Raw genomic sequence first — 144,179 nt, 5'->3', positions numbered from 1 at the left:
GCTCCCAATTGGAAATGTATTTCTTACAGAACAGGAGCAGTAATAAGGATATTGCCATTAATGCCTAACTATTTCCTGTGCTATGCTCTTGCTTGACCTTGCTTGGAGCTGTGCTGGCCAATTGCTTGCGTGATCTACATATTATAGCTGTAGTTTATGGAAATGTTGGCACTTACACAATTATTTGCAATACAGACAAGTAGAACAGAGCCTCTGAGTCTGTCACACAGTCTTCTGTCAGAAGAGTACAGCATCAACTTCACAGCTCTGCTATCTATCTCAGAAGCCTCAAGCTGTTGTTTGTACACATTCACTCACTTGGTATCGCAGCAAGGTATTAACAATTGTTATTGAAAGACAACAACCAACACTTCAAAACATCTTCTGTTGAAAACAAAAAGAAAAGCTGTTGAGTCAACGTGCAGACAGTCACTAACGTGCCTGCAGAGCAGTGTACAGCTCCATGAGACACAAAGCCTCACATACTAGTTGCTTTCCAGCACAACCAGCTCAGTCATTAGCATGACTTACTGGACCACGGCTTGCAGGCAGGTTTTCTAGTAAATATGGAATTGTTTGGTACTTCCAGGCTAGTGTCAGGGCTCAACTCTCACAAAGTTAGTCAGTGGATATGTTCTACACAGCACACATCACTGCAATAGTGTACAGATACACACTTTGGTTCATTTGCACAGTGAAGAACGAGGAAGTTTAATACATCAACAGTTTGTAACTGCAACGGAATCCTACAAACATTTTTCCTAAGTATTCATCCCATTTTACTTCAAATAACTCCACTCCTCCACTCCTTCAAACTTGCCTGCTTCATTCCAGGGAAGGAATGAATTTTTATAGCTATAACATGACAGCAATTTTATTCATCAAGACTTTGCCAGCCAATACACTTGGGAGTCACAGAAGAGTAATAAACACATATTTTAAAAGACACAATAGAAATATCATTTTAAAAATAGACTAAAACCACAAATTAAGCAAGCAGAAAAGTACAAGATAAGTCAGAGAAAAGTCATAAGCTCTTTGAAATGGAGGAGTCTGTTTCATTCAGTAATAAAGATGAATTAAAAGAGAAGTCACAGGGGTCCTCCACCTTAATGCTTTTTCTGCAGCACAAGCATAATTATCAGTCAGCACTACTATCATAAACATAAGAATCTCTAGAAATGGACACAATGTAGATGAAGCAGGGTTTAATGTCAGAAAGGCAAAGGTGTCCTCAATCACAAGTAACAGAAAACATTAAGTAATGAGCAAAACCTGAGAACAAGTGAGTGGAGATGGAAGTGGTGTGGTAAGGAGGCTCCTCCACTCCAAACTGAGCAGATGTGGTGATGGCAAGTGTACAGCAGGAGGTAGAGAGGAAGGAAAAAGGAGAGAAAATCTGAAAATTAAAGGACCAGCAACAGGTTTTATGTCAATGAGAAGTAGCATCTCCACTCAGGTCAGAGAATGACAGCTCTGAGACCAGCAGCAGGAGCTGGTGATGGAGTAAGAGGGAAAGACCTCGTGGTTTAAGTGACAGCAGCAGAACTCCTATTTAACTCCTAGCATAGAAGCACAGATTCTCTTCTTTATATTTTATTTTATAAACATCTAACATGAGCTGAACCAATAATTTTCAGCTGGTCTCTGACTGATTAATAACACATTAACCTGCAGTGATTCATGAATCCGACGTGACCTTTAAAGCAGTGGTGAAAGTCCTTCGTGTGATGATTATCACAGAACTTAAAGTAGCCACACAAGCTTCAAGTACTGCGGATGTAAAACAAGGACTTTCATTCAGTTCTACCTGCACAGCACAGCTTTTATATCTATGTAAATTCCAATCTACTGTAGATTCCACAGTTAGAGAGGCATGCCACAAATACCAATGACACAACTCAAGAGATTCTGAGAAAAATCAAATGCCACTTCCCATGAATGTCACCAGTCTAACGTTAATGATGATGAGAGCTCTTCTAACAAGGTTGAAGTTGTATGTTCATAGATGCCTGTGGGAAGGAAGCACAGAGTAAAGCCCTCATCTGGAGACAGATTTAAATCCAAGTTCAGAAACTGCGGCCTCTACCAAAATAAATAAATAAATAAATAAAATAATAATTAAAAAAAAAGCAAGCGGGTGTATGGGAACTGCTGAGTCACGGCCTGAACCTCTGATTGATCACCCGAGGCGAGCCATGAGTCAGCCAGAGGAGCACAGGTGAAGGCAATTCACTGTGCTGCCGGAAGGGGTGGAGCCTGGCTCCACCCCTCCTGGACCTATTTAAGAGCTGGCTACCAGTGGGGAAGGATCTCTTCTGGAGATCATCTCTCTTGGTGTCTTCTGGTGAGCTCAGCCGAAGGGTAAGCTCTTCCACTTATTCTCTTTTGTGATTGTTGTTTACTTTGCCTAATTCTCTTGATTATATTGTGATTATAACATCTTGATATCTATTGATTATACAATTATATTGTGATTATAACATCTTGATTATACAGCAGGTATTAGGTAGATTTCATTTACATGGAAAATCTGGGGGGTTTGGAAGCCTCTTATTCTTTCTCCCTCCAGGTATTTTTAGCTGGACTCTCTCTCCTGTCTGGCCAGACCTGCCCTGCTAGGTTAGTTAGAATGGAGAATAATAATTGTTCAGCAGGAACGTTCATGCACTCATTAATTACTCATAGAAACACAATCAAAAATTCTTGCTCGCTTTCTAAAGGAGCTGGAGAAAAGCAGGAGACAACCTCTTTAAATTTTGCTTTGTGCTTCTTGTCTTCTTAGCTCTCCAACGCACTTGCACAGCATCAGCAGAATGAGCATTCCCCTTTTGATGCAGGAAGAACAGCCCGCCAACGAGACTGAATAACAGCACTGAAACACCATGTCTAAACAGAGCTCCATTCACGGGCATGCACCACGCAGCTTAACCTCTCGTCGGTTATCTAAAAAAATATGTAAAAAGCAAGGGAGAAACATTTGCACAAGTCCAACTCGAGCAACAAGCAGCCAGGCCTCAGGCTCTTACAGCACTGCTGGCAGCCTGTGTGCCAAGCACCTGGCTTGGCAGCCCTTCCCCACACCACACTCCCTTTGACTAATACAAATCACTTGCACGCTGCACAGCAGAGGCCCACAGGATCTAATTTCATCAAACCTCAAAGAAAAATTAAGAAAGAAAGAAAGAAAAACGTAGGTAGGCCTGAATGTCCAAATGCTGTTTCAGTATTTCCACTGTTAAACTTTGTGCAGAAATGGACACCAACAACTTCTGTCCTCTTGGCAAAACCTGAACATAACAGAAGACAGAGGACAGACCACGCTAACACAGCTGACCTCTTCTGTCAGCTTGGCCCGTTAAGCTGAAAGGCAACAATTTATTCTTAAGAAAAATATTAAGAAAATCAATGGCACCACGCTAAGAGTTTATGAGAACAATTGATTGAAAACCCTTCTCCCAGAGCTCAATAATTTTGTCTCAAGGTGTAAAGCCACATCAGCATGATAAAAGATTGCTTTTGTGCATTAGAACCAGCTAGCTGCTTTCTTAAGAGGACAGGTGAAGCACTTCCTATTGCCAGGAGTGTTACAAGGCCTGTACCTGTGCCCTGATAATGAGAGCTGAAAGAACAAACCATAATAGATAGCCAAATTTGCAAATCCTTGGGATACCAAATGACTTATGCAGGAATATCACAATAAATTTGCTCTGAAATTGCTGCATGCTGCTTTGGGCTAGAATCTCTTCAGTGTCCTCCTAGGAACAGAACTTCTGTTATTCTAAATTGCTCTAATTAGCTCTTTCAGAGCCCTGCGGCTGTCGCTATTAGATTTTCAGCACAGCAACAACCTTCTCCAGGCAACAAGATAGTTACAAAATGTACCTTTCAAATTAGTTACCAAAAAGCTATGGGAACTCAAAGGGTATTCTATAACCAGAATAAGATGTGTGATTCTATACTTGCAGCCCACAGAGAAACTAGGCAGAGAGTAGGCGTTACACGTTCTCTCTTGGGAGAGATTTCTTTAAAATGTTTGCATTAAAAGTTATGAATTTGGGACATATTAACTATCTTAGTAAGGCTCTCACTAAAAGGAAGGAAGGCTATTCTCCCCTACACACACATCTGCATCACGCTACATGATATTTAAAGTCTCTGGATGTAAGTAACAGTCTAATCTTTATAGGCTTCTTCTGTCTGAGATGTTTCCAGGGTGTTACTGATCCTCAGACTCAATAATCCCTATTTATAGGGATCTCTCTCTCTCTCTATATATATATGTGTGTGTGTATATGCATATATATTTTTGAATTAACATTCTGTATGAAAGAATATGTCCCCCAACATTATACTGGAATGCAACAGATAAGACCTCTTTTGTGAAATCTTTCCTAAAGGGCTCAGGTTTGAAAAACAAGTTTAATTTCACCACTGAAAAGTTCAGTAACAGTCTTATAGCTAAATTAACATATTTTAATTTGATTTTGTTATTTCCTGATAACTGACTTGAAAGGTCACTGCTAGACTATTTACAATGATTTTTTTTTTTTCCTTTTCTCATTCCACTTCCACCACAGTTCAATGTTTGGTTCTGATCAGGCTGACACATAACATATTTGATCAGGGAAGATATGGTACCCTTTCATTTTTAGCCTGAAAACATTAATAACACAGCTCATATTTGAAACACAATTGTAATGGCATTCTGCCTGCTGGTTGAATATCAACAGATTATATCTTGGCATTCAGAGAAAGGACCAGTATTTCTTCATAGACACAGAAATGCCTTAATTTTTCATCTAACATTTCAAGCACAAATCTTGCATTTATACCATTTTTCACCTCAAAAGATTACAAGCTTTTTTATTATATATTTAATGCTAATAATAATAAAAAAGAGCCTTATCATTCCTTTGACATTCTCAAAATATCACAGAAATTCCCTTGTGCACTCTGAACAACTTTAGTGTTCTGAGAGATTACTACCCTTAATTCGCAGTTGTGTGGAAACAGGGTCGAATAACTGCACGAGGCTGAATGGCTGCACGAGGCCACAGAGTGAATCACGAGATGAATCAGGAATTAAGTCCACACCACCCGAGTCAATCACTGGACTGCACTAATTAGAGATTAGAACCACTTCTAACCACATCAGCTTGAGAGGTAGCAACTGCTTAACTTAATGTTTTAGAATTCAGAATAAGCATTGCCTATCAACAAACAATATTCAAACCCTGACTTTATGTGAAAAAGAAAAGTCTGCTTGATGTGAAGGGGACTACTCAGGAACATGTTTGTGATTGCACATCTGTGGTTGCCTGCCAGCCCAAGCAGCAGGTGCTGACTACTCCTCAGCTGAGTATTAACAAAAATAACAACAAACACAAAGCAGGCCACTAGGTGGCGCTACAATTAGAACAGACTGCTAAGGTGGAAGTCAGAACAAAGCTTGGAAAAGTAATTTCTTCAAAGTGCCTTCCAAAGTGGGACAGTACGTACGGCCAGCATCAGTCACAGTGCAAATAAGGTCTGGCTAACCTACATGCTTATCTGTAGTACTGTGTATGCTGTTCAGTCCTGCACTCATCAGTATCTGCACCACCTGCGGGCTTTTCTTAACAGCTCTTCAAGTTGAGGAAATCACAACAAAATTCACTTTCATTGAGGATCATTCTGAATTTTTGCTTGGAAAAAGCCTGTGAATTATCATTTTGGGCAAATGGGCCTTAATACAGGAATTTGCTTGTTTCAAAGGTCTTGAACGGAACATAGTTTATTAAATGATTAAAAAGATATACTAGCAATAGGCTGTTCTCAATTTTCTGTTATTAATTTTCTAATCAATCGCTAATTGAACACAGCTTCCACAGGTGGTAGGCAGCAGAGAATAAAGAAAAGGTAAATAGGAAGCAGCTTGCTAGGGATTTCAGCCCAACAGACAGGGGAAATGAGACAGGCAGACTGGCTGTTCGGTGCTAAAAGGAGCCAGTTATTTTTTCAGGCAAAATTTTAGAAGCCTCAGATAGAAAGACCTACTTACCTTTTCTGTCTCATTTCTTCACAGCTTTCTGTGGATAACCTCCTTTACAGCTATTCCCACTTTTCTCCTTGTTCTCTCAGATCCAGATGCTTTACTGGCATCTTTACCAGGTCTCCTCAATTGCATCTTTAAGAATTACAAGGATGAAGCTTGGGATCTGTGGCTCATCTACTTGCCAGAAAGCAGCAGGCAGCCACTGACCAGACTAGAGCCACATGCAACCTCAGTCTTTGCTTTGTTCTGTGTAGGCAAGCTGCTGCGCTGTATCAGTGTCACAGTATAAACTAATGATCACCAGAATGCAAAACCATTTGCTTGGTTCTCATTGCAGAGATGCTGTCACCCAAGGGTGTTACTGGCACACTTCTTGCTTTTCCAAGTTGTTCCTCAAGAGGAGAAATGCACATCTGTGTGCACTTGTGTGACTGCCAGAGACAACAGCACTCCTTGGAATATAACAGTTGTCACGAGACCAGAGGACCAGGATGTCCCACATCCTTTCTGCAAAGGCCCCGAAGCAGCACCGCAGACAAGCAAACCCTGCTACACGGAGGCTGTGCAAAAGCTTGAGTTAACCGAGCAAGCTCCAAACTTCTGCAGGATTCCTGCATGGCAAGTGGCTCTTCTGAGGCTTCTTTTTAGTAACACTGTAATTACACACCTGAACACAGCTGGATATATAATTCACTGACTTTGCATTACAGCATGTGCAGCTTCTTCATCCTCAGGACATACTTTGGAAATGCAAGCAGAAATCAGGCTTACAGCTGGGGCATACGCATCTGTGAAAAATCTAGCAAAGTGCTGGGACCATGTAATAAATGTGACCTTTTTCTTGCTTTTAAAGTGATAATCGCATGCTAACTGATAGCACCGATGAAGTTAACTCGTGTATCACCGTGTAGGATTTGTGTGTCCCAGTTATGCTAGCCAGGTGCCAGACCCCCCGAGGGCCGACAAGGACAGCCCCAGCGCCCCACAGCGCACAAAATGGCCCCGAGGACGCCCTCAGGCGGCACCTCCCGCCACAGGGGGGCAGAGTACAACTCCCTGCACGGAGCTCCCCTCCGCGGCCCGGAAGGGCCGTGCATCCCACCCACCACTCTCGCTCATCCTCCTCTCGGATTGGCTGTTGTCCGCCTCACTCCTGGAGCGCCCTCTCTCTGATTGGTAAGTGCGCAGGTGGGCGGGCAGACGCGGTGCTGGGTAGGAAGGCGCTATGGCGGCAGTAGCGCAGTGCGTGTTGGGCACGCTCCGCTCGCGCTCTCCGCTGCTGAGCCTGGCGCTGAGGTGAGCGCGGTGCTGGCGGGCCGGGCGCGTCGGTCGGGGCCGCGCTCGGGGCCTTTGGGAGCGAAGCCCGGCCCTTCACCCCCCCCGTTCCGTTAGGACAGGGCCCGGCGTGCAGCCCTGTGAGCCGGCTCGGCCTCGAAGCGCCTCAGGGAGCCTCTTAGAGGCCTGCGCTCGGTGTAAGGGCCGAGGTGCGGTGCGGCCGCTGCTCTCTTGCCGGGCATAGGGCTGCTCTTGCGGGCTGTTGCATCAGGCAGACCGCGTGCTGCCGTGAAGACGAGCTCCTGTGCCTGGACCGAACAGGCGGTCACGAGCTGTTGCCTTGGTCGGTGCCTTGCAGCCGAGTTGTTGTTTGCAGCAGTTCAGATAAGCTAAACTCGGTTCCTTTGATGGAATCTTCTGCAGACGGATTCCACAGTTCTGAAATCGTTGATTTGTGCTCTAATGTGCATTTGTTGTGCTTGTTGATTTGTCAGATGAAGTGTCCAGTATGTCCAGGAAGCACTACTGTTTGACAAGGTAAGTGGTAGATTAATACTCTCCGTGTGTTTTTTTCCTCATAGGACCTCTCCACGACTGCTTTGTGTGGCAACACAGCAGAAGAGCACTGGCCAGAACTTGGAAGAGGATCAGGGTCAGAGCCACAATGAGCAGAAGGCAGAACATAGTGCTGCTGAAAGAATGTTATCTGAGGAAAAAGCCAAACTGGAAGAGCAGCTCAAGGAAGTTACTGTGAGTGGCCTCTGCTCAGTCTGTGTGCATTTCTCCCGGGCTGTGTACCTAAGAGTCCTGATTATAGTTTCTCAGCGCATAGTTTGAATGCAGAAATCCAACTGATGTTTAGTTAATGGATAATAAGCTGTAATTAAATAATTTCTCAAAACTGAAGAGAGCAGATTTACTGTAAGACCTGAAATGTATCCCGTCCTACTCTAAAACAAAAACTTTAGGTGGTTTCATTCTGATTTCTGGATGGAATCTTGCTTGACCTGTGTTGGTCCTTGGAAACAGGGAAGTTGCTTCTGAGAAGTTCTTTGTTGATGCTAGGCAAAACAGCATTAGGAATGGCAGTAAGCATATACAGGAAAAAGTTGACTCACCTGACTGGTGATAGGGCCTCTGGCTATAGAACACTCCTCAGGAAGTAGCCTTCATCCAAAAGATGCTCTCCCATTGGAAGCTGGCCCTTAAACGAGCCCTTCCTGTCACATGGGAAGCACAGGTGAATTGCTTGCACCTGTACTTCCTAGGCCAGCCACCCCCTTCACCAGGTGCTCAGTCATCAGTTCAGGCTGTGACATAACACTTTCCCTACAACCTGGAAATTGGTTCCTTAGTTTCACTGACTTTAGGCCGCCTAGATTTTCTGCTCAGTGGAGAAATAATTCTTTGAAGTTCATGTAAGGATTGGAATGCATCTTGTATGTATGTGAGCTTAGAGTAGGTATTCTGAAAACAGCCACTGACTTTTCCAAAGGTAGGGGTTAACAATTCTTAGCTTGTATATAATACTGTACTTATTACATGCTTACACAGTGGGAGTTTGAACCCATCTCTGTTAGAGATGTCTTTAAATGGGAGACTAATGTGTCCATGTTGCATTCTGGCCTAATAAATCTTGCATTCTCTCATGCATGACTTAACAGAGAGTGAACAGTGCCCTAGGAGGTGAGAGGTGTGGATTAAACGAAGTCATAGCTTTTCTGGATGAGTGCTTTATAGAAAATGTCTTTCTAGAGCATTTGGGACTTTGAGAGGTAGCCCAGAACCTTCTGTAATAGCAGTGCCTATGAATTGTAAGTGGATTGAGATTCCTTTCTGCTGCCCTTAGGAAAGAACTGAAAGACAAATCATGCAGATTAACACCTTAGTTGACAGCATATGTTCCTGGCTACAGAAGGCATCCCTTCGGTCAACTTCTTGGTGTGAAAGTCAACCTTACAGTGTGTGCAGGCCCAGCAGAGTTCTGGGTCAAGTGGTGCAGCACTGAAGTGCCAGCGTTTGTTGAATCGAGTTCTTAATGCATCTCGTGCTACAGGACATCTTGCTAGGAACATACCTAAACTTAGCCTGATGAACAGAGAAATCAGACTTTGTAGTTTGTAAGGTCTGAAAAACTTGGAGGACACTTTGGTGGAGAGGGAAGAGGCAGACTGAATGGTTGGGTTGGATCTTGTTTGCTGGTGTCAGAATACATAATACCTTATGAAGACTTCCTGCAAACACTTGCCAGAAAAAGCAGACAACTTTGGAAAAATTTGTGTATCTGTAGTGTTAAAAATTACTGACAGCAAATATTGAGTCTAGAGGCCAATCCTTATTTCCTTTCTCTGACTTCTTTCTGCGCTTAAATGAAGCAAACGATTTTCTTTGCAACAAGGATGCAGTGATAATTGTCGTGTGTTCAGTTTGCCTGAATCCACTATCTAAAAAATAACGTAAGAGTGAAAAAGGAATGCTGTTCTGTACTTGCTTTAGAATTTTCAATGCTTCAACCACTTGGATTGAAATCTCTTCTGTGACTTGTTTTTCTGCAGGATAAGTACAAGAGGGCCTTGGCAGATGCAGAAAACGTGAGGCAAAGAAGCCAGAAACTCGTGGAAGAGGCAAAATTATATGGTCAGTGAAAACTCTTTGTTTTTAATCTTAAGACCCAGGAACACTAACTTGAAAAGCACAGCCTGGAAAATGGAGCTAACTAGCCTCCAGTTCTGGCTACTAAGTTTAAAATACATCTATAGGGGAAATAGGTTTAAAAATGGTTCCTCACTTGGTAATAGAAGTACAATAGTTTCCCTTAAGATAGGACAAGACTTAACCAATTTAAGTCAACAGCTTTGAATTTTGTTTGAATTTGGCACCTGGTTTTCTAAAGGTACAAGATTAGGAGATGTTTCTAGCAAGGTTGCAGCCTCAAGTTTGCCTTTTTATACGCTTGGTCCCATGGCAGACTTCAAAAACCAAGGGTGAGGATGGAATACTGGCATGCTTGCTGTGTTGCTTGTTTTGTTGTTATTGATGCATGGGTTCTGAGGTGGTTCATTTTGTGGAGGTTTTCATTTGTTTTACCTTTCATATTTGAATAACATTCCTCTTCTGGTGAAAGCCATAGCTTTCAAACAGAGGCAGTACAGTGGTAGGGAACGTACAGCTGTGGGCTTTAAGGAATGCTAGAAACATCAGCCTCCAGCAGCTCACTGACATCTGACACAGCGTTCTGACATTGAGACAGAGCTCCTTGTTTGTGTGTGAACGCTGTAGCAGAAGAGCTTCCTTTTAGTACTTGACTGCCACTTTGGTTTGAAATATTAGCTATCCTCTCTTCTGCACTGCAGAACTGTGTAGTTTTATTCTGAATGCAGACATTTTAATTTCTACATGCAGAATCTGCAGTTAATGTGTGTGGCTAAAAAAAGCATCTCTTTGTTTCATAGTTCTGTACCATTTTCATGGATATTTGAATGCTTCATCCTGAAGTTCATTTGCAAAAAACGTTGTTTGATTGCTGTGCTGTGTAGTGCAGAAAGGCTTGGAGTTATCTCTAAGCCCAGAGATGTATGATAGAAATAAATATTCAAATAAAGTTTCTCATTTAAACATTATCATAGTTAATGTGTGACTGTAAGTTTCATCGTTCAGTGGGGATTACTTTTTCTTTTTTTCTTACTCTTAAGGGAAATTCATTCTTAAACTTGTCTGTAGGGGACTAAGTCCAGAGAGATGCAGCGACAGCTGTCTACAGAAATAGTTTATGCTAAAAATAATAGAAAAAATAAAAAATCCCTTTCTGAACAAATAGCTGTCTGGTTTGATCCAGAGCAATCAACAGCTGATGTTTGGGACAGTTCGGCCCTAGCCATAGTTGTAGGCTGAATTTAAAGTTTTGATTGTTATCCTAATATTTTGGGAACTCACTGGACACTTTCAGACACAGTTCTGTAAAAAGCTCAAGTCTTTAAATAGAGTTGTGCAGTTGTTAAAGTGACCTTTTCCGGAGAACTAGTTCATCCTTACAGATCCTGCAAGATGCTTCTGTAGTTCATTGTCTTCTGGTACTGTGCTCTTCCTGGTGAGGAGAAAATAATGGATAGAGTTATAAAGCCTAACCCTGCCTAAAATAAGAAATGAGCAAGGCTACCACAGCTCAGTGCACTTTGTCATCATCATACCTCTGCAAAGAAATGCGTTGTTCCACTGAGTTGTCTTGGTCTTTTGTGATTGCTTGAGACAGTGTACCTGAAGTGAGATGAGTCCAGATTCTTCTAGGGCGAGCTGGAGATCAGCTTCAAAACTGCTGCTGGCCCAGGATTCACTCAGCATGAGGTGCAGCCTCTGGCTCACTCTGTAAGAGCAGTTTGTAGTGGGAGGGGGGGGGGGTTATGAGTGTTCTGTTCATTCAAGGAGGAATCACTGCTCACCTCTTAAGATTCCTTATCAGCCTGATTACAAACTTTTTCTTCTGCAAAAACTCTTCGTATCTCAGATTAAAGAGTAGAAATAGAGCAATATAATGCTTTGGTCTTCAGGTGAATCCCACCGTGTGAGAGACAGAAGATCCATTCCTTAATAGAAGGAAATGACGTGAGGCCATCTGAAGGTTTTGGTAACTTGTGAGAGTTAACTGTCGATGTCATCTCACCAGCATAGCTTTCATTTTTTTTTTGGTGGTGGTGGTTTTTAATGCTTGCTTTCCTCCCTCCCCTTTCCTTTCTTTTTTAGGTATTCAGAGCTTCTGTAAGGACTTGCTAGAAGTCGCAGACATTCTGGAGAAAGCAACAGAAAGTGTTCCAAAAGAAGAAATTAAGGATGAAAATCCTCACCTGAAGAGCTTGTACGAAGGTCTTGTCATGACAGAAGTACAGATCCAGAAAGTGTTCAAAAAACACGGGCTGCTCAGACTGAACCCCGTCGGAGCCAAGTTCGATCCCTACGAACACGAAGCGTTGTTCCACGCTCCCATGGAAGGGAAGGAGCCTGGCACCATTGCATTAGTATCCAAGATTGGCTACAAGCTGCATGGGCGCACGCTGCGGCCTGCCCTCGTGGGCGTTGTGAAAGACGCTTAGCTGCTGAATCAGATCACTTAATGCCATTCCATTATTAAACAGCTGGATGGTTTTTCTCTTACACCGTGCTTTCCTTACCCCTCTGTCCCCCAAGAGGTTTCAGTGAACCAGTTGAGGTCTCCCAGCGAAAATGAAGCTGACAGTGACATTCTGTTGCTTAGTGGCCTTCAACAGTGTTCCTTCAGCTCTCTTCTGTCAGTAATATTTGTTACAACCATGGCTACTGAAGGTACATTAAAATGAAATCAACAAAATGCTCACAATTCTGCAATCTTGTGTTTATCACTGTGTAAACTGAAGATCCAGTCGGTGGTTCAAATGGTTCCTTTTGCTTTGTAACACTAAACTGCAAAAGTGGGTGAAGTTGTACAGATAACCAATCCTCTGCAAGTATCTGCTGGTTTTTTGGCTGCTGTAAGCACCCATTTTTGTAGAATGCCTATTCAGAAACAACCCCTCTCAACAACTGAAGTAGAAACATTTGTGAATTCTGACCTGAAAATAAAGGGCGAGGGAGAGTGGACATCCTTTGTAATTGTTCAGCCCTTTTAGATCAGGAGTCAAGTTGACTCAAGAAAACCATCTAATACTTGTGTGGCATTGAAGAACCAATACAACTTATGCTATCTCTGGATTTTGAATTTAATATTGTATAAATTGGTTTAAAGGATTTTGATAGACTTGTAACTTTCAAGCCATGCAATCAGTTTGTTATACAAACTGTAGTTAAAACCCCACTGAAAGTCAGAATACCTGAAGAAGTGAGTATCTCAGAGTTTGGTATCTGCTACATTTAGAACTGCACAAGTAATTGCATTGTAAGTGGCTCAAACAAAAACGTGAACTCTGCTTTATTTCTTGTGTTTACTCACCTTGGATCTTAGGCTGCAACAGAGCTTTCCCATACACAGCCCTTGTCATGTGTAACTTCACCTGCTGCTGGTCATGTTGATAGGAGTGGCTGGGACCTGCCAAACTACACATCTGACAGAGTGTCTTCCCTCAGATCCTCAAAGCCCATTCACTTAACACACCAGACTGAAGCATCAGAGTTACACATGTTATTTAGGATCTGGTAATGTGACAGGAAGGACTTCTGTATTTTCCATCCTCGCTGCTGGTTGTTTGGATTAAGGAGCTTCTTCAGTTCACGTGTTGGTTGAGACTCAGGTTTCTGTAATTAATTTACCAGCTCCTTAGAGTGTCTTTTTTGCACTACGTTACTTCATTTAAGGTGTTGCTACACACAACTTACTGTTGAGTGTTTGGCAGAGGACTCAAGCTCATTTCCTTAAAACTAAGCAAATTCTGAACATCTGAATGAAATAATTCCTTTTCCTTGGTCTGCCCCTTCAGAGGAGGTAGTGTACAGGAAAGTCTTTACTGAGCTCTCCAAGCACCTCTGCTGACAGATGACAGCAGAATGCACTGAAGAAATAAAAAAAGTGGATGACTCTGAAGTTTAAGCATGACAGCAGCTAATAAAGCTGCCACTGCTAGCTCTGCCCTAGCTAGTTTGTTACAAGCACTTCTCCACGCATCATCATGTAGCTAAAATGCATCTCTAGTCACTGCTGCCAGGGCTTTAGCTGGTCAATGAGGAAAAAGGGCTATGTTACAGTGCAATTAATAATGGAAAGAAACTTTAATACAAGTTTATTTACCAACATACAATGCAAAAACCTAGTAAAATGCTGAGTGTGCACAACATCAGTTAGGTTTTACATGATTTCAGCACAGACGTTTGTGTGTCTGGCACAGCTACACCAGTACACGACGCAAATGAGTGCAACGTTCCCTTCAAGGAAGAAGCTGATGAGCCGGGGTGCTCACCAGGTACCCTCCTTCACAGTATTTAATTCATCATCTCTTTAAGAGCACCTGGGGCACACGCAAAAACACCTTGCAAGAAAGAGCAGTAAACCAAAAGGCCGATGCAGTCGGTTACAGTTGCAAAGAAACCTGGTGCAGCCACCACGCAAGAGAAGAACAGCAGAGTGCGTTCATTCACACGGCCATTTATGGGCAGAGGCTCCAATGCAAACCTAATGCCGTTCTTAACCCTCACTGGGCTGCAGCAGAAGGTAGGGCAGGAGGGGCTGTAAGCAGAACGCTGTAACGAGCCCACCTGATGCGGGCTGTATGCACAGAATGAAGGCTAACGCTCCTTTGCTACTTGGTGAGTTGTACTGTAACACAAGGCTGGGACTGATGGAAGCACCGTACAGCATTACAGCAGGCTGACTGCTGCCCCTATCGGGAGCAGATCAGTGCACAGCTGACGGGTTAGTGCTTTGCCACAGGCTTACATCAATGCTGTTAGGGCAGAAACTACCATTAGCGTTATTTTCCTTAGAAAATAAGTCCAGAGCAGTAAGCATAAAAAAAAAAAAACAAACAAAAAAAAACAACCAAGCACCTTTTCATTAGCGACACGAAGCCCAGGATATCTGTACAGTACAGGAAGCACTTCCTGACAAACACAAGACACAAAGTTGAAGAGCTTTTGCCACGCTTTTTGTCAGCCCTTCACCACACGAGAAGCAGCACAGCTCTACTAAGTTGCCAGATTAAGACAACTGCACCTCAGCTTGAGAAAACAAAACAGCAGCTCGTAACAAAGGAATGCTTAGACTAAATGGGTTCCATCTGAAAATACAGGACAGCAGCATCCTCTAGTGCAAGTCACCTTTAAAATTAAAAGCATAGCTGACAATGAGACACTGCTTCTAGGGAAGCCCTTTCCAAGGGATCAGCATTTGCTACAGCAAACATTTACCACCTTGAATTTGCTTGCAAGTATAAAATAAATATCGATATCCATATTTCATACATTAAAAATACTTTATTTTACATTCATCTTGATGTTCAATAAGTTACGTCTAGCACCAAAGAAACATTTTGGAAGGGCTGAGGAATTCAGGAACTACAAAGAGTGAACGCAGAATTCATTTCTACAACATTTAAATGAGTCATTGGTGCCTAGATAATTTTATTTTTAAATTACTGTTCAGATGGGTTTTAGGCTATTGCTTCAGTTAGGCTTAGGTGTGCCAAAGCACTTCAGAAATATAAAATTTAGATCTGAGGAAGATAGTAATAAATCAGAAAACCCACATCTGTGTTAACCTCCCAGCTGCAGGCAGAGCTGAGGCTCCAGCACAGCACTGGTGCGATGCAGCAGCCGGAACCGTTGAGAGGAAGAACCAAATTGCATAACTCCAAGGCTGGAAAGGCTGAGCTTCCTTTCCACAGGAGAAGGAAATCATCAATGGTTTACACCTTCTCAGCTTGTCTCGCGTGCTCTCTATACGTGCATATACAGTGGAAGAGGTTCTTAAAGCTACTGGCACACTGCAGTGAGTTGCACTGCTTTGTCTCAGGTGCCCGAGAAGCCGCTTCCAGGTAAGCCAAAGCATCCCATCAGAGAGCACACAGCCCTTTCCTTTTTTGGAGGGACGTAACACCACAAGCTCAAAACAAAAAGGCACTAGAGTTTTTGTGTGTGTTGTGTTATTGTTTTTTCTTCCTTCTCCTTAGAAATGCTGGCTTTATAACTGTACCCTTTGTATGCTAAACTCAGCGGTAACACTATTCTGATAATGCTGGAGATACTGACTCAAAACCAGTTCTGGTTAGCATACCTCTGCCAAGCTGCAGAATTAATACTGTTTTTAAGATGTCATGGACTCCTCATGGCCCAAGGCATCAGAACCAGAGCACACCTCCTGCGTTCACATCTGTTCTCAACTCAGTCAGCTCCATCTCCTGGCACATCCACACAGTGGAGCTGTTGCCCAGCTGGCTGCCACCCACTGCCCAGCACAGGGCTCAGGTGCAATAACACTGATGTCTGTCACGCAGAATCAACCTGGTTTTTTTTTAGCTTTTTTTTGGTTTTTTTTTTTTTTTTTTTTTTTAAATTCAGATGGCTAGATGCCAGCACAGGAATCTAAGAATGAAATGAAGATTAAAAAAAAAAAAAAAAACACCTTTTCCAGTCCTCCTTGAACACCTTTCCCTTAATTGGTATATATTACTAAAACAACGGTGTGGATCAAGTGTTTCTGCTGTGCTCTGCTCCACTGTAACTCCAGCCCTGCCTGGCAGGGAGCACAGCCCTCAGAGAGCAATGACAACATAAGTTATGCCCAAGTGACCCCTGTGGCAAACTGAGATCCATTTTGCCAACCACAGCAATGACCTCAGCACATTTAGTCCAGCAGGTTTCAAGGTACGCGCAGCCAGAAACCTGCAATGGCTGCATCCACCACTCTGCACTCCAGGAGCACAGCAGCTGGGCATTTTCATCTATATAAATTAATTTTTCTTTTTCAATAAACCAACCTCAGTGACCGCTGTGAGCTTCAGAATGGAGCTCCCTGTCCCTGTCCATCCCAGCTGCACTCAGGAGGCAGCTGCAGGTGCTCAGGCTGCCTCCTGTACCAGATACAGGAGGAGGGGCAGGTTCCCCCTGCAACTGGAAGCAGTGATTTCACCAGGGCAGAACTCTGCGTGTTCTAAGCCACAGCTGGCCAGAAGCAGCCACTTCACAGCAGTGCTGAGCCTAGCGCAGAGCATACAGCTGCCCGGCCAAGCACACACTGAGGTCAGGCAGCAGAACGCAGCTCTCCAAGAAGCCTGCCCACACAGCACAAACACCTGCAGGCAACTCATCTACCAATCCCTGTCACGGCTCAGCCCCGCTGCACCTCAGAAAAGCTCCCACCCCCAGTCCTGACACCTGGGCTGTGCTACTAAGGGCAGGGCTCCAAAAGCTCTGCAACACCACGCCAATCCCTGCACCCTGTGCCTGACAACTCAGGATTTCTGCAAGCTTTGCTTGGCTGCCAGCACTGTGACAAAAACAACATCAGGGAGAAGAACTCATCTGCTGAAAACCATCTCCCACCTTCAAAAAATAAAAAAAGGAAAAAAAAAAGGCAAGGATTATGGATGACATTGACCCTCACTTATCCAACAGCAGGAAGTGAAGTGACCACCCCAGAACTATTGGACTTGAGGAGTTGGTTCACATGAAAGAAATCTCTTTGAGTAACGTAACAAAAACAGTGTACTCTAATGAGCAATGAAGTCAAATGGAGAAGTTCTGCAATTCAGTATTTTTCATGACACGAAGCAAAAGTCTACTCGAAGCACGGACCACGAACACTGTGGGTTTTTTTGTTTTTGCTTTTGTTGTTTTGTTTGTCTGTTTTGAATAAGATAATTTCTGTATCTCCAGAAAGGGCAGGAAAAAGAAGGGAGCCCGTCAGGCCTCTGGTGTGGTGCTCAGATGCGGTGGGTTTCATGATGCATCTCTGGATATCCAGCCACTCTCTGTTAGAAAGTTTAAAATCCTTTTCTTCAGTACCTTATCCAAGTAGCTGGGAAGGCGACTCTTGGAAGGAATCCCTTGTCTTTTCTGAAGATGGTCTTTAATGATGATGGTTTTTACAGTCACGTATCGCGCAGGACTCAAATTCAGAGAGCTGCAAAGCACTTTTTCCCTGTCCGACAAGAGTTCAAAACCAGGCAGGTTTTCAATGGCAGCAAATTCCCCTTCTTTGCCGTCCTCCTTCCCCCTCTTGGAGCTGGCTATGTTTTTGTTCTCCTTCCTCTTCTCCCGTTTATGTCTGGCTGCCTCATATTCTGCCGACTCCTCCATTTTGGTGATTCCATTTCTGCGATACCGCTGCAGTTCCCGGATCTTCGCTCGAAGTACTCTTTCCTTGTGCATGTTCTCAAAGAAGTCTTCAAACTCCTTACAGGACATGAACTGGTACAGAGGCCTCAGCTTCAGCCTCAACTCCTTCTCTTCTTTCGTGATCTTTCGCTTGGGAGTTTTCTCCTTGTCCTTCTTATCCTTCCCCAGGAAGGCCGGCACCAAGTTATAATCTCGCGCAATGTTCTTCCGCCGTTGTCTCTCCTTGAGTTTTCTTACATACATGTCTACGTGAGCTCTTTTCAATTCTATCTCCACGTCATCGTCGTCGTAGTTCACAGACAGGCCGCTGATCAGAGTCTCAGCATCCTGATCGTACTCGATCTCGTAGTCGTCCCGGAGCGGCATATAGCCCAGCTGCTGCTGCTCAGCCACCGATATGTCCAAGGGCGGGAGCGGCGTGGTCAGGCTGGGAGAGAGAGGGCCGCCGCTGGGACACGTGTGGTCCGTCACCCTGTTGGGAATGGTGTCGGGGATGCAGGCCTTCCCCAGGTTGCCATGGATGTACATGCTCACGTAGTGCTCCATCACCTCCTGGGGCGTCCGGGATGCTCCCACGTGAGCGGCCATGTCTTCCTAAATGGAAAACAAGGAGGGGCAAGAAGATGGTTCCCATTACACCTTCATTGGAGCACGCACTCCTCCTTCCCTCAAAAACCAACTCACAAGACCTGTACTCTTCCAACAATAGCTCTGCCACACCATGAACACCAGCTCAGTATTTACAAGTGCGAAAGGGACAAGAAAAGCATTGAGAACACAGGAAGCCATGAAAAAAAACAGAAAGAAAGAAAGAAAAAAGCATCGGTGCAGCAAACTGCCTCTGAGCTGCCCGTGGGGAGAGCAGCCCTGTCTGCTCACCATGCACACGATCAGCACCCTTTGCTACCTCAACAACCCAGCTCAGCACCGCGACGGTTCCCGAGCTCACTGCGTCACCCGCCAGGGTTCTGCTCACTTACAGCTTCGTTTTTAGAGCAACAGAGAAAAAGGAAAGTTAATATTTATAGCCTACAGCGGTAAGGAAAAGAGAACAGCTTTAAGTTGAAACAAGGGATACTGAAGCTGTAGACATAAGGAAGAAATGCTTCACTCCGAGGGCGGTGAGCAGGAACAGGTGCACGGAGAGCAGCGGCCGCCCCGGGCAGCCCGACCCCACAGCAGGGCGAGAACCGGGAGGGCTTTGGGTTCCCCCCGCCCGGAGCCGCGCCACGACACCGCCCCAGGAGGTGACGGAGCCGCCCCGCAGCCCCCGCCCCGCAGCCCGGCGCGGCCCGACCCTTACCCAGTTGCCGAAGCCGAACTGCTCGATGGCGTCCAGCAGCAGCTGCTCCTCCCGGCTGCTCCAGCCGCCCTCCGCCTCGGCGCCCCACAGCGTGAAGCGGCCGCCGTCCACCAGCTGGTAGCCGTGCCATCGGCGGTGCGGGCCGATCTCGGCGCCGGCCGAGAAGCAGTCGGGGCAGAGCTCGATGTCGGCGCACTCGGTGCAGCGGAAGCGCAGGGAGCTCACCTCGGCCAGGCAGTACACGCAGTACTTCTTCCCCAGTTCCGCCATCTTACCCCGCCCGCCGCCGCCCCGCACGCACGCGCGGCCCCGCCCCCGCTCGGACGCGGCCAATGGCAGCCCTCCCGCCGGGAGGAGCCTCGCGCCGGGCGACCAATGGGTGAGGAGGGCTCGGGCAGCCCCTCCGGATCGCGGCCAATGGAGACGAAACGCCCGGGCGCGGGGGGGATTAAAATGAACGAGCTGCCGCGATTGGCCGAGCGGAATCCTGCTTCCTTCCCGGTGGCCAATCGCAGAGGCGACCCCGGGCGACCCCACCGCTGAGCGGCGGCCGGGAAGAGAGGGCGGGACCTCAGGGCGGAGGGAGAGGCGGGGCCGGCAGAGCCGAGTCCCGTCGCCCGGACAACGGGGGAAGCCGACGGGCGGCGGCATGGAGGCGGCGGAGGAGCGAGAGGGGAGCGGGGATAACGAGGTCCCTGAGAGCGAGCCCGACGCGCTGAGCGCGGGGAGCGGGGAGTCCGAGGGCCCGGCGGAGCCTCCGGAGCCCGAAGGAACCGCGCCGGGCACGGGGGAGGAGGAGAGCGGCGCGGAGGAATCCAACGCCGGCGGGGAGCCGGAACCCACGGCCGGCGGCGAAGCCCAGGAGGCGGAGGAGACGGAGCGCGCGGCGCTGCTGGCCGAGTACCGGGCGCTGGAGGCCGAGCGGCAGCGCCTGCACCAGGCGGACGGCCGCCTGCAGCTCCTGCTGGGAGACGCGCTGCGGCCGCAGCGGGGCGAGCGGCGTGCGGACGAGGCGGGCGGGCAGGAGCTGTTCGCCCGGCGGCTGCGGGAGCTGCAAGAGCTGTGGCGGCGGCGGGTGCGGGAGGCCGAGAGCTGGCAGAGGCGGGTGGACGCCCGGCGGAGGGACAGCGCGGAGAGCGAGGCCAGGGCCAGTGCCGCCTGGGCCGCCTTCCAGGCGCGGAAGAAGGCCGTGGCCGTGCAGACCCTCTCGCGGCGGCGGGGCGGCAGGGAGGCGGCGCTCAGGGCGGTGGGCGACATCCAGGCCCGGGAGCAGGACAAGGAGATCTCCGTGCGGGAGGTGAGCGCGGAACGCCCGGCTCCGTCCGCTCTCCCGAAGGGCGGAGGATTTCCCGGCCGCGCGGCGAGCGCCGTGCCGCGATCCTTGGTGCCGCGCCGGACACGAGAGGCGCGGAACCAGCCTTCCTTGTACTTCTGCCCCTCCAGGCCCGGCTGGAAAACATCAAGGTGAAGCTTGAGGTCCGAAACCTGGAGAGCGTCCTGAGAGCCCACGGAGAAACGCTGAAAGGCCGCCACTTCGCTGAGATCAGTCACATGAAGAAAGAGAACCAGAAGCTCAACGAAAAGCTGGACGGCCTCAACGACGAGGTCCTGAAGCTGAAAAAGAAGGTCGCTAATGCAGAACGGATCCTCGGCCACGTCAGGGAGAAACTGCAGTTTGTGGAAGCTGAGAACCGAGGCCGGAAGGCTGAGCTGAGAGACGTCATGAGCGTCCTGCTGCAGAAGAGGGACGCCCTGAGCAAGAGCAAGCAGGACAGAGACAGGCTGAGGGCACGCAACGTGAAACTGCAGCAGCAACGCGGGCTGCTTGGAGAGGAGATGCTGCTGCGGGACTTTGAGGAGAAGGTGAATGCCGTGGAGTTGTTACAACAGCAGCTGCAAGTGCTGAAACGTCACCACGCCGAACTGATCCTCAAACAGAGGGAAATTCAGGAAAAGGTGAGGGAAGCCAATTCATTTCTACCTTGAGGATGAAAATAAAGCATTGAAAAGATACAAACCGCAGAGTTGTCCGTACCGCTCATTTCTTAACATGCTTCTTTTTGAGGAAGGTATTACATGTGTTCTCCTGGAAAAGACTTCTGTATGATGTATCAGTGTGATGCATTAGGAGATCACTGTACCCATTTCTGAATGAAGCCACCTACATGTACCTCCTATTTAAAACAGTGCACAAGAGCACAGCCAAAAGCCAAAAGCCAACACTTCTAGAAAACCATCTCAAAAGCTGAGTCCTGCGAGGCCATGGCAGTGTTGTTTAAGCAGAGCACCCAGAGCTCTAATTCATACCTTGACTCTGGCAACCTCCTTCCCGGTTCTTACAATTCAGTAACAACTTCATCTGTACAACCACCACCTGTGCCTTCCAGAAAGGTCGTAGGAGATGAAGAATTAACTCTAGGGGTTAAGGTTCATAAGGTTAGATGTGGCTGAGGGCTGAGGAGGAACAAGAGGTATTCACAGCAAACCGGACTTGCATACAGCCAACTTACTACAGAAGCTCAATCCCTCACTCATTCTGTCAGCAGAACTGGCTGCAAGATCTGTTTTGTTAGCGTACAAGACGAAAGGTTTACTACTTCAAATACATATGTTAAACTTCTCATCCCAATCTAGAGCTTTAGTACTTTTGTCTTTTAGCAGGCTCTACGTGGTGTGTGATGAGGTACAGAGTAGCATCAGCCCACCACAGTTTCAGCCCCTTTGCACTGTTCAAGGACAGTGTGTGAGAATTCTAGAACACAGAAAAAAGGGGGGAGGGAGGGAGGAATTGTTACAAGGGATAATCATACAGCTCAGCTTCACCAGACAGGAAGCAACTTCCACTTTCAAAACAACGTATTCTTCAAATTCCCACACGGCTCGTGGAAAAAGAGGCAATGTGACAGATCTACACCCACAGCTCTCACTGCTGCTAGAGTAGCATCATTGTTGACGAAGGCATGGGATGCTGATGTCATGATACAGAAACAATTGTGTCCTACTAAGTGCAATGTATCTCCAGTAGCTCACAACCTCTATTCATGAAAACAGACTGCACAAGCAGTAACTTCACAACATACCAGTAAATGTACCTCTGGCTGCTGCTGGACTGTGAAAACAGACAAGTGCCAACCACTTATGCTTATCACGGACCAAGACATTGTAAGCCAGGACTTCCACCACGACCCGTGTAACCAGATGTGAGATTTTCTCTCGATCCAAGAGTGGTTTCTGCACAGTCGAGAGAGAGGCCTTCTGGTGTTCCACAGAACTGTTTTAAATAAATAGCAGTGGATGACGAGCAGCAGAGAGGCTGCCTGACAAAAAGGATGCATGCATGAAGCAAACGTGTCACTGAATTTCTCCACGTGGAAAAAAATGGCACCCACTGACATTCATCCACACTTGCTGAACATTTCTGGAGACCGAACAGCGGAAGAAGATACTTGAACTTTCAGTTTCTCAATTGCACTGACAGCAGGTGAGTAAGGTAACTTTACATGACTTTATTTAATAAAACCATATATTTACAGTTGAAAAAAGTTCCAGTTTGATACACGTATCTAAACAAAACCAACAGATAACTACATAAAAACAATTTAAACATGATGTACAGAGGATGTATCAACAGTTCTCTACGTGTCTAGTTTTTAAAACATTCAAAAATGAGCTGTTAGAAGGTACCTTTCTGAAAGAAACTGAATTTCTGAATGAAACACGTTGATGACTGATTGCTGACGGCAGTTGCAAAACAGCTTTGCAATAAAGTGCGGGTTGTACAAAATTCCAAACCTGGTGGCAATGTTCTGGTTTCTCTGGTCTGCTGTATGTACTGAGACAGTGGCAAACCTGTGGTGTATTGCAGCTTTTTTTTTTTTCCTTAAACCCGTGAAAAAAAAGAAGTCTGCTGAGATGGGGACACTTCAATGAGAGAACACCTCATGCACGATGTTACAGATACCCTTGAGCACCTGAACAGTAACGTTATCAGAATTTGTTATGCAATCCCTGAATTGATTACAGAAACCTTCCTTAATAATGAAGAGATTTGGTACGCCGCAAGAAACTTACGAAGCTTGGTGGCAAGTTATTCTAAACCACTACGACTCATCTCTGTTCATATCAAAATTCAAGTGTTATCTTCAAATCAAGTTACTGAGAAGTTGGAACAATTGCATCTTTAGGCAGGTCATTGTTTTTCCAAATGCATTTTGTTTGAAAATAAACTGTGCAAAGCTCCTCCTTATTGCATTGCTTTTCTTCATTAAAGAACATACCTTATATACACAAAGAAATCATCTAGAAAATATATACATCTCCTAGGAACAGAAAGATTGAATCACAGACCAAAATAATTACATTTGCAAGTTACAAACAGTGCACAAGTGTTGCAGCAGGCCTTTTCTCACAACTATGCCCATTTTCACTGTTACATTCAACATGTTTTTGAGAAGAAAACAGGCTGCAGATGGCTGAGACAAACACCCAGTGGCTCAAGAACGCATTCCAACCAGACAGGAGAGCCACACTGACAACTTGCTTTGAACAGAAATATGCACCCAGTTACAACGCAGACTAAACTCACAAAGCCAGTTATGGTACCACCCACAAAGTATAGCAGGGAGAGTTGTCTGTGTGTTTAATAAATCATTTAAAAGCTTAGTGCAAATGTTGCAGATGTTAGGCCTCTCATGCCCATCATGAAAAGGCAGATTTGCTATTGTACTAGAAAAAGTACTTACTGACCTTCCAGCTTTCTATTGCACTTCAAAGCAACGTGGCATACAGGTACCAGTCTATACAGATACACAAATCCTGGGAGAATTAATATGTTCTCAATGTCAGCATCCCGATGTCTGTTTTCAGTAAGTGATGACCTAAAGAAGTCTTCTGGAGAAACTCAGGTGGGCAACCAAAAAAACCACATCTATTATGCCAGGTACACAAAGTGGACAGGAAAAAAGGCCAATGAGGTAACAGACTTCTAAGCTGCATCTGCATTACATATATTCCAAAGTGATTATGAGTCTCAAAAGACTTACCAAGAAATCTTCCTTTCCCTCTTTTTAAAATTACAGTCAAAGTATCACTTGTAGAAACAATGTCTGTAATAAATTGATTGTGTCCCACAGTCCTTACACTGTATGCTGAGTTGAGCAGTGTGCAACTATTATATTTTTTTTACATCAGTCAGTGCCAAAAACTGAGCACAAAATAGAACAAAAAACTCTGGGAAGCCTATGGCCATATAGCTAATGGATTTAGTAATTCCTGCTTAGAGTTAACAAATATTGTTTCAGTTAGTTTCCCTTTTCAATGGTAATAATTATTTATAAACAGATTTTACACTCTACGATCACCATTCTTGTAACTCAGAGGCATCTGTGCTTTACAGTTCAGCATTCATCTGAATGCGGAGGGAATCTAACCTGTGTAACAACTGAGCAATGGCCATCTGCTCTCTGTAACTTGCTCACATGTATTAGAGGCTGGATAAAATGCCAGGAAATGACAGCCTGAACTCGTCCTGATAGTATTTCTCTGGCCTATTTCCCAGTAAACTTCTTTCCCTCATTACTTAATCAAATTCAACTCCACATGCTTTTCCACTGTGGCAGCAGCAGCTTCAAGAGCTCCCCACAGGCTTTTCTTTTCAGAAGCAACGAAGGCTTATGTAACTTCTACCCTACCCCCTTCCTCCTCAGTTTTGCCAGTGAGCAGAGCTGGGTTTAAAACAGCTGCACAAATTCCTTTTAACCATTTCTCAATTCTTCTGCTCAGCCCAGTTTTATGAGCACAACTGGACAGATGGCACAGAAGTCAGTAGCTGGGAGTGCCCTGAAATGGCACTGCCCCAGAAGAGACACAGAAACATCCATTTAGTACTATGTGACCCTGGGTTTAAATGGGGGAAAGAGTACAGCTGGGAAATAATGCCAGCTTAATACTATACCCACTCCTGCTGAGTTTGCCATCTAGCCAAATTAATGGAACTTTTGCTGTATATACTCAGACAGGAACGTGGATTTCCAAGGCATCTTAAAGAATAATTGGTTTTACACTGCTAGTGCGATTTCTCTTCCAAGTGTACTTCCTTGACTCTTTTTTTTCTTAAAGGATGGAATGTAGTTCTACATCTACATGATTTCTTTGGTAAATGGGACCCACAGCCTATAAAACAAAAAGCATTTCTAAAGGAATGGTCCTTACATCATTTAAATTCCAGCACCAGTTATTTAAAATCCAGATCCAGCTAGTGGGCATGGGAAGTGTATATCCTGCCTAAGAACAGAACTAGGGAATGGCTTTCAAAGCAACTGACATTGCTGAATGCCCAGTATTATAAAACATCAGTGAGAAATAATAAAGAAACCTTAATATAGTTTGGTTTAATTGCCCTCATCAAACATACAAATGTGTACTGCTGTCCACAGCAAGCACTTGCTCCACGAGAAGTTTAAGGCTAGGCCTCGGTTTCACTTATAAAGGTTTTACCTCCCAGTTTCCTTCCCTTTTATTTTTTTCCTTTCCTCCCCTCTCTCCCCTTTAAGGCTATCTTAGTACTGAACAGAATCTGAAGTAACACTTTGATTTGCAGGCTCATACATATCAAATACTTTTGCCACTTCACATCTTTTCCTGTGTGTCACCGGAGGCAGCCAGAGCTAATGTTTAAGTGAAGGACTTCCTTTCTCCATTTCCCGGTTATCCTTCTGCAGAGCAGCCAGTATCTGGGCATGTACAGAAATGACAGAGAAAAGGATATTAGATTTTAAAAGTGACTCAATAAACCGCTGTCTGAAGACCTTGCTATTTGAGTAGCTTTGAGCAATACTTTTTAAACTATTAAATATAGTTACTTTATCCAAATTGAGAACCTTTCCCAGTGCATGAGACTTCTTCCTTAAGCCCTCATGGCACAGTAAATACAAATTGATTTAATGAAGGTTTAAGCTCAGTTAACCTCCACGCATGAGATTTTTACCCATAAAGACATATCTGGTACAATTAAAAGCAGCTTCCCGAGGGGATGTCATCATTCTCAGGATAAATAAACTGTCTAAAACCATTGCAAGTGAGCAGCCTGCTCAGAATTATTACCATGGCACTGACTGGGATTTGCCTAGCACTGCTGCTGCCCTAGATTTGTTTACACCAGCATTACGTCAAAATCAGCATTCACCCTCAGATGGAAAACTTTCATTCTCTATGGCTGATGGACAATTTTGTTTGGTAGAGGGCACACTGATACCTACTTTCTCATGCTGCTGAAGCAGTATGTACTCTCTGCCTTCTGGTTACACTCCACTGAAGTACAGCAGCATCCCCAAGAAGTGTCCAGAAACTGAATGACCTTAGGGACATTTCTTTTCAAAGAACTGCAACTTTGACAGATTTTAAACAAGCTTCTGCCCAACGGAATTAACAGGAAATGAGTCTAAATCGCTCATATGGCAATCACATGACACTGCCTGCTCTTCAACGCAAAATCACCCGTATTATCACAACAAGGATGTTCAATCCAGGTATGAATGGAGCTGCTGCTGCCTGTTCAAAAAGTCCTGGAATTTGAGAGACTACAGCAAGCTCCTGCTCAAAGGCATGCAGCATAAATCCTAAGTTATTCAATCAAATGAGTTTATGAGAATTTGTTGTGCCACAGTAATAGTATCCTTCATGGAAAAATGTCAGCCTTTTTAATGAACCTGAGAATGACACCGAAATCTGGCCTGGAAGAGCATTTCACAAAGACCTCAAGGCAGCTAAGAGAGCTAGGATTCCTTAGCTACTAAGTTGAGGGAACTGTGACCTAAGGCATAAGAGTTGCAGAAATGCTAGGACAACAGCTAAATCTGTTCTACTATCTCTTTTTCCCTGCTGCTGATGACAAAGCAGTGACAGAATCACAGAATCACAGAATTGTAGGGGTTGGAAGGGACCTCCAGAGATCATCGAGTCCAACCCCCCTGCCAAAGCAGGTTCCCTACAGCAGGTCGCACAGGTCGGCATCCAGGCAGGTCTTGAACATCTCCAGAGAAGGAGACTCCACCACCTCCCTGGGCAGCCTGTTCCAGTGCTCCGTCACCTCACTGTAAAGAAGTTCTTGCACACGTTTGTGCAGAACTTCCTATGCTGCAGTTTCCGGCCGTTTCCCCTTGTCCTGTCTCCACTCACCACTGAAAACAGTCTGGCCTCGCCATTCTGCCCCCCACACCTTAGATATTTATAGACCTGGATCAGGTCCCCTCTCAGTCGTCTCTTCCCAAGGCTGAACAGACCCAGTTCACTCAGCCTTTCCTCATAGGAGAGATGCTCCAGGCCCTTCACCATCTTCGTGGCCCTCCGCTGGACTCTTTCCAAGAGATCCCTGTCTTTTTTGTACTGGGGAGCCCAGAACTGGATGCAGTACTCCAGATGAGGCCTTACCAAGGCAGAGTAGAGGGGGAGGATCACCTCCCTCGACCTGCTGGACACGCTCTTTTTAATGCACCCCAGGATGCCATTGGCCCTCTTGGCCACAAGGGCACACTGCTGGCTCATGGCCAACCTGTCGTCCACCAGGACACCCAAGTCTCTCTCTGCAGAGCTCCCCTCCAGCAGCTCATCCCCCATCCTGGACCGGTGCATGCAATTATTCCTCCCCAGATGCAAGACTCTACACTTCCTTTTGTTGAACCTCATCCGGTTTCTTACTGCCCAGCTCTCCAGCCTGTCCAGGTCTCACTGATAGTAACAACTGTCACTCAAATTTCAAGCTAAGGATGTACTGGCACAAAAACCTGGTGTTTTTTGTGGGTAGTTCCAGATATAAAAAAAAGAACTTATGGACATTCTGGAGGTTGATGGTCCTGCTTGTGGCAGAGGGTTTTGAATTTGATGATCCTTAGGGTCGTTTCCAACTCAAACCATTCTATGATTTTATGACATTCTGTTAACCACGCTTCCTGGTATCAGAAGTGCCGTAATTTAGTTACGCGTCGTTCAGTCTTTAGGTTCTTGATCGCACTGTCAGAGTGACCTAGAGAACCTAGAGAAAAGGGAGTAAGATGGAAAATACCACCAACCCGTCTGATGAGGGAACCAGGACTATGGGAACCAGGCTAATGAGCAACTTGGAATGTTTTAGATGTGGTCCCACATACATGATCTCTAGACAGCATCATTCCAGAATGTGACCCAGAGGATATCAACCCCATAATTACCACAGTACAGCAAGGCGAAAGGTTCAGTGTGTTTTTCTGATTATATCTACTGCTGCAAGGTGAATTTGACTTCTTACACAGCTGTATATAGTCCTGCAAAGTAATAGCAGCTCGAAGTGTGCTGCTTACTTATGCAATACAGTTACTGCAACCAAACAAGTCAATGCTAAAGATGAGACAAAATTAACTTTTTTTCTAAGCTGAAGAGCATTTGGCATTCTCTGGAAAGTAGAGCCATTGCTCTGTCCACCTTACAGTTTACCTCAAGTGGTGCATCCATCACCCTTAGCATTCCTTTTGCTAATTTAAAAAGGCATCTCTCTACAAAACACAAATACTACAGCAAAGTATCTAATTTCTACTGTAATCGTCTCAGTCAAAAAGAATTATCTTGCTAAGGAGTACTGCAAATACTGAAGATTTTTTCAACATACTGTGCCTTTTCACATTACCTGTGTACTACCAAAAGCCTGCTCCTCAAAAAAGCAAAATTCAGGACTTTGAGTCCAAACTCATCTCGTGAACTTTGTACAGACTGAACAAAGGTAGAGACCAATGCAGTCAGCATCTTAGAAAAAGGAAACAAAATCCCATACACTGCTTTCTCTCGGTACTGATTCTACATCTGTTCCGACAGTGGCACCTCAACAATTCTTAGTATGTATGGGATGCAAGTAAACTCATAGCCTCTACCCACCACTGATTTGGAAAAAAATGACAGGCTGGAGAGGGAAGAGGCCTTCTTTATGGAAACTTACTCGGTAACACAGATACGTAGTGAAGAAAGGCAGCTGGTGCAGAAGACAACGAGGGAGGTAAGACATCAGCCAGTACTGACCCTACAGTGAGCTAAACCTAAGATCTATTTGCTCCACAGTTCAGCAACAAAGTCTGTTGTTTGGGGCACTTCTACACTAAACACACAAAGCGAGCTAAGTCGCCCTACCTTTCCTGTGTCTGCTAAAGTATTCTCCTAGATGTTACCAAACATCATCTTCATGGGTACAGCACAGTCACCTGTTAACCAAAGGTCAACACTCTCTTTACCTGAGCCCACTTTTTGTTTCTACTTTGCATCTGAATGGCAGCAATAGATGTAAAGAATTCTTCTGAAGGTAAGTCTTCTGGTAGCTTTGTTAAAAACTGGGCTATATGAATGAAATCCATTTTGGTCAAAATATCTTCAAAAAGTTTTAATATTCCCAGGGCTGTACGAAATAAGAACTCTTCTCCATCACGGCAGAACACATCCCAGATACGACACGCCAAGTCTAGTGGCAAAGACTTGCTGTACAATGTGAATATCCTGAAAAACAGAGTAACATTTTCTGAGTTACTGCACAAGGAAAATGCATGGATCCTCAGAGAAGTACACAGACTGCTCATTATTGAGGTTTCTCAAATGTGTTTATTTGAATAGCCCCTTTGTATTTCCGAAGTATTCCCACTATTTGCAGCATAGCAAATCTGAAATAATACAAAACTGTGCTATGCTGGTATAACAGTTATAGCATTTTCCAGGTTCTTTTTTTTTTTTTTTTTTTTTTTTTTTTTTTTAAATCACACCATCAGAAAAATATATGTGATTTTTTGACGGGCATGCCCTGGCCACAAGTATAATTAAAGAAAAATCATCATCGCTTTAGAACTGAAGATTCATGCAGTTTTAGCTGCGAGGACACAAAAATCTAAATCTTAAGACAAACTGAAAAAGGGATTCTGTGATTTAGATGAAGGAGAAGATGACGATTACTTCAGTGTCCACGACTGGATTCGCTGGCAAAGCAATAATAGAGTGACTTTTGGAAGATCAGCTTGGTCTGTGGTGAGTTGAGCAAGACAGCCAAGATTTCCAGAAAGAATGAGCAGGTGGCTGTGATAACACTCTTAAGACAGATGTGATCTCCAAAGAGCAAAGGCAACAGCAGTGGCTAATTGTGCCTAAAACCACATTTTGGTAACTGCCAAGAGAACTATTCCTCCTTCATCAAACCACTGATGCCTTTGCAGCAAGGAAGGCAAAGGCACTCTTTTCCTTCCCTGACCCTAAAAAAGACATAACAGTACAACATCATAACCTCAGAAAGTGCCAACGGTTACACTTACTGGAATCAAGTGACAGTATGCAAGGGAAAAGTCACAGTAATCTTTCCCTTTGAAAATTTAAAAAGAGAGTATTACTCCAGAGATGAACCACATCTTGTGTCACGGTAAAACTGCAAATAATTCCTTCTCCAGCAGAGGTCAGCAAAATCTCAGACGTAAATCAAACCTTCCTACATTAACACAACACCTATATTTAAGGATGCTGAATCTAACAGTAGCTCTCCACTCCCCACCCTCTCCAATTTTCTGTTCAAGATATTCCAGTTTTCCTTAAAAAAAAAAAATGATGCTGAATAGATACACAGAGAGACATAAAATACTAATTAACATATTTTGCCAGTAAATTCTAATAATCAAAGGCTTTCTGAAGTATCTTTTTTACTTAAGGTTATTGGATGGATGTGTCATAATTAGCAAGCTTTTCTCAGCACACATTGGGAAAACTGAGCAATATCCCACTTTACAAGGTGCAAGACCAGATTGCACTTGCACAAATTCAGATGATTTTTTTTTTTTTTTTTAAAATAAAAAGTAGGAAAATATTAAAATTCTGTTCACCAAAAAGCTAGTATATTATATAATAACGTGGTAGAGTCTGGAATGAAAAAAATACTACTTACACAATATATTATTATATATTTAAAAAAATAGCAGCAACCCTTATTTGGGTTACTGACTGACATGTTGAACTGCAGAACTTGTATATTCTTTCAACACTCTTGTACAGTCACAATGCCACGTCACAACATCTCATTACAGAATGCTTACACAGCAGAATTAGGACTTGTATGCATACATACACGTGTACAGGAAACAGCAATGGGTTTTCCATTTAAAAAGAGCAGTGTAATAGGAAGCAATTCAGCAGAGTGCCTTCCTGGTCGCCACACAGCAGGCAAACTCCCAGCCAGTAATTGGCACTGGTTAAAGATAAGCAACAATGCCTAATTTTGCTCCATTTTATTCCCAGAAGCTATTATTCTGTCATGAATCAGACCTAACCTGAATCACCCACGTGTGTTAAATCTGCAACTATGCAGAAAATTAACTGTCAGAAAAAACAGTCACACCTATTTATGAGAACGCCACTTTCTTAGGAAAAGATTTAGTTGGATAAAAAAGCTGTCACTTCAAACAAGGGATTTGACACTGATCTCTTCATAATTCATAAGGAAGTGCAATTTGCAAGAATTTCACTAGTCAATTAACTTTCATTAACACCAGCATGAAATCAAATGCATCAAGCCCTACGAAACGGAATCGGGCCTCCCAGAACAAGCAGCGGTACAACAGGAGGAGTCATTTCTAAGAACTGATACAGCATTTGCTCTCTGAAAACATTTTCTACTGGAAGACATTTTTATTACACATCTGAGCTACTGCTCTGAAACCCAGCAGAAATTTATGACAGCCATAAAGCAGCTGCAGCAGCTCTCAGCAACACCAGCACACGACTTGGATGTGATCTGTTTGCACTGGAGAGCAGGATGAGTCTCTGCCTGCAGCTCTTTCAGCTCACTGCAAGTCCCAGCCAGGTGCAGCCAGCAGCTCACAGAGATGTCCAGCATCAGAGAAACAGAAACACAGGTTTCTGGCTGCTCTCTGAAAGAAATACCAGATACACGCTCCTGCTCCTTCCAGATCCACCTAGGACACACGTACTTTGAAGGAGATGCATAAAATCCTGACCTGTTTGAGACAGGAAAAGCATATGACCAGAGTCTTGCTTACAAAGAAAGCACTGTTACCATGATTTGATTATCATGGCTCTGTTTTGTTTTCCTCTTCTTTTATTTTTATAAATTGTCTTCATAAGAACATTGTTAGCAACAGTGCTGAGGGCAGGTATGCCAGATTTTGGATTGACAACTCCTGCACAGCGATGATGACACCACTCAGATTTTACATATTCTTTTACCACACACATTCTTTTGCCACGTCTCTTTTACGCATGAATCCCTCTGCAACCTTTCAGTTGCAGTGGGGAAATTGCTGAATTAATTCAGTTTTTGAACTTACTCTAAGATCCTTTCTCTTTATCCTGGTACTCCTTTATCACTGCTACACTTTGTAACAATTCCTCTATATCTGCTTTGAGACAAAACCTGCAACCCTTCTTTGTGTCTGCTGCATTACTTCTTGCATACTCCTGCATAGCGAAATCTCTATTCTCATTGGTATCTTTAGAGTTATTGCAGTAAGACTGCTGTTAACAGCTAATTTGGCACAATTTTTTAATCATCACAGCTGAAGAAAGTAGAAGCATTTATTTAGTTTCTAATAAGGGGAAAAAAAATACATAGAATACAATGCTGATTGCAACACAGCAACTTAGCAAAATTGACTGCATTCTAAAATGTGCTGATACAAATACTGGGTTGGCTTCCAAGCTATTTCATCAGGTCAGAAGCACCCAACAAGCCCTGTTCTCTCACTCAGGAGTACTACATGGCAACGCAGTATTTCACCTTACCCTGAAGAGACTGATTTTTTGGAGTCTGCTAACAACTACCCCAAATTTAGGAAAAACAGAATGTCACGAGTGATCTTTGGACTGAATTGCTGTCTAAGTTTCTGATCTATTTTTTCTGTGAAATGGAGGCATGCATTTAAAGCATAATATTGAACTTCAGTTTTGAGGAGTGAGGTGTTAATGGCACAGCATGGACTATGCTTTTGCTGATGTCACAGACATTTCACTGGAAGTGCCCACAACAAACATTTGCACAAATTGTCCTGGCCCTCTGTCATAACAAGCAAACAGCATCAAGAGAAAGTTAGTGCTCACAGAGCACGATCACAGTCAATGCAGTATTAAAGAACCACTGATCAATCCATCAGTACAAACAAAGCCCCGGGCTGCAATTATTGCCAAAATCATTTTTCTTAGTAGGGATGAAGAGGTACTTGTACAGCAACAGCAGGCCATAAATAGACAGCATGCGTCCTTTGTAAATCCACATTCTGCTCTGCTCAGAAGAGCCTGCAGTACATCAGCTGACAGCACTGAGTGGCCAAAACTGGGCTACTGAGGCACACAATTTTCCCTCTGCTCCCTGTGAACCTGACTGCACGCTGCTCTTTACAGCCTTTGCACACTTGATTTCCTCTGCATTCTTGAACCTGATTGTGCATTGCTCTTTACAGCCTTTGCACTTTTGATTCCCTTCGCATTCTTCAAAAAACTAAAAGCCTGAAATTCTGAAATTTATACTAGAACCAAATTTGAGCTTGAAGCTCCATGTTCTTTGTAAAGGGAAGCCTTAATTGGGGCAGGCAGCCATTGCTGGCAATACTGCTACACCATATGATTAAATTTTGAAGTCCTTAATGCCTACCTGTAACAGACAGCATGGAGTTCTGCTCCCTAAATCCTCTACCAGCCCCAAGAAAACCCAAAGCAATATTACACTGCTTGTACAGCTGCTGCCACCTTTATGCACAGAACTGCTTTTTCTTGGAACGTATGCCCACAACAAATGATGAAGTCTAACAGCTGTATTGCCACCTCCTGCAGCACTGGTAGCATGAAGCAGCACAAAGAAGACACGTTGATTCCACTGTAATTGCAGCAGGAGCACGAAGGCTTCCCAGCAACTGGTCTGCACGGCACTGGCTACTGGAGTCCTTCTGGAGCTGGCACCAACTGAGATTTACTGCATACATGCCTGCACAGTAACCATGCCAGCCACCAGAATAGCGGCAGGCATCCCTCTGGAGCTCAGAACAAATGTGCATTTAAATAAAAGTAATGTTCATAGGACAAGGCTGTTTCACAGACATTTCTACCCACAACCAAAAGGTCTGTCTAGTCAGAGAATTCATGGGTTCAGAACTGTAAAAGCACCCCTTCACCATATTCTTCTCAGACTTGAAACGTAATTGAAACCTCATCCTTGTTTTTCCAGAAATACTTTTGTTTTTCCCAGTGCTATCAGTACTACAGCAAATTCACTCTCAAACTGGCAGTCACCCAGGAGCCACAGGCAACATTCTAAACAGAATTTTCAGAAGTCCTCATTGCAAGAACACAGACTCACCTAACTTTCCTTCCTATCTTTTCTGTAGTACTTTCTGCCTAGTTCTCTACTAATTTCTATGGAAGGACAGCAGATACAAACTTAAACTTAAAAAGAATTAAATTTAAAGTGGACATAAAAAAAAAAACCCTAAATCTGCTTCCCATGGCATCAAAGGAAATATATATGCACACATATATGCATAAACACATACACGAACACACATATATATACATATAAACACATGTACACATGTATTTAAGTAACTGTCATGGTTTTCCATGGTACTCCATATCATGACATCATGCAGTGATTTGTCAAAGCTGGGGAGGGGGCAGCACTCCAGCTCTTGGTTCCCAGAGTGTTTCAGTACTCTCCCACATGGTTACCACTTCTAGGAGGACAACATTACACCAAAATCCCACACAGCCGAGTACCAACCCTACTGTCTAACAAAACTAAAGCTGTAGTGGGACAAGCTGTCTAGCTGAAGACAAATGTGAGGAAATTTAATATAGGATTTCTTAGGACTATACAAGTAGCCCCAATCCTGAGGCTTAATATAATTTCAGCATCTTTCCTCTTGTCACTGGACGTGCCAGCCCTTGCCCTCTTCCTTTTCTTCTTTCCTATTCCAATGTTATTCTGGCCTTTTCCTGCTGTGCATTTAAAGAGATCCAGCATTCAGTCATAAAGAATTGACAGCATCTACAAATATTGGGAGAAATGAGTCTAGCCATCACACTTCTCATTTCTCTACACAACTTTCATTAAAATTTAATGCCTCTGTAACTGCAAAATCAAACAAAACCCACGTAACAGCATTCTCTGTGCAAGAGGCACATGCAAATCAAGGAACTTGTGAGTGCTGATGGAACTGCCCAGTATCACTGTGAGGCCACTCACAATCACCTCGCACAGTGATCGGGAGAAAGAATCTCTGAAGGCAAAGTAATGTCTGAACAACCTGATAGCCTCTTATGATGACATGGCTGACTTGGTGGATGAGTGAAAAGCAGTGGATACTATTTACACTGATTTCAGCAAGGTTTTCACCACTGTCTCTCATAAAATCCTCAATATCTCAGCAATCCGATGATGCGGTGAAAGTTCACTATTGAAACTTCTAGCTGTTAGACTGGACAGAACAACCTGAAATGGATTTCTGGTCCAACAGATCAGCGGCATGCTCAGCACTAACAGTAAGCTTTGAAAGATCATCAGGTACCGAGAGCTTGGTTCAGACAGAACTGGATTAAGATACAGGCTGTTTTCTGAAATAACAGCTTATGAATCTTGGAAAAAAAAATAGAACCCACAAAGCTGCTGCTGGGAGTTTCATCTTTAACTAAAGCTATTCAGTCAAATACCTGAGAACAGAAGAATATTCTAACAATTTAAAGGCAAGCCAATTTTCATGAAAAAGATTTCATATCATTCCAAAATTGACAATGAAGCCTTGCTGGCCGAGGAGAGATATTTCAGCTGCCCTCAAACCAAAGCCTGATAGGCACAAATGCAAACACTCAATTTGGAATACTTCATACACTGAAATTCGACAGGTCTGCAAATAAGATTCATGCCTTTTTTCTCCCTCAAAGGAAAAAGGCTAAAATTATACAGAGCTAAAAAGAAAGGTAATCTCACAAAATAAAAGGATTGTAACTAACTGTCTGCTGAGGGCTGGAGTAATTAGAAACACACTAACGCCTTTATGCTACTGAAGTTTTTAAACAACCTGTGCTAGGATCCTCTACATAGGATCTGAAACCACGTAACATAGGAATAATGCACTGCTCACATCTTCACTGCATCCTTCCTTATTTTCTCAGAATTCAGGTATGTCCTAAATATGCATAAACACTGTTATCCAGCTTTATGCAAAAGAAGCTTCAAACTCCAAAGCACTACAGTAATAAAGGCTAAGCAAATATTAAGCTTATCAGAGAAGTCTGTAAAAAATATTTGGATTGATAAATTCAATTACTGAACACAAGATAAAACTTCTACCTTAAAAAAATATTAAAACAACTAAGAGAGCTTACATTAAGAATATAGACGTGCAGCTATAAGCTAGCATGCAAAGTAGTAATTATGCTTTCAATGTCTTACCAATCAATAAGATAGATATCTGGAGTTAAGTTATTTTTTTTGAAGTGAGCAAATAGCTTTGGCAGATTTTCTTCAAAGAATACCTCAAATGCAGCAAAGTAAGTCAACATCTGGGAAGACAATAGGGAGAAAAATCAGTTAGTTTTATTATTAATAGGCTTAAATATACTATCTGTTGTTGGATTAACATTTTTCAAAAAGAGGATCATATAAATTACACAATACAGTAGAACTAATCATTCACATAAAAGACAGCACCTGCAAGTTAAAGACCTGTTCTATATATTGATCTCATATTAAACAATATAATTATTGTTTTGGGTCTTGGCTAGCTTCCTTTGGAAAGAAAAATACCAGCAGGAGAGAAGTTATTTGCTGATTACTCAAAATAATTACGATAATGGAATGGTGCTTTATGTTTGTGGCAGTAAGCTAATATTACACTGAGTAAAATCCAAGACCCAATGGATTAAAAAATGAATTATCAAACTAAAACAATTTAATAGCCCACAGCAAGAGTGAAGAGTTCAGTTGGCTCCAATCATAAATCATATTATAATGTCAAAGCTTCTACTGTGTAACATTTTAAAACAAGATAAGTCATTTCCATTGCAAAGAGGGAGAGAGAAAGGTCACACAGAAGAGTTGAAGATCAGGACAAAACATCTATGGTAAGAAAAACAGATTGCAGCCCCCAGCTGATATCTTATCTGCCCTGCTTTTAATGTGAAGATTTCTGTGGTATTTTAAAAATTGAATGTTTAATGCAAATTTCATAACAGAGAAGTGTTGGAAAATCTTCATATCCAACTAATAGTTAAAAAGAAAAGGCTTTTTAGCTTTTCTACTTCAATTCTCTTAATATTGCACGAAGAGACGCTCAACAAAGTCCTTGAATGACTCAGTATTTTTAATGCAATATCCCAATTAAAGCAGTAAAGGGTAGCTATGATTTCTTTGAAGCGTGAGTTGTATCTGCACACTTCTCCCCCAGAACATCATGATAGTAAATGAGGAGTCCTTTGTGTGAAATCCCGACAGGGATGACAGGCAATTCCCCATTTTTACCATGTCCTTCAAGAATTTTTCTTCCTATTTCATCTGACTTTAGTGACAGACAGACTACCCTCATTAATAACAGCAAAAGAGAAACTGAGTCAGTAAGAGTTTTAAGGCTTACAAGCCGATATGAGATGAGCATACTGAAGAAAAAAACACACAAAGTTATGTAAAATCTCTGACCTACTAGTTACTGAGAAAGAGCTTCATGATAAACATGAAGCCAAAAACCTAGAAACCCACGTTAGTGAACTGTACAACTAAAACAACTTCCCAATATGTATTTTTAAATGCAAGAAACCCAAGCATCATGTGAGATCTCCAATCATGAAGAGGAAGCAGGTAATGCAACAGACAAAAAAACTTTCAAAATGACAGAATCACAGAATGTCAGGGATTGGAAGGGATCTGTTTACATGCCAGCACCGCAGTAAGAGTTTACTCCATTTCTGAAGACTTTATAGCAGGAATTTTACACAACTGCTATACCACATCTGCTGATGGTAATGCAGGCAGCTGTTAGAAATGCAACATCAGTCCAGGTGTTTATCTCGACCAAATCAACATACAAGAAGGTACCTCACTTAGTAATAGTTAAAAAATCGAGCGTAATAAAACTGTAACCAATAAAAGAAATCAAAAGCAAGCAGGATAGATTATATTACTATAATTTCCACAAGTAACTCTTCCATTGGTTTTATTATTTTCTTAATTAATTTTAGACAAAGCAGCATTTCATTATTGAGCTACAGAACTTAAACACAAAGTTCAGGGTAGACATCAGATCAGTATATAAACCCCCAAAAACCAAAACTGCCTTACTTTGTCTCTAAACTACAAAGTTTTCTTTGTAGTGTGAATCATGGCTTTGTTATTGGACAAAACACTAATATTATTGCTAATATTCTTTCACATAGCAGCACCTTATGGGCACTATCCAAGAAACTCCCAAGAAACATTATTTCAGCTAGTAAGTATCTAATTCCTGCAAATTTAACTGTGACACCACCTTCAGAACAACTGAATTTACATGCAACAGTATTTACATGCTGAATGTGTAAGCACATCCTCCTTTTTCAAGTAATAGAGATGACTGACACTGCTGGTAGCAATGCTGTTGTTAAAAGATTCCCCCAAGGGCATTTACAAGTGATGAGATTCAGAAGCTTCAACAAGAAATTACACATTGGTTTTCCCAATAGAAAATGCTGATAGGATTCCTAGTGTCTTACTGTTGAAGAAACACAAGTGGTCACTGTTGATGTACGCCACTTCCATGATTTATTTTCCCCACTTCAACCCTTGAGAAGCAATATCCTATTTTTATAGTATCAGATGGTAACTAAGTGAGAAGGAAATGCAGAATGCCACTTATTTTTTGAAAATTGGATAAATAAAAAGGAGATGAGTCTGATTTTGTTATGGTACACAAGTAGCCCTCTGTACATACTAACAAGAAATGTCAGACAATTCAGAGATTTAGCCACCCAACCTTCACTGAACATAAGGGGCAGATGGGAGGACTGTCTGCTCATCTGATTCCCCAATGCCATCTTTAAAGAAACTGTCAGAGAATAAGGGATGGGAAACAGCTTTTCCTGCAACAGACTATTTTTAGCAACATATCAGCTTGGGATGAGAAGTACCTTCAAACCACGTCTGAATGCTGTTTTCATCTTTCAGCTCAAATTGAAACACACTTAAAATAATATTCTCATGATTATTCGCTGAGAATCATAAGACAGAACAACTTCACTTGTACCTTCAAACTTCCAGTGTGGTATTCGGTTTTGTTTGCTGGTTGTTTTTTGAGGGGATGTGTCTGTGCTAGTTTTCAATTCTTTTTAAACAAGTACGTAGCATTGAAGTTAATTCTGACATTTTCCAGGCTACTGAGGTTATAATTTTATTTTAAAACTTTACCATCAACATGTAGACTAGAGTTTCAGCGCATACTTACAAGGCCATGGTCCACACGGAAAAACGCCATTTGACAGGGCTTATTTAAAAGGTTAGAAAAAGCAATGAAGGCATCTGCAGTGTCCAAGTTTAAGATCAGTACTGCTGCTATGAAAGACATGCCCTGCACCTGAAGAAAGGAGAAGCGTTACATTCAGCAAGAACTGCATTCCCGCAAGAACACTGCCACATTTTGCCCTCACAATCACTAGTGTTCAGTGCACTCACTGCACTGTTGAATTTTGCAGAACTTTCCGAAAGGGAGGATTTTTTAAACCATGCAACCATTTGGTATTGAATGCAGAGAGTGTGGAAGCTAACAATCCCCATGTTGCCTCACAGAATCAAAGAATGGCTTGGGCTGGAAGGGACCTCAAGGATCACGAAGTTCCAACCCCCCTGCCACAGGAAGGGCCACCAACCTCCCCATTTAATACTAGACCAGGCTGCCCAGGGCCCCATCCAACCTGGCCTTGAACACCTCTAGGGATGGGGCATCCACAACCTCTCTGGGCAGCCTGTTCCAGCACCTCACCACTCTCTCTGTAAAGAATTTCCCCCTGACATCAAACCTAAATCTTCCCTCCTCCAACTTAAAATTATCTCTCCTGTCCTGCCATTATCTACCTGTCCAAAGAGTTGATTCCCCTCCTTTCAAAGATTCCAAGCACAATCCTAAGGAAGGCCAAGATGACTGCCATTTCAAACACACAGAATAAAGATTTTTTTCTGAAGAACAGAATGAAGATTTGTTCTGATTCCTCTTCTAATGATGAGATCAATGTATTCTGATTTGTGGAAATCCAGACTAGACTAGGACTCTAGAGACTAAAGCCATTCCTTTTTCAATCATTAGCTGGTCAGTTATGGAGAGATGCCATTACACACATTTCATTCAGCATAAGCTCATGATACTGCTGCATTTTCCACACAGCATATTATGGAGCTGACACCGACCCTAGCCAAAGACTGCTCACTCAAAGGGTGCAGTGCTGCCATCACTGTGTCACACGGATCAAGATGTGACAGTCCTTCCTGCAAACCAGAGGAACAAGCTCCCCCTCCTCACACAACAGCTTCCATGCCAAATGAAGGACACCATCTGATCTCCCCTTCTTCTAGCACCCTAACAATCACGTTCAGAAGTTTTGTGCCAAGTAGCCAGTGCTGCTCAGAGAACAGGAATGGCATCTGTGTACATCAGCCTTCTGTAAAACAACTGCTGCCAAATAAAGAACAAGCTCCTATCTATATCTTTGCTCTGTTTTTGCTATTGGTTTTTGTTGTTCTTATGCCTTTTTTTTTTTTTTTTTTTTTTCTTTCTTTCTTTCTTCAGACTAAATAAAGGATATGGAATCCACTCTGTCCTTTCATAATCACTCCCAATACTTTTAGGGAGCTCACACTGCCTGGATTGATGTTGCTTTATAGGCTGTTACACAGCTGTTACAGACTGTAAATAGCTCACTATGCTAAGGTGCAGAAATGTATATAAAGAGGAGTAACAAACACTACAACAGAATGATCTCAGTAACACTGCCATTAAGAACAGCATGTACTTCAACGGATCCATTAACTACATCTTCTCTTTCAACTCCAATTTTCAAGAACTAAAAATATGTACTTTTGACTTTTCCAATGACTTAAAACGTTAAAAAGCTTAAATTTAGCAACAGAACAATTACATGAGACACACTTCTCAAGCGTGTGTTGGAATTCAAGCATACAGAAACCCCACAATTAGTCACAAAATAACTCAACACTGGTCTATGAAGGCCTGTTGAAGAACTTTCCCTCCCCCTCACTCTCCCTCCCCATCCCAGATGAAAAGTTCACTTACATATCCTACGTCAGGTCTGTAACAAGTATAGGCTCCTAAAATACTGTGCAATGTGTCATGGTAAGGACCACCCTATAATTTAACAAAAGCGAGACAACATATCTAAGCACACTGCAAACACATTAAAAACTCTTCAATGTTACTGACAGTTTGCATTACTTCTGATAACTCATTATTACTCACATCATTTTATTCATGTTTCCCAAAGCAGCTCTGAACATCCCCAAATCTTTTAACCTTAGATGCTTGTAACAACTGCATATACAAGTATTACAGATGCACAGTTGTATCAGTTACATATGAAATCCTTGTACAAGACAAATGTAAGCCTAAGAGATTCATTACAGCTTAGCAGCATTTTGGTAATTGTGCCAAGAAAGCAGAACACTAATGAGAACTACTTAATTGTCTATTAGACTAGAGGCAGAATGCAATCATGAACAGAATAGTCAGAACAGCAATATGCTGTAACGCACGCACAGCATATCAAGCATATCAATGACTCTATAGCTGGAAAGAATTTCATGCTGTTGCCTATTAACAGCTGCCATAGCTTACACCAATGATAACTGGATGAGAATTTCTAAAGGAAGATATTTTTTACCCAAAAATGTTGGTTCATCACAATCCAAACTTTTTTTACGGGGACATCAAAAATTTTTATAGGACAAAATATTTGCTTAAAACAAGTCACTAAAGCATACCAAAAGCATGCAAGTTACACTCATATTTAATGGACTCAAAAAAAAAAAGGAAAAAAAAAATCCAATCTTTCCTGCCTGAGGTTTGCTTTCTCACTTCCCATGCATTTGCAATGCAGCTGTGCTGATTCATTGACTTGGAAACATTAACCTGTACCACTTGGACAGAAACCAGCGTGAACTGGGCTCTATGAACCCAAACACGATGGTTAACTAACAGATTGTTTCTTCTGTCTCTTCAAAACATACAGTATCTTAAGGCTAGTCTTTTTTGAATTTCCCAAATCTGTAAGAACTTTTTCTCTCAAGATGTCTACTCCTTTTTTGTAGCAGACTGCTTCAACCAGGGGACAGACAAGATCACATAAACTTATTTTCTCAAGAAAAGACAAGTTGAACGTTAACACTGCTTACCTGTTGGAATATACAGAGGTTAGGAAACGTTCTTGAGATATCCAGTTTTATTAACTCCAAACTTGCTTCTCTGTCAGCTGTAGAAAATCCAGCATCTACAAAAGCCAAAGTTACTGCCCTTATTACATGCATCAGTGTACACCTTTTCCCCCCACAACTGTTATGGAGTCAATAGGGTAGAAAGAAAGAGAGGGAAGCAAGGTAAAACATGGCAGAAATTTCACTGGCATTCTTTGACAAACAAATAGGCGCACGAGTCTGATGGCTTTCAAAGAAGACTTCCAATATTCATTGCATAGTCACTTCTGTGGAGAGCTTCTGGTGAGAGAAGATCTAAAGAACTATAGAACAGATGTCACCTATCTCTTCTACTGTTGGCTCACATTCCAAAATCTTATTTACTCTTTGTATGTGTTGTTACAGATCATAGTCCAAAACTGAAACAGACCTCACCAAAAGTAAATTTCTAAAGCACCTGAGACCCAAAAACTTCAGTTCTATTTCATTCGTCCTGGTTAATTATAGTTGGGAACTACCTATTGTTACTTCTGGAGTAGTGAAAAAATAAGACTTGTCACTAGCAAATAGCAGTAATTTATAACAACCGCATGAAGATGGACATTCCAGAAAATAAAACGCAAGAGAAAGCTGGAAATGTACCCAATGTCATCATAATTAAGATGCAGGAAATTGCTTCTTAAGAAAACAAAGTTGGGGGTTTCCAACTAACCATGCTTTTCTGTGGATAAACACCAGCAGTACGTATGTTCTCCTTTTTCTGCTCAGTATAATTATTTACCAAAGACAAATTTCAAACAGTAGTGTAATAATTTCAAAAATACAACTCCTCTCACCAATTAGTAAATCTCAAACCACTTCATGTGCAAAAATAAATTGCTTCTCTCTGAAACATGCCCAGGAGATGGACCAAAGCTGCACTGAGGAACTGAAATTTAACTTTCTGCTATGTTTTGAGTTTCAATTACAAAACTGCAGAGGCAACAAAATATTTGTGTTTCAGTTCAAATTAGAATCTCCTAAATGTTCTTAGTTTTCCAACAAATTAGGTATCAATTCATAACTGCACTTAGAGAAAGATTTTGAAGAAAAACTGAACAAGCATGGCATGTAAGAGACAAGATTCATTAAAAGAAAGAATGCAGCTATTTTTTCCAAAAGTAAGTTTGTTTGTTTTTTTTAAAATCAAATTCATCTTCATAGGTTTGTGTTTTTTGTTTTTTTTTTTAAATCTTAACTTAAGAAACAATTTAACCAAATCTTTTATTCTGTAGCACAGCACAGGTTATTCACCAGAAGAAAACCTACCTTCACATTCTACCTCAGCCCCTACCGTGCTACGTGATCGCCATTTCTCTTTGGCACGAGCCAGACAAATATCATACAGTTCTGGAAAAAGAAGAGTAGAGAAAATCAAAGCTGTTATTTGAATACACAAGTGCTTACTGTCAAGTACCAACCATGCACCATATGAGCAATGCTGCTCCAGCATACTAACAGCAGTACATGTGACATACTAATTGAATTTTTGATGATGGTTCTGAAAGACCCGTTCCACTGACCTGTAATTTAAGATCGAGAAAGAGGGAAAGGCAATCAAGGCAGAAATTGCATTCTATGTTCAAGCAATCATTTTTTCCTTCCATAGCACTGACATTCAAAGTTACAGTCTGAACAGGTAGCTAGGATAAGACTCCCAAATTCAAGGCAAGAACTAAACCGGAGGTAAATGAACCAAACACAGAAAAGCAGCACAATACTAGCAAGAATACAGGCAGTCTACTGTCCTTCCATACTGGAATTAATTACTCTTTCAAAACTGCTCTGCTGTTGTGTGAAGTAGCACACTACTTCTGTTTTCAGAAACATACATATAAGCAGATGGACTAATTTTCCTGGAAGTCTTTCAATCTCATAAGCCCTAACTTCTTGCTCTAAATCGAGAGACTGCATACTCACAGGCATTACAACCAGTAGCAATTCTAACATGAAAAAAAAGTAAAAAATCTTGAGTAGTTCTGATCATTTCTGTGTAACATTAAAGCAAGACACAATGGTGGCAATAATCAGAAACAATTCATGGCAACAGTCCTAGAAGAGCTACAAGATTAAAAGATACAGCATTTTTGAACAAAGCATGTAAAAGCACCAGAAATAAAACCTAAGCAGATAAATACTTCATGCCCACAAATCAGATTCTGATGCAACTCAGTAATACAAGACTCATTTCTCTTCATATCACAACGCAGACAAGATGACAGTCTCACCATGGGTGATGTTTAACTCGTTGCCAATTGCCAAGCTCCAGACTTTGCCTCTCACGCTCGGTGGAATGCCCTGCCACCATAACTCTCGAACTTTGCGGGAACAACACCTGTCCAAAACAAAATGCATTCTAAGAAAGACTTCATTGACAGCTGAACTGTAAATGTGTCTTCTTACCATAGCTAAAGGGATACAGACCAGAATGAACATCAGTGAGCCAAGAAGTCAAACCAGATTGGCATATATCAATTCTTTAGTACTACTTTGTCTTGAACTGCAAAAGGAAAGCTTCCTTCCTTCTGAAGTTAATGGTTTATTTTGACAGAAGCAGTGCAGTCACAGTAACTGTAACATTCCACCATAGATGACCAGCAAGAGTTGTAAGGAACAGTAATAAAGAAGTGAAAAGTAGACCCATATCTAAGCCATTGCATATGCTAAAGTCTGGACAGACTTAAAATTCCATGTAGAATTAAATACATAAACAAGTTACAAGGTCCTCTCTCGGTCATCACTTCCTTGTGCAAACGACACATGCAGTTACCCACTCAGCTTTGCCACTCCAGCTCTCCAGCATGAAGCAGCAATTTTCAGGTAGAAGCACAAAAGACATTTTAACAGAACACAGGCATAGAAATTGCTACAGCTTCCAGGAATGACAAAGAACCCAGCAATGCAATGACCTGAAAGTGGATTCTCAATTAAATGTAAAATATGGAACACACTGAGGAACTTTGGGCTTTGTAAGCCACGAAGAGTAAAATGCATACTTAGATTTACAGCAGACACGACATACACCTTCAACTACTGAAGACAGACATTTAATCTACAGTTTATTTATGCTTTATTTCACACTTGGTTCTCTAATTCAGTTGCATTTTCTAGCACTTCACATCAGTATTTCTAATACTGAGCAACTGAATATCATTAAGCAAGCTGCATTTATAAGAGTTGTGGTGGCTTTTGTTATAGCTGTATTGTTTTTCTGCTCTCCAGATTAGAAGGGGCTGCTTTTTATTGTTGTAAAGTCCATGAAAAACTGGAGAGCGGAGGTAGCTTACCAACTGCATGCGCTGTGTTTTGTAGAAAATTTTGTACTATTTCAGCTTTTTTTAAACTACTTTCTCTCTACTTTTCTTTTCCATCATCTGATTATCTCAGCAGGTCTACCACTAATTCAAGAGGCTTAATAGTACCATGCACATACTTCATGTTTGATACTGAAACATCAAGCTCAAGATGTAGTCAAGAAAAAAGCTCATTTTTGATAAATGCAATTAAGCTTTTTGCTTTTACATTTTCTTTCATGGATCACTTCTCACTCTTTTACAGCTTCCAAATATCTCCAATTCCCACTGAAGACCAAACAATGAGAATTAGAACTGCATTACTTTTTATCACCTTATCAAACTAATGAAACTTATGTTACTCACTATCTTTGTCACTGTGTGAAGATGACTTTCAAACAAAAGTTACCAACACCATTTAAAATTACACTTGCTAAATATGTAACTTCTCTTCAGGATATAGAAGAGTTTTAATTAAAACTCAATGTAACATACTGTCTTACATAGTTTCCCAGTTGGGCAAGATTTCATTGTTCCAAGTTAAAACAGCATTGCCAATGCTATCTTCCAGCTTGCAACGTTCCTCCAGTTGCTTCTTTCTCTTCTGGGCTTCTTTAAGCTCTGCAGGAAAGCAATTTATTTATTTATTTATTTTTAGTTTAATAAAAATCAGGAAAAAAAAAAAGAAAGTTGGCTATTCATGACTACATAGCCATGTAAAATCACCTTACATACATCCACATTTCCAGCAGACTATTCCAATTCTAAAATTTTAATGTATGGTTATTCTAAATGTTCTACATCACAAATCTACAAACTGAAAACTCCCAGAATAAAATCCTACATTTTTCATGTTCAGTTTAAATGTATTTTACATCTTTGCATTACCATGCAGTGCTTCTTTTATTGCATCATCAACTACTGTTTGTTCCACAGACAAATTTGTTAAATGTGATTTAACAGACATCAGCAGACACTTAGAGATTCACAGTGGAAATACAGAACCTGTCTGTGTGTGAGCACACACAGCCTACAATATGGGCAAGTGCTGATTGGCAAGGAAAACTAATTGCAGGATGCCACACACCACATTCTTTGGAATGAACACAACACCACTTGTTGGGTTCACTTTAAAGCACAACAGAAGCTGGGGCTGAACCACACCAACTGCCTCCACGAACCTCTGGCTTTGATATAACTTCTCTCTAAGTCTGTTTTAAACACAGACACATTTTTCTCTAAACAAAAACAGTGCTTACACACTTTGATTTCCTGACCTCTACACAACACATTACTCTGCCAAGTCGTTCACCTGCAGAGGTTGTAGGCAAAATGTTTTTTGTTTTTCTGGAGGTACTTATCTGATAGAATCACATACTCTCATCTAGTGAAGACAGCAGAAAAGCTTGGCCCACTGCCTAACCTGAGCATCACTCCATTTCTCCCAAACCACCTACTGTATGTGCACAGCAGGAGAGAGTCTTCTCTGGACCACTACCTGCTACATGAACATAGTGACACGGAGAAACACAAGACAGTGACACAAGTCACACAAGATATATACACAAGACACACAAGATAGTGACACAAGAAAGGGTAGGAAGAACTTTCCCACCAAAACTACAATGGAATATTTTAATTAAAATGACAACTGTAGAAAGCAAGGAAAAGTCCTGAGTTCGTGCCACTTTCCCACTGCTTCATATAGCTTAGACGAGCTGGAAAAACAGTATTTCCAGAAGCTCTCCTCCTACACACAACTTCCATGCGTCCAGATTTCCTATCACTGCAATGATTGGTTTTATTAGAAGGCTGAGACAGTACAAAATAATCTGCAAGAAACCACTGCAATCAGCTCCACCTGATGTGAGCAGTATAGTGCTACTGAGACACTGCTGTGAAGCCAGACAAGAAATGAGAAGCAAAACCTGAGGAAAGATGTAAATTTTAAGTGAGAGACTGATTATCAAATAAAATTACTGCACTTCCTGCATTGAAACTACACGTACTTATGTACCACAGCCTCAATAAATTGTTCCTGGAATAAAACTCTAACATATTTTTAGTTATTTAAAACTAAACTCTTGGGGCTTTTTAATGAAACTACTTTTGTCTTTCTCTCTTTTCTGGATTGATTCTTCTTTGAAGGGAAGTACAAATCCCTCATGACACAGAAAAACTGAATGACATAAGTATATTTCAAGCTTAGAAACAGCCATTAACTTTACTGCTTTCTTCTGAAGAAAAGAAATTCCATCACCTCTTTTTTTTGCTTGAACCACCATTTCTTCGTACTGCTGCCTGTGTTTCTGAGCTTCTTCTGCTGGTTTTGCTGGGAGGTTCCTTAAATTAAAAGAAGCAGTATTTCAAGTTGCCACATCCATCTAACAACAATTCTAGGCACTTCTAAAAGAAAAGCATAATGCTGCCCAACACCAAAATATTTGATTAAGGAGTAGTCCAACAGATTCTTGGAAAGATTTTTTTTGCCAGAGTCAGCGGAAGAGAAGGAAAGAACACTTGAACAGCTATGAGTACTTTTATACACAAAATATGCTGAGCAATTTCCTTCTGTTCAGCAATTTCAGCATTTTTATTATTAAACCAACTGAAGCCACACACTAATCTTCATAAATAAAAGGGATATAGTGGTACATAACTAGCTGGTAGTTTTACTTTAAACTGAGCACTACAGATAAAGACCTTATTCACTCACTGCATACCTCACTTAAGGACTACATCCACAGCTTTCTTCACTCATGCAGTAATGGCTCGCTGCACCAGCTTCCTCCTTCTGTTCTCAGAGACCCCATTTCTCTTTTAGAAAGCTTAACTCCCTCCCCTCACTTCTACAGCAACAAGCAGTAGCCATTCTGTGCATTTTCCACTCACTGAGATCAACGCAGCCATTTTCTATTAGTGATTAAAGTAAAATCTCTACCATACAATACACATGCTCCTGTATCAGATCACACTAACTTTAGCTAATATTAATAATTAACATAATCACTATGTATCTCGTGCAACTATAGGATCACCAAAACATCAAAACAGAAAATAAGTATTTTGTTCATCATTGTATCGTATTTCTAGGGCAGTTAATAACTTTAGTTAATAAAAAAGAAACACAAAAATTAATGTGTGTACTCCTGCACAGTCTCAGACATAAGGCAGCTTCTAGCTGTCAATGCAGACATCATCAATAGCAGCATGTTTTACTATTTACATAATCACATTACCTGTAAAGCATGCAGAGCCATATGCTACACACCTACAAATGTTTTTAAGAATCAAGACTGTAACAAGAATACAAGAAATTGATTTGCACATCAATGTAATTGTTACCCATAAAGAATGATTTTTTCCAGTTTCACTTAAGTAAGCTGACTGGCTCCTTTTCATAAATCCAAAATCCTTATAAAGGGTGTGAGTGCAGGGAAGTTTGGAACAGAAAACCAGAAGAAATGATTCAAATTCTACCAATTTGAACTTCGCAACTGAAATTATTTGTTCCTTCTCTTAATGACATCATCACATAAGTGACAAGATGTATCTATTGAGATTCAACACTGTCCAGTTAAAGCTACAGAAACTACAAAATATTAACTGATTTTTTCCTTAGAGCTTTACCTAAACCCTACAAGTGAGACCAAAACCAAGAATGGCTCTTTTGGAAATAAAATCTCACTGCATTTCTTGGAAGTCTTTATTTATTTATGTATTTATTTTCGCAGACAATCAACAAGAAATTACTTGAAGCCTAATAGGTAGGGGAAAAAAAGCCAACTAAAAAAAACCAACAAAAAAGGCTCTTTACAGAGATTCATTAGAGGTTGGCACTGTTGCTCAGTTTCCTCTATTAGAGGGAAGAAATCATGATTCAACTGTCTACAATTTAAAAAAAAAAAACAACAACTTTTCTTAGGAAAAAAGTAAAATCTGAATGTTATCCGGTAATGTCCCATAATTGAATCAATCTGATTACTGTGTCTCAGAATATGCCACATAAAGAATGATTTTAAGAGACAAGTTTTATTTAAAACAAATAAGCCAGTATGCACTGCTTCCAGCTGTACACAAGAAAACTTACTATTACAAATAATTCCTCACTGGTTGTTTTGGGGGTACCGAGAAATCTTGCAGTCTACCAGCCAACCAAAAAGTGTCTTAAATGACCTTACAACTAAACTAGTTTGATAGGAGGATTTTTTGGTGTACATTTATTCATGAAAACATATACCACGTTATGCCAGTTCTTTGTATCAATGCACTGCTCTATTAAAAATGCAGACAACATGTCTGCAAGACTTGATACTGTCCACAAATTGACTAAATGCAACTGGATTTGTGAAATTCGGGGGTAAAAAACTATGAGAACAGGTACAAATAAATCTTTCTAGAGTTAGTCTGCACATGCAATAATCTCATTACTGAAACACAAGCACCAAAGAACTTGAGTTCCTGACAACCTTTATCACGTGATGCTGATTCCACTGCAGAACAATCATTATATCATTTCATTATTTATATGGGTTTGATCTTTCTCCACGCAAACAAAGATACTTTATCCTTGCTTCTCAATTTCTCTAGCTCATACCAGCTTCATTCTTATCTTTATGCTCTCAAAGGGAAAATAAAAATTCCTTGTGTTTAGAATTATTCAAAACTAAAGCTCAAAAAATGTTTTTACTATAAAATTACTTCTTTAAAGTAAGTTTGAATAATTTTCCTCATAACCATCACACCTGCATATTCATTAACCTGAAACAAAAGTATTTAGATTTAAAATCATCTGTCTGAACTGGAGCAATCAAATCCACGCAGTAAGAGCAGCTTTGCTAGCCCCATTCTGAAGGGGCTGTGATGTTTCCCAAAACTTACGCTGGTCTGTCCTCTAAAATAAGTGCAGTAGTGGAGAGTGGCTCAAAATCAAGATTCTTCCTCACATTCTGCTTAGGAGAGAGAGGTCTGTGAGCTCGTCCAGTTTTTTCTTCATATTCCTAGAGAAGACAAAGGACAAGTTACAAAAGTGGAGAACACCAAAATGATGCTCGGGAGAATTAAACAGGGTCAATAAAAGACACCAAGATAATGCTCTTGAATCTCTGCCCAACTGCAATCTCTTTTAAGCTTTTCAGCTTGAGTCAACTCAGAACTGAAAACAATGTTAAAATTTAAGTTCAAAAGTGAGTTCCCATATCTACCTTCATTACTTCTAATTTTAAGTTCCTCTGTCTGGAAGCTCTTATAAAATACCGCTAAGAACAAGCTTTGAAACAGCACACGCTACCTGAGGTGTGAAAAAGATCTATTCAATATTTTTATCTACACTGTTTTCAAATCAAAGCCAAAAGCTACCATAGGCTTCTTGTCTTAACATCTCATTGTGAGATTTCTCCTTCTCAGCTTATTTTCAGTGTCTCACCAGAGGCTGGGGAGGAGTGTTTTGGGGTTTAAAATCACAGTTCCTATAATGCCTTGAAGTACAACAATCCTAAATCATAACAAAGCGTAACGTCACATTGTGTTTGGGATATCAATGACATTTTAAATAAAACTTCACCAATTTTGCCATTTCCAAAAGACACTTTCTTTCTAATATAGCTTACTTATACCATTTCTATTTAAAAAATAAAAATTGCACATAGTACTTTAAAAATGAAGCGTTATAACTGAGCACTGTGAAAGGTGTTCCAACCAGCCTTTCTTTCCCCCTTTCTCCTGCCAGCACAAACAGCTCCTTCACATGGTACTGATTTCTGTCAACCTAACCTGCCAGTTATGTAAAAAAAAATTCCTTGTGCAAAAGATCCAACCCCTCAAATACAACCAAACTGTCTGGATCATTCAGAAACCAGAATGGAGTGTCAACTACTAAGAGAAAGCCCTTCTCTTCCTCCTTAAATACAGAAACACACAGTTGAAAGCAGAACCATATTAACTCTTCTATTTTATGCTGCCCAACTCAATTCTAGTTCAAGTTAGTTCTGTGGGACTCGCAGACCGAGTCCTGTGAAGCCCTTGGGATGCAGAAGAACTCCCTCCTTGTTTACGAACAGGGCAGTGTCTCAGCATTCAATCCTGTGATGCCTGCATTGCTGTGACGGGAAATACTGTCATGAATTTGGAATGTCTGCCTCATTAATACCAGTTAATGCTGCTATGCAAGGCAGCTGTTTGAAAACAAGGAAAAGAACAACAACAAAACAGAAGCATTTAAACTACTGAACAGTATGTAGCTTTGACTATTAGAGTGAGCAGTGATACCGACAAAGCTCTTGGTTAAAAAAAGTCTACTGAGAAAATAAGCAAACAAATGTAGTTGAAAAGGTACTGAGACAGACACTTACTCAGAATGCTAAGACACTGTTCTTACATGAATAACTCCTCGCAGGCAGCTGACAGCGACAGTGCATCAGCATACCTTAGTGCCCATCAGTGGGTGGTGGGCTGCTCCACTGACAGAGGAGCACACCCACTACACTTAGGGGATGAAAGAGAGGCTTATTCTTTTTTTTTGTTGTTATTCTATTAGGAGACAGACCTAGCTATTTTCCACAAATTAACATGGCCAAATAATAACCTATATGACTGCTTCCCCAAACAATGTAAACCTTATCCCTAAACCTGATGTTTTTACCACTTTCCTGAGAGTGAAACCAGCTGACATCCGCAAGAGCCTGCAACAAGGCAGAAATCATCACATATCGATCTCCCTAACGCATCACACAACTTGACACGAAAACACAAGCACTCAGTGCTTATTATGTGAGAAATTCCAAAAAAGCAGTCTGATTTTTGCGTAAGAAAATTATTTTCAAGGTCTCCTTTCATTGAAAGACAGTTACAGAGCAAAACTGCTTTAAGAAGGTGCAAAAAACCTCTACAGATTGGGTTACAACAGGGATTTTATTCCCATTATTTGGAAATTAAAATCACCTAAGCACAAACTTCTCCAGACCAGTGCTCTGAACAGCATCTTTCAGGAATTTCTTGATTAATGATGCTTTGTTTTAGAATATTTTGGAGTACAGGTAGCTAGCTACAGCACTGCCATGTTAGCATAGTTATTCACAGCTCTGAAAGGATAAAGCAAAAGCCAATCCCACATTTCAGCAAGCATTCACCCATGTGTTTTACTCAGCATGACTACAGCAAAGAAGCCCTAGCAGCACACAGAATGGGAGTGGCTCATTTCATCAGATTAGCAGTGTAAGTCCTTTGTAGTATTTCCAGTATCAGCCAAAAATAATAAAAACGTCCACTGCATACAAATGATAAGATTGTGCAGGAATTAGGCAAGGTTAAAAAAGACTCACAAGCGCTCTTTACAACGACCTTCTACTTCAGTAGGAAGAGAAGGCAATTTTGAGGAGAGCATTCTGTAGGACACAGCAATAAAACAGATTGAAGCCTCCACAGACTCATACTAAGAGTATTTGCTGACAGGGCAAGCAGAAGCATTTGTACATACCGGCATACTGCAATAGGCTGAACGCACAATGGCTCACTTGAAGCATTTTTCTTTAAACCAGACTCAAATCTCCTGCAGTGACAAACTGTATTTAAACCCTGTATTGAAACTAGGGCTGCCTTACCTAATAGGGATGCAAATTAACTTCATTCAGGATCGATTCAGGATGACCTGATCGCTTATGATTTCGAATACATCCCTAACACCGCGACCGCTCAGGCTTTCCTCCACGTTTGCCGCAGCCAGAGGAGCAGGGCTGAGGTCTGAAGGTGTTTGTAGATAGATACACACAGGGCCGAGGCACAGCGCTCAGGGCTCGGTGCGCGCCGCAGCCCTGCCCGGCAGGAGCAGCACGGGCTGCGGGACGCGGAGCTCTCCGCCAAGGTCACCCGACTTCGCGTGCTCTTTGTTTAAAGGGAGCGGAACACGAAATGCGAACGCCGGGCAACGGGGCAGTGAGAACCACGCGCCGCTCCACTGCCGTGCTGCTTCGCTGGGCTGCGCTGGGGGTGGGAGGGCACTCGCCTCCAGCCGGCAGCCTTCACGCCAAACAAAGCCAAGCGCCAGGGCTCGGCCGGAGAGCCCGAAACGCCCGACCCGCGTCACCTCCGCAGGCTCTCCCCGCCGGCCGCTCCGGACCCCCCTCGTGAGCTCCAAAGGACGACCTCTGCCCGCGCCGCCGCCCCTTCGCTTCGCTTCCCTTCCCTTCTTCTTCCCCGAGCGGCCGCCCGGCCGCGCTCACCATGAACGCCGCGGAGCCTCACCGGCCGCGCCGCCGCAGCCCCATGCCCGTGCCGCTCCGGGACCTGGCTCCCCGCCGCGGCGCCGCCCGGGCCCGCACGGCCTCGCGGGCCGCCCGCCCCGCCCCGCCAGCCCCGCTAATCAGCTGCGGAGCCGCCGCGGCCGATCGCTTCTCTCTCTCTCGCCCAGCGCTGCCTGAGCACGCGTGGCTGCGGGGCGGGCCCGGCCGAGTTCGTCGCTTCCACGCCCGCTTCCCCGGCCGGCGGGCTCCCGCCTCAGCGGGACGCGCACACTTAGCAGTGGGCCTAAGGAAACTGCGGGCGGCCTCGCTGCTGCTGTCCGCCCTCTTTGGGCAGCTCCACAAGGTCTACAGACACGGACCGTGCCGTTATCCCCGCGTCTGCAGCCGGTCCTCGCCCCGGTGCTCGGGACCTCACGCCGCTCGTGGCCTTCACCGAGGCCCGACCCTGAGTCAGAATGAGCAGCACGGATACCCTGAATACAACAGAAGTTGCTTAAGCATCCTGCTTCTGAGAATTTCTACTAATTCTCCTTATTTTCTCTTAAATTGGGCCACAAAAACGGTGAAAGGGTTGGAATACCTCAGTGTGAGGACAGGCTGAGAGCTGGGGCTGTCCAGGCTGGAGACAGATCAGAAGTGACCTGAGAGCACCCTTTCAGTGTCTGAAAAGGGGCTGTAAGAAAGGCCGGAGCCAGCAGCAGGGGCTGCTGTGACAGGACAACTGGGCTCCACAGTTTAAAATGACAAGGCCCTTCTTGAAGGAGTCCAGTGAAGAGCAACAAAGATGACTAAGGGCCTGGAGCATCTCCCATATGAGGAGTGACTGAGTAACCTGGGTCTGCTCAGCCTGGGGAAGATTGAGGGAATACCTGATTAAAGTTTACAAGGGAGGTGGGAAAGAAATGCATGAGGCCAGGCTCTTCTCAGTGGTGTACAGCAATGGGACAAAGAGCAACTTGAACACAGGAAGAACTTTACGGTAAGGGCAATGGAGCACTGGAACAGGCTACCCAGAGAAGCTGTGCAATCTCCTTCTTTGGAGATGTCTGGACGCTTACCCTGCAACCTGCTGTAGGGTACCCGTTTTAGCTAGAGCTTGGACTCAATCTCTTGAGGTCCCTCCCAACCCCTGCAATCCTGTGTGATTCTATAATTCTGTCGAACAGTTTCAAACTAAATATTGTTGCAAATATCGACCCTTAAGGGTTCCTACAACTCAAAACAATTTTATGATGTTTGGAATTGCTGCATGTTTTATCAGCTTAATGTTTTCAACCTGCAGCTTGCCATCAAATCCTGAGGCAGCAATAATACACCAAATGAGGGACAGCTCGTTTGTGTTAAAGTATCTCCGCCTCACTCCTACCACCACCAATCAACAGAATCACAGAATGTCAGGAATTGGAAGGGACCTCAAAAGATCATCTAGTTCAATTCCCCTGCTGGAGCAGGAACACCTAGATTAGGTCACACAGGAACACATCCAGGTAGCTGCTGAATGTCTCCAAAGGAGATCTCACAACCTCTTTGGGCAGCCCATTCCAGTATTCTGTTACCCTTGCCGTGGAGAAGTTTTTCCTCTTATTTATGTGGGACCTCCTATGTTCCAGCTTGCACACATTGCCCTTTGTCCTATCATTGGACATCCTGAGAAGAGCTTGCCTTCATCCTCCTCACACTCACTCTTCACATATTTATAAACATTAATGAGGTCACCCCTCAGTCTCCTCCAAGCTAAAGAGACCCAGCTTCCTCAGCCTTTCCTCACAAGGGAGACACTCCACTCAACAGGGCAGAGTAGAGGGGAAAGAACCTCTCAACCTACTATCCATACTCTTTCTCATACATCCCAGGATGCCTTCTTGGCCACGAGAGCACAGTGCTGGCTCATGGTCCAGATGGTAACAGATGTCTGGTGTCAGAGCATGGACAATCATCACAACGCTGTCAACTGAGCTCACGTAAAGCACCACAGCCCCAAATGCTGTTTCTCCTCATAAGCTGTCCAAAGCAGTCAATTATCACACATCAAAAAACATTTATGTAAAAGTACAACTATTAATACAGAAACAACTTCAGACTGTGAGGTGGACAATACATCCGTTGTAAGCCCTTCTAGTTTCATGTACTGAAAGTGGAACAATGCTGCAAATCTCCAAGGAAACAGACATCAGCTGTCTCCACAAAAAAATAAAAATAAAAAAAATACAGAAAGTGCAGCCTGGTGGAACTGGGAGATGCTTCTGTGGGGTGAAACTAAGTACGCTCCGTAACTCACTTCATTACCACTGATTACATAGAGGTATGGTAGCTCTATTTTTAGGCTGCCACAATTCTAAGATTACCTGAGGCTACTCAGGCAAGTTATGCACAAGCTGGAATTGCACGATAATTTTCCCACTGGAATTCCTGCCTCTTCCAGCTTACAAGATAGGAATCACACCAGAATTGCACGAGCCAAACAGTTTTTTTTTCTTGGTTTTTGAGTCTGACTGCTACCAAAATACTGCTTCGGCATTCCCCTTTTGTTGCTTCATAGCTTCCTGCTACATCCACCTGCAGTCTCTCTCCTTTTATTATGAAGTACTTTAGCAGATGGATCTAAGCTGGTGTGCACCCAGAACATCACTGCCCTCCACCCTTTCCAGCACCTCACACCAATTCTCCATCGCCTCTGATAAGAATTTGTGCTACCACACAGCACATTAATTTGGGGAACTGACTCTGCTACAAATGAATCTTTTGTTTTATTGCATCAGTCTGGTTACTCTAGTTAGACTTCTGGATCTGCTTTGCTACAGGGCAATGTAACTGCCTGCATACAAACAACTGTTACACAGGAAAAGGAACGAGCAGCAGGACTTTCAGAAGATGAACTGAAACCAGCAGACCAATAAACTATTACAGTAATCAAAGGGAACTTCAGAAGACTAATACCTCAGGCAAAGATCAGATTATGAGAACATCCTTCAAATTTAACAGAATACAAATAGGAATACAAAGAATTGTTTCGAAGTTTAGTATTAATAGGATTAGAGAGCTTTTTATGTGAGCCCAAAAAAGAGTAGCAGAACTGTTCTGAAATGTAATTAGTTTATTAGAGATCTGATAACCTGAGAAATATCAACTGCACACCAAACCCGCAGACTTCACCAGAGTGATTTGGCTACTCTGTGACTCAGCCATGGTTCAAGAACCACCAGCTCCACTTGCTTTTCTACCCACTTATACACATTTTTAAGTCCCTTAAGTTATAAGAATACCACAGCAGAAGACAGCCATTTGATGAGAGAACTTGTCTGCACATCACATTATGTGCATTTTTTACCACATTATCCTTTTCATCTTTAGTACTACCATATTTTTCTCTTCCATACTTAACAAATTAGGAACGCTTCAGCAAATTAAGGGTAAGAGATACGGCCAATTCACACAAGGAAATCCTCACACCACCAACTTAGAGGCATAATTTCAAGTGCTGTGAAATTACCCCCATTATTTCCTGAAAAGCTTCTCCCTTCTGATTACAGACTATAGGGGGATTTGGTCCCACACAATCACACTGAATTTGTACGAATACAATAGTACACATCTATTCTAAAAGGTAATGAGAGAACTACATAGACTGCTCCAAAAGTAATACCTCCTATCTATTTCCATGGAAACTACAACAGATACAAAGAACACAATAACACTTCGATATTCTCAGCTACCAAACACTGTTTTTCAACATAGCCACCACCACTAGCTGTGTATTTTTGCCAGCAATAAACAAGAGTTTGCACGCCATACACATAAAGATCTGCACGGCTGTCTGAAACATGGCTTGTCTTTCATGCAGCTGTTGCTGTTGTCATCACTGAAACATACCACTCCCTGTCTCACTATGCTCATATTCACTGTTTGGTTCTCCATCAGTGTTCACCAAGCATCACTTGACATTCACTGGAATGTCAAGCAATTTTTTCCTCATGAAGGAATGACACACCTTTGCTTCAAACGTGCTTGTGTCAGATGCCACTGTCTGACTGCCACTCTGCAGCCATCTGTCACACAGCAACAAAATGTAACAGAATATTGGCAGGAAGGTTTGACCTCTACTGGTATACCACCAACATCTGCCTCTGATGTCATGGGCTGACATCATAAAGAAGGAGGTGCTACCTTCAGAGCAACCCTCATAGAAGCTACACTGCAGACCTGTTCTCTTTCCATTGGACCATGTTAGCCATTTTTACAAATATTAACTTCCCTGACATTGTATTTTGAGGAACATTGAGTTAAAGAAAATTTAAAATCCAAGTCTACATACAGTCAATTTAGGTCTCCCAAGAAAGAGTGAGTTTGCTCTTAAGAGCCTCTCAGGCAATATGCTACATATCAGATGGCTTTTGCCCTTGGGGTTCATGTTTCATTTCTGCTATATCTGATTATGTAAGTGCTTTTTGAATCATACGGTTACATGCTTAAAAGAAAAAAAAAAGAAAAAAAAAAAAAAAAAAAAAGGAAGGAAAAAATCCAGACCACTCCCCTATATTTGAAGGACGATTTAAAAAAGACAAAACACACCTATGCACTATGTGGTTTAATAACAGCTCTTCATTGTTGTCTGGCATCTGTAGCCAGATTGTGAAGCAAACTCTTGTAAGTGACTCCAGTATGAGTCACTGTAACCAAAAGAACTCCTACTACTTCAGAACACTGAAAAGGATGTAATTTAATCTGCATATACAAACGTGCAGTTTCCCTATATACTGATACCATCTGATACACTGCAGTATCAACCGAGCGGAAACATCTGCTAGAACAGCTTCCAGCAGGGCAAGCATCAAACAAGTGCTTGAACAAGAGAATACATGCTAAATGGTTATTTGATTACTTTTTTAATGAACAGCTACAAAATAAAACACCATCAACGCCTCTTCTCAGTATGTACCTGAAATGTTACTGCTAGGGATTGGGAGTACACTGGATACAGAGCTTAAAAAATAAAAATAATAAACAAACAACCTGTCCACTCACTCATCTCTCCAACTCAATTTACTGTAAAGCCTTAGCACCGTGCCCTTCCAAAGCAACTTTCAACAACGTTTTCTTCTGAGATTTCACATTAGTGCTGAAGTGTTGGTGCTGCAGAAGAAAACTTATCTTTCCCATCTCGTTTCGAATTACATGCTCTTCAGTCCGGCCCGTAGCAAGAACTGTTCCCTCATTCTGAGCAAGACATGGAAAAAAAGAAAGTATTCTTAAGTCACATCAGCTTCAAGGTGACAGTGAAATGGCCAAAGCACCAGGTCAACTTTAGGATATAGAAAAGGAGTCACAGGAATTTGATATTTTATCTTTTAAGTTCTCTATTCAGTTACAAATAAGACCTCAAATTCTTCCACTTTTCAAGACAACATAAAAATGAGCCAGGAATGCATACAAACGCATATTATTATGATGTTGAGACACTCAGGTGAGCATAAATCAGCTCTTCTTTTAACGTTTGCAAGCAGCTGTCTGTATAGGTAAGTATGTGCAGGCTTGTGTTTCTGTGTATGCTCTCAGCACATGCACCAAATCGGCATGAGAAAAGGCACCTTGCTAGAAGCATATTCCACTTTCACCTCCCTTTTTAAATCCTCTCACTGATTTCTATACTGCCACCTCACCAAGATTTGCGCATTTCTAACAATCTCTCACTTTTTCAAGTTTATACTTATCTGCCCTTTGAAATGATAGAAAAGCAAGGCAATAAGTCTACTACTGCTCTAAAACTTCTTCACATCATTTTCAACATCTGTGTTCATTGGTCTGATCCCTGAAATTGCCCTTTAAGCAGCTACTTGTGACAGTTTCTTACATGCTTAATGCAAGTTTCTTTTTCACATCATCTTTCACTGCCTGGAAGACTTCTGTATATTCTGTATGTATATACACACATATACACACACACACACATATACACACACACACACACACACATATACACACACACACACACACACATATACACACACACACACACACACACACATATACACACACACACACACACACACACACATATATACACACACACACATATATACACACACACACATATATACACACACACACATATATACACACACACATATATATACACATATATATATATTTTTTTTTAAACAAAAACCTATATCAACATATAAATTTTTGTGAATATCATCTTTGTAACTTAAAGATTTGGTTTTGATGAGAAGAGATTGTGACTTTTTAAAAATCATTCACTAGTATAAATAAAACACATAAAGGAAGGTAACATAGCTGCATAGTCTAGCTTAAATTGATGGCTATTTCCAAGCTTCAGCATTCATGACACTATTTGCACTGACTTGCTAGAGAGACAGCTTCACAACATAGTAAAAAAAAAATTACTACCTAAAAATGTGTAATAGAATCATGTGGATAAATAAGGTCAAGTATCCAGAAAAGAGGGGGGGAGAACGAGACTACAAAGCTTGAAATATTCTCCTAAATTTTCTTCAGAAAGACACCTAAGAAAAGTACCAGTTTGGTGTGGTGTTTTTGTTTTTCTACATTCGTACATCTGTACCCTCCAGGTTTCCAAGAACACACACAGGAATTCCTTTCACTCCGCAAAGCCAAAGAACATCAGCTTTGTTTGTTATTGCTAGTGAGCATGGAAAGAGTTGGCCTTTCACAACTCTCATTCTTTTCCCCCTGCCCCCATTCTTTAATTTAAGATGAAGCTTGAAATGTATAAACTGGAGAAGAAACAAAGAGAACCTCTGGATTAGGTTTCTTGGGAGCTCAGTTCTGTTTAATAAAAAAATAACATACTGAAGTCTAGCAAAGCCTTCTCAATTAGTTTCACATTCTAGCAACTCAAGTTCCAGTCTCCTGTTAAGATATTTGTTTATAATACTCAGAGGCTAACATGTCTGCTTTCAAGGACTTATCTCCAGCTTCAATATGCAGTCATGTTTCGCCAGGTGTTTCTCTGATGCAGCATTCAGAAGTACACACCAGTATTTCTATACTCTTTCTCTACATAATTCTATTTTTACTCCAAGGTTACTACATAGAAAAAAAAAAAGACAAACAAACAACTTCCTGGCTACACGAAGATGCCGGTGTTTAAGCACTATGAGACACTATGAGACAAATGCCAGCTATGTGCTGGATTCTTATTTAATAATAAATGAGAATGAGCTTCCACATATATACCAGGTCTTCTGAAAAGCTGTTCTCCCTGGCCTTGAACTTGTGAGGGTAAGAAGAGCTATCAATGTACTTCACCTATGTACTTCACAAGCATTTTCCTACGCTTTGTGGCCTCCCGCACTTAAAACTAATGTTGCATTCTGTGAGTGTACATTCCACCTAACGTTAAGTATCAGAGTAGGCTACAAAAGAACTATTTCAATTAAGACAAACTTCATGATTCCATTAGACAATTTTAAACTTACCAATTTCCCCTAAAACTCAGCACTGGCATTAAAATGGACATTTTAATAAAGAATAGCAAATTGACATTTTAACAGCCATAACCAACAAAGCTTACACCGTTACCCACCCAGTATCTTTATTCCAGGAAGCCAAACACTTATCCTCAAACATCATGTTAGATTTATTTTAGATCCCTCAAGCCTCCAAGTGTTGTGACTAAGACAGTATATGAGGAATTTCTGAGTGCTGAAACTAAAACAAAGGCCTTAAAACTAAAGAGGAGGAGAAAAAAAGAAAATCTACCAAACCCTATTTCCTTTCAATAAAACACTTTTTAGTTTGCTGTAACTGATACTCAAAGCCTGTTATTTTCTATTACCTTCTTGCTCCTAACATGTACTTCCATAACACAAGGAAAGAGGTTCCGGGAGCATTAAAAAGAAGCACTGAGGCAGCTGGACAGTTTGCTAGATTATGATACCTGGGTGGGTTGCATTACATTCTTTTATTATTAAAATACTCAGGAACAACCCTTCTGCTGTAGGATTAAATTACCCTTTCATTTACTATGGATGAAGCTATTACCCTTACTTTATCAGTTTAAATATAATATTAGATTTGTTTGAGGCAAGTAATTTTCAAGTCAGGACAAGAGCAACGCTGTACAGTAACACAGCCCACTGGAACAGCAGAACAATCTCTTCAGTACATTTCTCTAGGTTCCTTGTCCAAAAAAATATTTTAGGTTTTCTAAGTGACAAAACCGGTACCTCTTGTTTATTTAATTTCATATAATGCCACAAAAATTAATAAATCAATAAAATAAAAATGTTTTGAGTTGGATTAGAAAGAAAGGAAAACAGCAGTGCATTAAGGCAGCTTGCAAGTTTTGCAGGTGTAATTCTCAAGTGGAAAATCTGGATTTACACTTCTATTTCTAAAGACAGCCACAAGAGTATGCACAGAATCATATAAGGGATCGGGCTGGAAGGGGCCTCAAAAATCATCTAACTCCAGCCTCCCAAACAGCTAACAGAAGTTAGCTTCAAATCAACGAGGCAGCACTGCAGTTGTGCTTTCTTCTTTTTAAGGAATGAACTCAGTCACACCACAACAGATCTAAATCCTGCCTTCCAGGGTGACATGCAGAAATGAGCCCAGAGGAAGACAAGACAGGAAATGACTCACTTATACCCTCCGACTTGTACTGTGCAACAGAAAAAATATACTAGACAGTTCATAGCTTAGAACACTTTACAGTGTGAATAAAATGCTAACAGCATCCTCTGCACCTTTAGCAGCTTTAGCCATCAGTCACAACGATGTATCCAGTGATCCATGTGTAGACAACCTCTACGAGCAGTTACCCAAAGCAGCAGATCAAGCTCCTGCAGAAGTTGGTTTGAACCATCTACTTCCTGCTCAGAAGGCTCTGAACAAACTATCTGAGCACAGAGAAAATGGGTAAGATAAGCATTTAGAAAAGCTATGTATTTTTAGACAACTGTCACCCATCAGCAGAGGCCAAGAGGAAGCGGGACATGCGGTGGCAGCCCTGCACGTGGCACACAGCACACATCTGGAATGCTCCTGCACCTGGAGCTGCACAGAACTTCCACGCAGCACAAGTCAGTGCTCTCAGCACACTTCTTTTTTTTCCTGGTGCCAGGATAAAATACACTGCCCTCAGCACCAGCTCTCTTCACTGTCTGGCTAAGGCACGACTTGGAGTAATTTCTTCCAGTAACTCCTGCAAAGTGCTGTTATTCTTTTTCACTTAACAGATCAAAGCCAGAAAACTGATTTTGAGAAAAGTGACTTCATAAATCAGTTTAAAAAAGTAAAATTGAAATTAACTTGAATGGTACCTCACCCACATCAGCTTATACAAGTTTTTCTTCCAGTACTGTTAGGAGCTTAACAACTCACTCCACAAAAAAGAGCATCACCTACACCGCAAGCACTCCACACAGTCTGTTTCAAGAGCTCACTTGCACTTCATCTTACCCTGCCCAGTGATCTGCTTAAGTGTAACTGATTTTGATTAACAGGAAGATTGATTCCTCTTGCAGTCACAATTCGATTATAGGAAACCACAGCTGGTAAATCCTGCTGATTTGTTTTGTTTTGGTACACTCCAAAAAGAAACTCCATTATGTCTCCAACTGAATATATCCCAGTCAGAAAATTGTGCTATTGGCACCAAAAAAGAACAGATTTATAATCTTTTTTTTTCCTCTCAGAAACAAAAATAATAAATACACAAACAACTGAAAAAAACTGAACAGTTTGGGTATGGAACACAGTGCTGCCAGACCATGGAATAGAAACAGTGCTGTATTAACGTGATCATCATGGCCAAGCAAGCTGCCTCAAATGACTCTTGGAGCTATAAGGACAAAATAAATGAGATGTATGGAGCAGGCTGCCTGCAAAGCCCCAGTGCTGCCACTCTGCTTACTGCACAGCTGCAGTCTGCTCCCAGAGCCCTGCACTGACAAATTTGTTCTCCACAGTTACACATAAACCACTGTAGTTTTCCATTACATCTGAGGCAGGCACACTGTTTCCATCATTGATGGCCTCACTTACTCCTCAGAAATTTTGAACCCTTACCCATACGGGGAAAGAAAAAGAGTCTCCTCTTCCCATGAAAGAGCTTCCAAAATAGAAACCCTTCTAAGTTTGGAAAGATGACAATATTGAAGTTAAAAAGTATAGCTACTTCTTATACTTGTGGAACTTCCATTAAAACCTCAAACATGGAATGCTTCTGGGCAGCAAATGAGTTCATAAAATATTTAAATGTGAATGTACGAGTAAAGACTGTTTACTTGAAAGGCTTCATATCCTGGATTTTACTGGTGCTGATACTCAAAATACCAAAATTCCATTGAGCTCTTAGTGGAATTTCCATGGTTAAAATTAAATTGAACTGTTTACACAGGGGCACAGAAAGTTTGGAGAGGGAAATATTATGCACTGATTACAAAATGGATTTTCATATTACACAATGAGATACACGCTACATTTCATTTATACTGCTCTGTTGAGTAAGACAGCTGCAATGTCTTCAGCTGAGGACACAGCTACAAAGTCACTTTCCTGAAGACTGACCACATGCAGAGACAACGTGTGGAGATTGAACAATCTCATTTTTAAGAGTTTGTTAGTGAATCTCTCGACAAAGAAAACTGCTTAAAAAAAAAAAAAAAAAAAAAAAAAAAAAAAAAAAAAAAAAAAAAAAAAAAAAAGCAAACATACAATATTAACATCTCTTAATTTCACCAGCTCTGAAAAGCACTCCGGAAAGAAGTAATGGCCATAATGGCCACACAGTTCAGCCCTGTAGCCTACTCAGAAGGGAAAATAATTTTACTTCTTTTATTATTCACAGTGAAGAACTGTCATCTGACTTTCAGTGCATTTTGACAGAGCAATTACAAAAGCAACAGGCTGAACCAGTTCTGCTCAGGCAGGATTCCGAAAGAGAATAGATACAAAAAATTAATTATGTAAACCTCCACTGTAAATGCACTTACAATTTCACAGATGAGATTACTCATTCTTGCACCTTTTAAGCTTTAAAATACTCACTTGGATAAAATCTATACAAAACTTCACAGTGGTGATAAAAGCAACCCAAGCTTGGTCTATGACAATGCTGTATCAAAACAGTAACATTCACATTTATAGTCAGCCTTCACAGGTAGGCCAAACACCAACTTAAGTGGAGCGATTTTAATTCCCACATCATTAAAATGGAGCACAGCCCCATGTCTTCCATTCAGTAGTCAAATAAATGAGTGCATTCACAGGAGAATTTGTAAGACTTGAGAAGAAGCTTACGTGCACAAAATCTGTTTGATCGTTGTTTTGGTCGAAGTCAGAGGAAAACAAAAGGCTGCTTCTTACAAACAGTTCCTAGATCAGTTGTGTATGTTCAGCTACCTTCAGCTGAAGTACTAACAACATTCAGGTTGTGCACTGCAACTTGAGAGTATGGCATTTTCATCATTTATTTACTTCAAAAGAGGAAGGCAGTGAGAGCTGGTAGATCTAGAAATGATGTTTAAGTACCTCACAGTTCAATTATTCTTTCTTTTTCCCCTGTACTTTACACATACACACCCCTTACAACTTCTTTCTTACGCATTTCTTTCAAACCCACATGAAATTACTATGGCTAAAGGATGAGAACAATGTGCAGTAAGAATGGTTGTAAAGGCTGTTGTTCCCTTTAAACAAGTCTAAAAACTGTATGCACAAACACAATCCCTACCTTTTAAAAGAACACCTAAGTTTGCAGTTAACTTTGTTCATCTCTTTCTGGGAAAAGAAAAAAAAAAATCATCCTTCATCCATATAATGAAGTTATCAAAAGATGGAACCACGAACATACCAACGAAGTCACAAGGTTCTAATTAGCTGACCTGGCACAAAGGATTCCTTTGATGTCTGTCCAGAAGCAAAAGAAGCTGACTTGAGAAACTGCAGCCCGATGACTCAGTTACCACAGGTCCTGCACACAAAGAGCTTCCTACCAAGCAAGTAGGATCAGATTGATCTCCCTAGATATGCTAAACCAGAGGACTGATAACCATAGTTGCTACTACAGTTAGTGATTCTGTGGCATCTTAGATAATCCAGAGGACTTTCAATAGTCTCAACAAGTTACACACCACTTAGTTTTCATTTTTGTGTTTGTTGGCTTTTTTTTTGTGGGTGGTTTTAGTTTTCTTTTGGTTTTGTTTTGTTTGTTTTTGTTTGTTTGGTTGTTGTTGTTGTTTTTTTCCCATCAAATGGGAAATCAAGTAAAAAAAAAATTAAAAAAACATAATGAAATTTTTTTCATCTTTCCTGTATATTACCTTTAACTCAGACCAACATTTTGCAAACAGGAACACTACTCTCTGTAGCCATACAGACTGAGTCCTAAGCCTATGGGCTTCTGAGTACTTCACAACATAGACAACACTGAACAAACAATTTCAAGGACAAGGACTCCATGGTATAAATATGTTTGTTTTTTTTTTTTTTTTTCTTGAAAAGAATCAGAAAGTCAAGTCTGAGCAGCCAAAGACTGGAACAGCTTTTACTTAACAAACAAGTATTTCAGGTACTCAGTTAATGTCCAGACCAGCACAGGAGAGAACTGGAACAGCAAGAACAGGGTCAGGCTGGAGAGGAAGGCACGTTCTTCCCTTCCACCCTTTCCCAAACTTGAGGAACCTCAAGTTACAGAACCTCAGAATCCTGTCAGTTTTCTGCCACTAGTAAATTGGCATGAGACCCTTTAACAGAGCACTGAGCATCTCTCCAGTATAAATCCAGATGAATACCCAAGAGGCAAAGCAACGAGAAGCTGGCTACAAGTGCATGCCAACACACCGTTCTTTTGTACATCATCTCAGCAGTGCTTTAAGAAGCAAGTCTGCCAGAGCACTGAGAATGAAATCAGGTAATCCTGCACGCACAGAAGTCAGACAGAATCATGTTTATCATGAGCAGAAAGCCATACCAATGTTAACTTGAGGCCACGACCGCATTAGCAACATCTAATTCACATCAAGTTTGTATACGTCCAATTAAGTCACACAATCAGAAACTCCATGACACAGAGTGACAGAAAATTGTAGCTACAAATCACTATGTTAGCTCAAGAGATCAACAGACTACAGACCTCAACCATTTTGATTTCCCATAATGCCAGACACACTGGTACTCCCTTTCCTCCCTCCTGTTTGGTTTTATCCAAAACTTGTGTATTGGAACGTACAAACAAGTTCACATTAAAAGAATACTTAAGTTTTGTCCCTACTGCCTAGGTGGTACTTTGCACATGGGCTGAGTATTCTCCATGCATCACTCAATATGCAGAACTGACATGATTCAATGAAAAACTACTCTTACCTTCCATGGCTCAGGGCATTACAACTCCCAGCACAGCACTAACGACAGGTTTGTTTAAGAATCTTCCACAACGTTTCCCACAACAGCACTCTGCATACATGCGCAACATGGTTGCCACAAAATAAAGGTGATGAAGATACTTAGTGTTAAGCTCCAACACACAGCGAAATGGGCGGAGGACTGGATTCTCAGACACCCAGCATTTACAGAGAATTTCACACGCTGTAACTCCTCCCATTCCACTGAGCTTCAAGAAAGGCACCAGCACTTCCAGAGGAAAAAAGAAATAAGTCCGATTTCAAGTAAAGCAAACAAAGTGCAGACAATTAGCACCCACCGGTAAAAATACAGTCTTGGCACCTTGTTTCCTACCCCATAGGAAAAAAGTGCAGACACCACAATCTTTTACTAGGACACTAACCGTTTACCTTGATCACAGTCACCTTCTTCCCTTAATTCTCCATTCCATCACATTTATCCAAATACTTCAATATAGGTGATTGAAAGATCTATTCTTCCAGCCTTTGAAATAAAATACATGGCTCAAGGCAGAAACAGAGACAAAAGCATCTGTTCTTCTGGCCTAGTACCCTTCTATTCACAAAGGAGAAAGAATGGCTGTAGGCCAGCAGGCATTTCTCCAATGGCCTTTCTGTCACCTCCCACCTTTACACATCTTCATGTTCTTTGGGCACAATTCACGCTGCCAAAAACATGCCTGCAAGTGGGCTAAAACCTCTGCAACGAAGGTGCTACTTTGACACATCAAATAAATCTGCCAGGTAACCTACACGGTGTTGTGCTTTTGGGTGCTGGTGAGGCTGGATCAATTACAGCAGTACCCAAATCTCACAAGTTGAACATTTCAAGAATAGCTTCAGGAAAGCTGTAAGTAAATCAGGAAAGGTGAGTTACTGTCATCCAAGGGACAATTCTTTCAGTACTGCAGTCTTGCCAGAAACTCACTAATGGTTGTTTGCCATATCATGCACGTCTTTAAAAGCTTTAAAAAACAAAACAAAACAAAACAACCACATTTAACATAACCAAAACTGTTTTCGGTATTCCTAGAATACTGCAATGTAAGATAGTTTGGAGCTACTGGAAAAATCATTTACTCAGTATTCAAAGAAAAGGTGATTACCACAATTAATACATGGTTAGGTGTCAGAGTGCTGCAGTTAGAATCTGAGGCCAAATGTGTTGTCAGAAATGTCTGATGAATACGTGAAAACTGGACTGCAGACAAGCTGTAGATGAGGTCATAATGGCTGATCATAACCATGACTTCAAAAAGGTGCTACAGCTTCACTTGAACTGACAGCCTAACTACAGGTAACAAGAATCACTTCAGACACTAGAATTCCAGAACACTTCACCCTGAATAAAGCAGCAGAGTCCTTCAAAGAAATACTCTCACTTCACGTGCAGCAGCTGATTTTGAAGTTCTAGCTCTGCAATCTCTTTCTATATACACCTTTTTATCCCCAAGGTGGTCTGAACAAGGAAGTGAGAACATGAAGCTTCCAATACTGAAATACAAAAACCTCAAGCATCAGCCAATATGCAATGCAAAAATCCCAGAACAAATGAGAAAGATAGGAATAAGGTATTTCTTCTTGAAGAGCAAGCAGCTCAGGAATTATCAGCCACACAGATGAATTTCAGCTGATTTTTCCTAACTCGCAAGGCATCATTAGCTATGCAGACAGACTCATCTGTTGTCAAACCAATCCTCACATATGTTGTTCATTTTCAGAAATGCTAGAACACCACAGCTTAGATGTGATACACAAAAGAGAATTTTCCTATTTTTCATTCCCTTACGACAAGCTAGGGATGACCTGAAAGGCTGTCTTTTTCTTTTTCTCTCTTTTTTTTTTGTTTGTTTGTTTTTATAACCTCTTCACTTCCCACCCCAATTCTATATCCAAAACCAGCTACCTAAAATTTGACAAATCACAGACCTAAAAAGCTTACTACATAGAGGTTTGTGAAGCTTTGACAGATTTTTCTGTTCAGGGAACCACTTCAGTAAACAATTTCAATACACATTCCCCTCTGAACTATTCTGGGCTAGGAATGAAAGAAAAATTACATTTCATTTGCCTATCCTGAACGGCATTATATTTTTCCAACATTTCCAGTCAGTAACTGAATTTTCAGCAAGGCCCATACACAGAGAATTTCAACCCCCAATAGCAAGCACTTGAGAAAACAAGGAATGGGTGAAACCAGAATTCCAGTGGGACTTTCAGGTACTCCACCACGTTGACGGTACCCCCAAGTTCATACATTTTTAATTGCTTTTTAAGCACAAATAACCCAAGGCCCCAAAAGAATGCAGTTTCCCCTCAAACACCAGTGAAAGCTGGAAAATGCCAATGAAAACAAAGTTCCTCAAAATACCTACCGAGTTTGATTAAAAGAAAAAAAAAAAAAAACACAAAAATGCATTCTTGTACTTCAAATGCTCTCATTATATGCTTCATACCAAAATGATATTATTTTCATAGAATACTCAATTTTGTAACAACGTAAAACACACTCTTCTGAATCATATTCTCTTACCATCTCCAATATTGCACAAGAAATTGGGTGCAACTCCTCATACAAACAGGTTTCACAGTCATGTACACAGACCCTAAACTGAACTGGATTCTACATTCACTGCTACTCCTAATACAGAGTTAAAGCAAATACCTTTTGTATTTTTTTTGCATCTTTCTGTGAGTTTTCTCTGAGGGGTACTTTTCCAAACAACTTCCAGCCCACATCATTTTGTTTTTCAAATCTTGCATTTTGCCTCCTGGTAAACAAATTCCTACAAAAAAAAAAAAAAAGAAAGAAAAAAAAAAGAAAGAAAAAGTTTGATTAATAAAAAAGAGGTAACTAATTACAACACATAGGATAGATAATTTGTCAATTATTCACCCTCAACCACACATCCTAGTTGCTGTTGTGGTGGCAGGGACTGATTCTCACCCTCAGGAGATATGTTATGCAGTACTGCCACCATACTAGGCAATGGACTTGGCTGAGGAAGCACTTTAATAGATAAAGAAGGCTTTTTATGACTTTCTGAAAGTTGTCTACTTTTTCAGCCTCCCTCCACAACTCTCATTATGAGACTTGTAAAGTGAGACTAAGAAACAAATCTCTTGCTATGTGAACGTTCTCTACCCACCTGTTAGAGCAGACTGCTGGCAAGAAAATCACAAAAAGGTTGCAGACCCAGTAGCCTTTTACTGTATTCAATCTGCTTTTACAAGAGATTGTTTTCCTGAATAACCTTAAAAGCAGCTATGAACAGACATTAACTCTACTCCACCAAAACAAAGGTTTTCTCATTTCTTCAACAAGCACACAGCTGTAGCACCTTCCTATCACAGCTGCTTCCAGTCTAGCACTACTGTTTTTCCTCACTTACAATCACTGCTTTAACACCCAACAGGCCAACCCTAGCAAGGACAGACTGTTTCTTACTCATTAAGTCTGGCAGGTTGGGAAATCAGCGTTCCAAATGTGCTGAATACAAGTCCACAATAGGAAAGGCACTCACAAAAACAAGTTATTTTTTCAGGTCACCTTGGCTCAGCTAACACAAACAGTACTGTAAGGAGACCAACAGAGATCAAACTGCTGGGAATAGAGGAAAAATGTTTAATAGGAGGCAAATAATTGAGACACAAGCATAGGGTACATGGTAATGTATTTTAAAGTTAATAATGTGCTCCGCTATCCTTAAATGTGTCTATATTTACACTAATGATCACATGCTTCTGTATCACAAGGGTACAGTCACCTTGAAATCCAAAGCAGGAACAGATTATCATATTGAAAGATAAGAGCAAGGTGGCTAGGTACAGAAATCACACAATTCAGTAACAGCTGATGTCTAAGCTAAGTATCAAGAGTAAGTACACTTCTACAATGCATACAGCTTCCCCTCTAACCCCTGTGAGAAAATAAGAAATAGGATGTCTCTCTACAACTAACGTGCTTCATTTCAGTTACAGAGCTCTCCAGCAGTTCATCATTAAAGTTATAATGCTACTTAACGATATATGAGCTAATTAGAGCATTAATCAGCAAGTTCAGCTATAGTGCTGCCACTATAACTGCTAGTGCTGGGAAAAGAGACCATCATAAAAACAACTTCAAGGAAAGATATTTCAGTTGGATTTGCTTTCTTTTCTTCAGCAATTCCTTGACCTTGACAATGTAAGAATTTGTTTTCTTTGAGTTTAGTACCTCAAAGAGCTTAGGTGTGCATCTTTTTAACCCAGCCCAAGTTCAAATACAAAAGACAGACAGAGATTATGAATTTACAGGATTGTTTGAGACAACTATGAGGGAAATAAAACTTAAAAGGGATAGATGTGAGTTTCTGGGGGAGATTTGTGCTTTTATTTGTTAATTTTAAAAGAAGAAAGTTCAGTAAGTTCTAAAATCTATCTAAAAAAGGGAAGGAGGAAAACTTGACAGCAATAACATCCCCCAAATCACTCCAGAAAAATATGATTCACAGTGCAAGGGAGGTTGGTTGTTCTTGCTATAAGGTTACTTAGGAAGCAAGAAACTCAATTCATGACTACAAGCCAGCTGCAGAGCAAAGCAGAACACCAGGCACAGCTGAGAGCCACCCAGGGAGGCACACCTGCATGGCATTTCCCTGCACATTCAAATCCTCTTTTGCAAAAACAAGCTTTCAGCTCAGCTTGTCAGGATGGCAGTAACACAAAAAGATTGTGAAGGATTTTAAGAAGGGCAGCAGGCTGCAATACATCTTCACAGCAAAATAAAGACAAATTGGGATGATGAAGTGTAATAGCTCTCAGCTGGAAGTGCTGCTGTAACACTAAGAATGAAAAGTCCATCTCAAGCAGTTGCTTTGAATTCAGTTCAGCAGTCCTAACTGCTTCCTTTTAGAGGTAGCACCACAGTAAGTAATCTGTCCTATGTCTTATCTAGCAGACGGCACTGTGCTGTTCAGCTCACTGTTTTTTTCCATCTGTGTGACTTCTGTTGCAAGCTCTAGGGCACGAGGCAACTTTTTCTCTCTGCACCATCAGTGATTTCCACTTGAGTCTCTTCATTTAGTAAAAAATGAAACAAAAGGACCTGGTGTGATCAACATACAACTCCCACTCTGTACAGAGCAACTCACTTCGCCTTTTCTTCTTTTTCTCCACCCCCTTCCTAAATTCTGCTACTTTGCTGGTATCGGCGCTCCTCTCACACTCCAAGAAGTATCCAAACTTTCAAAAGACACAGGGCTATCAGAAGCCAAAAACTGGCACAGTCAGCTGTAGAACTGTGAACTACAACCAGTTCTTTTATAACAAATCAGAACATCCACCAAAAGGTTCTGATGAAGCCACTGCTTGAGCAGAAGGAAATAATGTCTCCATTTTTATGCATATGTACATATATACATACATATACAAATATAAAAGCAAGTAGTTCACAGCAAAAGCTTTTATTTGTCTGCTACCATAACACTAAAAGGTTTTTTTCCTCCCATACTTAGCTCCATCAGATTAAAGATGAACAAAACGGGAAAAAAAACCAAACCAATAAACTGCTGAACAGCTTCACTCCTGAGTAAATACAATTCACCAAATAACTGAGCTCTGGAGGTGACATGTTTAAGGAGATGACATTTAATGGAAAACATAATAAGGAGCAAAAATTCTTTATTTGCAAAAATAGAACTTTTCACTCAGAAAACTCAGAACTCTTTTAGCAAAAGATCCTAAAATTTAATTACAAGTGCTTTAAGACAGAAGCTCATCTGAGATCTTAAATGTAAAAGGGTTGGCATGCCTGGAAAGAAAAGATCACGTGCTGATGATTATCTCGGTCTCACTGCCTTCTTCACAATCATTAGAGCACATCATGCTGATTTACAGCTGGGATATTAACAGGAATCACTGACACAATACATTATGTCTGCTGTATCATTACTGTAGAACCATTAAAGTGTCATGGGTTTCATTTGCATTCCATCAAACACACGAACTATTTCACACTAAATGTCTGCAGCTGCTTATTTTAGCACAGAAGTTAAGTACTTCAAATACAAAATGACTTTTTGCACCATGCCTCAAAAACATGATTTGGCACCAAATAAACGTTTAACCTACTAGTTTTAATTGAGCTGTGGAGATAAGAAAAAGTTACCTGACTGGAGAGAACTGAATTACAGAGCCAGAGTGCTTACATACATGCACGTAACGCCGTGTGATAAAAGAGGCTCAAAATTCTTCCCATGAACACGCACAGCCTGCACCACTACTGCACACTGAGCTGCCCAACTGCTTGTTTTGAGGGGAGCAGTGGAAGATAATACTAATAGCCGTATTCAGCAGTGTCAGGAAAAGCTTATTTCTGAGTAAAACCTGAGAACCACTTCACTCTGGTTCTATAAGCACTGCTGAGGTAAGGTTGGTGAATAACTGCCACGCAGACAGATTACACATTCATATATTGCCATTATTTTTGTCACCTTCCGTGATGTCATGGTCACACTGAAGCCCCAAACAAATGAAAGTAATTCAAAAAATATTAGAATCACACCAACCAGCAGGCAAGCCAAACCTATCCATATAGCATACGTCACAGCTTCAAGTTTGTATTTCTGAATGAATTTCAGCATCACAACCAAAGCAGAAAGTCCAATCTTTATCTAAAAAAGCACAGTCATGGCTTAAAAAGTTGGTTACTTTTAAAAAGACAGTTGCTGTAAAGAAACATGCTTGACAGATCTAACCAGAGGCAGATGCTGACCCAACCCACACATAAGACTGATGGAACATGTTCACCCAAAATTCATTTGTAACAGCATGTACATTTTTGTTATGAGGGTTAAAAACACACACAACATTTGCTGCTCTCAAGATGCATGCTCCATTCACATTTTAATTAGTCTTCCAGTTAAGATGGTTATCTTAAGAAGGCAAAATAATTAGAATTGTCATATGAATTAACAACTGGAAGACTTACGAAGCCTTACCAACTTACCAGCCTTACGAAGAGAACAGATGAAAGATAAGGGCTGTGAAGACAGTTCAGAAGGTTCAGATTTTGTATGACAGAATTATCTTCAGAAGTAATTTCAAGTGAGTATCAAACTTGTGTGTACTCTTAAGAGGCAAATCACATTTCCTTCAGCTGCTTCTGGAGAACGATCCTGAAATTTCCTGCATCTCCAAATTAAGTGTGAAGAGATCACTCGGGTCTTGAGCTCCTCAGCCTACATAAAGGCAGTGAAACTAGAAGCAAAACCAACTTTCTGAAGCATAAGGAGATACTACTCTTATGAGCAGGTAAAACCCCTATGTTTTGCACACAAGCACCGTGTAGAAGAGATGTCCACATAAATGTTACTCCACAAGGCACCCACAAACTTACACTGAAACAAGGAATTTTAAGCAATGTACAGCATCTAAGAAGCAAGAAGCATATCAAAAAAATTGTACTAAATATTTGTTGCAGAGTGAGCAAAAGTGTCCAGCCATCTTTCCTGGTACAGTACAAACTCAACTAAATGCTATTTGGGAATCACACCCAGCCCAGATCACCTCTCAGTCAACCTACACTTCACAAATACACATACATGTATCAGAACAGAGCATAATCAAGAAATGTCCAAGTATTTTGGCCATGGAAAAGCACCTTTGACAACTATTAAAAGCCCAGCTTTGAATAAGAGTCCAAACTCAGATCTAAAAGCAGTGTTTGCAGAATTCTATCTCACAGATCACCATAGAGCAAGGCAAAGGACGAACAATGCTTGGTTTACAGATTAAAAAATCCAACAGAATTAGAATCAGACAGTCTAGAAGTAGACTCCCCTGATGACAAATCATCTTTCAAATCCATATCAAATTTTATGATTAAATTTCCAACTACAGACACACCAGCGCACTCTTCAGTATATTCCAGAAGAAAAAAAAAATTAGAAAATCAAGGTTTAATAAACTAAAAATCAAGAGGACTACTGTGTTTACCTTTTTTTCTTAGAGGACACCCCTCATTTCAGAAGAGCACGAAGCAGAGCTGCTTGTACTGAAGTGTAAAGACATGAAAAGATAAGCAAGACTAATCCCACATGTTTGGCAGTAAAGACCGGTTGTAGCAAAATAAGAAATATTGTGTGTGTGGATGATGTGCACTGCTAATCTAGAATGCAAACTCTGTGGACTTCTCAGGAACAGGAGCTTCTGCCAGTTAGGACTCCCATACAGAAGCAACTTTTTGTTCTAAGCTCATTATATTAGATTCAATCAGCTATAAATAATGGTTCTTTACTAGCTGGCAAAACTCCCAGTTATTCTAACGTTATCAGAATAACCCAAACTTCTGTTCCCAGAGAGTGATAGAGGATGCCATCACTGATCTAAAGCATCACTGCTCCACAAATCATATGCCAGATGAATATATGAAATGCCATTCCAAGCAAAAAGCTGAACCTGAGTCAGCAGTAAAACCCTCCAGCAGTAAAGTCTGACTGTAGACTGGGATCTGTTATCAGATCAAGAGAGAAATGATTAAAAGCTCTACTTAACTGTAAGACTACCTGTGTCTGGGGCCCCTGGAATAAAATAAAGATCAAAATCTGGAGGAATTCCATCAGATGATCCCTGTAACAGCTGGGTGCTGAAGCATATACAAGTGGAGATGCTGAGAGAGGTGGCTCTGTTAGGGCTGGATGATCACCCCAGAGATGCACACGGCCACTGAAGCAAGTTGCTGCAAGATAAATTCCAACTGGATAAAAGGAGAAGTTGGAGTGTCAGCAGCTCAATCACAGATCACAACATCTCGTAAAGGTTCTGGTATCTCTACACTTGGATATGCCCACAGCTGACCAGACAAGGCCCCGAGCAACGCGGGCTAGAGCTGAAGTCAGCCCTGCACTGAACTGGAGGTCACACCAGATGGCTCCAGAAGCCCCTTCTGATCTGATCCGCTCTGTGATTCCGTGTTCTCAAAACGCTACAGCTCAGGATGGGAAGCTCAAGCACTAAGTACACAGATGCAGTCTTACTCATGGTTGCTACCAAGTTCTTGCATTTGTTTTGTCCAGTGTCAGGGTAAGACATGAGTGACTCCTCATCAGCTGGGCCATTTTAAAATTATTTTTCTTAACAGTATGGCTTGAAAACTTATGAAGTAGTTACCTTAATGACTACAAAGCCATACTCACCATAGATACCTGCTTAAAACAACAATGTAGCTAATGCCTATACAACAGTATAGGAATAAGAACTCTTTTTTTTCTTTCTTTCTTTCTTTTTTTTTGTTTGCCATGCAGCAAATTCAACTTAAATTTACTTAACAGAACATACATTAACCAGAGCAAGACCTAAAAACACCCACCCCTGCCCCACCCCTGCTCCAGGAAGCCTGCAGTCTCTGCACACTAGTTCTACCATACACAGAATTCTGTTGAAAGACCATTTCTTCTTGAAGCCTTTTAGCATCTGCTTTTAAACATCTTATGTGGAATCCAATTTCCCACAGATTATATTGCACTGGTAATGGTAGCCAAAAATCAAGGAGAGAGAAGACAATAACTGTTTATTTTGAGGGAATTTCTTAAGGTCCAAGCAACCGCAGAAACCTGCTACGTTGTTTTTGTGGTTTGTTTGTTTTCATGATTTCTGAACTAAAGATAACTTTGAACAGTTTACATTACGGATAAGGAAGTGAGGAAACAGTCAGCTGAACATTCACTGTTCCATTGATTAGATAGTGTCACACAGCAACAACTGCACTGATGGTCTTCCTCCTTCCCAAAGCTCCTCAATGCCACCACTCACAGCTCCTTCTGGCACACAAAACATGAGAAAACTTCATGCAGATTAACCTAAGATACAAAGGCCATCTAACTCACCAACCTCTCGCAAAGACAATCAAAACGAAAGCAGAGTTCAGATTCACTCACCTGACATTTTTACATACAACTATCAAAATGTAAATAATTCTTTCTATTCAAAAGCAAACATACAGAATAGAACAAGGGCAAGCTTTCAGAAAGGCAGCCTCACATGGGGAAGAACAAGGAATGGATTAAAAACAAAACCATCGTAGCTGGATGTTACAAGCAACACATAGTGCTCCCCACACTAACAAAGCATGATCGTTAGTTAGGGTCAGACTTTGGTCACTCTTCCCATCAGCCACTAAAAAAATTACTTTATTGTAAATAGTAACTGGATCGCATTAAGTCCTTGCTTACTGCACCACAGCTGGGAAAACAGAAAACAATCACCACGGAGCTGCAGGACAGACTTTCACCTAACTTCCATAATGAAGTAGTTTCAACAAGCCTCTCCAGTTTTGCTGCTGAATAACTGAAAAGTTTTTCGCAAACAGGAATTTAAATAAAGAAGATTTTATCTCCAATAGCAACTTCCATTTATTCTGAAGAGCAGCACCTCGAATCAGGTTTAAAGCACAATTAAAGGAAGAAACAATACAGCAGAAATTCTAAAGTTACGTTATTGTACACAGAAGAGGGAAAAAAATGGATTAAAATTTACAAGGACAGTTTAAGTTCAACACCTAGTGGAGAACAGGCCACATGACAAAGTTCCTAGTTTCATACAGGGAAAAAGAGGACAGGAATTCGATGAGGGCATCGAGTGCACCCTCAGTAAATTCGCAGATGACACCAAATTGGCTGGAAGCGTGGATCTGCCTGGGGGTAGCGACGCCCTACAGAGGGATCTGGACAGGCTGGAGAGCTGGGCTGGAGCCAATGGGATGAGTTTCAACAAGGCCAAATGCCGGGTCCTGCACTTCGGCCACAACAACCCCAGGCGACGCTACAGGCTTGGGGCGGTGTGGCTGGAGGACTGCGTAGAGGAAATGGACCTGGGGGTATTGATTGATGCTCGGCTGAACATGAGCCGACAGTGTGCCCAGGTGGCCAAGAAGGCCAATGGCATCCTGGCTTGCATCAGAAACAGTGTTGCAAGCAGGAGCAGAGAGGTGATTGTTCCCCTATATTCAGCACTCGTCAGGCCGCACCTCGAGTACTGTGTCCAGTTTTGGGCCCCTCACTGCAAGAAAGATATTGAGGCCCTGGAGCGTGTTCAAAGAAGGGCAACGAAGCTGGTGAGGGGTCTGGAGCACAGGCCATATGAGGAGAGGCTGAAGGAGCTGGGAATGTTCAGCCTGGAGAAGAGGAGGCTCAGGGGAGACCTTATTGCTCTCTATAACTTCCTGAAGGGAGGTTGTAGTGAGCTGGGGGTCGGCCTCTTCTCTCGTGTCATTAGTGATAGGACCAGGGGGAATGGTTTCAAGCTACGCCAGGGGAAATTCAGGCTGGACATGAGGAAGTATTACTTTTCAGAAAGGGTGGTCAGGCACTGGAATGGACTGCCCAGGGAGGTGGTGGAATCACCGACCCTGGGGGTGTTCAAGGAAAGACTGGATGTTGCGTTGAGGGACATGGTTTAGTAGGAGCTATTGGGAATAGGTGAACGGTTGGACTGGGTGATCTTTTAGGTCTTTTCCAACCTTAGTGATTCTATGATTCTATGATTCTATGAATTCTGAAACCTGTATCACATCATTTTAAACTTTATCAAATGAAAAGGTTATTATCAACACAGAACTCCAACTCTGCATCCCTGAAAGATTTGCTTCTAAAAGAAGTGTTAATTTCAGGAAAAACCTCTTCTGTTCTCCAGAGAGATTACAGTAAATACAGATTAGGGGAGTTTCAAGCGAGATGGTTTTCAAGGAAGGGCCATCCAAAACCACACTGTGAACCCTGAGGCACCTGTTTGCCTTCTTCCTTCCCAAAAATCTCTTCCCTGCCCTTTCAGACAACAGTTAGTATGCCCCACCAAAGCTGTGGGGCAGGAATGAAGCTGCCACTGAATTCCCCTGCTCCCTCCAGCAGATGAGTGAGTCTCAGAAGATCTAGTCTACAGCCTGCCGTCTCTTTAATAGTCTTTTATTTAACACAGAACATGTTGAGGAGTTTCTGAAGTTTAAAATTTCAGATTATTCACTTATAATTATTTTCATACTTTCTCTTATCTTCTGTGGCCAGGGAATTCCCTTTTTGGAAAGATGAAAAGTGGTCAATCAATACTATAAAGATCCTTGTTATTTTACCTTCCCCATCTGGAGTACTGTGTCCAAGTCTAGAGCCCCTCGTACAAGAAAGACAGGGAGCTGTTGGAGAGGGTCCAGAGGAGAGCCACGAAGATGATCAGGGGACTGGAGCACCTCCCCTATGAAGACAGGCTGAGGGAGCTGGGCTTGTTCAGCATGGAGAAAAGAAGGCTGCGGGGTGACCTCACTGCAGCCTTTCAGTACCTAAAGGGAGCCTACAAAAAGGAGGGGAATTAACTCTTTGAAAGAGTAGGTAACAGCAGGACAAGGGGAAATGGTTTGAAGTTGAGGGAGGGGAGATTTAGATTGGATGTCAGGGGGAAATTCATTTCAGAGAGTGGTGAGGTGCTGGAACAGGCTGCCCAGAGAGGTTGTGGATGCCCCATCTCTGGAGGTGTTCAAGGCCAGTTGGATGGGGCTCTGCGCAGCCTGGTCTAGTACTGAATGGGGACGTTGGTGGTCCTGCCTGTGGCAGGGGGGTTGGAGCTTCATGATCCTTGAAGCCCCTTCCAACCTGGGCCATTCTGTGATTCTGTGATACCTTTCTTTTAACATCAAGTTATCTAAGTACAGAATGCTGTGCTCTCATTAAAAACAAGAAATGGCATTATGAAGAGATCACACTCAACAACACAGAGGACTTATCCATGGCATCACTGGACAAAGCTCCTTGGGTTCAGAAATCTCCCAATTACGCGACCAGTCACACACGTGTGTATGAGAGACATAAAAGTTACATGGTTTTAGGTTAATACTGAAACCACTAGTTATAGCTCTGAAATGTAAGCTTTTTTTCATCTTCTACTACAAATAAGGCCACAGGTTTGTTCTTCTATATATGGGGATGCGATGTCAATCCACCCCCAGATTTTCTCTCAGAAATAAAGGTTCTTTGGAAGCATTGAAACCTAATATTCCTCTTTAAGCCCTTACTGTTACGCATAGTCTCTGTTCTCTACAAAAGCTTCCTGAGATCTTGCTACTTAGAAAATTGGGATCAAAAACTTCTATGTACAGTCTGAAAAAAATAGGATCCAGATTCCAGGAACAAAAGAGAATATTCACGGTAATGGATTAAGTGAAGAGTGAGGATTCCTATATGCCCTTAAAAAGGATGGGAACCTCATGGCTTATTACTTAACTAAGCACAGTCCCAGCAAAACCTCTGCGTGTAACCATGAAGAGCCTCATCCTCACTCTCTGAAGTGAACAATAAAAAGCGTAACTGGAACAGTAAAATCACAATGGTTCTGAGCAAAGCCGGTTTAAAAATGAGCCTTTTAAAAGCCTGTTTCAGCAGTACAGTACAGAAGCAAAGTACAAAGGTGGAATTCATTAACCAACACTACAGCGGGTCAGCAGGGCAAAGGCACAGCCAAGGCACCGAAACTTCAGTCTCAGCCAATTATTTCTTAACTCTATTTCTCAAATCAAATACCTACATATATTCAAACTAAGGAAATGAATTCAAACTTAAGCTTTATGCAAAGAATCCCAGCCCTAGAGTTGATCCATCTACACATCCATAACATTCATAGCACAACTCCTGAAAACAACCTGATGCCAGGTTTCTTCTGCAGTAGTCAGCATTACAGCTGCTTTCTAAAGCAATAATCCCTTCTCATGCACTAACCTGGAGCCTAATGACAGCTACTGGCACACACAGCTAGTCCACGTGATGCCTTAAGCTCTTTCAAGAAGAAAGCTGCGTAGCAAAGCAGAAAGCCACCTCTTTTTCTCACTTTGGATCTTCCTGTCACACCCAAGGAGGCATGTAACAGGCTGAGGAAACCACTGGACTTTTCAAAACCTGTTACTGCAGAAGAGACAGTAACTGAGTCTCAGCAGAAGCCCAGGAGATTTCTTCACCCTCTGTGCTTACAACAGTAGAGCAGAAGCACTCCATTCCCAAGTGCCTTGAAGGTGCCAGGTCCAACAGGCAACCAGCCAGCCAGGTTCTCCTGTCTTCCATCTCTGCTATGATTTAACTTTGACAGCAGCCTGAAGCAATTCACAAGAGGATAAGTACTGCCACAACTAATAGGGAACACCACCCCCTATGCATTGCACGTGCATGCACATCATCTCATCACTGGGAAGAATAAGTCTTCAGAATGCTAAGAAATCAGTTTGCATTCCAAAAGAGCTGCTTCTCTAAGCATTTTCTTTATAGCAAATTTAATCTTCACTGATACCTAAGCTCTTTCAATGTATATGACCAAGCACCAGAGGCATCTAATGTCTACAGGCAGCAATAAATTTTAACTGACATACTCAGTACAAATTCAGTCTTAACAAGCTCAGAAACTAACACATTTTCAGATGACAAGGTCCAATACAAGTACTGCTGCTGCTTCAAGCAGTGAGATCCCTCCTTTTACCAAACGTCAAAAACTTGAGCAAAAGCTAAGCTTCATCACAGCTCACTACAGTTCAGACGTGCACCTCATCACCCAGAAGATCCTCACTGACCTAAACCAGCAGAGGAAGGCTGGAACTCCTCTTCCATCGTGCCTCACCATCTGGCTGCTGAAAGCAGAAGGGCCATACCCAAACCTCCTGTGCCAGCTCTTTCACATTACATGTATGTGTATGGTGACTAAACAGTCTGGTTTTCTCCTACCACCATTTTGAAAGGGAAGCTTTATATATTTGACCTGCATGAATCACAAGGGAAAATCCTTTCATCATAAAGTGCTAAAAACATTGGACTTTATACCTGTGGCTGCAGCATTTTTTTTTACCAAGTGCTCTCAGCAGCCCCTTTCTCAGCAAACTGCTCTCTAACGATATCACTCCAAACGCCTCCTCCTCTTTCAGCACTGCACAAAGCCTGGCATGCAGCTCAGGGTCAGCTGTGGGAGGCCTGCTGGTGGCCAGCTACTTTCAGACAAAACACTGTGGGGCTGAGCTCATTTACCAAAGTGTTTGTTCGGCCCAGGAATGTGAGGAGTATAATCAAGGCCACGGGAACTCCAGGGAAACAGCAACTGCATGGGATCATTAGAGGATGCAAGCACAACCACAGGGACAGCAGCACATACCAGCAATCTTCTAATCCTCAACAAGGTCAACAGTGTAAGTTGTGTAGTATCCTCTGTGGGACAGAAGGATGTTCAGAAGCTCCATGCTGGTTGGATACCAGTGAAACGCTGCCAGTCTGCGTGGCGTAAGAGAATGCATGCACAGAATACAGGTACATGGAGTGCAAGCACAGCCAGCCAGCAGCTCTTTTTGTTTTCAAAACAGAGCAGAATGCAGGTGTTAGGGGGAAGGGTATTAAAGGTCAGGTTACAAACAGCAGCTGGAACTTCACGGCTGCTAACCTAGTTCTAACTAGATCCTCATATTCTCCTGGTGACATCACCTGGTGGCCAAGCCGACCTGCTCCCCATTTGAAAGGCAATAAAGGCTGTCCCTTGCGCTCTGAAATTCGATGTACCTGAAAACATTCAGGTTAAAAGGCTCAGTCTAGCACCACCGCTTCAGTAACACAGGCAAAACCGTGAGAGACTACAACAGAACAGAATCGGACAGACGGTTTTCTTTTGTTAGATGGGAAAAGTTGAGAAGTGGTAAAACATCCTCCTCCTCCCAGCAGCGCCTAAATGGGGCCGTTCCCTGTGCTCCCTCCGGGCTCAGGCACACCATTCGTTTGAGCCAGCAGCTGTGCGACAGAAGAGTAACACAAGTTCAGGCTCTGAAGTGCTGAAGCCCTCTTGCTTCAGAACTGAGTCTGGCTCCATGGCAACAAATAGGGATCCACAAAAGCTTTAGCACCTCAAACAGAAGTGATGAGGAGAGTTCAACGCTTGGTACTCTACCGTCACTTTAACCTAAGAATAAAAACCCATGACAGCTTCAGCGAGTTGAGTGAATCTAAAGGAACTGCTTCTCTTGAGCTCTGCAATTAACACAGCCTTCTAAGGAACGACGTTTGCCAAGTCTTTAAGCGCTTTATTGCCTATTCATCTCTTGAAGAAAAAAGTTTATGTGAAGAAAACAATATAAACTGAAGTAACAGTTCTCAAAATAGGCTAGACTCATCAAACACTGCTTAAAGTCTGAAGCTTGCTTCTAGAACCATTCTTTCAAAATACAACACACCTCAGACATTATGTTCTAAAAATAAGAGGCATTAGCGAGGCCTTAAATGAAAAAAAAATTGAATAACCCTGTCCCTTATTCACCACTTTCATTTACCAAATGAAAATCTACATTTAGAACACTTTATCATTCGTTTGAAAGCCACGGTCAGAAGAGGTGTAGAAGATGTAAATGCACTGAGAGACAAATGATTTTATTTCAACAACTGAATGCCAAATTTCCACATCAGGGATTCCCATTCCACAGCAAACTGAAAGGAACAAAGCATTAACACAGTATCATTGAGGGAACATTATCACTGGGAAACATCACCACAGTCATGCTAGTGTTTGTTTAAACCCCATATGCTCATAGCCATCAATAAAAACGCTCCATGACTACTTGACCACCCAGCTGCCAAAACCCTTCCATATAGGTACACATCCCACCAATACACATCTGTTATGAGCCACGAGATTACGGATCTTGGCCAAAATACAAGAAGTACCACTGGAGAAGCCTAGAAGCAAAGCTGTGCTCATAGGAAGGAAACCTTAGCTCAGAACTCCTTTTTCTGTAATGCAGAAGGAACCTTTTAGAGAAACGTAAGACGCTTTCATACATCCTAAAGATAATAAAGGACTCAAAGCCTTAGCAAGCAATATTGGCTTACTTATTCACACGAGACCAATTATGTTCACAACACAAACTTAAAACAGCAAGCTATTATCACTTTTGAAGTAAAATCCTAAGCAGTGTACCAGAAAGCTCTCCTATGGTCTCATTTACTCTCACTGTTAAAAATTTATGTAACACGAATGTTACCTGGCAAGGAAGTTGGTAAAAGGTCCCAATATTTTTCGTTTACTGTCCACGTCAGCCTCTTGACAACAGTCCTGCTGACTTTGATCACCGCTCTCCTTAGTAGAACTCAGGGTGACATCTGAGAAGTGTGCTTCATCAGTCTCCAGAGTCACAATTGCACTTGAACTGCTTGTGACCACAAAGTCCAAAATGTCCTCGTTGCTGACTGATAAAGTTGTTGACAGTTCTGTGCTGAGACTAGAAACACTACAGACAGAGATATCATCACTTCGATTCAGAGTTTTTGAAGTCGGACTGTAAAGCTTGACAGTGTCATACCCAGTTCTTGGAAAAGTAGAGGATTTTCGCACTGCGTGGTCGTGCTCAGAAGCCAGAGGGCGTGCAGGCACGCAGGACGGCAGTGTGCACGCGCTCTGGAAAGTTCTGTCAGGCACAATTTCAGGTTCTGACTGCTTCCTCTTCGCAGTTAGCACATTGCAGTGAACGGGCTCTGGATTTCCTACTTCTAGGATTGGGATGCCAGAATCCACTGATTTAAGGCTATGACAATCTTCTATAGCACCTGAGTGCTGACCCGGCCCATACTCAGGCAATGAGAGAGATCTCGGGGACTTCAAATTCAAGTTCTGAAGACCCTGGATGCTGCCGCCGGCTCTTGTGTTCAGAACACCCATCAAGCTCAAACCATTCAAGGAGTTGGATACGTTTCCATCAGGTGTATTGGGCCACGTGGTAACTGCTTAAAAAGAAATAAAAGATTATGAGTTTGCAGGGAGGAATATATATATATTTATTTTAATTACACTCTGTACTGTCATCAATTAAGCTCCGTAATTAAGAAGTGATTTGTCTTCCCTCACAGATTACTAATGCCCCTTCCCCTCTGCTTGAACGAGCAGGACAAAGGCAATGTGATTCAGGCTTCCAGAAATGTCTAGCATGAGAAGCTTTTCCTAAGCAGTGTACCAGTGGTTGCCTCATGCCCACCTCCTGAGAGTTACGTGCTACAAAAACTGCAGCAGTGTAATATTCCACATCAATAGTAATGCAAAGATTTGAGATTGAGATTTCTATATAGTCATATATGCATATTTACTGATGTAAAGGAGCTATAAAGATTGTTTCCACATACTTTACAACTCACATCAAAATTACAGTGTCAGTTTAAATAGAATTTCTTGGCTTTCTTCTGGCAACCACAGAACTTACAATAAATTTGTCACTCAAATGCAATCCATAATATATGAGCACTGCATTAAGCAAGAGATGCAGAACCTGAATAGCTAAGAAGATATTCCTATCACCAACATTTTGATGATACACCTCATCTGTGCACGTACAGCAAGACCAACACTCATGCAACATATTTACTGTGCACAGGGACCACCAGCCCTCCTGTTTGCAATACACATCACCCGGGGGCTGCCAGCAGGGCAGCAAACCAGCCAGTGCTTCATTTGCAATGTAATTACAGCAGCTGGCAGAAGAAATATGCACATATTGCTTCAGTTTCTTCACTCTATAACGCTTTCCGTGCTAAGTGTGAAGCAGCGAAGAATTCTCCTCCCAGGGTGCAAATGGTTCTTTCTAAATAGATTTCTCTCCAGCTCCTAAAGCCAGGTCTCCTGCTCTCTCTGCAGCACAGCACTTAAGGAAAGGTGCCAGTTGTCTACCAGGAGGCTCTCTCCCATTCAACAATCAACTCTTTAGCAGTGGTTCCTCCAAGCAGTTCCAAACCCGTGGCTGGGGGCACTCCTGCCCAACACCAGGGTTTGATGTGTGGCTGTTGTTAGACCTGAGCCCATCCACTTCCTTTGGAACTGAGATACAGGCGGGCAGTAAGCGATAGAAAACATTTCAAACATATTCAGTTTCCCCAAACTGTAAAGATTTTTTTTTCCATCTTTTAGACATGTGAACAGCTCCTGAATCGAAATATAATTCATAGGTTACACCAACTCCTTAATTCAACTACAAAAATGCTATTTGCTGTTTGATCCATCATTCCAATCCAATTCCACACGTAAGAAAAAGTCAAGTATAAGTATGTAGAACTTCTCCAGTTATCCCACCCCTTAGATATTTCCAGAGCTTTCTTTTGTATTACCCCTTCAAAGCAATCAATGCATCAATTACTGAATCCTTTGGAGAGGTGAAATTTCAAATTTACTGTTGGGATTAAAAAGCTTGTGAAGATGTGCACTTTTCTTATGGAGTTGCTATAGCAACATTTTTTTCTCCTCATTACCATGGTTTGAAAAGTTTACATCCTCTCCAGTTTTAAGAAGCCATGCCCTCAGATAGCTAGCATATAAATTGCATAATTATGAACATCTCTGTTCAGAGAATTAAAACTGCAAAGGGCAACAAACAAAAATAAAAACACTAAATAACATTTCCTGAATACAGACAAACTATTCTACCTCTTGAAGTCAACTGTGATAGTCAAAGTGCACAAATACAACAGTTGAGGTATTAGGTATAATTATAATTGCATACATCTGAATCTCCTGCTTAGATCTTTTTGCTTGGCTTCACTTATTTTTCTAAATTAAGTTTGTTTTCTTTTCCCCATTCTCACCCACCCCTTCATACACATTATGCTGCTTTTGATATCAAGAGCTTATCCAGTCCCAACATTTCTCAAAGTTGTGTACACAAGCTATGGAATACAGTCTCAGATTCCATACACAGATTTGTCCGAGTTAGAAGGGACTCTTAAAGGCAATCTAGTTCAGCTCCTTTCCTCCCTTTCCAGCCTGACCTTGACTGACTCCAAGGATGGGGCATCCACCACTTCTCTCAGAAGGATGTGCCAGTGCCCTGATGCTGACTGCAAAGAACATCTTCATTATATCTAATCTAAATCTCCCCTCTTTTAGTCTGAAACCCTTTCCTCTTGTTCTGTCACCACAGACTCTGCTAAAGAGTCTGCTAAAGAGTCTGTCCCCTTCTCTTTTATACCCCTCCACCCCTCCCCCCTTCAGATACTGAAAGGCTGCTATCAGGTCTCCCCAGAGCCATCCCTTCTCAAGGATGAGCAATCCAAGCTCTCAGACTGTCCTTATAGGGGAGGTGTTCCATCCCTTGGATCATTAAAAGCAAAGGTGCAGGTATTTGCTTTATTGCAATTATTAATTGGTCCAGAAAATAAGGTTCAGAAATACAGTCAGCCATGGTGTTTCCATAATCAATTCCCCCACTGCCTTCACTTCTGCTCAGTGACTGCTAAGTGCAGATAGCTCCTGCCTTATCTGCATAGCTCTTCTCAACTGAGCTCACAAACAGCAAGCATTCCAGCAGCCTTGGGAAGAGCCCAAGAGGCAGAACAATTCTGTAAAAGAGAGTTCAGAGTGAAGGGAAAATGAATTTCCATGCAGGGTAGCGAAGCTATATTGATTTGAGTAGATAAGATTTTAAGGAGGAAATTTTACAGGAAGAGACCCTTTAAAGGGACAAATAGCAAACGCAGAAGTATGTAACAGCCACAGCTCGCTGGAGCAAATTGTGCAATAACAAACTACAAAGGTTTCACACAGTTCAGCAAAACTGTGGGGAGCTTTGAAGTACACCATCAAGGGCTCTGAGTGAGAGCTTGAGATATGATCTCAAATCAAATGATTGTCAAATACATACATGAGGACTCCTCAATTCCCTCTGCACCAGGCTGAGGGAGGATTCCCATTAAGGTTATACAGATATTTATATTCTTTATTTCAGCTGCTTTGCAGCTAAGTGCAAAAACTGACAACTGATGTCAAACATCCACTGCGTCATTTCTGCAACACAAACTTCTTTCCATAAATTACTTATGAATGTAATATTATCACCATAATAAACATGGGAATAAAGTCTTATTAGCTTAATAAACTACTGAAGAAGAAAAAGCACTTTTGTCTGCACAACATCCATAAGCCCCATGATTTGGTAATACATTTACGTAAAACTGACATTTGTGAAGTCTTTAAAATCTCACGCCTTACAGGAATGGTGATCTCATCAACATTAATATCCCAGAAGAGAGATAACCAGAGAAAGAGAGATAGAAGACAACAACAGAGGTCACACGGAGCAAGCAGGAGGAAGGCAGGGATCACTTACTCATTAACTTAGCCAACAAAAGAGCAATGGGGCACCAAATAAAGACAGAGTTGTAGCCAGGCTCAAAAGCAGCATAAGGACACAACTATTCATGCAGTGGATACTGCAGAACTCCTCACACAGCAACTGATGGGCACTAGAGGTTTACATGCAAGTTCAAGGAAGACAAAAAAAAAATCATTTAAGATCGACAAAGGAACTCGGGAAACTACAAGTACCACAACTTCAGGGAAATACCAACAACCATCAGCCCTGCCTACAGGCTTCCCCCAAGTAAATTCTTCTGTCTGATGGGTGGGGTTTGGGACTGGCCCAGCACGGCTGTCCATAGGGTCATGTATTCTGAAGTTCTGGTTACAGCAAGTCAGAAGGCGTGTTCTGACAGTACCTGAGCTTTAAAGTACATTCTGACTTAGTACATCATCGAACTGTGCTGAGGGAAGAAGTCAAACCTGATGTAATTTCCAAAAAATGCAGAATAAAATGCCTTTTTTAGCCACTTTATTGGGAATTTAAAGGAAAAAAAAAGTTAAAAATCAAAGTCTTAGAACAAAACAAAGATCAGAAAGAAGTCAAGTCATGTTCTTCTAAATTTGCACTGCCTTGCAAAGCAACACCGGCAAGGAACTTGTTTAGAAGGCACAACAGCAGCCTAACAGCAGGCTGTGCATTATCTCTGACATAGGACTTGGATTTCAGGGGCCAGTGGTTGGATCCCCGCGGGTCCTTCCAACTCGGGACGTGCCGTGATTCTGTGTCTATTGCTCACTTATCGCTGGGATAACATCGACATTTTAATGTCCTTGTTTCTTCAAGGCTCACGATTATTTTTGGAGTTAAGATCCCCCCCCAATAACAGAAATTTGCAAATGCTTTTTTCTCCTTAAAGAAAAACTTTAAAAAAAAAAAAAGTGATTAGTGTGAACTCTTCAGGCAACATCGCTACCGAACGGACCACGAAACACGCTGTGCGCTACCGCCACCAAGCACGGGCGTCCTCAGGAGCACGAAAACCATTTCATTTACCACAGCACGCCTCGGATCAGACGCTCACAAGCCGACACGCACCGCGCTGCCAACAGCGGAGCGCCCCCGAGGCCGCACAGCTTTCAGCAAAGCCGCGATGCGCAGCGCTTGCCGCACACGCAGCCGCGCCGAGCCCGGCTCCCGCCCGCCCCTCCGCCCACGGGCAGCGCCGCGAGCCCGGCTCTCCGCGCAGCGCCGGCGGGGCGATCGCAGGCGAAGCGCTGACGGCTCTGCAGCTTTCCGGCCACATCGGGGGGCAGCGTCAACGAGCCGCAGCGCTCCACTAAAGCTTCTGTTCCAGAGGCAGTTTACGGAGTTGGTTTTGTTTTATAAACCCTCCCCAACGTCGCTTAAAAAGGTTGAGCCCATCGCTACGCCGGCAGCAGCACCGTAACAACTTCAGCTGGCGTTCTGAGCGGCTTTATTCAGCCCGCAGCGCCTCCAAGACTTCGCTTACAGAGCCCATGAGAACTGAAAGTTGCTTCCTCCCCACAGCCGAACGCCTGACTCGGCACCGCCAAGGCTTGCGAGCCGCCGGCCCCGATCGAAGAGCAAAAGCAGAGCCACCATCCCGCCTTCCCCTACGGGGACAGCGCTCCCTCCGCGCCCTTTAACCCCGGAGGCTCCCCGCCGCTTCTCCGGTTGCCCCCCGGCAGCCGCTCCCCGCCTCGCCCCGCCGGCTCCGGCCCCGCCGCCCAGGGACGAGGAAGAGCCGCGCACAAACTTTGACGCCTCACCGGGGCAGCGCCGCGCTCCGTCGCTCCGCTCACGCCGGGCCATGCCCAGCCCTCCCCGCCGCCGGGACTAGGAGGCTGCAGACGGCTGCGGCGGGGGGTCCATGTCGCTCTCCGGTCCCCGAGGAGGCGCGGAGGGTTCAGCGGAGGTGCGGCGGCGCGGCCCCCGCCCGCCGGGCTCCCTCCCAGCGTGGCGCAGGGCCTCCCATGGCGCCCGCCCCCGCGGCGAGCACGGCGCGGCTCTGCCCGTCGCGCACCTGGCGGTGGGACAGGTGCCGCGCTCCTCCCGCGACCCGCCGCGGCCGGCCCCTCCCGCCGCTCCCGCCCCGCAGCCGCACCCCCTGCCGGCCCGCGGGGCCGAGCGCCGCCCGCCGGGGAGGGAACGCCTGCGCGCTGGGGGGAGGGGTGGCTCGCGGGAGAGGCGGCCGTTGGGCCACAGGGCCGCGCGCCGGCCGCCATTTTGAATCGCCTCAGCGCGCCCGCGGGGCTGCCCGCTCAGCGCCGAGCGGAGCCGGGCCGGGCTGAGTTGAGAAAGAAGATGTGATGTTTTACGGAAGTTTGTCGGCCAGGGGCATCAAATGAGGCTGTACTTGAGCTGTACCTGCTTGTGTTCTCTGTGCTGAGTGCGCCATCGGCACACCTTGCCTTACTCTTCTGCTCCCACACAGTCTGAAGCCACAGGCCATGGGAACATGCAGTACGGTTCAGGACCAGCGATCTCGTTTCCTTTCTTTATGGTCCTTGGAACTCACGCTTGCTTTTTTTTCTTCTTTTTTTTCCCTGCAAAAAAGTTCTGGGCAGCACCAAACACCCAAACTGATGTTTATGCAACATGTTACAGTAGCAAAATACAGTTGTCAGTTGCTTCAGGGCATCTAAACACCAACCTCTCAGGCTCCCAGCGATGCCTCTAGGTCTGCCCGAAGCTGGAAGCTTGAGTGCAGCAAATGAGGCACATCAGAACCTGCGCTGATGCCAGGAGTTTGATGTCGAGAAGAGCAAAACCCTGATTATTCCAGCCTTGATGTGCGCAAGTCTGGGTAAATTGTCAGTCTGAGGCAAAAACGTACTGAAGTATTTGCCACCATAGCCCCACTAACAGCAGTTCCATGCTATTGAGATGAGAATTAGCTCATTATCAAGATGAGAAGTACTTATCATCATCAACCAAAAATTATACCTCTGCAGATATGTCTGAGTCAGAGAGAGAGAAAATTAAACATTTGTTCTGCTGGATTTTGTGAGGTTTCAAAAAGAATGCAAAACAGTTAAAATGTCACTTATTTCTCCATGTCTTCGCAAATCACTTCTGTAAGACACCTTCCATATTACTGCTAACGTGGCAAATTAAAAAACAAAACAACAGTTTTGAAACACTTGTTTATATGCAAAAGAGAGTATTTTGAAACATGCTGCCACTAATTCCTTTTTCAATATTAACACTTCTGTTTTTGAGAATCCCCTGTTGGAGCAACTGAAAGGCTGTACTGTCACCATGGTGTCATTTATCTTAGGCCAAAGTTGTTAGGTTCCCAGGGTAAATAAGCGAATGGAAATACACAGTCATGGATTCTGTGTCTGCAGAGTTATCTCCAAAGGAACTAATTACACTTCTTTGTAATTTTATTTTGAATGAAGAAACAATTAGAAAAATCTGCCACAGATCTCTTTCAGCAATAGCTGAGCTTAGATTACAGCTAAAAGTTTCAAATCAACCAAGGCAGTCAGGCACTTAAAGGCTTTCTTAGTAAACTTAGTACTTAAGAACAGCGTTATGCCTAACTACCATAATGCCTTTAAGGTCCCATTCTAAGGTGATGTAATGGATGTTTCTATTTCCAACTCACAGATGACCCTTCCTCTTCAATTGATGTGCTTTTTGATACTACTCGCAACAAAATTTGTATTGCTCATGGTACTGAAAAAATACATAAGAACAACCAGGATCTGCAGTGCTAGGCAGCATAAAAATACCAAGGTCAGCCTTAAAATGTTTACAGAACGTCACATCATAGTATAAAACATACGTACTCTTTTCTACATCTGAATCACCATATAATTTGTTGTAATGAGTGGTTGTTCGTTTTCAGTCGCTGACTTTTCCAGCAACATTTAACAGAACTAATGCTAAAGCTGCCTCTGTCAGTTAGCACAATTTCTGACTACAAGTGTTGTGCATTATTATTCCTCTATTGGTGAAGGGCCAAAATTTTGCAGCTAAATACAGCTTCACGTCATTAGTCCTGGGGAAGTGTGGAATGCCCTAATTACTAAGAGGAAAATGAGCAGGTACTGCAGGTTCAGGAAGAATGACTGTAACTAAGTGCAAAAGGGTCCCTTACATTCTTTGTTTTTCAGGTGTGCCACATCTAAATGACTTCATCCAGAAGGGCACGCTGAGAAATGTTCCTGTTTGAATAGCTGGGCCATAAGTAAATCCTCAGAAGCATAATAAAAAGCCAAATTCAGGGCTATAGTTTTCGCTAACATGTGACAAACTTGTTTGTGGTTTTGATGTTTAAACCTGCTTGACTGTTTAACTGGTTTGAGGAAGAAAACTTAGCATGTAGCATAATGCCCTCAGGGTATTTACAGGAAATAAAAAAAACTTGCTTTTTTTTTTTTAAATGAGGCAGTATGTATATCCTTCTGACTTATTTGGAACCTGCTGAATGCCCCTTGACACAGTGAAACATTAAATGAAAAGTAAACCCTAATAAACACATTCAGCCTTCGCCATAATCGGGCAGCTTAGCAAAACGCAATGGACAAAAAAAACCCATTCTCCAAAATTTACACTAGCTACCTAAGGTGGTTAGCATTAGTGTTCTCCTACTGATTTAGAATCAAGTAAACTTGTATAATAAATACTTACGTTTGTAAAAACCCTGACAAAATCCTGATGTTTTGCATGGACGTCTTGCCAGCATCTGCTGAGTAAAATGAAGCGCTGCACGGAGCAGCCTGGAATTGGCAACTGTGTTCACCTTAGAGGCCAAAAACAAGTAAGCAGTCTAACAATAGATCAGGGCTAGAGAATTTAATTTCTAGAAAACATTTGTGTCAAAAGTCGTGTCATGCAAACTCATATTCAAACTCATATTCATGCCCCCAAAATTAGATAAACCAGTTTCATGACTATTCTTCAGGAAAACACAAAGGGATTTGCGTGCAGTGTTCAGTCTCACTGATTTTTCCCAAGTATACATGCCTACTAAAGAAGTATGCAAAGCAATAGTTCTTTCAAACAAGGCAGAATTCCACAGTACAAAAACAGAAACACAAACTCCTCTCACGTTTCTTATGCCTACAGATATGGGAAAAGCGTTCCCTGTTTTGAAGCTTCAACTATTTTGCAACAGAGACATTTGTTTCAATAACTAAATGGAAATATCTAGATTGAATTTTCATTTATCAGTTGCCAGGTAACTTGCTGAGTATGATGCAAGCTGGCTCCAGACAGCTAAACTGAGCCTCGCTTCAATCCGCACAGTTCCCTATTGATCTGGACTTTAGTGGTTCTGCCAGAAACCACTAGAAATCTCAAAGTAGTTTTTTTTTTCTCCAGTGAACAAATGGTTTGCGTGCTGTGAGTGTCTCACAGTCAGACATCACTGTATGTTAGCTGATCAGCTCCTGCCTGGATTTCCCTTCACTGCCATTTAAGGTTGTGTTAGCCCACGTAAGCAAGAGCACATGTATGCTGAATATAAGCAAATGACAGATAATCTGTTAGAATCCAGGGTGCTGAGGGACAGAGTTCAGTCTTGAAATGTCAGAACAGAGATCAGACACTGATCTTTTCCTCCTTGCTTCACAGAATCACTTGTATGTATGGATAATGCCTGCTTTGTGGAAAATGGAAACAGTGGTTAAATTCAGCTTTTTACTACTAACTTCTAATATTATAATATTACATATCATATTATTATATGATAATACTTCTGATATTTTTTTATTATCTTGTCACAATATTATCCAACAAAGTGATGGCTTTGACAAAGTAAGAGAATAATTATCCCTTCTACTTCAAAGTAATTGTAAATTAATTTTGTTCTTGCAAAACTATATATTTGTCTGTCTTGTACCAATCTGTGATGGACAGCAGTCCATTTCTAGCCCAGCCACCATCTATACTGCCTTTCCTACTGCATCTACTAAACAGTTTCAGTAGGTTTGAGGTGAATCAGGAACAGCTAGAGAAATTGCCATTTCACTGGCCCCCAAAATGCTTCCTTCTTAATCTAATGCTAGCAAATGTAAAAAAAGATGAGGGAAGTGAAACCAGGTCTCTAACTACTGTTAACCACTAGGTAAAAATAGACTTCTATGGTTGAAAGCTTTGCTGCAAGGAGGGAAAGGTAGGAGAAGATCCTATGACACTTTCCAGCACATCTGAATTGGTACTACTGTAACTAAATGCATGCAACTGGGCTATTTTTTATCACTGTCTACAAGCTGTTTATGAAATAAAAAGGTGTGGAGGAGTAAGACTACACATAAAAATACTGCTTCTCGTATTGGTATCTCAGCACAATATAAACTGTGTTTCTAAAGCAAACAGATTAGTTCTGCAGTACAAAAGGGAATGAACCCAGCATGCAGTAACTTTCTATTGGACGCAGCTAGGAAAAAAAGCAAGGGAGTACTGAGTTAAAAAGTAGTTGCCCAGAAATAGTAATGATGAATGAAAACAGGTAATATTCAATTTGGGCAGACCAAAAATCAAATTAGTATCTCCCTATTGATCTGTAATGCTTCAAAGGACTTAATATTTGTTTCAAGTATCATAGGAAAAAATTGAGGAAAGTATTAAAAAAGCATGAAGGAGACCTGTGTCTTCTTGAAGAGCACTGCTGTCAAACAAACAAAGGTTCCAGAATCAACAGAACATGGATTCAAGTCCACCTCCAAGTGAATGGAATTAAAAGCCAAAAGTCAGCACAGAAATGAGAAGTTACGAAATGAAAAAATATCCAAGAGAAAAAGAATACAATCCTCCTGATTAACAGTAGGAGAAAAAAGAAACATGCAATACCAATAAAGGAAACATTCAGTAACATTTTCTGTCCTGTACTTGGAAGGGATGAGGGTAACCCACTGTAACACAACTGAATTACACAGCAAATTACACCTTGAAGACAGGCTTCAACCACTCCAGGCTGTACTCCTCTTAAGCATAAGCTATTGACATGAAATGAAAGGAAAAACCAACAAGATTTTGTGTTCTGTAGGCAATCTAGTTATTCTTTTTTTCCCCTCTCTTTAAACTATAAATAAATCTAAAAGTCCTTCTGCACATAAGCTGTTGCTGTAGGGAAAGAGGATTCACAGACCTATAGAGTTCCCTTTGTTCTTCATATTTCCCAGCAAGGCAAGATGTACGTATAGATGATACCTGTGTGCATTTTATTGTCACAAACAGTTTTTCTAAAAGCAGAAGTCAGGTACAGACCACCTGATCTCTGGGCACAAGTTAAAAACATTTCACACCATATAAAAATAGAGGTCCTGTGTTCTCTAAACATGAAGATGTCATTGCACATTGAATGTTTTCACTGACACCACGATATTTTGCACATAAGTAACTGAAGTGAGGACTAAACATGCTGCCTTGTTTTCTTCTGTTTTTTAAGAACACAAGCAATAGCTTGTTAATGTTTGGGTTTTTTTCAGTACAAAACACAAGGAAATACAGCAATGAGGACTCCCAAATTAGAAACATCATTACTAACTCCTCTTAGGATGTTTAATTCCTAACTGCTGTGTGTTATGTAAGTCACATACTATTAGCAGAAGAAAATGAGCACACACACACGCCATCCAATTGTCCTTTTATATTTTTATTTGGTGTTAAGTAACTCCACAAGAAAACAAAATCAGTTACTCTGGTGTACGTGAAATCAGAACAATACAACCACTTGAAGCAAAAAGTAGAAACAAATTTCAGCCCAGGAATGGAAAACTGATACTTCAGTGCTATGGATATGCAATGCGCTTCATACCACAGTGCGGTTCAGCGTATGCCAACCTTTAATGCTTTTTGTTGTTGTTTTGTTTGTGTTTCTATCCATACAGAAAAACTAAAAACCACACTTCACTTCTCACTGAAAGCTTTAGAGCTTTAGCCAGTAAACTATGAAAACAGGTAAAGACAATTTGTTATTGCCCAAGCTCAAAATACGGTTTTATTTTCCCCAAAGGTGCTGGAATTATTACATACCACAACGTAACTATAAGCAACACCTTTGTGATTTTTGAGCCCTTTCTAACCAAAGAAGCAGCTCTAGCCAAAATTAACTGAGCTGAAGTTTGTGTTTGAAATATGTCCATTTGGTCATTTCTTGTTCTTGAATGAAGTTCTATTCCATTCTTCACTGCAGTGATTTGAAGAATTTACATGTAAAGTTCTTGTTTACTTTCATGTTACAGTTAACTAGTTCTCAGTGCAGGTGCTAAACAAGCTCTCAAGGAAGCTCCAGAAGAAAGTAAAATATATAAAAATCTCTCCAAAGTCTGCAAATAAATTAAGAAAAGAAACTGTAAAGTGTCAAAAGATTTGTTGTATAAATACAAACCCTAAAACATAGCTCAATAGGAGGACCAAAACAAAAGTCCCAGGGTAAGGACAAACCGAGCCAATTTTAGGTAAGGAACTCAACTAAAATGTTGCACAAAGTATGGCATGGTTTTTTAACCACGCGTTTAATTCATATGCTATCAATTTAATAAAGGCAACAAAACCCAGTTATTCAGAAAACCTTCCTAGCACAGAACATATTTCAAAGCCAGTTCAGCTCACGTTTCAAACAGCTGTAGTTCTCGTGAGGTTTATTGCCTGTCAAAATTAATGGTTAAGCTTTTCAAGTCAATATTGGACTTTCTGCACTTTCTGATGTTATAGACATGCTGCTACTGTATAATTAGTTCTTCGTTGTTGGTTTTTAACTACGAGTTGGTGAAAACTAAGAATGTTTAATTTTGCAAATATTGCTCCTCCTGGCTTATACATTTTGCATAATGTGTTACAAGCACAAGGAGTTGATAGTTTTGTACAGATGCAACTTGACAATGTATTGACTTTCTAAGTTAACAAAATAAAATTGAAAAGCAAGTCACATAAAGCAACAGTCACTACTGCAATCACACATGTATGTTGTAAATCATCACTTTCCCTACCCCCACCCACCACACACGTAACTTGCCCCACACATTCTCTCAGAAACACAAAATGAACTACGAGATTTACTAAATTACAGCCACAACAGCAGCTAACTGCAGCAGCCACAGGATTTCTCTCAAGTGAAGCACTGACCCTTTGCATTTAAAACACTGAACACACTGAGCATTTTTGAGAGTTTCAATCATTCAGGCTCAAATTCAGTCTCGAATGCTTTTGCAGGTTACAAGAATGCCATCATTTGCAACAAGACAAAATCCTCATTACTTGTTACAAAATTCAAAACAATCCACACATCACCCCAGTGGTTTATTATTTTTGGTGTTTCTTCTTTTCATACTGCCCTATGTTGGCAAGTTGCTAAAAAGGACAAAAAAAAAAAAAAAAGAAAAAAAAAAAAAGAAAAACCACATTGCCTCCATACCTACAAAAAATCCTTGGCTACTCCAGTTAGCAAAAATACAAACCATGGTAACCTCAGTGTTGGTTTGCGGGGGGGGAGGGGGGAGAAAGGGAATCATAGGATAGAAAACACAGTTTCTGTAAGTCTCTAAAGCACAACCCTGTTGTTCCTACTTCAAAGTTATGAGATTTACTGAATGAAGACTGGACAAGTCATTCATGCTTTTCTCCTGCATTCAGAAAGGCACTGATAGATTACAGTGTTAAGTATTTATCTCCCGGTTCTTAAAGAACAAAGCCTAATGTGCCAAAAGCTAAAGTCTCTGAATAGCAGAAGTACTTGTAGACACTGCGATGCTAAGAAGATAGCAGTAGTGGTAGGGCTACAGTTACGAATGAAAATAACTGCAATTAAGATGCAAAAAAGCAGTGGTACTACTAAGACAAGCACATGCACATCCATTCTTGATTTAACAACACAATCTAGTCTAGTTCAAATAGCCAAGAATTTAACAGTTTGGGGGTGAAAAAAATCTTCAACAGGACGGCTGTGTCCTCATCTATAAAATAAGCAAGAAGAGAAAGATAAATACACATCTGAATCCATTAACTGAAGAGGAAACTCAAGTTGTTGTTTTAGAGCTACAGACCCTCAAGAAGGATAGTTTTCCACCTCACGTTACTTTTAAATCATCCGTCCTACTCTGCAGTTTTTATAGTTGAGTTCGAGAAAAAAGCTCCTCCTCACACGGATCTGCCCATTCACTGCCACCTTCTGAAGCTGTGTCTTCAGAGCTGGAGCTATCGCTGGAGTAGATCTTCTTCCTGAAGCCATTTGGTTTTGCCTCAGCATTTATATCATCTGCACATCTTGCTTCATAAACAGAAGAAACCTACGGATTTAAACTGACAGTGTTGATGGGGAACAATAAAAACCTTTGCTTTTTTTCTGGGCTGGTAAATAGTGGTAAATAGTAAATTGTACATGTTCAAGTGAAGTGTCACAATTCAGGGTAAATTCTTCTCTTTCCTGTCTTAGTCCACGATATATTGACAACTACAGAACAGCAGGAAAAAACGTGGTAAGATAAAAATTATCTTAGGAATTTTAGGGCCCTTCAGGATTTGCATAAAACAGCAAGAGAATCAAAAGTAAACTTACAATGTGTCATTATTGCACTGTTTGTTGTTTAAGAGAATATTGCTGTAAAAGCTGTGTCCAAATGCTGATAGTAAATGTTAAATATAATGAAAACAGCACAAATCTGATGAATTTTGAATAAAGTCCATACATTTTCACCTGAATCAGTAAAGCTACACCAAGCATGTCACAGTGTTAAATTTAAGTGCTTCCAAAAGGACATCAATAAGTGCATGTAAACACGAAGGTCTTCCCTACAGCTAAAATTACCGTGCAGTCCATCAGCTTTTTATTTGCAGTAGGGACAGAACTGAGCATACATTCTACTTACTCCTTTAACTATTAGCCCTTTCTGGTTTCATGGTGCACAGGAGCCCACCCCACAGTTAATGAAATCAGAAGCTGAGGAAAAAAGGCGTGTATGTTTAGCGCACACAACAGATGAAAGCCAAGTATTCCCAGAGGAAACCAAATCTCCTTGGCTACTCGAAGTCCAACGTTCTGCACTCCATGGAGTTTTCAGGAGAATGCTTGAGATACAGAAGAGATTTTAAAAAAGACACAGAAAGGGAAGAAAAGCTTTCAAGGATTTTTGTAGGGACTTCATTTGAGGTCAGACTGAAAACTCTGAAGAACAGAAAGACACAGTGGCACACCCTTATAAAAATAAGGAGCTCATCCCCCAGTCCAGTGGCAAACTTACCATGTTAAAATCTAAAAGATGTTCCTCATCATTGGGTATTTCCTTTACATCTGAAAATTCTCCTACACCATTCTCTCCCTTGGCATTTGTATAACACTCTTAGAGTGGATGGGGAGTGTTCAGAGGAAAAAGAAAGGAAAAAAAAAAAAAAAAAAGAAAAATTGAGGTACGCCATTATTTGCATTGAGCCAAAATGAAAGCATCTTGAACGCTAGATCACACTCTTAGATCACTTAAACTGTGCTCATGGAGGATTCTAGTTTGACATCCATAAATAGCTCAAAGTAATATCTTACTGAGGCAACATCCAGTCTTTCCTGGATAACTAAACTGATGTTAATAATAATGCTGCTCAGTTAATGAAAACATCTAGAAAATACAGCACAAAGATGAAAAATTACTTTATTATCAACGGTTCCATACATTTCTCAATTCTGATACTGCACAGTGTTTCAGGTCATCTATATTTCTACGCGCACACAAAATATAGTGCAGTCTGATACTGACAGAAGCTCAAAAATTGCGAATGAGAATGGTTGTAATTTGTAATTTTCCAGGATAATCTTCCATATATAATAACAGCACATATAAATACATATGGATTGCATGCATCAGTGTTCACGTGTATATAACTATCCATACAGGAAACTCCATATTTGTGAAGCAGTAACATTAGATCTGAGTATAAAGCTCTGGTTTTCTTAAGCTTAGTCTAAAAGACAAATTCCTTGAATTATTCAACTTCACACAAATTCTGGCACTGTATTAAGCAGCTTCTGGACTTTTTTTTTTTTTTTTTTTAATTTAAACACTGCTTTCCTCTGATGAAATAAGGTAGTGAAACACTGAGACAATTTGTGAGTTCACCAGCAGATGTCAGCAGTAAGACGACACAATTCACTCACAGGAGTTAGAGGATTACTCTGCATAAAGTACATATTCACAGTTCTGAGTCACTGCATTTGCTATTAGACAGATAGTATCTCTGCAATTACCACCATGGGAAAAAAACTTGACAAGAGGACACTAAATAACGTCACTTTCTAAATACCAAATATTTTTCCAGTCTGATAAGCCCAGGAGGCAAACCCTGTAGGCATGAACCCTTCCACAGCACAAACACATCTCTACAGCTGGGAGCTCATTAAGCAAAGAAGTTTCTGAAGGTAACCTAAACATGGTTCAGTTGGCTGTACTCTAAGGTGCACTCTAAAAATAATTCAGTAATAATTACTGGCTACTGTAATTCCAGACTATTAAAGAACATCATCTCTGATGAAAAGTTTCTTGCACTGAGTCTCTGAAAGCATCAGAGATCCATCAGTTCAGAATTATTATTCAGATTTCTAGCATTATTTAGCCTTCTTCCCAGAAAAGATAAACTGGCATGCAGCAAAATCCAGAACAAACAAAAAAGCTCTGGATTCTGTTGACAGAATTCCTGGCCTTTGGCCAGCTGTCAGACGTTACAAATATTTGGGAGGCAACAGAGAGAGCTGGAAGCACACCTGCTTTTGCCAGTGAGCTGCCTGCCACCAAGGCTGAGCTTAATGCTCAGCGTGGGACCAAAAAACTCCCAGACTGTCGCTGTGAATGGTGGCCAGGAGGCAGATCCCTCTGCTTCCCAGCTTGAGAGAAATTCCTCACATTCACCAAATAATTAGCATGTTGTTTATGCAAACCTATAAAAGGCAGTTATGCTTTTACATTCCGGTGAAAATGAGTTGCCTACACGTTGTACACATTGAAGCATTCAAAAAATGTCATGAAGTATTTTCAGAGTCAGAGGTTAACGCATTCTGTGTAAAGCCAAATTCTGGAATTAAGTGAGTCACAAAATAGTAAGACTATTTTGAAAGCTCTTTCACTTAAGAACTAGTTAGAATCATGCCGAAGGTTTGACTGCAGATCTAATTTAGGAATCCCAGCTCTCTCTCAGGTAATTTATTATAAAAATGTACTTCCTTTTTCTTGTGTTTGTTTCTGTTTAAATGTAAGTAGTAGTACTAACTTATCTGCAACAATTCAAATCCACAACAAAGACCACTTAATTCTAGCCCAGATGCAACAGTTCAAGCATGCACGGTTTCTTACCTTCACACTGTGACACAGGAAAAAGGGGAGAATAGAGCGCCTTTTCCCACCAGCACTGCTTTTCCTGGCTGCCACTCATTCTCTGCAGATCAGTATTCAATACAGAAAACTGTTTAGACAATAATCATGCTTCATTATGCCATAAATAACATACTTACATGAAAAGGAGGAAAGCGATGTGACAGTCAATTTGCTAGGTCGCATAGGTCACACCATTCAATTTCTAACACTAATGGGAAAGGACTGTCAAACTACAGCCATTACCTGAACTGCTACAGCCAGTACGAACCTGTTCAGGGGCTCTTACATCACAGATTTAGAGCTGTACAAACCCAGAACAAAACCACGAATTCCAGCTTCACACTTTATAATCTCAGTGAGAACACACAGATATCCAAGAGATGAAAAACGAAACAATCTTAGCCAACACGATAAATCATTCAGTGTAAAACAAAACAGAAGAAAGTAAACAAAACCCAGCAAAATTGAAGGTCTGTATTCTGGAAGGGTGAATAAGCAATACCATTATTATAAGAGCAGTAAGAGAATTAATGTCACTATGAGGAAAAACTAGTTACAGGAGTTATTAATAAATTTGCTTATGCTAAAAATATTCACTAAAAATGCATAAATATTCTCCCCCACAACATACTGCAGTGCTAACTGAAGTTTACCAGGGCCTTTTCTTCGTGAAATACTGAAGGCTTGGTACGCGGGGACTTCCCTAGACTTATGACTTCATCTGTAACTCCATTCCCCCTTACAAAGATGCCAGCTTGTAGCATCCCCTATAGATATTAGGTGGAATTGTTCTTACATATAGTAGCAATATTGCTACCAGCCGCTACGAAGTGCTAACAAGTGAGTTTCAATGCTGAATACCTATCCAGTTCCCTCCTCTGTAACCCTGAGAACATCTGAGGATGGAAAATCATGGAGCCTCTTCTTCACAGAATCACAGAACTCACTGAGGTTGGAAAAGAGTTCCAAGATCACTGCCTACCAACAATCAGTATCTCCCCACTTTTTGTTCCTCTTTAATCTACTGCAAAATTATGAAGCCATAGAACCTGAACATACAAATTGCTATTCCTCAAAAAATGGAAGTCTTTCTCAAACCAACTCAGGAGTGCCACAATGACAGCACCTTCCAGATGAAATTCTTTTCCCCATGAAATTCTCCTGCAACAGACACTGAAATGATCATGCTTTTTCCTATCACAATACTCCCCTTTCAGAATAAACCTCCAAAAGCAAGAACTCTAACTCTAGAAAAAGGATTTCTGAGGAAATAAAGCCATAGTCAAAAAAAAAAAAAAAAAAAAAAAAAAGCCCAAGGGTTTTTGAAGCAGAATTTAACAGGAAATACACACAGGTAGAAACAAACGGAATCAGAAAAATAAAATCATCACTCTGCTGCTGACTACAGACAGAGGTATCTAAACTCCACCAGCACTACGCTTTATTAACTTCAGAGCTCTCATGCTGCTGATGTCACACCTGCACTCCTATCTCCGTGTGATGTGCTGGGTGAAGCACAGCAGGTTACAAACAAAGCCAGCTTCAGACTGGCAGGGTTTCACAAGCTACGGCTTCCTTGTTTCCTGGGCTGAGCCACCATCAGAGCCGACATGTCTGCATCAGGAAGGCAGCTCAGTGACTGCTGCTGGCCAGCTCTGCTCCTCATCCTGCCAGCCTTACCCCAGTATCACAAGTGTGAAATAGGGAAGAGAAGCAGCCCAGCAGGGCAACAGCTTAAGCTGTGATCTGGTGCTCCTGGCCCTGCGATGATCCTCATGGAATGACTTCTAAGCCAGCTTTAAGGTCTGATGTCTAAAACTAAGGGATATTTCTAGAAAGATCTGCTACCAATACTAAATCCAGCCGGGGTTTGTCTTCAGGAGAGGATGAGGGGCAGGAGCTGCTGTCTATACATTCACTGAATTAAACCATTTCTTCCTTTCATTGTTTAGATGTTTAATACAATTGCAGTTTGTCAGTAAACATTAAAAAACAATTTAGCATTCTTTCTTTTACAACTACATTTTCAGCTTATACCTCCCCTTTCTTGTACGCACACTTCCAAAAAGTTGTTTTAAATTTTCCAGTCACTCATCTGAACAGCTGTTATTCTCAAACTGTACTAGCATTAGACACTGCAAGGGGCAGATTTCCTCTCTAAAATCATTCATATTATTTTACTTTTCTCTTGAACAGAGTTCAAAGCTAACAAGGCAAAACCACGTGCAATGGCTGCTTCACTCCCAGCCTTGCTGCAGGTCTGGGAGAAGACTGATGGTTTCCTTCTTGCATTTTACAGCTAGAAAACTCAGGCTTTCCTTAGAGCCTCTGGCTAAAGATATGTAAAATCACCTGAAGACTTCAGAACTCACAAAATGACTACAACACTGCAGTTATGCAAGGTTCACCTGTCCCCAGCTCTGGCCAAGTCAGTCACAATTTTCTACTACTTTGCAGTAATTAGGGTCAGAATTGCAGTTACGTATAAAAACTAAAACTTCAATTATTTTCTGCATGCTTCTGTTTCTGTCCCTCACTTGCTTCTCCATACAACAACGGAATAAAATCCTGTTAACGTTTGCTATTGTTTGCATAACAGCATGAAAGAAGAATGAATCTCCAAAATTTTAACTAGCATTTATATACCCTTCATTGGCAACCTGCTGACATTTGCTCCTTCCAACATCATTTTATGTCTGTCCCAAATAAAACTTGCTCAGAAGTTCACACAGCAGCAGGGCTATCTTTAGTCTTTCATCTAAAATTTCAAATGAAACCTCTGGTTTCTGGAACATCAGTACCAATACTTTCTATAGAAATAAAAATATTTTTTTTTTTTTTCCTTCTAAAAATTCTCATGCTGTTTCAAAGATCTAATTACAGTGAAACAACTCTGCAGTTCAACCAATGCAGCAAACATGGAAGATCTTCTGAATGTAAATAGATAATGGCCACTTTGCAGATCATGATGCAAGTGCAATCTAGTGTTTTGCTAAGGGTACAAGTGAGCAACCTCCACAGACAGTTTTCTCCTATGCTGTCAACTCTGTACATGAAGTTGCTTTCTCCATCTCTTCTATTTACAGATGTGAGAAAGAGCATATATAGCAGCTTTCCAGATCAGATAGTAAGACTGAGACCAAGATGTGATGGAACACACTTGGTTTTTGCCTGTTAAAACTTTGACCTTTCCCAACACTGTGTGTATTTAGTTTGTTAATTATTTCCATATTTCTGGTTAAAGGTTGTAATTGAAGTTAGTATAACGGTGATTCTAACCACAAATCTAACAGTGTTCAGCTCCATATAAATAACGTTTTGCCCAAGTATGGAAATATTACTGCCAAGTATCTGAAATTCTTTCTAATGGGCCACTGTAAGACCACTGTAAAAGAAGGAAAATACAGGTAGCTAAGACCTCTTTGACTACATTTTTTTTTATGAAAACAAATGGAAAATTACGCAGAGATAATTCAACCTGCTGTTACAAAAATCAACACAAGCACTGCATGCATTTGAGCAGGATTTTTGCATTCTTCCCAGCTGTTTTATCCATCTACTTTCTACAAATATATATATTTTTTGCTTTTATTGGTGCAAAAACATGACTCGCAAGTTTAATTTATTCAATTCTCTGCCTCTCTTCAAGACTTCTAGGCAATAAAGACTTGCAAACCATGACGTCCAAGCTCACGAAATGTCTCAAACACAGGGCATCTTCATATACACAAATATATACAACATGAAACAAGTGAGCTGACAAACACAAATAATTTAGACGTCACAGCAGCAATGAACCCATGGAGTCCCATTCCAAAAGATGATATTCAAATTATACTTCATCAGCTAGTCTGGGAACATACATCTGGCTGTGGTAGTTACAAAGGAAGCCAAGTCTAAGCTGTATATTCCTAAAGCCCGTCAGAGTTAAAGAGAGTTAAAGCAGAGTTTACAGAACAAACACAACTCTTTCCTTATCTTCTGTCACTGCATTCTCCTTCAAGTTTCTCTTTTTTTCACATGAAACCTCCTCAGTGCCACCACTATTTTCAGAAATGGTGAACTTTGGGCTGCGCTTTTCAGGTTACCTTCTTTCAAGAAAGATGACCAACACTGGGCGCAGTGCTCCAGCTTGCCGAGTTAAATACGAATACCCCATTACTCCAATCAAAAAGTACCTCAGCACATCTCAGAGGCCAATTAAGTCACAAGATCCACGAGCACTGACGTGATTTTGCTAATCAAATTCCCTCAGCCCATGGGCACTTATTAGCATGTTCAGACCTCAGAAGTATAGTAACAACCCAACAGAACCCACAAGTTCATTATGAGTATGATAAGCATTCTTAGGGCTCACCTACTAAATTAGAGCCCATGTAACATGTATTGATATGAGTTTCAGTGTTATTAATGTCAGGCACCATTAACAGGGCATACTTACCCATAACTCCACAGCTAAATGGTAAGAGCATTTACCTGGAAGAACATGGACTGTACCTCAATGTCTTTTTTTTTTTTTTTTTTTTTTTTTTTTTTTTAATTAAATCTTAAGACAAGGTATATAATACAATTTTAAAGAACTTCAGTGTGAGTTATTGGCACATTCCTGCTGTAAAACATGCTACAATCCTGAATGGAGTGCTAAATAAGGGAGGAAGGAAACTCAGCCAGATTCTTTTATGTTCTTGTAAATAGGAGGTATTGAAAAATGTGTTTGCACATGTACATAATACAGGTTTATGTGATGCAAAACCAATTCATCCACCATTACATCATGATCTACATTAGTATTTTCAAGTTCATTACTTAGGCAAAACACTGGAGATACTCGTATCTCAGAACACAACTCAAACATTGTTAGATAACAATGAGTTAAACAACACATTTAAATATTATCGTAAGTCAATAAAGTCTCATTTAAAGAATCCTTTAGAAAAACTGACTGCTGCTAATCATACCCTCCCCTGCATATCTGCAGGGTGTCAAGAAGGAATGTCTCTCCTAAATGATTTTAGTTATACATTTTTTTACATTGATTTTAACACTGATGAGAATACTGCTACTCCTAACAAGAAACAAGTTCAAACAGTCTAACTGTATGACACTTGCACCCTTGCACACAAAATAATCATCATCTTTACTACAGCTTGCTGCATAACCAATACATTAGAATCTGTTGCCTTACTGCTTGAAAACTTTTACATATAGACTTAACTTCAATAAATTTAAATGTGCTCTCAAGTTAAAAAGCCAATTACCATCAGATATGCATTAACTGCTCTTAGACAAGCCCAGAGTGCACGTGCACTCTCTTGAGACACACTATATATAGGAAGGCTAGCTGACCCAGTCTTTCTGAGTTTAAACTGTAATCAGGCTCCTCAAGTCTCCTAGGAAGAGCTTAATTTCAAACCAAATTAGAGTCCAGACTGCCAAAAGTACATGACCTGAGAACGGGAAGCAGTTAGCTTTACTCTTGTGACAGAGAATATAAGGAAAATAGAATACTAGAAATTTCTGAGCAGTAATTGGTACCAGTGCTTTTTTCAAGGCTTGCAGCTATCATAAACTTTGAAGCCACTATAAGTTTATAGCAAGCACATACTATTTTCTTGTATGGGTAAGTCATCGAAAAGCGCAAATCATCCTCATGGAGCGCTAAACTTCAAGAAAGGAGATCTGTAAAGAGGCTGGAAGGAAATTCTCTCTCCTACTATTACCATTTATTCACTTATTACATTCCACCCTATGATAAAGCTAGACAGACTCTGTTATGCCTGGTTAAAGGTAATTTCCAGAATCTCCTCTGACTTATAGCCTTGGTGTATTCATTTTATTGGTGACTTTAATCACAAGGCCTGGCACAAACAGAAAATCCCCAGACTCTGGAGAAGCAGGAAGCCACAGTTATTTGATTCTGTTGCACAAGCAGCAGACAAGCAGAAGAAGCAGTAATAGTAATTAATTCACAGGAGAATGAGAGGAGCAATAAATGAGGAAGAAAAATAACGAACTTTTCCATTCAACACAAGTTTGCTTCAGATTTAGCAAGAAAATGGTTACTCTCCCCATATATGATTTAGCGTTTCAAACCTGTAACTAAAGAGTATACAATCAGTACAACACAAGCTGATTACAATTGTTCAGTTAAAAACAAAGAATTCCTTCCTAAAGGAGATACTACAACTGCCAGGTACACAGAGGAAGAGACTGAAGAGGAAAAGACCACCTCAGATTCACCTTAAGTATCCATGCAGTTTCTCTGGGACAAATATTGGAGATCAAGGATTTTTTTTTCCTTCAAGAGCAGAGGGAGCTAACAGCAAGAAAAGCTTGGCTATTTATGGCTGGAAGGGTATTTTGTTTTAAATCTTTACTTAACCTACAATTAACTGAGTGAAAACTCTGAGCTCAACTCATACTGAGGCTCGCTTACAGTGCTGCGGTAGCAACGTACATTTTGCATCCATGCTTTACTTCATTTTATGTCTAACACTGACAAGAGAACACTTTACCTTCCAGGCAATTACCCCTTCTCCAGAAACATTTCTGTGCCTAAGTTGACATGCGATAGTTCAGCTCCAGTCTTCTACTTGGAAATAGTAAAACTCATACTGACATTCATATTGAGAAGACTGACTTCAGATCTTCCTCTTGGTATTTTAAAATAGGCATGAATCAAAACCAGTAATATTTCACTACTCAAAATTTATGCACGCTTTAATATATGTAAATCATAAACTAAAAGTCTTATGTTAACAGATTTTAAAGTGTACACGAGAATACACATGCACGTGTTTCCAAAGCTATGCAAGATGACACTAATGCCTGAAAATGGTTAATATTTCACAGAACCACTTAACGATTAAGGTTCAGAAGGACCTCTGGCAGTCATCATGTCCAACCTCCTTGCTCAAGCAGGGTCACCAAGAGGAGATTGACCAGGACTGTGTCCAGATAGCTTCCAAGTATCTCTAAGGGAGGAGACTCCACAACCTTTTATGGCAACCTGTGCCAACGCTATGCCACCCTCACAGTAAAAAACAAACAAAAAACAGTTTCCTGATGTTCAGGCAGAACCTCTTGTGTTTCTGTAGAATATATTTTCCTAGAGAGCTGTACAACTACAATCATTTAAATGGAACTGTCACATGACAAATTGCTGGTTACCACCTGTTAGCTGCAAATTCCGTAATTTTGCACATCCACGTACCTCTTCGAGCTCTCCTGAAGAAACAGGATTATCTTCGTAAGTGGGGAAATGGCATCCTGCTTTACAACTGCAAAACCTGCTAGTCTCCTCTCGCGGCTCCACTATTCTGCAGTTTACTTTAGAGCTCTCCATTACCCTCCCATCTAGGGATTCTTTCATACTGCATTCTAAACATGGATCTTGGTTTCCTACTGGTAACATCCCAGCAGACTCTTCTTGGGAATCCAGTGATGTTTGTGCACTCTTCTCCATTCCAGACTTTTTTAATCTGGGAAGAAATTTTCCAGATTCGAGCTCTGATTTTCCATAATAATGCCCTTCTTTTTCTGCATCTTCTTCCAGAGGTTTGAGATCTGCTTGTGGATCCTCAAACACATCTACTTGGGAAGGGACAGCAATATTTCCCTCATCTTTTTCTGACTCAAATTCTGACTCACTTCCACCACCTGGAGAAAGTTCAGATGCAGAAATCGGGCGAAAGTGAGTCCTTGGAGAAATCCTTATAGCCCTGTATTGCGTTCGATCAACACCACATATCCTGGGATGTAAAACCTCACTGTCTGAATCAGAGCACAGAATTGACTTAGGTTTAAAGCTAGGGCTGAAAGATGCAATTCCTTCTGGCTCAAATGAGCACTCTACATGAAGAACTTGAGAAAATGGATTGTTCAGGTCAAAGGAAGAGAATGAGTATTCAAGCCCTGGTTCTTCAACTTGAAAGTTACCGCAAGCTCCCAGTAAGTCTTCATGGAAGATAAAAGAAAAACCCTTATTTAATCCATTATCTCCACTCTTTGATTGATCGCTCTGTTCAAATGACACAAATGGCCTCCATAACTGCCTATGACCAGGGGCAAAGCTATTACCTGGAGTCATAAAAACATCTGTACCAGCAATTGTCACTACATCAGAAGCTGCACATTGCAATAAGCTCCCTTTTGAGTGACTAGGTGGCACCACTGCCCATTCTCCATCACTGTTAAACGTTTTCAGCTCCCCATACACACCACCAAGTATAAATGAGTTTTCTTTATCTTGGTTAACATCCCAAGGTTTTGACGGTGTAGTATAGTCACCACCATCTACTTTTGACAAATCATTTGAGACAAACGCTCTCTTCTCTAAATTCTCTTTTTGACCTTCCCAGAGGTGATACTCTGATCTCTGCACTGCTTTATTGGGCTCCTGGAGGGTTTCAACTTTTGCTTCTGTATCCAAACAGCAGCAATAGTTATTTACATCAGCTGAAAACAATTCATCTTCTATTCCTTCTATTTCTAACATTGCTGCAGAATTTCTGTCTGTCATATTTGTCCAAATATCTTTAATAACCCCTGAGCTGTAGCCATCTCCATGTGGACTGCTTGCACTACACCCCTGTGTAGTTTCAAAGTCTTTATTTTCTGCTTTTTGTTCGAGCTGAATACCACAGACAGATTCTAGCTTAGATTTTTTTTTGAAAATCAAAGCGGGCATTTCTCCTAAAGTTCTAGCTTGTTGCTGGCAGGTTTCTTCTGGCAAAAAGTCTAGAATTTCTTCATCTACATAACCTGAAGACACTCTAGGAACTACATAATTAATATCTTCTGCATTAAATTGCGTGGATTCTTCATACGGAATATTTAAAGTCTCATTGTCTGAACGTGTTTCTTCTGAGTGTGACCATGGACTACAAGTTCTTGTTGAAAGATTGGAACAGTGTTCATTTTCATCGAAGGCACTATTTTTGGTCCATATTAGCAACCTAGACTGTGTTTTCCCAAGAATATTAGCAGTGCTACTAGAATCTGCATTTTCATTTCCCAAGTTGAGTGTTTCAAAAGAAAACGGTAAAACAGAGTTACTGCATTGCACTTCAAACACTGAAAAACAAGAGTTTATACCAGACCCTTCATTAATATCTGAAAAGAGCTCTTGATTGCCAGCAAGCATATGTGAATTAAGCATTGTGCTGTCTAAGATGGGGGAGAATCTGATAGGAGAATCTCCTCCAAAACTTTCTCCATCTGCATCGCCAGAACTAGAAGATGAACAGCACTCCCAAAATTGAGCTAAATTACTAAGGTCTTGCAAGAACCACCCTTCAGCACCAACAGAGCTGGTTGAATCTGTCCATATTGCACTTTCCCCTTGCAACTCCATTCCATCTAACACTATGCAACATTCTGCCTCAAAATCATTTTTTTCTTTACTCTTCTGTCGAATCATATTTAAAATCCGACTCTCCCCTTGCATCGTATCTGAGGCACCAGGATCCAACATGGATTGATCAATATCCACTTCATAGAAGTGTGTTAGTTCGGACAGATGAACATCATCTAAATATTTGTCGTCCTCTGGTTGAGAACAAACTGAGGTCCCAGCGAGGTCAATATCCTCATTTAGAACTGCAGGCATTTCTACAAAGTGACCATCGATGAAAGTACCTGCTGCGAGGTATGTTTTATGAACGTTATTGTTGCTAATACAAAGACCATGCACTGATTCAGACAACTCTTCTACAGCCTCTGATGTTATGCCACATATATCTTCTCTGTTGCGGTATGTAGTCTCCAGCTTGCTTTTTCTGCTAAGAGGAACAAAGTACTCTGTGATCGGCTCAGTATACCACAAGGGCTCTTCTTTATATTCCTTTTCATTTCTGCTGTCTATGTACAAATCTTTTCCATCATTACCGCAAGCTTCTTTTCTTCCAATTTCTTTTAATGGCCTTTTACCTCTTTTGCACAGCTGTTTGATGGACCCGCTGCTGCTGCTGCTACTGCTTCCACTGTGGACTTTTCTATCGGCCTTTTCACCAGATTTCACTGCAAGCCTGCTTTGCCCATTACGCCCTTTTTTATTTCGCACCTCTCTTGTTTTGTGTCTCACTTTAATGCATTTCACTGATGCCCTGTATTCACCTTGATTACCACTAGAACTCGAGCCAGCCTCACTGGATCCAGATGACCAGGAGCGAGGACGCATCTTTCCCTCAGACTTATGTCGGACTTGTTTTTTATACAAAACAGGCTTATCTTCAATGGCGTTGTTGCTAAACTTGTTTTCTTTCTCATTTCTACTTTTCTTCTGCTGGGTTCTTTCATGTACAGCGGCAGGTACTTTATTACTTCTGTCTTTAGTTACTTCACTTTCACTATTGCAGTCCTTTGGAGAAGATGTATCTGTGCTAGTTGGTGGAGCAGTGGATGAAGATGAGGAGCTAGAGTAAGAGCATACTTTGGATTTATTCCACACGGTCATAATTTCCTGCAGGCAAACTGGCTTTTCAGAAAGAGGAGGAAATGCTTCATAGTACCTAAAAGTAATATAAAAAGGTGACATTTGTATCTTAGAATTTCAGACAGGCATTAAATAGAAAGTATTACTAAAAACACATCAAAACACTGCCTATCCACTTCTCAAAAAAAGCCTAGTTTGTTCTATTTATACACACACCATTCACTGCCCTGTTTACCTGAATGATAACAAAGGGGAGATTAAGATAAACTTATGGTTATATACTCATGCATGTTTTAAAAGATACTACAAAATAAAACTCCTATTTTTAGAAAGTACTAAACTTCACTGTAGGTGAAAATTGTGATTGCTTAAAATAGCGAAGGCCTGATCCCAAATTTATTAGATATTGAAGCTATTTAATAGCTACCTTAAAGGTGTGCAACTTAAAAATATAAATGAGGAAGTCCTCATTTTCAGTCAATTTAGTTCTGAATTTCAGTTGTCCACTGTTAACTATACACTGCAAAACACAGTGTTAGCTTCTACATAGTTTGTTCTTCACTTATAAAAAACGTTGCTCAAAAAAATCAAACATCAGTATGTGTTTGAAAAGAAACCAGTATGTCCCAACTTCTAGAAAAAAAAAAAAAGCAAAACAAAAAAAAGCCTTAGCTACTGGGAAAAAAAAAAAAAAAAGATATTGCCCGACAGGAGTATAACGTGTAACAGCTCTGTCCAACAGGGACAAGATTGAAGCAGCCTATGTTGGACAATAAATATATGCATGCAGATTCTCATGCATGCTCCAATGAAAACCTTTTCAAAAACATTCAAAAGGCAGTTAAGTTAAATGTGAGTTCACAGAATCAGCTTCCTGAAGAAGTATTGTTCATTTAGCAATACTTCCACTGGACTGTTGCAAGCAATGACTAAGAAGATGGAGAAAGCAGTATGTCCAAGAAAAGTCAACCACAAAGCTCCTGGATACTTCACTAACACCAGACTGAGGTACTTGGTATCCAATAGGTCACTTTGGTTATGAAGAGATTAAGGATTATGAAGAGTTTCAGTTTCCCATTTCTGCAACAGAAGTTCAGAAGATGGAAAACTCAATCTCTTCTTGCAGTTTGTCAATCCATGCTGTTTTAAGGGCTTTTAATTCTTCTAGCTGACTTGGTTTCGAGCAGACTAAAATACAGTATTGGTCTGAGTTCAGTTTATAGTCAAAAGAAGAAGGAAAAAGAAAGTAGTCAGGACTTTCTTATACTTAAATATGTAAGATGAACAAAAGAAGATGGCAGGAAAAAAACCAAAGATTGCATAATATCCACAAAGCTTCAGATTTACCACTAAAAACTTCATTGTTTTAAAATACGAATATAGAAGGAGAAGAGAGCAGTTATGAGATATATTAATAAAATATGATTACGTTAATAATAATAATAAATGCATACATTTCTACTTGATCCTTTGCTGTGGGAGATAAATCAGCTTCAGGAGACAATGAGCCTTCTAACTTTTTGTGAATCTTCTCCTCTGTTTTGGAAGAAAATTCCAAATGCTTAACAGAAAAGTTCAAAAAGCCAATACATTTTATACCAGTACTAAACAAAAAGCACCAGGACATACATCTATAATAGCAGTACGTTTTCATAAAATACTGGAGCAATTTATAGTCTGAGCATCAGGGACACAGAAGACACAAGTTATTACCAAAGATTCAAGACTTCCACCATTGTCTTGCTGGCCTGGAAAATTTCACCAAACTGCTAGCAGCTGCAGGCCATTTTGTGGTTAGCAATGCCCCCATTAGGACATTTCTTATTGAGATTTTAATTACTTCATATTCAAATCCTATCCTCATCATACATTACAACATACAAAAAACAAGCAAACCAAAACCCAACAGTTTAACTAAACATTTTTAAGAACTGCATGTCACCAAAAGGAAGCATCCTTGCTTCCTTTTTCCTTTCCTTTTTCCTTTGCATCCAGTCGCTGTTTTGAGAGCATATGAAGGCATACTTCCTAAGCAAAAAGCAACACTGATTTTCAATTCTTTGTATTAGAATGTGTAAAACATAAATTAAAAAAAAAAAAAAAAAAAAAAAAAAAAAAAAGAAAGATAAAAGAAGCTGTGAAATGCACACAAATGTTACTTATTTTTTTCTGAATAAATGGTGAGCACCATTTTGACTCAGCAAGGAAGTGTCACAACACAGTTCTATTCAATACTGAGACAAGTGATTAGTGTTTAAAAGCAGAAAAATGAATTGAAACAGCTAAAATCATCCTTTAAGTAGACAAATACTTATTCTTTATTGTTCATTTTACTGTAAGGTGTCAGAGGGTGCTGCTGTGTGCCCGAACAAACATTTACATGCAAAGAATTCACAGTGGAGTAACAGCAATTTTATATCATGCCATATGCTTTAGAACATAAAGCCCCCATTACTACTCCCCTAAAAGCCAGGAATTTCAAGCACACCTCCATTACACTTATTTGAATGATTTTCACAGAACAGCTAGCACAGAGTAATTTGAGGCCGATCTATTCCTTGCAAATATCAATATACAAAAGGAACAGAATCAAGCCTGATTTATTTTCATTTCTTTTGACAAGAAAACAACGAATATGGAGTATTCACTAAAAAAAAGAAGTGTTCTCCCAAGGCAAATGCTATTCACGAATGGCTTCTTCTTAGGCAGACAAAGCACACCAGTGTACGACTGTTGGAACTGTATGCAATTCTTTGAATCAAATTATTAATGTTTATTTTTAAATTGCGTGGCCAAAATGAAAAATTACAGTACAGTTAATACAACACATATAACCTGAGAAGCTTGAGGGTTTATTTCTTACCTTGCTTACTCTGAAGGTCTTTCAGTTTGGAGCAAAGCTCCTCCACTAAAGTTTCAATCCCAGAGCTCTGCACAATAAACACCACCACAGAAGTAAAAAAAGGAGGAAAAACAGAAAAACAAAACTTAGCAAAAAGGATATTCATTTTACATAAATACAACAAAATACAGTAAACATGTCTTGGCAGCCATTTTCTTTTCACATGGTAACTAAATTATTCCCCATATTTAAATCCATTCCTCTAAGTAAATTCATTAGAGGTAAATCCCATGAAATTCGCACTAAGGTTTCAAGTCAGAAGCATCACTGTATACCCAAGGCTTTGTCACACTTAACTGCACTGTATCACTTGGTTTGGCTGAGTGTCTCAGGACAAAATCCAAGAATCAGTCCATCACTAAGATGCATTTCAGAAAGCTAAGTCTGAGCCCTTTCGCTGCTCAATTTATACCTGTGAGAAAGGGACTATTGAAAAAGATGAAGAAAATCAGGTGAAGGTGAAAAGTAGAAGAGTGCAAAAGGACAGGTGGCGTGGAGGATACATGCAACACATACCCCATTGTTCTGTTGTTGCAATGCCCAATTTTTAACATTGTGTTGTTTGTTTAGAAGAGCAGAGGGAAAAATAAACAGCTTATTCACCTTCCCCTATAAGCCTCTATTTGCTCCTTTATTCCCCCACATAAGCCTTCTTTACACTCAAATTTCCTTTTAAGTCTCATTTCAGTGTTATTTACACATGCATTTGTTCTGCTTTTTCTATCTGCCTAGACTTGTGAGCAGCTCTAGATCAAACAACAGTACCAGAACAGCAAAATGCTGGAAGATAAACATGCATAAAGCAGAACAGTATGCTGCCAAGCGTCCCATAGGAGAAAACACCGTGCTGTTCTAACAGAATAAAACTTGGATGCCAGTCAGTGAAATACTGAACACTAACCTACGGCCTGAAATGACAATTTCTTGTGGAAGAAAAGCCAGGTGAGGTGAGTATTTTGGTACTCAGGGGTCACCTTTGGCAACTGCACTTTTCATAACTGCAAACAGAAGGTTGGAACCACAGCAAAAAGGAGCACAGGGCAACATGGGAGGAGGATGTGGAAAGCCACCTTCACATCACCCTACTGCTGCAAGTGGTAAATACGGAGCACTGGGCAGCTTCTTCTACCCTATGCACAGATTCCCCAATAGCAGCTCCATCTCGTCCCCAACCCGCTTGGACATTGTGAGACTTGTACAAAGCTCTTGTGGAATTACCTCACCTTCTGAGTTTGACATGTCTCATGCACTCACACGGAGTGAAAATGCACGCTCTCCAAAGGTAACGCGTCATGGTAAAGAAATGTATTCAAAGTTTAAGATTTGCTGTGTCACTATGGTGGCGAATTTTGTTTCCCCATGATATAAAAGATCCTTCTTTCTCCTGGCTACTGGCTAGAAATTGCTAAGAAATGTGAACGTATGAGATTAAAGCACAAATAAACTTTATGAAAAAGGAAATACTAAATTATACAGAGAACCAGCTTGTTTAAACCAGTGTCAGAAACATGCCCTTGAAAAATCATATACTAAAGCAATGACGTACACACTAACCTCTAAATTTTAATTATTTGCAGTCAAGTGAGAAAGCAATTTTCTGTTCCTATCGGCACTGCTGCACTGAAGTACTAAATATGAAACTTTATGCCACGTACTTAACTGAGTATGACTTAGCAGTATTAAACATCAGAAGGTATCTCCTACATCAGTAAATTTACTAACATAAATTATATTACTTAGAAACAACCAAGCAGCACAGTAAAAGGGACAAACCTACATAGCTGTAAGAATTGTCAATTTATACCTTTACCTCTTTTGACCCCCCCCTTCCTCCCCGCAAAAGGGCAACAGAGGAGGAGCTGGCCCTGTTTTTGCTTAGCTCTCAGAACTGTCTAACTGAATCGGCGCATGTAGCAAATACTCAAAATCTAAGCAACACAAGTTAAGGAAGTAAATCTGTACGATCACATCAAAACAAAAACAAAAAATCAACCCAGAACAGCAACAAAATGCTCACCATTGCACCGAAGAAGGGAAAACTTTTGGAATCAAACACTTCATTTCCTCCTGTACCATGAAACTAATACTCAAGTCAGCTGACACGCTGCATGCTGTCCTGCATAGCACTCCCATGTAGCTAGTGCTAGGTTTAAAGGGAAAAAAAAAAACAAACCACGAACAACTGTGCAGAATGCCAAGTCTCCAGAGACCACTTACTCAACCTCTTACTGCAGTCTGTAAAAACAGGCTGCAGGCAATGTAATGAATGCCTCAGCAACTATCTTCTATCTGATTGTGTTCTTATCTGAATATATGATTTATTTACTGAAATTTTCCATTGTTTAGGTCAATGCACAGCAGTTTCAGCAATCCTACTGCCAGAACGCAGGATATGCCAGGATATTGTGTGAGCTGCCTCAAGTGCTTCGATCAGGTTCAAATGCAAAGGCAATCCCCAAATAGTACAAATATCAGAGTACCTTTATAAGTACTTTCCAATATGGAGGTTTTAGCACTTAATTAGGATTGCTTTTGTAATTCCAACATGAAAGACTTAAATCTTATGATCATCTCTAAGATTATTTAAACTACTGACCCAGATTTCTACTAACCTATTTCTCTCATTCGAATGACAGAAGATAGGGTATCATTTTTTTAATTCAAAATTCCATCTCGTATGTCAAATCTTCCTCCATACCAAACACATTTTATTCTGTCTTACTGTTTCCAATATCCTTCAAATTCATTCCTCTGCTTGAACTTACAGCCAGTTCCATCAAAAGTTTTGCTTCTTGGCTTTTCATCAGCTGGCTGAAGCAAGGGAAGGATTACATAAAGGAGAGGTGTTATATTACTGGCACAGGAATGATTGTGCTAATAGATAAATTAAGCTTCTGAACTCACCCAGCATGAAAAAGAACAGTCAATCTGACTGCTTGAGTTAAGAGGACTCTCACTACTAGCCAGCCTTGCTTACTGACCAAAATGACTCCATTCGAAGCCCAATAAGTGCAGTTCTGCGTAGCATGGAATGAGAGCAATTAAAAAAAAAAAAAAAGAAAAAACCTCACACACATTTTAGATGTAAATTTATACTTATATATTGCATACATTGTATACACGCATGTATACACACACATACACACATCCATACAAATATATTTAAATAACAACAAAGCATCAACATCATTTTACATGCTCTCCTTTTCAAATGGAGCAATTCAAGAAATGGCAAGTTATGACATCAGCTCAAAGCAACTCCACTGCTTCTGAAGGTTCAGTCCTGTATAGCTGCAGAAATGTTCCCAAAAGAGACTAAATCCGTACACTTAATTACTTCAGAAATACTTTTATGCATTTAAGATATTCAGTTTAACTGCAACTATGGAAAAAAAATAGTATTATGCATATAAAATTCAAGTCTGCTAAAAACTGTTGTCTGTGTAACAGTGGACACCAGCTATAACATTCTGAGAGCTTAAAGGAAGAAGCAGTCAAACATCAGGCCCTGTCACTTTAATTCTGGCTGACCTTTATCTCTGTTAGTGGTTTTCTGAGCATTGCAAACAAGCACCACTGAGCACCATACAGAAGATTTAGTGTTTATTTTTTCCTTGGATTTGAACACAACTGGTCACAATGATTTCATACCATTTCTTCTATGGAATCGAAGACAGCACAGGCTAGCAGAACTTGCTTTTTCACTGGTTCTGCAGCCTTTTCCATATTCCAGTAATGATGTCAATGTATGGCTTGCATACTGCGATCCAAAGAATGCCATGCAAACGTGTGCACTGATCTATAAATCTGTACATCATCAATACCCAAAAATTTTGGACAGAGAAATAGAAAACATACCAAGAAAAAAAAAGGAGTTGTAGTATCCAATATCTAGAATGAGCTTTCGAAACCAGATGTACTATAATACAACTGCAGAAATAGAAAAACTGATTATAAAACTCAAGAGGCAAAGATTGTAATGTTACCATTCCCCCCCCCTCCCTTCTGGCCTAGTAAGTTAATACTTTCCTCTAGAAGCTCTGCCTTGCATGCTCCTAATGCACTGAACAGGGTGCACTACGTGAGGCCTGCAAGGTATGAGGAAAGTTCCTTGTTCATCTTGAGGCTTTTTCAGTGACCAAACCAATCACCTGGGTGTCTGGAGAGCTTTCTAGCTTAGACTTTTGAAACAAGTCCTTGCTTTACTTCCACATTTCCATATTTCAGTTCCACAGAACTACACAGGTTGGAAAGGACCTGTGGAGGTCACTGCTCAGACCCCCTGAGCGGAATACTGACGCTTCTCTCACAGAACACAAGTCCAAACAATCTTGCAATTAAGGTTAATCAATAGATTCATAGTCTCAAATCACTGTTACGACAGGCCATCAGCCTCTCCAGACAGACACTGTCCTCTGATCCCAGTGCACCACGACTGTTTTCTTGGCACGCAGCCTGTCACCAAGTGAAGGATTAGGCAGCTATTCCATATGAATCAGCTGTTAAGCCACGTGAACTGAATGAGGTACAAAACGTGATTCACTGCAATCACACATCTATTTCTCTATTTTGTAGAATGAAAAAGAACTAGGCAATGCCTAGGTTTCCATCTTCTCAAATGCAAAGGAACTGTTAGAAGCACCTCAGACCTCTTGCGGGGTGAGAGCAGACTTACTTGCCTATCCATGGTCAAAGGTGCTCTGCACAAGAAGTGGGAACCAAAACCGAATATCCCCACTGCCTCCACAATTCCTGCCATTTCCAGCAGAAATTCCTCCATTTACACATACACATTTACAAAATATAGACACAGTCTATATTTTTCCAAGGTTAAAAATTTTATTAAATATACATGAGGAATAACTTACTGCTTCCCTTGCTACCTGCATGAAGGAACTGCAACTGAAACTCAATATTCTTGGACCTGCTATTCATCTATACTAGGAATGTTCTATTTATCTCCACTGTGTCCGTAAGGCTGTTACTTCAGAAAAAAGTCATGGGTAAGTTCAGATGTGCGTTCCTTCCATTTGTGCTTAATGTCCTGCATCTGCTTTAATCATTCGTAACAATACACTTGTGTGGGGAAGCAGGACAGTCCTGTAAAGGTGGCTGTCCAAAATCAGGTGAGCACTGTACAGTATGGAGAGCAGTTCCGCAAAGTCTGCAATCAGAACAAGTGAAAAACAAGGAAAAGTATCTGTAAGAACAGAAAGACAGAATTAATATGGCCAATGTAGTGCTGCCTTGCACAAGCACAAATAACATTTGAATAACAAACACCTTTACAACAAGGGTGTTGGACCAGTCAAAAAAAAAAAAACACCAAATAAACTTTTATATGGGGCTCATGAATACTTGATCTGAATAATCTTCAATGGATGTGTTACCTTGGAATAGATGACTTTCTTTAGCAGGCAAAATAAAATAAAATAAAATAAAATTTCAAGCACAACAAGAGCAGTGGTTCTCCAACATGGAAACAAAACGCTTTCTTACAACTCTCTTGATCTTGTCTTTTGTACTATGACAGCAATAAGAAAAGTAAATCACTTATCTAGAATCAGGCTTAAGATTCAGAACTATTATTCATCACTTCACATACTATATTCTGAAACGGAAATCACAGCATGTATTATTTAGTCATTCCAGATAAGAATTCAAATATCAACTCTAAGTTAAAACTAACACATAATCCCCTGACCTCTATTATTTCACTTCATTATTCAGTGGCCACATTCCAGCTACTGTAGATTCTTAACTCTAAATTGAGCTACACTGAGATGAATTTTATCCCCCCGAGAGAGAATAATTTGCCTCTAAAAAATATTCTTCTTGATTATTATTAATTGCTAATAAACAAACACACTGACTTCAAAGCCACAATAGATTTAGTGTTCTTGTAAGCAGAGCTGCTGAGGGAATTTAATTAACAGTACTTCAGCCTTCAGATGCTGAAATATTCTAATCTGTATCATCAGTGAGATAGGAGAAATTTGTAAAAGCACATTTCCTCCACTCATGCAAAAGTGATCTTCTGCACAGAGCAAAAAGCAGAAGAGACACTTGCAGTAGACAGGGACTCTGCAATATCCACTGAAGTCTGCTTGTGCTTAAGATAAAATTCACAACAGACTCCAACTGTGTGTGTGTGTGTTCCTTCTACATGATGAAAAATAATATCCTAGTAACTTTATGCTGTGATGAGAGATAAGTCATCATCCAGAGAGTACCTCAAACAAATGTTATGAAGTTCTGTTCAGACAAAGCTTCCATGAAGTACTTCCTGTTCAACATATATTTTTTCTATATCGAGAAAATAGGCAGAGTTTTAATAATTGAAACTTCTATCAACTGCCACATGAGTTACTTTTGTACTTGGGGTAGCAGCCTTAACAAAGCTGATGGCATGCTACCAATAATATCTCCTGGACTGCAAAAATCATATGGAAAAATGAATTGATTGATTGTAATTAATTTGCTCTGAGAGTTACTTCAGCAAGACAAATATACTTCAAGTATTAATGTGGTAGCTGATGTTATAAAATATGGATTAATGCAGTTTGCCAAATCCAACATAATGCATAATGAAATGAGGGAGAAAAAAAAAAAAAGAAGTAATGTTTTGAAGCCAATGGATTTGGTAATACAGAACCAACACAAATTCTCTTAAACCAATTCAAATTAAATTATCCCAGAAAAACAATGACTGGTTGGAAATGAAGTTCTGTGGTGCTTTCTCACAGAAGCAGCTCAGTTTTACTTCTAAAAAACATTTAATCTAAAATTCTTCTTAACATCTTGACTGATTTTAAAACCCTTTCATAAATAACACCATGTGTTCTAAAGATAGACATCATAAACCTTTCCAGAAGGCCAACAAGGTTACCCAAAAGGAAGATTATTTTCTCTCATGTTCAGAAGTGTTCTGGGTTTTGAGGAAAAAACCCAACAACCATCTTTCTCAGACACAGAGAAATGCTTACTGCTGAGCTAAGCTAAGACACATCAGGAAGAACAATGAACATACTGCATGTCAGCATTTAAAATGAAAGAAAATTCAGAGTTAAACACAAGCAAGGGGAGAAAACAACAAAAAAAAAACCCAGCCAGGTGTAAGTTCATCTAGCAGACGACTTGGTCTTCTACATGCTGACAATACAAACAGGTCATATTTCTCTCTCATAATTCAAAGCAAGCAAATCCAACGCTCCAAACAGTGTCATGCGCACACCTTAAGGTGTCCTCAAATAGTTTAGAAGAACAGAGCCATCTATTCTGCGAATTAAAACTCTAGCACCATCTTGGGGCAGAATTTCACATGCAGCACTACAAGCATTCAATGAGAGCCCTGTGATATGGAACACGGCTGAAACCTGCTCATACTACTGAGCAAATCAGCCTTTGGCAGAAAACTGGTCAGTTAAAAGGTAATTGGCTTGAATTTGTGATGAACAGCCACGCAACAGAAGTGATATCGATATCAGTATGAAATGTACCTACTGAAAAGTCATACACATCAATTTTCAAAAAGTAACCTTGATTTCCATTCCTGCTAAGACAATTCCCACCTTGCAAAAATTCAACATGGATGGATTTTTGCACTCTTACATTTTTCTTTTTCACCTAAACTTTGGGAAATCAAAGATAGCAGTAACAGGACAGAATGCACTAAGTTTCATTTATCAAATCCAGAATGATTTACAAACTTTCAGAATTAGGAGATCCAAAAGCATTAAAGTAACTCAGAAAATATATCTGAACTAACTGACCTTTTAGGTATACCAGTCAGAATCAGAAGTCATTAAATAATGTCAGAAACTGCTGCTATTACTTAACATTTGAGGCAGTATTTTTGAGATGTCTTCGCTAAAAATAAGGAATTTTTCATAAATATTCTCTAGTCCTAACTGTTTCTTGGTGTTGTTTTTTATTTCCCCCCAATCCAATGTTTAATCAGAACAGGTACCCTTACTTTGCCAGCTAAATGCAAACCAACTCTTCAAAATTTCTCCTACATTTTAGCAGAATAAGAAAATAAAAACTTTATGCAAGATCAGTAACTAATGAGCTTTGTAGAATTTGAACAACTCTTCACCACTCCTTTTTGACCCACTTTTTAAACTCCATTCAAGCATTCTGGAAAAAATAAGCTTCAGAACTACAGTTAGAGTAACAATTGATTACTGGACTGAAATACTTGTCTTATTCCTTCTCACCATCCTTCTGTCTTCATTCTGTAGTGAGCTGTGATATACTTAACTGCCTCTGATTGCATCAGAGGTGTCTGCAGGCAAAGACTCAAACAAATATTGACAACTTGAGACACCAAAATGTTTGTCACACAGAAAATACCACCCTCAGCACACACACATGGAAAGTGTTTGCATCTTCTGTAAATCTCTCACAAATGAAAGTACTTAGTCCACAACGTGATTGGCCACTGGGAGACACAGTGATGCCAGTCAGCCTCCCTGACTTTTCACACACTGTGTAACTTGAAAAGTGCTTCAGAAAAAACACCACACTGCAGACTTCTACATCTCAAACGCTTGTTTTCTGCACCAACAAATTATAACCAGAATCCTGCATTTCTGTCTCAGGCTAATGTTTCTCAACATCAGGTTTTTATTAGTTTTGTTTTTAATGAGACAATACTGAATTCTCACAGTAACAAAGCTAAGCTACCAAGCTAAACGCTCCCAGAGAATGAATACCATGAAAACGGAAGCCCATGAAAGACAAGTTCTCAAAAAACGTTACTTCTACCATGAAACAAAAGAGTTTACTTTTACCAATCCAAATTTCATCTCATTTATTTTATGATTTCCTCTTCCCAGTAAGCACCAGACAGCATCTTCTTTAAACAGTCGCCCAAATTGCAGGCCTTTGATTATTCATTTAGGAAAGAGGCAGATCAGCAGCAATTTCTCAACACGTTACTAGTTTAAATAATCCAACATGAAGATCAAAGCTAAGGTACCTGAAATTTTGCTCCTAAAGTTGGTCACACAAAATAAGTATTGCGAGTCAACCTGAAATCTAACAGACAAATTATCTCAATTTCAATGCACATGAAATCCCCAAATCTACCCCAGGGTGACAGATGGAGCAAAACTGTGTTAGTTACTTCCTTAAATAGCTTGAGACTTCTCACATACACTACTAAGTATTTTCATCTTCTTGTAGAAAAGAAATCACAAACGTTGCACAGAGCAGCCACAATAACTCAAGAGAAATGACATTTCTTGCACACTGAAACATAATGTCATAATACTGTCTTCTGTCAATTAGCACATAGAGATACACATAGGCACCAGCCAAGATAGAAAATTTTTCTGCTTTTCAAGCAAGTTGTTTTTTGTTTATTTTTAAATTACACTCAAATCTAAGCAGGATCATCTCCCACAACTCTTGTGCTCAAAAATAACGTTTCTCTCTTGTACAATGCAAATCTATCTGCACTATCTACAGCATTAAGCAACAGGCTTCAAACCTTGAGAAAGGTTGGAAGGTTCCATTCTGTATGAAAACATGAGAAAAAATTACATATTCTGCAGTTCTGTTAAAGACAATAAACAAGCAAGCTTAACTACCTAGGTAAGCAACAGAAGTCAAAATAGTCCTGCCAAAACAAGAGACTGCAATTTATAGATTACAGCTTCTTGTTGAACAGTAAAACTTTACAAGGTGGCGGGATTCAAAGGAAGAAGTTACTTGTTTAATCTTTCAGACCTCACATCTTTTCATTCCTTTATAACTCTAGCTAAAGGGCTTCTTCCCTTCTTAATCTGTTTTAGATGATACAAGCTTTCAAGTGAAGGCAGGCTAGGGATTAGTAATACATTTATCTCACTCCTTTCCCTTTTCTCCTTCATTCATGCTCCTTCATTTTCATTTGTGATGATGCGTACAGAGAATCATTCTTAATGCTAAAAGTCAATTGTGGGTATTCCTGCAGTATGTGCAGATTATTAGCTTTTGTTGTTCACGAGCACATGAAGATTGCCATACCACCAGAAAGGCAATATTTCTTGAAATTATTTCTTCATACTTCCTTTTTACATTAACGCTTACAGTAGTCAGATTGCTGACTTCAGTGCTCTGTAACTATACAGCACAGCAAATTACCATCAAAATTATACTTTGTTCAGACTGTAAGTAATGGGAAAATGCAAGTTCAGAAAACTTCCCAGTTAGTCAGTGAACACTTCAGTAATTGGACAAATGCTCAAGCGGCTTCATATACAAAAAGACAGTAAATGACAAGAATGCTGCTGAAGACAAAAGCAATAATCACACAAATCAATTCCATTTTCTTCATTATTTTTAGCCACATACCTTCCCCACTCTTGTTGGGGAAAGTCTCCATGTGAATCTGACCAGGCAGCTTTTAGTTTACATTTCTTTCACCCCAACTAAGTTCAACTCAGAATACCAATTCACTTTCCTGATCACACTCTCCACACAACCACACAAATACTTGGGCAACTGCAAACTGTGACCAGGAGGTTGTATAGAGCAGTAACATGACCAGGCCGCACAAGCAGGGGTAGAATTTCCCTTACTGTTGAGAGAAATATAAGCATTTGTAGTTCAGCAATTAGACTTTCTGATCTCTGTAGTCTGAAAAATCTCACTTAAGAGCTTTCATTGATCTATGCTACAGAATTTTTGTGTTAATATTTCATTCTATGCAATCTTCCTTTCTCCACTTTCCCACTGAGCAACACAGTATCTACTGTCTTGGGTACCCCTCCTTCAACTGTGCTGCCTTCACCTCTCCTCACCTTCTCCAGTCATCAGGCTTCAACTCCACTTCCACTTAACAATGTGATCTTGAAAATGAGTGTTTGCAACTTATTTAGCAATTCTGGATTGCAGAAATTGCACCAGACACAAAGATGCCCAAACATTCTGCTCCTTGCTGCTCACTCCACTACAAAGTAAACTTAGAATTGTAACAACCTTACGCAAAACTCTGGGGCAATTTCAACACAAACAGGTGCATTGCAACTGTCCTTAACAATAATAGGTAAGGGCTTGCAGAAAGGAAAGGAAACGTAACACTGCAAATAGTACAGAACCTTTTGTGAAATCCTGCTACCAAACAAAGGTTTCATAATTTCCGACAGAAAAATAAGAACACTCAGAACTCCTGGGGATCCTGCATTTCAAGAAGGCACGGAGTAGATGAGTAGGTATCCTGAGCTTGTGATGGCTAACTCAAAGAAGGCTATAAAGTCTGAAGAATCTAGTAAATAATCCGAACTTACTTCATCAGAAGCAGAGCGAAGACACTGGACAGCAGCCTGTTTTTTCATTTCCTCTAGTGTTAGATCAGAACACTTCTTCTTACTCTTTCCCCATTTTTTGTAAGCTCCTTTTTCCCAGCCCAGGAAGATGTCATTCTCCTAAAATCAAAAACAAACAAAACTGTATTAAGACACATAAATAATTCAGTACTATAGCAACATAAGACCACAAACAACATATTGTTTAGAATAATAACAAACTCATTCCATCTATTAAAAACCGCTGCTTGCCAAATTAAAATTCAGTTTGATTAAAACCGATGGCTACAGGAGGTGGTTGCACTTCCTATTCAGAAAAATACACGCATTTGTCTCTGGACATGGAGTCCACTCACACTTGAATGCAATATTTTCCAATTACAAGGCATATCCACAAGGATTATTTTAGGGTCAACTTAGCAGTTTAATACATCACTACAATTTTTACAAAACTTATTAGTTTCACTGATCTCTGAAATAATAAGAATAAAGAGCAAGAAGTTCAGAGTTTGGATCAAGCTTATGTAAAATAGGCCAAAAGAAAAAAAATCATGCTAGATCCACAAATCTTCCATTAGCACTTACAATGAGCACCATTATGACTACAGATAGCGGTGTCTATTTTTCAATGAACTCAAAATGATTTCTAAGAAAGTCACATACTTGTGAGTAGGAAGAGTCCCCGTTAGGAAAAACGAAAATCAAAGAAGGCAGCTATTGTACCATACGTAATCATCTGAAGATACATAGCATCTGCTCTGTGTCACTTCTGAAAAAGTCAACCACACCAGCAGCAACCACAGAGCACTTCCCCCCCTTCTGCTGGGTTGCCTGTCTCCCCCACTCATTCATACACACTCAGGTAAATACTCATCTCTACCCTGAAATACTTTATAACATTTGCTTATTATTCCTTACTGTCCATTCACGTCTACACATATGATTTCTTATGTTCATCTAATCAATGAAATATTCTGACTACCAGGAAAATTATGCTATTTAACGTATGCTGGTCTAAAACATCTTCAGAGAGATTCACAAAACTGCTGTTTTTCAGCATTCGCCTCACCTGCTCCTAATGACATCCATTCTAAGGCCTAACCTCATTTAAAACAACTCCAAACTCCCCGTAGTTTCAAAATGAAGTAAAAACAAGTTGTCAGTTGAGACTGATCATCTCTGTGCACCTAAGAAGTCAGACAGAAAACGGGCGGGAAGGAAGAAAATGACCACATGCCTTTGGAAGGAAGAATTTTAACAGCTGTTTTAACAGCTGCCATGGACTCATTATCTAATTGAGGCCCTCAGGAAAGAGCAATTCCCTGATTTTTATTTTTATTTTTTTTAATCTTATTAAATCACAAGATCTGGAGGAAAGTATTTGCTGTTAAAGAACAAAAAGCTACTGGTATCTCTATGCTTTCTCATATTTGTGCAAAATTCCAGTGGTCCATTTAAAATAACAAATCTAACTGGTCTACTGCGCCTCTACTAAAGTAACAGAAAAATATTTACAAAATAATTGGAAAAAAAAAAAAGTAAAATTATCAAAAATAAGTGCAATAAACTACACACATCTACACTTCATTAAAAAATATATTTTTTCCCAGAATTTTATGTTTGTCCATCAAGGACAAGTTGGCTGCAGAGCTCAGTAGCTTTTTCCAATGTTGACATGAAGCACGTGGACTGGTAAGGCCCACTTACCCCAGCAGCTGCCAAAGCCTGTCCTGCTCATCCACATACAGGCAAAATTACAAAGAAAAAAAATACACGTCCACTAAGAAAAGGTTATTCAAATTGAAAATTTAAGCCACAGGAAAATTTCATGACTGGGTAGATGAGGGAAGAGCAGCAGATGCTGTCTACACATTGGCTTCAGGAAGGTGTCTGGCACTGCCTGCCTTAACAGGTAAACTTAGGGAACGTGGGATAGACGAGTGGACAGGGAGGAGGATTGAGAACCGGCTGACTGGTACAGCTCAGAGGACTGTTATCAGCAGTGCAGAGTCTAGCTGGAGGTCTTCAGCTAGTGCTGCTCCCCAGGCATCAATACTGGATCCAGCCTTGTTCAACATTTTCATCAGTGGCCTAGATGAAGAGATTGGACTCACCCTCAGCAAGTTTGCCAATGGTATGAAGCTGGGAGGAGTGGCTGACACAGCACAAGGCTGTGCTGAGGGATCTGGACAGAATACAGAGTCGGGCAGAGAAGAACCTTATGAGGTTCAACAACAGTAAATATAGAGTCCTACGCCTGGGAAGGAATAACTGCATGCATCAGTACAGGTTAGGGGTTTACCTGCTGGAAAAGAGCTCTAAAGAGAAGGACCTGGGTGTCCTGGTGGACATGAGCCAGCAGTGCGACCTTGTGGCCAAGAAGGCCAACATTATCCTCAGTATCCAATAAAAAGAGCGTGGCCATCAGGTTGAGGGAGGTATCTTGCTCCTCTACATTGCCCTGGTAAGGCCATATCTAGAGTGTTCTGTTGTGTCCAGTTCTGGGCCACTCAGTTCAAGAAAGACAGAGAACTACTGGAGAGAGTCCAGTGGAGGGCTACAAGAACAGTGAGGGGCCTGGAAAATCTCTCATACAAGGAGAGACTGAGAGACCTGGGACCATTCAGCCTGGAGAAGAGAAGATCAAGGAGAGAATCTTATTAATGCTTATAAAAATCTAAAGGGCAGGAGTCAAGTAGGTGGAGCAATGGTGCCCAGTGGTGCCAGCAGCAGGACAAGGGGCAATGGGCACAAACTGGAATACAGAGAATTCCATACAAACCATAAGAATTTTACTGAGAGTTACAAAGCACCAGAACAGGCTGCCCAAGAAGTTGTGGAGTCGCACTTCCCCTGAGATGTTCAAAACCCATCTGGATGCCTTCCTGGGTGACCTACTGTAGAGAACTTACTTTAGCAGGAAGGACTAGATGGTGTTAAAGCGTCCCTTCCAACTCCACCGATTCTGTGGAACGCACAGAGTTGACTTCATGCATTCTACTCTTGGGTGGAAAATTGATGAAGGCAATACCTACACTATGAAAATGTTACCAAAATGCTATAAACCAGCATACTTTGCTACACTGCTGCTCAGTTTTGCACAAGCACATTGCAATGTCCTCAGCAAGGACGGTTCTACGTACTGTATAAGCCAGTGGTGTGTGTCAGCAGAGCATTAAGGACATAGAACATTTCAGTCAGTTCTCTACACATGTAATTCAAAAGATATCTGGCTTTTTTTTTATATATATATATTTTTCATTTTTAAGTATTTACTCTTTGCAATAAAAATACTCATTATTAAAGGAGGAAGTGAGTCTACATGGAACATTCACTTAAACATTCAGCACTATCTTGTCCTTCCTTTCAGAGCAAACACTTTGTTCATGCTCTCTGGGAACAAAGTGACTCATCCTGTAGGATGCAGCAATAGAAGACAGAAAGAAGATGCTACCAGAGCTCTATGTCTCCAGACAGTACACAGAAAACTTGTTTCTGAACACTGTCTGGGTTTTCTATCACATATGGCTGCCACTGCATCACACCACCACTTTAATTTTTATAGGAAAAACTACTGGAACACTGAGTTTTCAATTTTTTTTCCTTGCATTTTTACAAAATTAGTATTAGGAATTACAGCTATTCCACATAAAATTCTGAAATTCATAATCCTCACATAAATTACAATACTTATCCACACATTTATCAGGTACCTTGTACTTTCCGCAAATAATTCAAATTCCACACCCATAAAGCAGCAAATAAAATCCTTCCATAAAATCCTTTTGTTATAGTGCATCAGAACCTGTCTGAATCAATTTACAGAAACAAAGAAAAAAAAGGAGAAGGAACTCAAGTAAAATGGGCAGGAACAAGAAAATGTCATATATACCTTCAGTTCTAGAAAGGGGTGACACAAACTGAGCAGCTTTCTGCTTTTATGATGACTGAGTTGGTAAGAAGACAATCCAGGAGTTTTGTATGTTTTAAATTAATCTCTTGCACCTTTTTTTTTTCTTTTTTTTTTCCCCTCCAGTGGTGAGAAGCCCATTAAGAAGTTTATTCCTTAGGCTGGAAAATATTGAGCTCGTGACAAACAGGAAAGAAAGCAGTTCAACAAAACATTCTGTGCGCATGAAACAGAGTAAACTACTTACTTCACATGGAAAGAATCACTAAGGACTTCTATTCTCTTCAGCTATTAGTTGTGTTCATTTACCTTTGCTTCCTAACAGAACAGACCGTATCATAATGTTTGTTTTAATGCTACTTTACCATACTCTACCATAACTCTCTACCGTAACTTTGAATTTTCACAATCCTGTTCAGTGGTCACTGAGCATAGAAGCAACATCACTCCAACCCTGCAGGTTTAGGAAGTCTATATAAACATCCACAAGAAAAAAAAAAATAGAAACTCGGCTTATAAAATTCTAACGTTGAAGAGACTCTTACTACTCGAATTTTGAAGGTCAACCACTCAACATAAACAAACACCAATTGGAAGCAGAAGCCATCTGGATACTGGAAAAACATCAAACCTGCTATTTAAACACCCATTCTTTAGAGTCCTGCTTTACTAACTACTACCTAACTAGGTAAATTCTTAGTGGAGATTTTGATTCCTCAAGTGACAAAGTACAAAATCTCATTATGCTGCCAGCGTTTGGAGCACTTCATCAAACACTAGCTTCATACAGGGATGCAAATTTTAGAACTAGATTTCTAACTTGCTTCTGCTGCTCAGCTACACAAAAACAGCAATTCCCACACTTCTCTTCACAGTTCCCAACAATTTGAGCAAGCAAAAGAAAAGCAACTGCAGTAGAGATTCTTCTTAATTTCATTTGTTATAAGGACACTGAAGAAATACCTACTGTCAGAAAGAAAACAACTGCTATACCTTGCAACAAGTCTACGTTAAAACTGTTTTGAAACTCATGGTGTACATAATAGCAAAAATCAGCGTTAAATCTCATCTCAAGACGAAACTACTTGTTTCATAAATGCCGGTATCAAGTTCTCTGGTACAGAAGCAAGACTCGAGGTCCCAGTTCATGCTCAGGTAAGCAAATAAGCTTAAATTTTGCATTACCAGTCAAACACGCAGAAAAGTAAGATGATAACCATACTTCCGAAACGGGGAAACCAAATCAGCAAAAAACCATGCTTAAGAAATCATGTTTTTTTTTTTCTTCAAGTAAACTCAGAGAAACAGATTCCCTTTGATTATTTTTGCACACAGTACAGATTAAATTAGATACAGTAAAATGATGATCAAGCCGGTGCTGAGTGGCATTTCTCAGGGATTGGTGTTATTTAACATCTTTTAGGTGACATGGACAGTTGAATCAAGCGCACCCTCCCCAGGTTTGCAGATTACACCAAGCAGAGTGCTGCAGTTGACATACTAGAGGAAAGGGATGCTATCCAGAGGGACCTGGACAGGCTTGAGAGCTGGGCCCATGCCAACCTCATGATGTTCAACAAGGCCAAGCGCAAGGTCCTGCATCTGGGCTGGGGCAATCCCAAGCACATATACAGGCTGGGCGGAGAGTGCCTGGAGAGCAACCCTGAGGAAAAAGGATTTGGGAGCGTCAATTAAAAGATTCAACATGAGCCAGCAATAAGTACTTGCAGCCCAGAAGGCTATCCATATCCTAAGCTGCATCAACAGAAATGTGACCAGCAGGTAGAGGGAGGTGATTCTGCCCCTCTACTCAGCTCTTGTGTGACCCCACCAGGAGTACAGCGTCCAGTTCTGGTGCCCTCAGCACAAGAACATGGAGTTGTTGGAGCAGGTCCAGAGGAGGGCCACAAAGATGATCAGAAAGCTGGTGCCCTGTATGAGGACACACTGAGAGAGCTGGGCCACTTCAGCCTGGAGAAGAGAAAGCTGCAAGGAGACCTTACAGCGGCTTTCCAGTACCTGATGGGGCCTACAGGAAAGCTGGGGAGAGACTTTTTATAAGGGCACATAGCGACAGGATGAGGGGAAATGGTTTTAAACTGGTAGATTCAGGCTAGGTATTAGGAAGAAATTCTTTACTGGAAGTGTGGTGAGACACTGGAACAGGCTGTGCAGCAAGGCTGTGGATTCTCCTTCCCTGGAAGCATACAAGGCCAGGCTGGATGGGTCTGGGAGTGCCCCGGTCTAGAGGGAGGTGTCCCTGCCTTTAGCAGGATGGGGTGGAACTAAATGATCTAAAGGTCCCTTCCAACCCAAACCATTCCATGATTCTATATACAAATTTTACCAAGTTTTCAGATAATGAATTGAGTAACCATAATTACCTACTTGGTCAAGATCCCCATTTTGAATGATAAGTGATTTCATGGCAAGAAATCCTATTCTCTCAGAGGGCAGAAGAAAACAGAGTTAAAAAATTCTGGATCGGGGAATTTTGAAACACACCTCTTTTCTTTGAGCATTTTAATTTCCGTACAAACCACTCAAGATTTAAGCAAATTACTGTCTTAGCATTTTTTGCTATCCTGAACGTTATTGCTGGCCAACAAAACAGTGCTGCTTCAAGGCAAGCTCAAGAAACAAGCTCATACAAAAACTAGGAAGGATTCAATGTCATAATTTTTGGAATACCACAGAAATAGACAGTTTCTCCCTTCCAGATTCTAATTCAGAACACCATCAAAGCAAGCTGTATACCTTCTAGTGTGAAAAAGAATTCCCATAATGTTTCAGATATGGAGTCTTGTAACACTAAGCAACATATGCAAAAAACTTTCCCCCTTGTGACTCTTAAGAGTTTAAGAGAGATTGCAGAGGAAGGATGGGGGAAAAAAAAACTAAAAAAACAAGCATCAACTTTTTAACAAGAAACAAACAAAGATTCAGCAGGAGACCCGATAGGTATTTTTACTACACACGGTTTGGAGTTGCATTATTTGCTGAATGGATGGCAAGTTCCTGTCAGATGCCATATATAAAGATTAAGCATTAAGTGCCCCCAGTGTTCCAAAGTGGGGCATTAGCCCCTACAAAACTGTAGGAGAAACCTTCTTAGAAAACTTTTAAAGATGTCCAAATGCAAACAAAGTAGGTCATGAAATTACTGGGTAGGTCAACGGAAGAAATGGAATCATGTTGAGAAATGTTTATGTATTTATTGCTGTTTGTCCATGTGAACCTTACTTCCTTAGAAAGCTCCAAAGCAGGAGACAGATCACCTAAACTAACTGTGATTCTGAAGCGATGAAACACTCCAAACCCCAACCCTTTCATCAAAAGAAACTACAGAATTTGCCAATCTTTACCTAGGAGGTAGTCTCATCTCACGCCAGCAGTGACCTCCACAGGCACTCATGCTCCCTCTCCACAAACATATCTAGAATATTTTCTGAATATCAACGCACAGTCCATAATATTTCTCTGCTAAGCCCATCACCAGTTTATTTTAAGGAAAATTCAGAAGTGAAGGCTTACAGTGAGTTTAAAAAGAGAAGGAAAAAAAAAAAAGCCTGAGCCATGTAAGCTGACATAATGAAAAACTGTGGTACAGCAGTCCTGGCTTCTCTTGGCAAAAAATAAATTAAATTAATTTAACAATTAATAATTAAATATAATGTTCAGGTAGACAGGTTTGAACCACTGTGCACTGCAAGAAAGCTTTTTCCAGAAACTTACTCAAATACTTTCCAAAATTAACTCCAAGATATTTGGATGGTAAGAAAATGGAAAAAACAAACAGCAGTAGATGAGAAAAAAATGGAGCAGATCCTCACTACTTCTAGGAGGTTCTCATAACGGAAAATAAGGGGAAAGCTCCTACAGATTACACATTTATTTCATCTTTAAAACTGCTCAAGAAGTAGGCTGTATAAAAAGCATTACTTCCTGGAAAAAATAAAATATTTCCCTGCAAACTGAGTTTGAAAAAGAAACTTCAGAGGTAGCTTAGAGCTCTGCAGATGTACTTCTATTCACAATGACATCTGTGAAAAGTTTGAGAGAGAGACTGCATCTCACTAGCATTAAAGATAACAGTCTAAACGGTCCAGGACTGGCTCAAGCATTCCTGACAGCTGCCTGTGATGAATTAATACATATGCAAGAATTCAGAAGACACATGAAAACTCAGCTTACATTCCCCAGAAGACATGCAACAAGAGGCTGCACAGACAAGAGCATATAAATAGGCTTTCTGAGAACAACACAAGCTTTCTCCAGATCAGAAGTTCTGCTGGCCACAGAACAGAAGAGACTTAAAAACATTCTTTATAATTAGATAAATTGCAAATGCAGTTCTTACCAGTGGAAGAATTCACTTCGGACTTCTTTTGTGAGAAAGCAGAGAACCACATTATAAGCTGCAGGTACAGTAAAGTAGCTAGCCACTACAGTCAGCTCTTTCCCAGCTGCTCTAAGCAGAACACAATAATCCTATGTGTTGGATTGCAGCAGAACAGCTGACAGTGTATGAGACCACAGCATGTGCTGCTGTGACTTCAAGGTCCTCAAGACACTGAGCTGATGATCTCACAATGTGAAGGCAGGGACGAACTGTATCAGAACCAACCAATCTGGGTATAAAATAGTGTAAACTGAGCTTCTGTCAATGACGAACTCTTGCTTATAATCCCACCAACCTGAAAGGGCATTCTATGTGTTGTTTGCTAATTAGAAGTTACTTTAGGTTGCAAGTGAGCAAAATGAATTTAACCACATCCACTCCCAAGAGCTAGAGAACATGCAAATGTTGCATCTATTGAAATCCTGGGTTGGCTGAGTAGGCTTTGAGTTAAAAGTATTCCGATTAAAGTGAATGCAGAAAAGAACATGTAGCAAGGCCTCTGCTACAGAGAAATCATGTTACTTGCAGTCATTAGGCGTCAGAAAAGAAGGACAAAAATTCAACAGAAACTGTCACTACAGAGTCCTTGTGGGTGATAAGGACATATTATGACTGGGGGAATCATTTCACAGCATGTTATGGTCGCTCTCTTGAACCTTGGAATTAACTTGTGTGGCAAAGATCACATAGCACCATAATCAGCTGATTTCACATAGTACAGCGCACGTCTACGCTTGGAGATATGCTGTGAGTGCACCATCATGCTTTGCACTGCAGACTATTAAACATGAAGAGGTGTCTCAGTAGCCTCAGAATTAGGAGCAGGGCAATTACATCAGCACAGAGATGGCTGCTGCTAACAAATCCTGACTTTCAGGGAGAAGAACCAGGCTAGTGCTCGATTTTCTGTCTCTGCTTTGCATCACATAAACCTTTGTGAGAACACATTAATAGCGATAACAAAGTCGTTCCATTACACTTCTTGGGTGACTGCATTGGGATACAAATTGTAACTAAGTGTTAAATGATATTTAGAAAGCCACAGAAAGTCAAGGTAGTACCTATTTCAAAGACTGCCTGGAATCCCCACAAGAGAGGCTAAAGAAAACATGCTAACTCTATTGCCAATTTCAACAGGACAGCACAAAAGACTGGCACCAAAGAGCCTGGCTGTCAGATGTCTTGAAAAAGATACTTCACATCATGAAACAGACGTTTAAATTTGCAAACATGACCACAGGCACCTGCACAAAGACAGAATGCTGCCTGAAAGAAAATGTTCTGATAATGCCCCTTGTTGGGAAGAAATGTTTTCCAACAGGATTTGTGCTGACGCAGCTGAAGGAGACTGCCCTGGGACCTGCAGTGAGCGGGAGCCTACTGCTGAGCTCCAGTTCTATCCTTAAAACACAATCAAGAATACAAGTGCACAGTCCAGGGTGCATCAACTGTACCCCTTGACAAGAAGTCACCAAGACAGAAATACAGAACAAAGCAATCGCTTCATAATTAACAAGAGAAATAATTAGGAAATGGGGAGGAAAAAAAGAATATGTCCTTTAGAGGCACTGCACCAGTAGAACCTGCCTTACACTGGCCAGACCTATTCCAGGAGCCCCTGCTGGATGCTCCCGTACTGACAGTGACTGTAAAAGGAACGCAGCTGGGTGACTTCAGCACCAGCAAACAACCACAGGGCAGCAGCCCTTCACAGACTGATCTCAACTGATAGAGCTGCAGAACCATAAGGCTGCTTTAAGGCTGCTCAGAGGCATTACGTGCTCAGGATGAAACCACTATTTTTCTCACCAAGTTAACCTCATATAGAAGACTTATTTTCAAAAGGTTAATACAACATAAGCTAGAGTCCTTATCTAATCACTTCTAAATGAGGGGGGGAATGTAGAGCTGTTTACCCCACAAACTTTAAGATTTACTTATCTGAACTTTTATAAAACTGAAATGATTTGCTATGAACATATAAGCTGTACAGGCAAGTTAACTTGAGGATATAGAACTGTATGGTAATCATGATCAATCTGCTTTTTCTTCAGTTTACATATTTACGTATGAAAAAGAGTTTCTTTAGTCCTAACCTTGCAAACATATATATTGTATTACTCTAAAGACTAAATTAAGCATATGAGAAGAGTGCAGCTAGAAGTCTTGGGCTCATAGTTCCTTTCCTACCTATTCTTTTTCTGCATAGAGAAATTTCTGCGGCTTGAATTTCACATACTTCAGTATTATGGTCAGAAAATTAAAAAAAAAAAAAATAGTTCCTACAGAAATGTTGTACAGCATAATAAGCAGAATCAAACACAAACCAAAGGGAAAACATTTTGCATTTGAGTTGCTGGTAAACTTGGAAACTTAACAGCTGTGTGCAACAGTCACACAGCACTGCCCTGCTGTAACAGAACCACATTTATTCCCTAGGGATGATCCAAGAGCCATTGTACTACAACAAATTGTTGTGCTTTGCTGAACAGGCATACTAACCAGACTGACACTTCATACGGGTTTAGGTTACTACAGAAGACCAAATCTTCCTTTCTCTTCACATCTTTTTGTTCTGGGTGAGATTTTTCACTTTAAAACAAAGCAAACCCATCAAGACAACTCATTCCTTCCTGAAAGAGGCTTCTGAACAACTAAACAACCGTCACTCTAAGTCACACTCAGGCATCAGGTCCCCAAGCTGGGTTGCCATGGGATGGCAGGGAGGGCAATGCTCCATGTACTGCAGCCCAGCAGTGCCCCAAGTACCTGCACCACACCTGTGTGCAGGCAGTGACAGCCCCAGGCCATTTCAGAACACCAGGCCAAGAACATGTAATGAATACACAGCCAATGGGCAGACAGGTAGCATTTATCACATGTGGCCAGGTGCCTTCTCTCGCACTCTGTTCTTCCCTTTATACAAAGGAGAAAAAAAATGTATATCACATTTTGGGACTTAGAAAAAGCTTGCTTTGAAAAAGCAAGAATAAAAACTGTGATCAGTCATAAGAGGTCGTGTAGCTATTGTATCAGCATAAGAAGTCGTCTTGTAGCTATTATTTTGAAGACCATTTCAAATCAGGGTGTAAATAGTAAGTCTTCCAGAATGACAGCCTCTGCCACAGGTTTCAGAACAGATCACCTCACGCTAGTCAAAGAAGAGCAGTTTGTAACAGAACAGCTACTTAATATTTTCCTAAATCTTGGAATTATCTTTTTAAAAAACTTCTCTAGGATTTCTACTTATGAGGGTCAGAAAAAAAAGTCAACTTCCCCCAAAAATGAGTGAAAAGAAGTAAATCACCAACAGCAGTCAGCACTGTACAGCAAGTACACATAATAAACGTGTTTAGACCTTTCTGCTGCATGACCAAAGGCTTACAAACAAAGCCCTTATCCCACACGACGCTGAGCTGGTGGGGGCTCTTTTGCTGGCATGTTGGGGTTTTGGTTGGTTGGTTTGTTTGCTTTCTTCAAAAGGAAGAAAAATCTGCAGGCAAAAACAGATGAACCTGTTATATTCAGAAACAGCTATGCTTACAAATAGTATATAAATCACAGAATACTGATTCTAATGCTGCACAAATAAAGATCAATGAGATACTCTTTCACACAGTGTATCCCAAGGCAATGCAGTGAGAAGCAGTAAGCCTCCAACAGACTACGCCAAGGTAATGCAGTATTTGCTGTATCACAAACTGGTTTGAGAACAGGTATCTGCAAATATACTTTAAATTGGCATTTAAATTGGCATTAAACTACAATCAGAAGACGATTTATCATCAGGAAACACTGAGTGCAAGGCACTCTGACTAAAAGTCAGTCTAATCTGAAGTCAAAAAGCTGTCTCGGAATTTTCACACTGTCCCCAGCAGCATTTCTGTGCACTTGCCAGAGGTAAAGATTGCTCAATAATGTAATGAGTTCTGTAGTTTAGTTTATTTGTTCCTTACTCCTAAACAAGAAAAAAAAATATATCAATAAAATGCAAATGATGAAAGCCTACACATTTAAATGCAGAACATTTAAGTTTCTATCGCATTCTATTCTTTAAATCCATAGCAATTTTTATTTCCTCATAGGAAAAGTAAAAGACCAAAACCATTAAGAATTAAGGACTGCGTAAGAACATTTGAATCTTAGGCTCTTCGGCTCATTTCCACCAGTAGCAGGTATCCACACATGCAACTGGCTTGAATGAGAAATGTGGTACAAATGCCAACGATAATGAACTACAGTAGAGGTTTTTTAGTTTTTACAACATTTAGAATGGACATATTTATAAGGTGTTACAGAGTGCTTATACATATAACACGTGTGTAACAGTAGCTGGCTGTACGAATAACCACAGCAGCTCTGGAGGCTCAAGGAATCCCTGTGCAATTCCTCATAAACAAGATTCCAAAACAGTCAAGCAAAACACACCTGCTAATGCATTTTCTGATTATTTCTATATTCAAGCCAATGAGTCAGAACAAAAAATGCAAACATTCCAGTAAAAATGGGTCACAGTGTGTTACAGTTTTACTTTTTAAGTCTTGAAAAACCTACTATCAAGAATCTAAACAAGGTGCTGTTCAATAACATTAGATCTGTGTACACATAACCATACCCAAGAGAAATCACACTAATTGGGCAAGCCACAGAATTAGCAGTGATCATGAAAACAAAAGTAAATTAAACAAATATGAATTTAAAAAAGCAAAACCCAAAAGCAAGCAAGCAGGCAACCAAAAAAAAAAAACCACCACACATCTCAAACCCTTAACAACGCCTGAGGTCCTGTCCAGGAATCAACCCACCTCACCATGCAGAACACGGGAGGAAAAGCCATCCAGTGACAGAAGCAGCGTACCACATACCTTGCATTAGCAAGAGAACAGAAGGGAACATCCTGCTTAAACTCAAAACTGAATCCTGAAGACCTAGTCAATGAACACTGCTATATTATTTATCACTGAATGGTTTGGGTTGGAAGGGACCTCAAGGATCATCAAATTCCAACCCCCTGCCACATCTGCCACTTCATTCTGTTTCGGGCCCACACATTCCCTTTGAACAGTTCAAAACAGACCTCGCTGCTGTTTTTGGAAAGAAGCAGTGGCTAATCAGTGGCTAATCATGCCCTGCAGAAAGACCCCTACACATAAAGAGAAATCACCAGAACAAATTCACTACTGAAAGCATTTTCTCCTCTGAATATTCTGTCACGTTTCTCAAGAATCAAAGGAATCACATAAGGAAAGAAAAAAGTTCCTGAGATGCTGAGAACCAATTGTTCCCCAGGAGTAGATCACAATTAGAGCAGTTCAGCATCTCTCAATATTTTACTCTTAAATATTGAAAAGATATTTCTGTACTTGAATTGCTGCACTCTTCCCCACCTATAAGCAGTGCTGCTTATTTGTATTTCTTTTGTTTGTCTTCATGCTGTACACATCAGCAAAATTGGACTGAAACTGCTTAAATGTTTAGTTTTACTGTGATAATTCAGAATACAATCTCTTGTTTCTGAGCAGCTTAAGCCAATTTTTTAAAATGCAGCCACGCACAAAAAATAAAATAAAATACAGTAAAGCAAGCACACGTGATATAAATTGCCTCAATTCTTCATGTAAAAAAAAAAACAACAAACAAACAGAACATCTGTAGGTTTTAAAGATCAAGCCATTCAAGAAAGGAATTAGGTAGCGGTGTTTCATAATGCATTCATCCCATCATTACTACAGAGAATCATCACAAAACCAGGCCCTAGACCTCAACAACTAGAGAACAGTTACTTGAAAATGAAGTGAACAAGTACAATAACGGTATGTGAAAAGCAGGGAGGCAGGAAAGAAACTTCCAACTTGCTCAGCATCTAGATGCTGTTCAGAAGACATCCTGTACAGTTGGCACACATCCTGGTTACCCTGTCAGCATGTGCTATTCTTCTCTCTTTGGCTCGTTAGGTTCATATAATCAACTTGGAAAAGAACAGGGACTTTCCTTGAAGCTCAATCAACACAAAGTATCCAGTTAAGGTATCAAAATGAAATCAAATGATTGAGGTTTTCATAATACAGTTACCATGTTCCTTGTAATGTTTGATGAAAAGTAATTTTGGCACTTCAGTCATTTTTAAATGATCACAACAGAGACTTCACAGTTATGACTACACTCCAAATCAGACTAGAAAGAAACAAGTCTTCATTTTTCTCCACGGTCACAGGACTATCTTCAAAGCTTCTCTGGTGGGGTATCACTGGCTTCTTTTTTTCTGTCCTATCCCTCTAATTCAATGGGCTGTGGAACTTCATTCTCTCTGTCTTCTAAAATGCAGCCATTGGTGTCTGACCAAGACCTAAGCAAGCTCACTGCTAAGGTGTGTTCTTAAAATATCTTACAGTTATTGTTTTTAATAATTATTACAAATCATGAGGTTGTTTCTGGTGATTTCCACCATTGCGGGTGGAACTTTAGCAGAAAAAAATGCTTTTGCACATCAAGTTTTCTGTTTTATGTGATGGAAGCATGCATAGTGATGGCTGCTAAGAGTTCTGAAATTGGCAGTGTCCAACTCCTGCCCTGTTCTTGATGGATTTGTGAAAAAAGGAAACTAGGAAAAAGAATTCTGAAGCACTTCAGTTGCAATATGTGAAGCATTATCAAAGAAACAGCAACAAAAAATGAATTATCAAGGCACCAAAAAAGGCAATGCTTTCTTCCTTCTGTTTTTTCACGTTAATCACAAACACCTTACACAAGTCCATGATAACAGTACCCTCACTCCCTCCTGAAAATGCCAGAACTTCCCTGAATTTTATATTAAAAAAAAAAACAAACCTTCTGTTAGAAGTATTCTGATGTACAGCAAAAGATGCAGAGAAATTCATAAAAAAGAGGTGAAATTAGGAGCAAAGGATATGCTCAGTATCGTGAGTTGGAAGGGATCCATAAGGATTACTGCTCTTGAAACACAGAAAACCTTTAGCAAGAGTGGCACGTGGGAATGGAAGTACAGTTACCTGTGCTACATGGCCTCACTTTTCTTCCTCTACCCTTTCTGAATTAGAGCCATGCATCACAACTCTTTTGCACACCTGTTACTGGGATTCAGCATTAACATTCCTTTAAGAGATGAACAATATTCATGCAATAAAGTATTTTAGATACTTGGATATTAAAAAGTATTTTTATTCTTCACTGAAAATAGCATGAGATGAAATTCATAAGAGGAAGCAACAGGGAGTCTACAGGCTACTGTGAAGCAGCCCAATTTCAAAAGCTTACAAAACTCACCTAAGTTTACTAATGTTCCAATATTAAATAAATCTTACAACCAGGAGTACCAGAAGTTTTAAGTTCATGAAACATGTCAGTGCTAATAATTCTAATGGAGACTGCAGTAGAACTAAAATGTTAATGCAATTGCTGGTAAAGAAAACCAATGACATCAGCCTGAATTTGACCCCAGTGCAGTACACCCCCCCTTCCACCCACACACTGAAAGACAACCACCTCCCACCCCTGAGCCATCCCCAGGTATAATACACAAAACATAACTGATACAAAACTCACTTTCACTGGACAACATCTAAAATATGTAAATACCTGTTCCTGCAGGTCGTAGTCATAGCTATCATGCAGCAGAAGACTGAGGACATACCGAGTATAAATCATGGCATCAATGCCACACTTCTCTAGCTCTTGTCCCAGCCAGGTCTGCACTGGACCCAAAGCATGTAGCAGAGACATTTCAGAAACAGATACAGGGCCTGGATAAGAGCTTGAGGAGCTTTCTGATGGCAAACCATCCACAACAACTGTACAGATAGGGCGCATGAATCTAGGTGGTTGGCATCCTTATAACGTGAAGCATTTTCTGTAGTTGATATCCCGTCGATATCTGGAGGTGATTTTCACTCCAGTAAATAGGAGAGAGGCTTGACTTCTAGGACAATCATTTATATTTCCTGGCAGTTAGCCGTCTAGAGACGAACATCACTCTTCAGGCATGACCAGTGAATAAACTAAATCCTAATAGCAAACACATATGTAGATGTGTTTTTCTACCTTAATTTCACATTGAGGCCAGATGCAAGTCCCCAGCAGGACCTATAAAGAGGAAAAAAGGATAAGTTGTGATATTATGTCTCCACACACAAACAACATCAAACAGTGCAAAATAAACGACGTAGAAAGCAGTCATTTCCATACTGCTTACTTCACCTGTACAGCACACCTGCTCAGTGTCACTCTGAAGAGTAACAGGCATTATTCCAAGTTTAAAGGTGACTTAGAGAAAAATCACTTTTTCATGCAGGAAGAGAGACTCTTTCAAACAGTTCACTACCAACCCTTCCTTGAAACGTACAGCAGGCCTAACTTTAATAGAAGGCTGAGAAGGTTTATAATAGAAGGTTTTATTTACTATCAGCCAAAGACAGATCTTTTCATCAAAAAATTTACATTCACTCACATTAAGTCTAATTGCATATTTTGCATCACTAGAAGACAACATAATCCTACTGTTTTGCTGTGACTCCCATCTACAAGCAGAAAAAAACTGTCCTGTTTATAGAACACTGAATTTATAAAATCACCTGGCCAGCAGTTTCACCAGAGCTATAAAATACTTCCTATATCCTATTGCTGAATGGTTACTATTGTCAGGTTTGGTTGTTTTTGTTGGTGGTTTTTCATTTTAATTTCACTTTTTGCCTTGCAGCATTTTATCATCTAAAATCTGTCTACCTAAAACCTGAGCAGAACTTCATCCATTCACATAAGAACCAACATTTAACCTTCTTCATACAGATGACTACACTAGTCTTAACTTAGTGAGCTTACACTCTAAACCATATCCTAAAATAGACAAATCATCCTAAGACTCAGAACAACTGCAATGCCAAACCAATCATGCATAAGTAAGGTGCAGAACAAGCAAGCCCCAAGTATGCGGTCCTTCCCTCTAATCTAGAGCAAGTCAAGTCCAAAAAAGGCCATTTGGACCAGCCTGCCAATCAGCAATCTGATAT

General features: G+C 40.9%; 5 protein-coding genes across 5 annotated transcripts; 2 read left to right on the top strand and 3 right to left on the bottom strand.

Annotated features, from left to right (window-relative positions):
- Nucleotides 1-7,262: 7,262 nt before the first annotated feature.
- GRPEL1 (GrpE like 1, mitochondrial) lies at nt 7,263-12,396 on the top strand (the record flags this gene model as incomplete). Its single annotated transcript, XM_079534295.1, has 4 exons — nt 7,263-7,333; nt 7,894-8,062; nt 9,868-9,949; nt 12,050-12,396. The coding sequence occupies 4 exons, from the start codon at nt 7,263-7,265 to the stop codon at nt 12,394-12,396; spliced, it is 669 nt and encodes a 222-aa protein (XP_079390421.1).
- A 5,308-nt stretch (nt 12,397-17,704) lies between these two features.
- Nucleotides 17,705-19,685, bottom strand: TADA2B (transcriptional adaptor 2B; the record flags this gene model as incomplete). Its single annotated transcript, XM_079534683.1, has 2 exons — nt 19,407-19,685; nt 17,705-18,697 (listed from the first exon to the last, which is right to left on the bottom strand). Exons 1-2 carry the CDS (start codon nt 19,674-19,676, stop codon nt 17,705-17,707), a joined length of 1,263 nt encoding a protein of 420 aa, XP_079390809.1. The 5' UTR covers nt 19,677-19,685.
- Nucleotides 19,686-20,055: 370 nt separating this feature from the next.
- CFAP184 (cilia and flagella associated protein 184) lies at nt 20,056-21,392 on the top strand (the record flags this gene model as incomplete). Its single annotated transcript, XM_079534150.1, has 2 exons — nt 20,056-20,703; nt 20,850-21,392. 2 exons carry the CDS (start codon nt 20,056-20,058, stop codon nt 21,390-21,392), a joined length of 1,191 nt encoding a protein of 396 aa, XP_079390276.1.
- Nucleotides 21,393-26,071: 4,679 nt separating this feature from the next.
- Nucleotides 26,072-90,718, bottom strand: TBC1D14 (TBC1 domain family member 14; the record flags this gene model as incomplete). Its single annotated transcript, XM_079535132.1, has 14 exons — nt 26,072-26,137; nt 29,657-29,915; nt 36,847-36,956; nt 39,866-39,994; nt 41,705-41,776; nt 42,820-42,914; nt 44,146-44,226; nt 45,105-45,211; nt 46,673-46,790; nt 48,430-48,512; nt 51,051-51,169; nt 70,463-70,583; nt 84,812-85,550; nt 90,676-90,718. 14 exons carry the CDS (start codon nt 90,716-90,718, stop codon nt 26,072-26,074), a joined length of 2,142 nt encoding a protein of 713 aa, XP_079391258.1.
- An 8,249-nt stretch (nt 90,719-98,967) lies between these two features.
- Nucleotides 98,968-142,983, bottom strand: KIAA0232 (the record flags this gene model as incomplete). Its single annotated transcript, XM_079534214.1, has 8 exons — nt 98,968-99,147; nt 100,099-100,196; nt 102,193-102,301; nt 109,427-112,724; nt 114,103-114,184; nt 115,512-115,578; nt 126,827-126,964; nt 142,753-142,983. 8 exons carry the CDS (start codon nt 142,981-142,983, stop codon nt 98,968-98,970), a joined length of 4,203 nt encoding a protein of 1,400 aa, XP_079390340.1.
- Between the last annotated feature and the right edge of the window lie 1,196 nt (nt 142,984-144,179).

The sequence above is a fragment of the Tetrao urogallus genome, assembly GCF_951394365.1.
Source record: "Tetrao urogallus genome assembly, chromosome: 4".
NCBI lineage: Eukaryota > Metazoa > Chordata > Aves > Galliformes > Phasianidae > Tetrao > Tetrao urogallus.
This window is presented reverse-complemented; position numbering and strand designations above follow the sequence as displayed.